The following is a 144,179-nucleotide window of genomic DNA, read 5'->3' as shown; positions in this document are numbered from 1 at the left end:
ACACTATGTAGTGTTGGACAAGCTACTTGGGATATATTTTGGGCGGAAGGGGGCCATTGTGGTTGATTGTGCGTGGGAAATGAAGGCACGTAGCACGAACGAACAATCAAGGCTTCACTGTATCTTAGCATAATTACATAATAAACATATAAACAAATGCACTGGTAAGCGTTCATACATATATACATACGTACTTACATGCGTACATACAAACTATGACTTGTGATTACGCATAACTAATTTCTTGAAACTCGTGAAACTCACCAACTCTTGTAGTTAACCCGCTTTAACGTGCTTTTCAGGTATACCAATTTTGGCATGAATTGATGATGTGCTACCTGTCTTGGAATATGATCAATGCTTTGTGAATAGATACAAGTATACTAGTAAGGAGGGGGACAAGTAATGTATGATTTTTTTGTATCACCTAGACTGTAAACGAAGATAGAAAGATGTAATATAATGTAAATTAGTTTGTAATGTTTCTTTATAAACAATGTGATTGATACCAGAGGTGTCTGTTACATTCTGTAACATTTCGGTTTTTCTGTATTCATATTCATATTTGTTTACCCGATTCGGGAATTTATTCGAATATTTCTTATCAATAAAACTATGCAATTATTAGTAAATTAAATGTGTTTGACTTAGTTTATAATTCCTTAACTTTTATTTGTGCCAAATAGCCCTTAGAAACTCTTAAAATCGGTTAAAATGGCTTAAAAATGCATTTTTGGAACTTCAGGGATCGAAACTGCCAAAAATCAAAATCTGGTAAGCACACCTTCTTCGCGCAGCGTGAAGGAGGTAGCGCTAGTCCTTTGCGCGATGCGAAGGAGGATCAGACTGGACAAGCTAATTTGGGTTCGATCTTCGTTTAATGATAAATCTCTCCCCAAACGACCCTAAATCATGAAAATTGAGCAACAAGTTATTTAATCTGCTAGGGAATAATGTCTAGGTTCATTCTCTGTATTTATATCGATATATCAAAGATTACAAGGCTTGATTTTGTCATTAATACGTTATTCGTTTGCCAAATCAAGTCAGTTTCTTGTTCTACAAGTGATATATTGATTATATAAACATATCATAACTCCAAACCCTAGAGGTTACTGAAACATTGCATTCCCAACAGTCACATCCCTTAACCCAATGATTTCTCTCTCGTTTTTGCTTATTTACTTAAAGACTTTAAGCTGCAGTTTGACTTTGAAGTTGTTCTGACCTTTGACTTCGATTACTTGTTAACTCAAGCATTATTCGGGTAAGTTGTTAACTGATGAATTGTTCACTAATACTCACTTGTCAATAACCCTCGATCAATTTCTAAGATTGAGGGGTATTGACGGGTCAATTTAACTCAAACCCGTTTTAGGGCCAATTAGTCAATAACTTTGACTAATCGATTTCTCATACTTCTTGTCGAAACCGACTTTTGGCCCATAAGACTTCTATTTTTGTTTTGATATTTTTAAGGCTCCTGACCAAAACCTGACTTCCGACTCGATGTTCGGATTCTGGTCAGTACCAGCTCGCTTAAACGTTAATTTCCTTATAACCGGAGTTCTAGATATTCGTTTGGAACGATTGCAGCGGCAATGTTCTTGGTTTTAACAGTAGTTATTTGTCTCAAAGTTTTAAGTTTATTTGATTTATCTCAAACAACGCGGTAGAAGACGATTCGTTTATTTTCTCATCGTTTATTCTTATTTTTGCTCACTCGCCTACGCTATAAGGTGAGATTTATCATTTCCCTCTATTTTACTAATTTTATCAAAGTTTTGGGGACGTATGTGTACTAATAGTTATTTTATATTACATATATACACAAATTAGTAAACGTATAATTGTGTGTATTCGATAAAATGCTATTTTTTACTTGCTTATATGTTTACTTTACCGCATTCGGATAGGTCCATCATATTCACATAATAGTACAATCATATGACTGTCACAGTAGCCAATGCCCGGTCGCATGGGAATGGTCAACCGACACCTTAATTGCTCATGGTTTGATTGTTTATTACCGCATTTATTTTGTTTTGCTTTTTTATTTATATATTATTGTATCTTGAAAACTAGTGATATTCTCACTCAACCTAGTGTTGACAAAATCTATTTTATTTTCTACGCATATGTAGGTTACCAGTTGACTTGAAGTTTAAGGTGAAGAATGCTTAGAAGGACCATAGAAAATTAAAACGAAGCCAATCTATATTTAATTTTTGTTTGGAATTATCTACTTGTTTTTGGATTGTTTGTTATGTTTGAATGGTTGTGCACTTTAATTTGAAATAAATAAATTTAATAGAGATTATCATATTCTAATTTTATGATAGTACCTTTTGAGCTGTGAACAATCAGTTGCGTCCCAACATTTCCGCCGTAGGTTGGGGTGTGGCAGATTGGTATAAGAGCCGAATGTTTTAAGATAGGTCGTTAGAAATTGTCCTAGAAATATGCTTAGGATCCTATACGTGCTTATCTGATTGCCTTATGTGCTTATAAATTGTTTACACTTATTTAAGTTAATTATTTTGTTATATTTTTACTTATTGCACACACACAAATTCCGAGGCTATGCCTCACCTTCAGAATATTTTAAAATTATTTTATTTTTAGTAGATTGCCTTTTATTTTTAGAAATTCTGTAAGAATTCCCATGTTTTGTTTTTACTCCCTCACTATAGGGCATGGGAGTATGACATGTTCCTGTAGTAACTGGAAGAGGGGGGGGGGGAGAACTGTGAGTCGGGCCTTGGCAAAACGGTTTCATGAACCAAAGGTAAGATGGTATTCCTTACCTGGAGGATACCCTAACCACAGTACTCGATCTTATAGGCCAAAGCGGAATAAAATGTCATACAAATGGAACCCTAAGTGGTAGAACGTGACCGGTTCAACGGTTACATTCCTTTTGAAAAACCGAATTCACCGTGATTCGTGGCTAAATTTGGAAAACTTCCAATATTTTATTTTATTTATTTCAAAATGCTTAGTTGGGTGAAAAATCCATAACAACCCATGTACACTCCAACTATCCATTTCTCAACCCGTTTGGATTTGATATTTGGTTGGAAGTATCACCCGTGGTGATTCACGAGATACTCCAACTACTCTTATATGGATTCGATAATTCGATATTTAGTTGGGTCGGTTAAAATGCAATGTAACGCTCATGGGCTAACCAACTTCATTGATTTGATAATTCGTTATTTAGGTGGGTCAGTGAAAAGGCCATGTAACGCTCATGGGCCAACCAACTCCATTGATTTGATAATTCGTTATTTAGTTGGCTTAGTTAAAATGCCATGTAACTCTCATGAGCCGACCACCTCAATTGCTTGTTATTTGTTATTTTAATTGGGACATTTAAACTGCCATGGAACTTTCATGGGAGGCCCAATTCACAAGATTTATATTGCGTTATTTAGTGGGCCCTTCAAATTGCCATGGAAAGCTCATGTGAGGCCAACTCATTGAATATGCATCGTTATTTAATTTGGGTTCTCAAGCTACCATGGAAAGCCCAACCCAATAACATTTATTTTAGAATTTTAATAAACATAGTTTATTTATTTAAATACCTAAAAATCATTCACATTATTTTAAATCGTGAGTCATCCTCAAGTCATGACGAATCACTAACACAATTTTACTACATTTCCTCATTATCTCACATTGACTCATTTACACAAGTTACCCACCATCTAATAAAATTTCACCTTTGATCCCCGCAGAATGTCTTCTCTAATTCATCTTCGTAATCAGTGTCATCCCTCTGCCTCTTATGATCGCCGGTTGGCTGCTAGAATCACTAAGGAGTTCGCTGCTGCTATGCCTGAGATTGTGACCCAGATCCAGAGCCTCAACTCAAACGGTTCTAGTACTTCAGCTGCCCCAGGAAACTTTCACTACAAAAACTTTACTAGTGCTAAACCACCCCCGTATCTTGGTGAGGAAAATGCCACTAAACTTCTCCAGTGGTTCGAGAGGATGGAGAAAATTTTTATCCACTGTGAATGTCCAGACGAAAAATGGACTAAGTTCGCTTCGAGCGTCTTCGAGGAGCGAGCTCTCACGTGGTGGAACATTTTCAAGGCTCTCCAAGGCATTGAGATTGCTATGAATATGCCTTGGAAGGAACTCAAGGAGGCTATGAAGAAGGATTTTTGTCCCAAACATGAACTTCAAAGGCTTGAGACGGAGTTTTGGGAACTCAAGCAGACTGGTGGGGATAACTCAACTTACTCGAATATTTTTAAGGAGCTTAGTCTGTTAGTACCTCATCTTGTGACCCAGATGTCTTGCGGTATCCATAAGTATATCCCGGGACTACCCATGATTTTTCGTGATGTTGTGGTCAGTCGAGATCCTCTTTCCATCGAAGAAGCTATAGCCTTTTCTGCTTCGTTGACCGATGACCATGTTAGAGATGGAACGTTGTCCCGAAAGGATTCCAAGCCTGATGTCGGCAATACCAAAACCGAATCCTCCACCGATGCCAAAGCTGAACCTAAACCCGCTCAAAACAACAACAATCACCGCTATCACAAGAACAAAAATAGCAACAAACGTAAGACGAATCATCAAACCTACGCTGTTAACCAAGCCAAACCTCAACCCTAAAACCAAAATGCCTAGAACAAAAGACCCTATACCAGACCTTACCCGTTATACTTCATATGTAACCACCATCATCTGACTCAATCCCCATGCCGCTTATGTACCAATTGCAATCGTTATGGTCACCTTGCTAAAACTTGCCGTGTACCACCTAGTGCACAAGCCGTCGTAGAACGGTCTGCTCAGCCTACTCTTAGAACTGAAACTACCCCTTATGCTCAACCCGGTGTTCCTACTACCCGTGCCTACTACAATTGTGGAGACCCTAGTCACCTCCGTAATATGTGTCCTAAACTTAACCGTAACCATCAAGCCCAAGTTATGTCTGCACCCTACTATGCCACCCATGCTAATCAAGCCCAAGTCATGCCTGCACCTTACTATAGTAGCAAATCTTACCAAGTTCAGGCCCACTAACCTCCGTTCCCATAAAGTTTTGCACCTCACCCCTATACTCCTCAAGTCCCTCAACTCATGGCACCTCCTATGCAACTGTTCAAGCTCCTGCTATCCAACCTCCTCCAAACAACCAAGCTGCTCAAACCCCTCATGGTTCTAATGGTCGAGCTTTTATGATGAATGTGAAGCAAGCTCAGAGTTCTAGCGATGTGGTGAATGGTACGCTCTCTATTAATGATCATTCTGCTTTAGTGTTGTTTGATACTGGTGCCGATAAGAGCTTTATTTCGTTGGATTTTGTGTATATAATTGATAAGCATCGGGATAGGTTATCTAATCCTTTTACCGTGAAGTAGCGAATGGGAGCTCTATTAGTATTGATTCGGTTATTCGGGATTGTGTTTTAACTCTTAATAAGGTCAAGTTCCGTATCGATCTTGTTCCTATGCAAATGGGTAGTTTTGATGTTATCGTTGGAATGGATTGGTTAACCCTAAATCATGTAGAGGTTGTATGTTTCGACAAATTCCTTCCTATAGCTCTCAAAGATGGTTGTATTCTTAAGGTTTTCGGTAGTGCGCCTACTTCTAAGCTTAATCTAATGTCGAGTTTTCAAGCTCAACGTTACTACGTAAGAAGTACGTTTCTTTCTTAGAGCTTGTGGTGGAAAAGGATAAGGATAACAAGAAGATTCAAGATATCCCGGTTGTGCGTGATTTTCCCAACGTCTTTCTTGATGACGTAGCTAGACTTCCGTTATTCTCAAGTCGAGTTTCATATTAACCTTGTACCTGGAGCAAATCCCGTTGCTAAAGCACCCTATTGTCTCGCACCGTCTGAAATGCAAGAACTTTCGAATCAATTGCAAGAACTCTCGGACATGGGTTCTATTCGCCCAAGTTTTTCTCCTTGGGGCACACCTGTTTTATTTGTGAAGAAGAACGATGGTTCGTTTCGCATATGTATTGATTATCGCGAACTCAACAAACTCACTGTCAAGAATCGTTACCCGCTCACTCGCATCGATGATCTTTTCGATCAACTTCAAGGAGCCGCATGCTTCTCAAAGATCGATCTCCGTTCGGGTTATCATCAACTTTGCGTTAACGAAGATGACATTCCCAAGACCGCATTCCGTACTCGACATGGGCATTACGAATTTCGTGTTATGCCTTTTGGGCTAACCAATACACCCGTGGTTTTCATGGATCTTAACCGTGTGTGTAAACCCTACCTGGACAATTCATAATTTTTTTCATCGATGATATCTTAATCTACTCCAAATCGGAAAACGATCACAAAGAGCATAGCATCTACATGTTATTCTTAACCTCATACAGAAGGAACAATTGTGTGCCAAGTTTTTGAAATGTGAGTTCTGGCTTAAAAAAGTTCAATTTTGGGCCATATTGTCAACGAAAAAGGTATCCATGTCGATCCCGCAAAGTTTGAAGTCGTCAAGAATTGGAAAACACCGACTTCTCCCACCGAAGTTCATTCTTTCTTGGTTTGGCGGGATATTACCGTCGTTTCATTCGGAATTTTTCGGGGATTGCGTTGCCCCTCACCGCTCTAACACACAAGGGTAAACCTTACGAGTGGGGGTCAATGCAGGAAGAAGCTTTTCAAACCCTTAAGGACATGCTTTGCAATGCTCCTATTCTTGCTCTTCCCGAAGGTAATGAAGATTTCATTGTTTTCTGTGATGCTTCTAACCAAGGTCTCGGTTGTGTTCTCATGCAACGAGGCAAGGTTATCGCATACGCTTCGAGATAACTCAAGGTACACAAAAAGAATTACACGACACATGATCTTGAGCTTGGTTCTGTTGTATTCACCTTGATAATTTGGAGGCACTATCACTAGTGTTTACCGACCATAAGAGTCTCCAACACATCTTTGATAACAAAGAACTCAATATGAGACAACTTCGTTGGGCCGAATTGCCTAGCGATTATGATTGCGAGATTCGTTACCATCCCAGTTAAGCGAATGTCGTGGCCGACGATCTCAGTCGTAAGAAGCAAGTCAAATCCGTTCTTCTTACTTGTGTTCTTATTCAAAGTGATGTTGAAGAGCGTATTCTTAATGCCCAACACGAATCCGTCACCGAAGGCAACATGTATGACGAGATGTCGTGTGGTGCAGAATCTCAACTGGAACCTAAGCCCTGATCGTGATAATCTTCGCACATTCATTATGGAAGAATCCTATAAGTCACATTATTCTATTCATCTCGGTGCGGATAAAATGTACGCTAATCTTTGTTCTATCTATTGGTGGCCCGGAATTAAGAAAGACATTTCTCTCTATGTTTCGAAATGTCTCACGTATTTTAAAGTAAAAGCCGAGCATTGTCGACCTTTTGGTTTACTCGAACAACCTCCCGTTCCCGTAGAGAAATGGGAAGATATTGCTAGGGACTTTATTACTAAGCTTCCAAGCAACATGATAATATTTGGGTAATCATTGATCGTTTGACAAAATCCACTCATTTCTTACCCATAAAGGAAATGTATTCCGTGGATCAATTGGTGCGAATTTATATGGAGAAGATAGTGCGTCATCATGGAACTCCTTTAACCATTATCTCCGATAGAGACGGTCATTTTACTTCTCGTTTTTGGAAGTCACTTCAGTCAGCCTTGGGAACTCGTTTGGATCTATTCATCCACAATTCGATGGTAAGTCTAAGCATACGATTCAAACTCTAGAAGATATGCTTCGCTCTTATGTCTTCGATTTTGGGGGCAATTGGGATATTCATTTACCGCTCATCGAATTCTTTTATAACAACAATTTTCACTCTAGCATTGGAATGACACCTTTCCAAGCCCTTTATGGTCGCAAGTCTCGTTCTTCGATTTTTTGGAACAAAGTCGGGGAGTCTCAAATTACTGGTCCCGAATTAGTTCAAGAAACGACTGAGAGTATTCCTCAAATTCGTCACCGCTCGTAGTCGTCAAAAGAGTTATGCAGATAAATGAAGGAAACCTCTAGAATTTAATCGCTATCGTGGTCTTCTGAAACTATCTCCGTGGAAAGGAGTTTCTAGATTTGGAAATAAAGGGAAGTTATCTCCTCGTTTTGTTGGTCCTTTTGAAATCCTCGATAGAATTGGTCCTGTTGCTTATAGGCTCACACTTCCTACTGAATTCTCAAACATCACCCGGTGTTTCACATATCGGATTTGCAGAAGTGTCTTGATGAGGGTAATTTTCAAATACCTCTTGACGAATTTTGTATTGATGTGAGCATGAATTTTGTAGAAAGACTGTTGAGATTATGGACCACAGGGATAAAGTCACTAAACGAAGCCGTATACCATTGGTTAAAGTTCGTTGGGAATCTAAGCAAGGCGTAGAGTTTACTTGGGAGCGTGAAGATCAAATGAAAGAGAAATATCCTCATTTGTTAGCTACAGTTAATTCTCTAATTTAGGGACGAAATTCCCAAAAGCAAGGGATACTATAGCATTTTAGTTTATCTGTATTCGTATTCGTATTTGTTTACCCGATTTGGGAATGTATTTGGATCTTTCTTATCAATACTATGCAATTATTAGTAAATTAATTGTGTTTGACTTAGTTTATAATTCCTTAACTTTCATTTGTGCCAAATAGCCCTTAGAAACTCTTAAAATCGCTTAAAATGGCTTAAAAATGCATTTTCGGAACTTCAGGGACCAAAACTTCCAAAAATAAAAATTTGGTAAACGCCCATCCTTCGCGCGGAAGAAGGAGGAAGGGCTAGACCTTCGTGCAACGTGAAGTAGACCAGACCAGCTAATTTGGGTTCGATATTCGTTTAATGCTAAATCTTTCCCTAAACGACCCTAAATCACAAAAATTGAGCAACAAGTTATTAATCTACTAGGGAATAATGTCTAGGTTCATTCTCTGTATTTATATCGATATATCGAAGATTACAAGGCTCGATTTTGTCATTAATACGTTATTCGTTTATCAAATCAAGTCGGTTTCTTGTTCTACAAGTGATATATTGATTACATAAACATATCATAACTCCAAACCCTAGAGGTTACTGAAACATTGCATTCCAAGCCGTCACATCCCTTAACCCGATGATTTCTCTCTCGTTTTTACTTATTTACATTGCGTTGAGTTGGATATTTACAAAGGAAGATTGGAATCTTCTCAACCTCCTCAAAGAAATGGCTAAGTATGGACTTCGAGCAAGCTTGGACTTTTGAGCATGATTTCACTACTTCGAGCATGATGTCTTATGGCTATAAGACTATATTCTGGAATTTCTTCTAAGTGTTGAAGGCTTCGAGCAAGCTACACTTCATCAAGAAAGGATGTTCTTCATCGAGTATGGATTGCCAATCGAGGAAACAACTTGATCTATCCAGCTTAAACCAAGTGTTCCGAGCACATTGGTGGGTCGAGCATGGATACAATAAAGAAAGATCTCAAATGTTCTAAGTATATACTTTAAGTAGTCCCAAGCAAGCTTCACACCCGAGTATGCTGAAGATTGTTCTCAATAAGTCACTAAGGCAGGATATAAGAGATCTAGAAGAACATGTTTGCTCGTAGGACTTATTCGAGCAAAGCAAGAGTATGTCATGAAGATTGAAGTCTGCTGGAGGAGAATATTTTCTATCTGAAAATATTCTAAGTAAAGTTTGCTCGAATACTTGTATCGAGCATGATGTGCATATCAAGTCTGCTCAACTAGGATATATCATACTCGAAGACTTGTTTACACTTGTGTTTATTTATGTCATTCATTATGCAATCATTAGGATTTCTAGAAGGAATGTCTGGGCCTATAAATAGTGTCATAGGTTTACAATGTAAGGACGGACATTTTGCTGAATACGAGGGCACTAGCTCCTGAGCGAATATTCTCTTTGTGTAACCTCATACAGCTGTCGTCATGAAACCCTAGACATTCCCTGCATTAAATCACTGTTCCATTAACGATTATTCAATAATAGTGAATCTTTGTCTACCATATTGATTACTAATTATTTATTGTTATTCAAACCTTCGTTCCCAACCCTTGAATATACGGATTCCGTTGGGATATTTAAGTGGCCTTGAGTTATTAGATCTGGGGTGCTCTTGTCAACCTATATAGGTTTACACTAGGTCCGGTTCTGACAAGTGGTATAAGAGCTTCATAAGCTCTCTGTAGGCCACAGGACTGAAGGTTTTGTGACAAAGGTTGAAGCTTGGAAGGGTTAACGTGTGATTGAGTCCCGATCTGAAGAGATGGATGATCAAGAGGTATCAACAAACAAAATACATTGAAAATTTCTGATTTCTGTATTGATTTCTAGTTTCTATTTTCAGTTGAAAATACATTGAAAATATTCTAAGTAAAGTCTGCTCGAATACTTGTATGAAGAGGTATCAACAAACAATACCAATGACTGACTTAACACTAGTCATAATAAACGCTGAAAATAAAACTATGATGGAAGGGCGTGAGTATAGCTTACTTGAAAAAGATTAGAAAGATTGCCGTGAGAAGATCATTTGGCGTACAGTATTTTGAAAGCCTATGTGAATTGAAATCTTTACCGTGGATGGACGTCATAGACATAGTTGAAAAGGAGTTACTTTATTGTCCTAAACATGGGCCGGTGAAGGAGTTTTGGGATTTTATTAAGCGTCAAGAAAAATGCAGATTCAGAAGCTAGACTCCTCAAACACCGTATCTTCATGTCTCATAAATAAAGAAAGATCATGATACAAATGATTTTGTGAAAACCTGGAGATATAAGCAACCTGAAACTCTTAAAGTGATTCATATGTACCCTATGGAGCAAGACTTCCATGTTTATTTTCGTTGGTGGTGTTATGATGAAAATAGGGGTGAGGCTCAGATTGTGTTGAAACGAGACGGAGTATGGGACGTGATAGATGTGATGGCTCCTATGTGGTTGGTGAACTGCTCGGAGAAGGACATATAGACGCTACATAAGTGCAAGATACAAGTTTCATGTGATAAATATCATGCGTCTTCTATGCAATATCAGAAAGTGATCAAGATTTGTTATAAGTATAAAATTCATTCTACTGAAGTATGGAAGAGTAAGTGGTTTGATATGGGTGAAGAGGAAGCTCAGAAGGAGAGGGAAAGAGAGGAGGAGATTAAAGAGAAGATAAGGATTGCGTATTTGAAGAAATTCCAATACAAGGGTGTTGGAGTATTTATTCCCACTAATCAGAAGCCCTCAAATAAACGTTCATGGGAGTATATGAGGAGGGAATATCGAGAAAGGGTTTTTGGGATGAAAGACTACAAACTGAAGATCGAAGACCTAGCAACATCCAAGGGGGAGTTTGTTAGAGCATAATGTCTATTGCTAGGGTCTTAGATGTATTAGATATGATTGTATAGGGCTAGAATTGTCAAATGTATGATTTGTATGTGAGTTTAACGCATAAGTCCCAAGTACCGCATAAGTTGCCGCATAACTTATGCGCAGTATATCTTATACAGACTTGGTGCTTTGTTAGTTGTTTCCTATAAATAGGGGACTTATGCATTATTAAAGTGACTTTTGGTGAATGTTAGAGTGAGAGAGTAGAGAAAAAAAGTTTCTATAGAGTCATATCTTGTAATCTTTGAAGTTAGCAATGAATATGATGCTTAATGTTTACTTGTTTTGTTCACTATCATTGGATTCTGCACATTGAGACACAAGCTGTAACATCTAGAGATCCTAATTGTTGTCTACATCAGCAAATCATCATCTTTCGCATCTTCCTCGGGTATGCATCGTCTAATCATCTGATCTGCCCCAATCTTGAACAAATTCGGGTCATCCCAAATATATTGTTTCGCCTGTGACATCAAGTGCTTCCTCCTTGGCCAATGCTCTGGTAAATCACCTGCAACTTTAAAATTAACAGTGTGAGCAAACCAAGGGTTTTGGGACATCGCCATGATTTGTACGTCTGGAAAGGACTCGTTAATGGGCATGTCCTTGTCTCCATCTTCCACCATGATTCGGGACAAGTGATCTGCAACAACATTTCACTACCTTTCTTGTCCCGAAACTCTAGATCAAACTCATGCAGAAGCAAAACCCATCTTATCAACCGCGGTTTCGCGTCCTTCTTATCCATGAGGTACCTGACAGCCAAATGGTCAGAATAAATAATGACTTTACTACCCCAAATATAAGACCGAAATTTATCTAGAGCATATACTACAGCAAGTAATTCCTTCTCAGTTGTGGTATAATTCAACCGAGCGCCCGAGAGGGTTTTACTCACATAGTATATGGCAATGGGCAAATTTGAAAGGCATAATCACTCGCATCACACATTATTTCGAAAGGCAAATTCCAATTGGGTGATTGCAAAATCGGGGCTTCCACTAATTTCTGTTTCAAAATGTCAAAGGCCTTAGCACATTCACATTAAAGTCAAGCGGGGCATCCTTTAATAATAGGTTACATAAGGGTTTGGTAATGTCACTAAAACCCTTAATAAACCTCCTATAAAACCTGGCATGCCCCAAAAATGATCTAATGCCCTTGACATTGGTGGGATGAGGTAGAGTGGAAATAACTTGAACCTTAGCTCGGTCCACCTCGATCCCACAACTCGACATAACATGGCCCAACACAATCCCCTATTGGACCATAAAATGGCTCTTCTCCCAACTAAGAACCAAGTTCGTTTCAACACATCTTTTCAAAACTCTTTCGAGCTGATTTAATATTCATAATAGGTATGCATAAGTACCTAGTTGGTATCATTCAGCAGACTTTAAGTTTGTTACAGTTTCAGCAGCTGATCAGCAGACTTGAAGTCTGATTCAGTTTCAGCAGACTCGAGGTCTGATCAGCAGACTTGAAGTCTGATTCAGTTTCAGCAGACTCGTAGGTCTGTCCTAACCTTAGTATCGTTATAGTCATTTTATGAAAATACTTTGAATTTACATATGACGTTTGGAATAGCACGCTTTGGCCTAATAAAGGATATCACGTTGGCAAACTTCTCCAGGTAAGCAAACGGGTCCCGCGGTTGATTAGGATTTGTACGAATTGCTTTCCTTAGGCAAGAAGAGTCTACTAATGATACCCCCCTTCCAGTTACTAAATGCCCATCAAAATAATAGTTTTGATAACATTACTTCACATGGAAGCAACGTCTTTGCTTTATAAAACATCACTTGTAAAATAATTACAGTTTAACGACTATACCCTTAACTAAGCTATATCTTATGTATTTAAAGTAACTAGTAAAGTAACTTAACCTTAATCCTACCTTAATCGGCTTGATGGAACTTAAGAGCTAAGAAATCAGCAGAAGTTCGGCATGTTCTTCGATTATATGATCAACAGCTCGTTAAACAACGTAACGACACCCCGGTTCTTCACGAAAACGGCTCTCAACACCCTAGAATGCTCTTGGCACGAGTACCTAGGTTAAGTGTGTGAAATGAAGGTGAAATGGGATGAAATGGCTTGAACCCGTAGCTGCCCTTTTATAGGTGAGTTTTGCAGACCATCGCGTAGCGTGATAGCCTTTTCCCCAAGGCCGTCGCGTAGCGTGACGCCGCAATTAATCAGAAGCTGCCACATGTTGACACGTGGTTGGCCACATGTCCTGGGTTACTTAACTTGGTCATCGCGTAGCGCGATGAACCAGTTGAGTTTGGCCGTCGCGTAGCTCGGCGCCCCTCCCTTTCTTGAATTGTGTGATTCTCTGTCGCGTAGCGCGACGAAGTTATTAAGGAGACCATCGCATAGCGCGATGGGTCTCAACACCCAAATTTTTCATTTTCAATCCTTTGACTTTCAAAATTGGCATTTTTAGCCCAAAACTAGATGGGGTATTTTCACGGTGTTACATCCTCCCCACCTTTAGAAACATCTAGTCCTCGAGATTTATGCAAAGAGATGTGGATAGTTTCGTTTCTTCTCACACTCAAGTTCCCAAGTGAATTCCGGACCACGTTGGGAATTCCATCTTACTTTGACCAATTTCAACCTTTTGCGCTTTAGAAACTTGATTTGACTATCTTCAATTTGTATCGGCTCCTCTACAAACTTGAGTTTCTCATTCACTTGTACGTCTTTTAGAGGCATAGCAAGTGTCTCATCAGCCAAACATTTCCGTAGATTCGATACGTGAAATACATCATGAATTCCTTGCATTTCTTCGGGTAACTCAAGTCAATAAGCTACAGGACCAATTCTTTCAACAATTTTAAATGGTCCAACAAAACGTGGACTTAACTTCCTTTTCTTTCCAAAACGAACCACACCTTTCCAAGGTGATACTTTGAGCAACACTTTGTCTCCTTCTTTGAATTCTAACGGTTTTCGTCTTACATCAGCAAAACTTTTCTGTCTGTCACGTGCTGCTTTCAATCTTTCTCGAATTTGTATTACTTGGTCAGTTGTTCTTTGAACAATCTCGGGACCTGATAACTGATTATCACCAATTTCAGACCAACATAGAGGTGTTCTACATTTTCGGCCGTATAGTGCTTCGTATGGAGCCATTTGTATACTTGTGTGATAGCTATTGTTATACGAAAATTCCATCAACGCTAGGTGAGTATCCCAGCTTCCACCTAGATCTATAACACAAGCGCGAAGCATATCTTCCAATGTTTGAATTGTTCTCTCACTTTGTCCATTGTCTATGGATGATAAGCAGTACTCAAATTTAACCGCGTACCCAATGCTTTTTGGAAACTTCTCTAGAAGTTAGAAGTGAAACGACTATCTCTATCGGATATGATTGACAACGTAACACCATGGCACGTCTTGTGACATCCGTGGCAAAACCGAGTACACCTTAGTACTTACAAACTCGAATAAGCGTTTAACCGCTTATTGCGTAACGAACAAACGAATAACCAAACGGGTCTGGTTATGGTCCGGATATCCCAGGGTGCCATCTATAAGTGATATATGATCTATGCAAGCTAAAATATTAGTAATATGGCCTTAGTTCGATAGCAAACAAGTTAAACAAAAAAATGCTCGTTTAACTACCCGCTATAGACTTAAACGCGAAAGATAGTTACAAACCAAGCATTGTATCATCCGTTAAGCCAAAAAAGACTTACCAAACACTTACTTGAAATTTTTTAAGCGATCCATGAAAATATTTTTGATTTTTACAAACATATAGTATGTTTTTATAATTTTACACAAAACTAGCCGAAAAACACTCATTTTCGCTCCGTTTGTCGCACCCGATATATTTTTGTCGCCAGAAACCGAACCCGAAATAAATTTGGACTCGGCATTTCACGTTTGGGCACGTAAATCGAGAAAAGTGGGCCAAATGGGCCCAAAAGGGGACCCAACGAGCCCAGCCCTCCAAAGAAGACTTTTCCCCCCTTAAACACTTTTCATATTTAAACAAGTCCAAGATAGTTTTGAAGCCATTTTCTTGTGCAGAAATCTGTAGAACAACCTGGTCCTCTCAAAACCCAGCAAGAACAAGGTAAAAAGCTTCATTTTTTGGCTAAGTTTAACCCGTTTAAACTCGATTAATACCATATAAACATAGCTTGATTGCCAAAAATCATTCCTAACCATGTAAAAACTCTAAAAATGGTCCATAAACATGTTTTGATCATACACATGGTGAGGAACCTGGTTTCATAGTTTTTTTGGCCATAAACACGGATTAAAGGGTTAAAACGACATTTTTACTGTTCAAAAGTTCGTTTTTGTGCACTAGCCGAAACCCTAAGTTAAAGGGCTGTTTTATTGATGAAACCTGCTTGGTTTGTGATATAGGACCTGTACCTAGCCTACATAGGAGAACAAGAGCTTGAAAAGTTGATTAGAAAGGCGGAAACGAACCAAAACCGCTAAGGTAATGCCGACACACTCGCTTACGGGCTGTTTAGGTTAAGGTTGTGATGTGCATATTATTAGGCCTTGAAATTTTTCAGGGACATCAGGGACCATTTCAATAAGTCCCTGTTTAAATTTGGTATTTTTTCGACTAGCAGAGAATATTTGGCGAATTTATTACCGAATTGGGACATTTATTTGGGAAAAATAGCTAAAATACTTCAAAAATTATGAAATTTTTCTGGGAACTCATATTTGATGTATTTTGATCACATATGAATTTTGGGAACATTTGGAGAAGTCCAAAGGTGTTTTGTGTATATGCGTTCATGTGATTTTTATAGCCGAATTTGGGTCGAAAAGAATATCGCACGAGCTTTTTACATTCTGGAATTGATAGAGGTTTATTTGGGACATGATTTAAGCATTCAGGAATTTTGTGGAATTTTTGGAAATTGTTTGGGGTAAACGGACGATTTTCAGGCGAAATATAGCTGACAAAATGAATTTTTATAAATTAATAAATCAGTAAATAATTCTAGAAATATTTTTATAAAAATATTTTTATAAATTTTTATAAAAATGTATTTTTATAAAATGTAGAAATATTTTATAAATATTTTTATAAAAATAATTCTAGAAATATTTTTATAATAAATCAGTAAATATATTTTAATTGATAAGTGGTTAAATTTTTATAATTTAATTATTAACACTTAATTAATTATGTTAATTTAAAGATTAAACAAATTCAGTTTTTATAAAAACCGGCAAGTTCGCGACTAGCGAACCTGCGGGAATATCAAAACACCAAGAGTGATCAAAAATCATATTTTCGTATTAATTAAGTAAAAACGAACTTTTCTATGAGAAACCTGGACAATCCGGGTGGATTGTGCGCGTTTCTTCTCAAATCAAACTGAATAAACGGAAACGGGCCTCGTGGCTAATCCGGGACCCCAGTATGTGATCCATCTTTATAACTTAATCATTTTATTAACCAATACATTTACCCAAGCTTATTTTCCCATAACTGTTTTCTGAACGCGTAAACGAACAACATGACCCAGCTGGGAAAACGGGAATCTGAGCCAAGTTCGGTTTTAAGTATTAGACATTGAACAACATCACAACCTAAGCCTATGGCCACTTTCTGGGCGTTACAGCTATACCCAGATTAGTTATACAGCCCAGTTTAGTACTGAGATTATAATAATATTAAAATATTAATATTATTATAATATGGACTATAGGGACTAAGTGATAGCAAGGGAAACGAACCCCGGGCTGACCTCGCACTGAGTGCCTACAAAACTGTGAGTTTCATGACCCCTCTTTTCAAACTGTTTACAAACTTTTGGGGTGAAAAGCATGTTCATATGCATTATCTATCTGAAAACGGTTCAGAAAGAAAAATACCTGAACCTTCATATATGAAAAATTCCTACAAACATAATGATTGATTACGTGCTGATGAAAGATGATTATTATCGTTGATTGATATATTGAGTTGAGATAATACGATTTGCAAAACATAATGAAATTACACGTGACAGCATGTTTATACAAACACGTTATGTAATGTTAAACATAACTAATTTGGGAGACAACGTGGTCTGTAATGGCCATGGAGATAACGTGGTCTGTGATGATTATGGGGCTATTGTGGGCGGAAGGGGGGCCCCAATAGTAATAAACTAAAGTTGAGTATGGCCTATGAGCCAAGTTCTGTTGCAACTTATAAACTGAAGTTGAGTATGGCCTATGAGCCAAGTTCTACTGCAACTTATAAACTAAAGTTGAGTACGGCCTATGAGCCAAGTTCTACTGCAACTTATAAACTAAAGTTGAGTACGGCCTATGAGCCAAGTTCTGCTGCAACTTACTAAACTAAAGTTGAGTATGGCCTATGAGCCAAGTTCTACTGCAACTTATAAACTAAAGTTGAGTATGGCCTTTGAGCCAAGTTCTGCTGCAACTTACTAAACTAAAGTTGAGTATGGCCTATGCGCCAAGTTCTGCTGCAACTTATTAAACGAACTAACTTGATTATGACATGAATGTTAAGAAAATAATGTGATTATACGTATTGTGGGCGGATGGGGAGCCACAGTATTTGGTGATACGTGATAAAGACTATATGTGTATATGTGTCTATATACATGCTATGTGATTAGCCGTAGGAAATACTATGTGTAGAATATACTAATTATTTGCGTGTACACTATATAATGTTTGAGTTTACGTGGAATCATTGTGGGTGGAGGGGGGACCACAGTGGTTGATGTTAACGCGGAACCGTTGTGGGCGGAAGGGGGGCCACAGTGGTTGAGTTTATGTGGAACCGTTCTGGGAGGAAGGGGGTCCACAGTGGTTGGTTAAACACGGAAATTGGAAACAGGTAGTACGAACAAACAATCACGATTTTACCGAAATTTCGAATTTATATTATAAACTTACATGTGTGCATATGCACACACAAGGATATGGCTGTACATATTTATACAAACGGAATACATATTTTTACATACGCGCGTACATACAAACTATGACTGTGTGGTACGCAGAACTGATTTCGTTAAACTTATGAAACTCACCAACTATTCGTAGTTGACCTGTTTTAACATGCTTTTCAGGTAATCAGATATGAGAAGTAATTTCCTGTGCGTTACGTGTCTGATTGGTGATTGATGTCATGGGCATTTGAGTTAGAAGTAAAGTAACTGAAGAACCGGTTTGATTGTATCACCTAGTTTGTAAAAGATGTTAGAACGATATAATATATTGTAAATTAGTTAGTAATGTTTCTTTATGAACAATGTATTTGATACCAGTTGTATCTGTTGCATTTCCGTTTTACGCTTCCGCAATTCGCTTAACGGGGTGTGACACGTCTTGGGTAACTTCATAATAAAATCCATGGTAATCATATCCCATTTCCAAATCGGAATCTCAGGTAGTGTTAACAAACCCAACGGCTTTTGATGCTCGGCTTTAACCTTCAAACATGTCAAACACTTAGCCACATACAAGGCAATCTCTTTCTTCATTCCGATCCACCAATACTCATCCTTAAGATTATGATACATCTTATCACTACCCGGATGCATCATATACTTGGATTTGTGAGCTTCTTCTAATATCTTCTCTCGCAAATTCCCAACCATTGGTACCCAGATTCTTTTCGCTAATCTAAGTATATCATCATCGCCCTTAACTAATTGATCTATTGTTCCATTTTCTTTTTCAGCCTTTATGTTATTTTCTTCTAGTGCCAACTTCTGAGCTTCCTTGATTTCAGTTAATAGATCAATTTTGAGTCTAACCTCAAAGCTCGTACTCTTTTTGGCTTTTCGTGCTCTTTTCTACATAAAGCATCAGCTACCACATTAGCTTTACCTTCATGGTAAACTATCTCACAATCATAATCGTTCAACGTTTCCATCCATCGCCTCTGTCTCATGTTTAATTCTTTCTGATAAAATATGTGCTTCAGACTTTTGTGATCAGTATAAACTGTAAACTTTACACCATATAAATAGTGTCGCCATAACTTTAATGCAAAAATTATAGCTCTCAACTCCAGATCATGGGTGGTGTAATTTTTCTCGTGAACCTTTAATTGTCATGAAGCATAAGCAATTACCTTCTTTTCTTGCATCAGAACACATCCTATTCCTGTATGTGAAGCATCACAATATACAATGAAATTATCTTGCCCCTCAGGTAAGGCTAAGATAGATGCGTTTGTCAATTTCTACTTAAGAGTTTCAAATGGCTCTTCTTGCTTCGGTCCCCATTCAAATTTAACAGATTTTCGGGTTAATGATGTCAATGGAACCGCTATTCGTGAGAAATTTTGTATAAACCTCCGATAGTAGCTAGCTAACCCCAGAAAACTTCTTATTTGAGTCGGAGTCTTGGGTTTTTCCCATTTAGTAATAGCTTCAATCTTTGCCGGATCTACTTGAATACCTTTCTCATTAACAATATGTCCAAGAAACTGTACTTCGGTTAACCAGAATTCACATTCTGAGAATTCGTCATAAAGCTTCTCTTTCCTTAATGTTTCGAGTATGGTTTTCAAATGAGTTTGGTGTTCTTCTTTCGTCTTGGAATAGATAAGAATGTCATCAATAAAGACAATAACAAACTTATCCAAATAAGGTTTGCAGATTTGATTCATCATATCCATAAAAGCTGTTGGAGCATTAGTGAGTCCAAAAGGCATAACAGTGAACTCATAATGTCCGTATCGGGTTCTGAATGCAGTCTTGGATATATCTTCTTCCTGAACCTTCAGTTGATGATACCCGGATCTAAGATCAATCTTGGAAAAACAACTTGCACCTTGTAAGTGATCGAAAAGATCATCGATCCTTGGCAACGGATATCGATTCTTGATCGTGACTTTATTCAATTCCCGATAGTCAATACACATCCTCATTGATCCGTCTTTCTTCTTAACAAATAATATTGGAGCTCCCCAGGGTGAAGAACTTGGTCGTATAAATCCTTTCTCCAACAATTCATCTAATTGCTTCTTCAACTCTTTCATTTCAGTTGGTGCTAATCGATAAGGTGATTTAGCAATCGAAGCTGTTCCAGGAACTAAGTCGATTCTAAACTCAACTTCTCGATCGGACAGAATTCCGGGCAAATCATCAGGAAATACATCTTTGAATTCAACAACAATTGGGACCTCTTCTAATTTCTTAAGCTCGGGTTCCTTGGTTACATAAGCCATGAATGCTAAGCAACCTTTTCCCAAACAATGACTAGCTATTATTTTTGAAATGATTCCTATTTTTACCAGATTCTTTATCACCAGCTATACGAATCATTTTATTGTTTGGAATTAGAATTCAATAGCCTTTTCATTACATAGTATTCGGGCTTGGTTGGCAGCTAACCAGACCATCCCTAAAATAACATCAAATTCAGCTAACTCCATTGGTAGAAGTTGTACTGGTAACTCATACCCAGCTAAGGAAATAAAACTACTTAATACTTCAGATATTTGGATTAAATTTCCATTAGCTGTTTCTACTTCATACTGATTATTCAGTTTAGCTAGAGTTTCATTTAACAGATTACAAAACTTATAATCTATAAAGCTTTGATTAGCTCCAGAATCAAACAATACTCTAGCATAAACGTTATTGATAGGAAACGTACCAGTAATCACATCTGGCAATTCTCCCGCCTTTTGAGTGTTAGGCATAAATGCACGGGCATTTCCCCTCTTGGCTTCATTCCTGGCACCACTACCACTGGCGCCTCCAACTGCCTGTTTCTTCTTAGTGCATTCCGCACTAAAGTGCCCTTTCTCACCACAATCAAAACAGATGATCGACTTTTTCCTACAATCCTCCTCCTTATGTCCTGGTCGTTCACAAAAATTGCAAGTTAAATACGGATCAAACTTGCGAGCATCAACTTTCAGTGTAGGCTTCAAACACCTCCCATCATGTCGCTTACCACAGTTTTTACACATCGTTCGGTTAAATGCGGCCGACCTCTCCATCCCTCTTTCAAACTTTCTTTTCTCATCAACTTCACGCTTCTTCTCAGTCATCATCTTCCTTTCCTCCTCTCGATTTCTAATCATACTATCCATCAAATATCCAGCTAGCTCAATAGCAGACTCGGTCATTGCAGGCATGTGTGATCTCACATGATCACGGATTTCTTTTGGAAAACCATAAATATATCGAGTCACCTTGTTATATTCGGGAGTAACAAGATGTGGAACAAGCCTGCAGTACTCAAGGAATTTAGTATTGTATTCCTTGATATTGGTGCCAATAACCTTGTGGTTCCAAAGCTTGGTTTGAATCTGATCAACCTCATGGATAGGACAAAATCTTTGTTTGATCAGTTCTTTAAAAATTTCCCATTCAAGATTATACAAATTACTTCTTCCTTTCACGTCTATCAACGTATTCCACCATTCCAACGCCTCTCCCTTAAACATCTGGGACGAGTACTGGATACTCTCCTCTTCGGTACACTTACTAATAATAATTATTGATTCCATTTCCTCGAGCCAACGAAGAGTAACAATTGCACCTTTATCACCATAAAATTCTTTTGGTTTGTATACTTGAAAGTCCTTAAACGTACATCCCGTATTAACTTTCCTTTTCTTTGTTTGTCTTGGCTCATAATCAGCAGTAGAACTCTCGTATCCTTTATCTTTCAGTTCCTTTGTTTTATCATCCTTCGTCCTTTTTGAATCTTTTGGTTTATAATGAACAGATATGCTATGACTTGGTTGTTTAATTGATCTTGATTTTGACCTAGCCACACTTTTTGAATTCGCGGTGTGGTCTTGAACAATTTTTATTAGAGGAGTCACAGCTTCTTTGATTAATGGAGAAACTGTTTCTTTTATCATATCACGAATTTCTCCAATGTATTCTTCAGGCAGTAAATTATTATTTTCAGGGGTCTTTGCTTTATCAGCTTGACTGCCTTGACTGACTCGGGTTTCTCGTTGTTCAGACATTCTGTAAATCATATAAATACATGAATTTAAAACTCAATACGCAAACTTTTATTCTTAGTATTACAAAAAGATAGAAATACAACATTAGTTATATAATTCTAATCTTTGGTCCATTTCTTAACCATCTTCTTCATTTTATCATATTTTTTTATGATCTTATCGCCCATCTTTTTCTTCTTGATCCTTTCCTTTCTTAATTCACCCATCACCGAGTTGGGTGGGTTGGGATACCCTACCAGTGCGGATGCCGAAGGAAAAAGATAAGCGTTTTCTCTCGGATACAAGTGAGGATTAGCTATATATGTCTGCATTTCCTCATCAGGAAGGTTGGTTGTATAAAATTCTTCAATCAATCGGGCTTCTTCCCGTATCTCGTTTGCTTGTTCAGCTATGGTTGGTACAGGTCCACGATACGGTGGAAAATTAAGATTATCAGAATAATAAACTGATCTTCGACTTGGTTCAGCTATGGTTTGAGCACCTGGTGGGGGTGATCCAAAATGCCATAAACTCTGGTTTGAATGACAATTCATCCAACTCGAGGATTCAGAACTAGTTTCTTGTTTGACTCTACTTTGAACTTCCAAATCATATGGATAATAGTTCGGGGTACCGATCATTGGACCACTTTCAGAAGTGTCACTGGATATTTCTATTGGCATTTCTGGACTTCCCGGAGCATAAATTGGTTGGCTTCCGTAAGCCAAGTAAGGATCGATTTGATCAACAGGGTTTAACTGGTTTAGATTCATCGGATTCAGATCAGCCGAGTTTACGTGCACCGGTTCAGTCGGATTTACCGAAACAGTAGGCCACTTAAGAACAAAATTTGTGCTAACTCGGTCAGACGGCTCAGCATTGGGGTCAGGATTAAATCGCCTTGCGACCCGACGTTTTTGTCCGTAGTAGTTATTGTAAGACGTCTGTATATATAATAACTTAGGGATAGGCAGACTACCAATCATAACTTATCCCTACTTATCAAATAAATGGTTAAAGCTTAGGTACTAATTTTAATACCTAATTCGCTGAAACCGATGGCTCTGATACCAACCTGTCACACCCCAATCCAGGGCCTAGGAATGTGACAAGCAGTTGGTACCTGTTTTGTAAATATATCAGAGTAGCGGGTTCATTTTAGCTGAAGTCTTTAAATATTAATTTACATTATCAAAATTACTTGGGAATTAAACACCGAGTTTCAAGTTTACAAAATCGTGATATTAATAATACAAGAATTTGAAATATTAAAAACGAACCATCTCGAGCGATCTTCTATGACTCCAATCCTTGTATATCATCTATTATCATCTAGTTACCTGCAAGGGTGGAAAAACACGTCAGCTATATGCTGGTGAAACGTTGACTCGATAAAACATTTATAACAGTCGTTAAATACAAACATAGTTTTCTGTTTCACAAACTCAGCAGGAATGCCTTTCCATTCCCGGGATTTATACCACTGCCCTACACACACAATTCAAAGGTTCCCCGAGTATATAGCCCCTGTTCGGAGACAACCTTCCCCTAGGCTATATAACCCTGTTGGAGAACCGGTTATGACTGACTTGGTTTTGTATGCCAATTATCAGTTATGTTTGGATCCAGACACATGTGTATTCGGTCTGAGTTGCTTTTTATTATCTATTTTGTATTATAACGATTTTAGACATTATATCTCATGCAAACATTTATCAGACTCTTTGTAATAAACAACCTATCTATTACAAGAGTAAAATCAGTTCAGACAGTAAAAGGTTAACGTGTTCACATTATGTTATCAGTAGGAAATATCAACCTCCTTGACTTCAATATGCTAGTAACCTATATTCATAATAGGTATGCATAAGTACCTAGTTGGTATCATTCAGCAGACTTTAAGTCTGTTACAGTTTCAGCAGACTCGAGGTCTGATCAGCAGACTTGAAGTCTGATTCAGTTTCAGCAGACTCGAGGTCTGATCAGCAGACTTGAAGTCTGATTCAGTTTCAGCAGACTCGTAGGTCTGTCCTAACCTTAGTATCGTTAAAGTCGTTTTATGAAAATACTTTGAATTTACATATGACGTTTGGAATAGCACGCTTTGGCCTAATAAAGGATATCACGTTGGCAAACTTCTCCAGGTAAGCAAACGGGTCCCGCGGTTGATTAAGATTTGTACGAATTGCTTTCCTTAGGCAAGAAGAGTCTACTAATGATACCCCCCTTCCAGTTACTACATGCCCATCAAAATAATAGTTTTGATAACATTACTTCACGTGGAAGCAACGTCTTTGCTTTATAAAACATCACTTGTAAAATAATTACAGTTTAACGACTATACCCTTAACCAAGCTATATCTTATGTATTTAAAGTAACTAGTAAAGTAACTTAACCTTAATCCTACCTTAATCGGCTTTATGGAACTTAAGAGCTAAGAAATCAGTAGAAGTTCGGCTTGTTCTTCGATTATATGATTAACAGCTCGTTAAACAGCGTAACAACACCCCGGTTCTTCACGAAAACGGCTCTCAACACCCTAGAATGCTCTTGGCATGAGTACCTAGGTTAAGTGTGTGAAATGAAGGTGAAATGGGATGAAATGGCTCGAACCCGTAGCTGCCTTTTTATAGGTGAGTTTTGCAGACCATCGCGTAGCGCGATGGCCTTTTCCCCAAGGTCGTCGCGTAGCGCGACGCCGCAATTAATCAGAAGCTGCCACGTGTTGACACGTGGTTGGCCACGTGTCCCGGGTTACTTAACCTGGTCATCGCGTAGCGCGATGAACCAGTTGAGTTTGCCCGTCGCGTAGCGCGGCGCCCCTCTTTTTCTTGAATTGTGTGATTCTCTGTCACATAGCGCGACGGAGTTATTCAGGAGACCATCGTGTAGGGCGATGGGTCTCAAAACCCAAATTTTTCATTTTCAGTCCTTTAACTTTCAGAATTTGCAGTTTTAGCCCAAAACTAGATGGGGTATTTTCACGGTGTTACATGGGGTATTGTTTGGAGCTGATGGCCCGGGTTTGTCAGGGTTTTGGTTTTGGTTTCTGGATTGTCGGGCTGAATTTTGTGGTTGTTGGTTTGTGTTGATAGGTGGTAACTGGTCATTGTTTGGTGGATTTTGGGTGTTAGGTGGGCTTTGTTCTGGTTGGAAAATATCAGGTGGTGGGTTTTGGTTCTGATTTTGATTCTGACCGTTCATGTCTGATTCTCTGTTTTGGGCTCGGTTCTGCCGAACTACACGTTCAATTTCTGGCTCGTAAATCAATGGGGAATTTCTTCCTAAATGGCGGTTGTGCATAAACCTGTTACCTGCACAAATAACACACCCCACGTAAAATGGGAAAATAAAATAACTAAGCTAAAAATAAAAATAACAACTAAATTAAACTAAATTAACTCAAGAAATCAATTAATCACAAAAACACTAAGCGCACTAACTCCCCGGCAACGGCGCCATTTTGATGCTAGACTGTTGGTATATAGTCAAAAACAATTAATTCAGTGTCCTAATCACCTTAAACTAGTCAGGGTAAGTAAGGTGTCGAACCATGAGGAGTATGTGGTCAGTGTAATGTGAAACTAATTCCTAACATTATGATGTAGCTATTAAAAGTGTTGATCACACTAGTAATGATTTAGTTTTAATGTCAAACAAACAATTATTTTAAAGTTCAAACAATTCACAAAAGCAAATCACACTCGGGGTTCAAACATGTAACAATCAGCAATCTCATGTCATTTAAAAGATTAAATATTAATAATTGAATCTGGTTAATCAACTAGTTAAACCTTAGGTATCAACAATCGCTAACACACGGCACTGGTTATCAAACGGTCCCTGCCAGCGTGACTCAACTAAGGTCAATTGTATGCTTTATCACATCCAAACTAATTAATATAACCCTATGAACACATATCACAGAAACTGGCAAACTAATCGTTCTGATCAAAATAAACCTAAACCGACTTAGTGCACAATAATATCAAACATCAATGTTCATAGATCGACAATTAATAATTACAAATATTTAGTTATTAAAACATGAGAAAAACTGAACAAGTACAATACTTTACATCCAGGGTATGAGTCGAGGAGACTAGCCGCTCATGGTGATAATTTGTGTCACACCCCGACTAGCACAATGCGGAAGCGTAAAACGGGAATGTAACAGACACCTCTGATATCAACACATTGTTTATAAAGAAACATTACAAACTAATTTACAATATATTACATTTCCTTGTTTTGTCATCGTTTTACAGTCTAGGTGATACAAACCAAACTAGTTCGTTAACCATACGATCTTACTACTATCTTCCTTGCTTCCATTCACATAGCATCAACCACACACCTTGGGCAAGTAACAAATCACCAAATCATTCTGATTTAGGTACTCCTGAAAAGCAATTTAAAACGGGTCAACTACTAGAGTTGGTGAGTTTCACGAGTTTCAAGAAAACAGTAATGAGTATTCACAAGTTAACACCTGTAATCATGAAATAAGTATGTATGTATGTAAATGATGTAATTATGCTAAGCTACAGTGAAGCCTTGACTGTATGTGCTGCGTGCATCCATTTCCCACGCTCAATCAACCATTGTGGCTCCCCTTCTGCCCACAACATGCCCCGGTAGCTATGTATAACACTACATAGCCTGTTTGTATAAATATGGTCATGTGCAAACGGCGCTATGTGACACGGCAACCAGGCCGATTCCGTTTGGGTTTGTCAAACCAATAGTACTATTCACAAGCCACCGGCTCGAAGTTAATCACTGTGATCGTGGGGACTTCCGTGTGTTAGCACTTAGATAATTCACATCATTACAAGTTTCAGATATGTATTCATAATCAAACATGTTTTTCACCCCAAAAGTTCGTAAAACTGTTTAAAGAGTGGGGTCATGAAACTCACTGTTTAGTAGATAATCAGTAGCACGTCGGTTTAAGGTTTGTATAACTTGCAATCTCAGTTTCCTATAATCAATATTATAATAATATTAATATTTTAATATTATTATAATCTCAATACTAGACTGGGCTGCATAACTAATCTGGGTATAGCTGGAACGCCCAGAAAGTGGCAATAGGCTTAGGTTGTGATGTTGTTCAATGTCTAATACTTAAAACCGAACTTGGCTTAGATTCTCGTTTTCCCAGCGGAGTCAAGTTGTTCGTTTACGCATTCAGAAAACAGTTATGGGGAAATAAGCTTGGGTAAATGTATTGGTTAATAAAATGATTAAGTTATAAGAAGGGTCACATACTAGGGTCCCGGATTAGCCTCGGGGCCCGTTTCCGTTTATTCAGTTTGATTTAAGAAGAATCGCGCACAATCCATCCGGATTGTCCAGGTTTCTCATAGAAAAGTTCGTTTTTAATTAATTAGTCCAAAAATATGATTTTTTTATCACTCTTGGTGTTTTGATATTCCCGCAGGTTCGTTAATCACGAACTTGCCGGTTTTTATGAAAACTAAATTTGTTTAATCTTCAAATTAGCATAATTAATTAACTGTTAATCATTAAATTGTGAAAATTTAGCCACTTATCAATTAAAATATGTAGATTTTTATAAAAATATTTATGGAATTATTTACTGATTTATTAATTTATAAAAAATTCATTTTATCAGCTATATTTCGCCTGAAAATCGTCCGTTTATCCCAAAAAATTTCCAAAAATTCCATAAAAATTCCTGAATACTCAAATCATGTCCCAAAATAACCTGTATCAATTCCAGAATGTAAAAAGCTCGTGCGATATTCTTTTCGGCCCAAATTCAGCTATAAAAATTCACACGAACGCATATTCACAAAACACCTTTAGACTTCTCCAAATGATCCCAAAATTCATATGTGATCAAAATACATCAAATATGAGTTCTCAGAAAAATTTCATAAGTTTTGAAGTATTTTAGCTATTTTTCCCAAATAAACATCCCAATTCGGTAATAAATTCGCTAAATATTCTCGGATGGTCGGAAAATTACCAAATTTGAACAGAGACTCATTGACATGGTCCCTGATGTTCTTGAAAAATTTCAAGGCCTAATAATATGCACATCACAACCTTAACCTAAACAGCCCGTAAGCGAGTGTTTCGGCATTACCTTAGCGGTTTTGGTTCGTTTCCGCCTTCCTAATCAACTTTTCAAGCTCTTGTGCTCCTATGTAGGCTAGATACAAGTCCTATATCACAAACCAAGAAAGTTTCATCAATAGAACAGCCCTTTAACTTAGGGTTTCGGCTAGTGCACAAAAACAAACTTTTAAACCGTAAAAATGTCGTTTCAACCCTTTAATCCGTGTTTATGGCCAAAAAAACTATCAAACCAGGTTCCTTACCATGTGTATGATAAAAACATGTTTATGGACCATTTTTAGGATTTTTACACGGTTAGGAATGATTTTTAGCAATTAAGACATGTTTTTATGGTATTAATCAAGGTTAAACAAGTGTAAAAGTAGCTTATTTAAGTTGTTACCTTAGGGTTTTGGAGAGTTTCTGGAAAAACTGACTTGCAGCTGCTCAGACTTTATCAAATGAAATGAATAAAAAAGCTTACATAACAAGTTTTATAAAAAAAATAGGGGGTGGGGTGGGCTGCTGCGATCGGAACTCCATATGGGCCCACTTTGGGCCCAATTTGGCCCAATTTTTCAAGCCCAAATACGAAAAGCCCCGGTCTAAATTTAGTTCGGGTTCGGTTTTTGGTGCGAAAAACTTATCGGGTGCGTTAAACAGTGCGAAAACGAGTGTTTTTCGGCTAGTTTTGAGTAAAATTATAAAAACATACTATATGTTTGTAAAAATCAAAAATATTTTCACGGATCGCTTAAAACTTTTCCAATAAGTGTTTGGTAAGTCTTTTTCGGCTTAACGGATGATACAATGTTTGGTTTGTAACTATCTTTCGCGTTTAAATCTATAGCGGGTAATTAAACGAGCATGTTTTCGTTTAACTTGTTTGCTATCGAACTAAGGCCATATTACTAATATTTTAGCTTGTATTAAACGTATATCACTTATAGATGGCCCCCCGGGATTTCTGGGTCATAACCCGACCCGTTCGGTTAACCGTTCGTTTGTTACACAATAAGCGTTTATTTGCTTAATCGATAAATACGTACTGAGGTGTATCTTGTTTTGGCTCAAATGTTACAATTTGGTCTTCACTTGATGTTTTGTAGGCCATGGATATGGATTGGAAGTCAAGTTGAATGAATATCAATATCTGCCTTTGAAAAACTCCTTCCCGTGACCTCGTCCTTCCGCCGTCAAAATAACAATCATCCAAAAATAATAACCTCCTACTTCCTTTTCTTTTGGCAGACTTCTTTTATATTTATTTAATTCACAGCCCAAGATCCACTTGCCTAATGGGCTGTTAAATGCTAAGCCCAAGTGCCCCACTTATCTGATATTTTTTTTTCTTTCTATTATTTTCTTGTTGCTCGAGCTACTTTCTGACACAAATTGTGAACCATCCATTTATCTTTGAAGCAACCTTTTTCTTGTTTCAATTATTGAACGTTGCAGATCACATGGATGTGAGAATTAATTCACATTATTTTCGTTCCACCATTATATTGTTGTAGTAAACAATTATAAAAATCTAGTTATTGTTTAACTCCGCGCCTATTAAATCCTAACCATTTAAAGCATGCTCATAATTGCCTCCAGTTAATATCTTTAGTACTCAATGACCTGAAACACAATAACACGTCTGAAGTATCAAAGTTCACACAATAAACTAAATAAAACTATACAATTAACATACTAATATATAAACATAATACCCGACCATCATCGTACTTTTAATGTTCTTTTAAAATAGAATTAATAATAAATTTTCATTTTGAACCTTGAGCTATGAAGGATATTGATATTTGAAATGAAAGTTATATATCTTGGATATTTGCATATTTTACCCGAATAGTCTATAAGTCGTTTAAAATCTCGAAAATTGCTATTTGAACAAAATGAATTGAAAACGAACAACCGATAGACGTGAATCATCGAGAATGTTATATAACTAATAAACGATAAACAATAATACATTGAAGTGATAAACCGGGCTGGTTTAACGAATGCAAATACGAATTCACATAATTAAAGATGACGAATGGCACATAACATACGTGCAACGAAAATTAATTAATAACATTATATATATATATATATAGGGAGAGGATCAAGAGACAACTCATCTTTAGAGAGAAAACTTAAAAACTCCTAAAGAATTATTTTTAATTAAAAATAAAAAAATATTTTCAAAATTCTATTTTAGCCATTATTCTTATATTTTCTTATATTTCACTCGAAAAATATAAAAAAAATTACAAAAAAAACCGTTGTAATGCACATACGTGTTACTGTGCGATACCATTGTATTACACATGTGTATTACTATGTATTTTTGAGTTTACTAGTGTTTTATTGCATATATTCAATATTTGTGTATTGTATATGTGTAGTAGTATTGTATTATATGAAAAAATAATAATAATAAAATAAAAGTCGATGTGGTGTACATGTGTGTTAATGTTGTATTACACATAGGTACTAATGTGTATTCGATGTGTGTATTAGTTTTATATTGCATATATACAATGGTGAGTATCAAATATGTATAATAGTGTTGTATTCTATGCAATACAAACACTTTTGCATATATGCAATGCACACACATGCGCACTATACCGACGAGGTTACCGACAAGTTTTTTTTTTTTTTTTGGAACCAATAACAACATATAAGAATAACGGAAAAAAAATAAACTTCAAAAAAAAAATTTAAAAGTTAAAAATAGTTTTTTATAAGTTTTTAGGAGTTTTTAAGTTTTCTCTTTAAGAGGTAGTTTTCATTAGAACTCACCCCTATATATATATTATATACTTATGAATAAAACCGAAAATTGGAAATGGGTCAGGTTTTCGGGTTTAAGAATTAACGAATGCTACAGTTTGCACCCTCCGATAGGACTGCTGATAGTGTTTAGCCACATAAGAATATTTCTATGGAAACTCTCTTCCTTATAAAGATTTTCCAATTTTTATAAATTTCCAATGTGGGAGGAAAGGTCTCTTTCCTATTTTATACCCATGTGGAATGCTTACACTTTCTTTCTTCTTTCCTTGTGGGATGGAGTTTTTTGTTTTCTTAACATAAGATGCCTTATTTTCTTATTTCATTTTTCCTATCATTTGTCTTGAAAATATTCTTGATCCCTCATCTTTCAAAATTGACGTCTTAGTCCAAAATAATTATGAGATTTTTCAGAATGTTACAAAAAGTAGGAAACACTTTTCATTGTTAAGAAAAAGGTGTGCGATGTATGAACTTTTGTGGAGCATAGGTGTGTATGACGAAAGGAAATATTGTGCAGCAAATGAATGTATGAAGTCATGAAATATTTTGCAATGTAGGTAAAATGTGTGAAGTCTAGGAATTTTCATATGGAGTCACTACTAGAAAAAAAGGTCTTCCTTGATATGCGCACAATGACACGCGTCGATTTATGACACGCAATTGTGCGAGTCATTAAAAAATTGTCATAATTTATGAAAAATAGAAGATTTATTACACTTAATTTTGTTTGTCAATAAACAAATGTCATAAATTGAAAAATAAGTTTGCGTGTCATATATGCGAGTCATCTTTCACTCAAAAATAAAAATGGAGCCCCTGCCATATATGCGTGTCAAATATCCAAAACCCATTTTAACCTAATAAATACCAAACATCACAGCCATTCTTTCTCTCTTCTCTCAAAACACCACCGTTGTTCTCGTCTCCAAGCATTCTTCTCTCAAAACATTACACCATGAACGCCATAACCACCATGACATTCTGCCACCACCACCAGTCACAAACTCCATCACCAGGTGAAATTGGCACAAACAAGGTATGAAACCGGACCGAACCGTAACATATGCATATTAATTACTTCCAGTTTCCATCATTCTGAGTTACTTAAATTTGCATATTACTTTTTATGTTTTTATATTCAAACTACATCAATAACATATGCAAACACATTTTGTTACTACCAAATTCAATTTATCACGTACTAACCTTTTCATTTTATATTTTTGCAATTTTTATTAAGGTTTAATAAGTTCAAATCGTGAAACCAAACCATTAGTAATGGTTCGGTTTAGTTTTCAACGGTTCGGTTTTCTTTTCCTTTCCATTTAACTAGGGAACACCAAATAATATCATTTCTTTTCCTTTCATTTTCCTTTCCTTTCCTTTCCATCTTTTAATGAAACTCGGAAACAGAGTGTAATTTATTCCCAAATTAAGGGTGCTGTTAAAAACTTGCTGTTTCTAAGTTAGGGTTTATGTTGATAACATAATAATAATAATATGATTTTTACTAATGTCAGGTTATTATCTATTCGCCTGCTCGAACAGCTTCACAGCAAGGTGCTGGAAAAGTTGGAAAATGGAAGATCAATTTTTTTTCCTTTTTTTAATCCAGTACACATTCAATTTTAGAAGTATATGTTTATGAATAAACTTTAACTACAGGCCTATGGCAAATTTTAATGAGATCATCATTGCATCTATACACCACCATCTGCCTGCATCCAAAGTTCAGGTACACACCATAAATTCACAAAGATAGTGTATGTGGTTTAATTTGGGTTTTATATTAACAAATCCAACTTTGTGACTTTGTAAAAGATATAGAATGCGGACAGTCAGAACTTAAAATCAGCTCCATATACACCCATTTAAAGTGGCACAAATGGTTTTACACTCTTAAGTCATGTATCATAACTTGAAATTCAAGTCTGTAATTTCATATTCACAATAATAATTATATTTTCATTTTCTTGATCAACAAGGTTGTTTATTTCATTCTCAGCAATCTGTACCTTCCAATGTTGATGGAGTTAAAGGTGTTGATCAAATGGTGCTCTTACTTATCTCCACCTCTCTACAAACTAGCCAGGTTAGGATTTTGGAAGCTTCATTACGAATATCACAGTAGGTGAAGATGGTACGTACTTCATATTTCAGGTTCAATTAGTTAGTTAGTTTGTTTGTTATCTTTTCATTTAATATTATATTTACCCATAAAAAAAACATGATATCAAATATAACCATTTTTATGCTTTTTGACATTTATACTCTTCTTTAAAACATGCATCAAGATATTCGCGTTTAAAGTGTAAGAAAAAAAGAGAAGGATATAAATTATTTGTAAATCTTATTACTCAAATGGGTAAATACAGATTCTAAAATTTCTGAAATGGGTATATGTGGTACTAATTATTTTTATTATGTAAAGATTTCAAGGGATTAGCCATTAGCTTTATATCATTTTCAATATGACAAGGCAAAACCATATGGTAATATTATATAACAAGTTATGAATCTATTTCAATATAAAAATATTGTTCATCAACTAAACTTTATATTATGAATCTATTTTTTTTAAATGATTTATTATTCCCATTTATTAACAAAAGATCTACAACAGAAACTTAATCCTGTTATTACCAGTTTGTATGTTCAGGTAAAGCTTCTCTGGTAAATTTTGTATGAGCTAGATGGGTTGACCTAAAACTTTTTTTGTCAATTTATTTGTTAATAAATAACTAAGGTGTTGTGTTTGATTACAAAAGTTATATTACTTCATAAATAATCTACTTTTTGAATAAAATTAAACATTACCCTTTAGGTAAGTTTTAGCCTGTTTTGTTTGAGTTTAACTGTTTTGACCTGTTGGATGCAATATCTAACTCATCTATTAGGTGAATATATTGACCCAACCTTATTTTACTTTTCATGTTTAAACATAGCATTATTAGCAACATTACTGGGAGTTAGATAAGTTTTTAATTTTGAGAAAAATAAATGATATAGAGTATGATTACTTACCTACTCATTAGTGCTCCATGTCTCTCATAACCAAAAAGGTTTTTTTTTTCGCTGATCTAATAAACGGCACAATAGTAATAGTAATATTATGAAGAGGCTACTGCTCAGGTTGGCACAGTGAATAGTCAAAAACTAATTATTTTGAAGTGAACATATCAAAAAACATTTTTCAATAAACGGGTCACAGTTGTAATTTTAATAAATGATTAAATGGGTAAAATTTTGAACATGAAATTTTACAATTTTTATTCTGGTGTATTATGAAGTTGATATAGTGATTAAGGATGATCATCTTCACACACATTATTTTTGGTGGGATGAAAATGGAAGAATTTTAATCACAGTGAAAGCAATATCTTTTCTTCTAGGCTAGGTTGATCTTTTGTTCTAGGCGGGATTTAAAGTAGAAATTTGTCCAATTTGACCAAAAGTAGTTAAAAGATACATCTATCGAGCTGAAAATTAACTTTTCCCTCTTTTCTTGATGACTCAGGTGGCATAAAGTAAGAAGGTTATTTTATTAACAATTAAATAATCTACTCAAAGATAGGAGGTGGCGGCATGGAGATTGAACTATGGTGGTGAAGAAATAAGGTAATTTGCGGGGAAAAAAAAAGAAGAGAACACCAAGCAATCATTAAGTGAAATCATTGGTGAATCTTTGAAGTGAATAAACAAATATTGTGTTTGTTAGAATGTGCAAAGAAAGATGGTTTATTTTCTGGTAGTGTGATATATGTGTATGCTTTTGAGTATCAATAAATACTTTTGTTAAATAACTTCGGAATATTTGTAATATTTTCACTTACGATGTCTAATGTATATAATTTTGATGCTATATTTGTGTAATTAGTGAAAAAATAGTAATTATGCAATATATATATATAATATTTTTTCTTAAAAAAGTATAAGATGACACGCATAAATGCTAGTCATAAATTGGTCTCATAAACGCGTGTCACAAATGAGTGTCATTAATGCATGTCATTTAATATGACACGCAAGTGTATGATATGTTTTGTTTATGATTGGGGCTTCAACGACGTGCATTTGCATGTCATCTGTACCCATTAATGACACGCAATGAGTGTCGTTGAAGGTTCTTTTCTGGTAGTAGAGAAAAAATAAATTGTGTAGGAAATACCACACTAACAAGCACTTCATGGTTTCAAACATCAAATAATTTGCTTTTATAAATGCTTGAGTGTAAAACTTTTCAATTGAATGCAAAACTACATTTGTAGTTTGAAGATATTAATAAAAGGCAAAAGGCAAATTTCGAAAGGATTTGCATCGGAGAGTAATATTAGGCAAAATGGGGTTAATATGCACACATAAATTACTAAATTACCCATTTTATATTAATAAGCTTCTAAATGATTTGCTATTTATTACAAAATTGCCATTATCAATATCTACCCATTTTATATATATAGAAAACGGTTCAAATAAAAATAAGGAGGTTCTTGAGAATGGTAAGAACCAATAGATTTTTGACATGTTGCATTACAACATAAGGTGAAAGAAGAATTCTAGGAAACTATGTCGGTTATAACGATGAAAAAGTATTTCTAGGAAACTATGTCGGTTTTTGGTAATTTTAAATCTCAACCATTGATTAACATGATCCAATAACTCTGATTTATTCCTAGTCTTTCTAGAAAACTACTTGTTTTTAGGATAACCCTCACACACACACACACACACACATATAGGGGTGAGATCCAGTGAAAACTCCTCTTAAAAAGAAAACTTAAAAACTCCTAAAAACTATTTTTATCTTTTTTTTTTTAAATTTTTTTTGAAGTTTCTTTTTTTTTCCATTATTCTTGTATGTTGTTATTGGTTCAAAAAAAACCCCCTTGTCGGTAACCTCGTCGGTGTAGTGCACATGTGTAATAGTGTGCATTGCATATATGCAAAAGTGTTTGTATTGCATAGAATACAACACTATTGCACATATTTGATACATACTATTGTATATATGCAATATAAGACTAATACGCACATCGAATACACATTAGTACGTCTGTGTAATACAACATTAAGGCACATATGCACTACATCGACTTTTATTTTATTATGTTTTTTCATATAATACAGCAATACTACACATATACAATACATAAATATTGAATATATGCAATTAAACACTATTAAACTTAAAAATACATAGTAATACACATGTGTAATACAAAGGTATCGCACAGTAATACGTATGTGCATTACAGCGGGGGGGTTTTTTTTCGAGCAAAGGGTAAGAAAATATAAGAATAATGGCAAAAACAGAAATTTGAAAATATTTTTTTATTTTTAATTAAAAACAATTCTTTAGGAGTTTTTAAGTTTTCTCTTTAAAGATGAGTTTTTTCTTGATCCTCTTTCTATATATATAATACAACAACATTGTTATATTAAATATATGTAATATAACACTAACAATCCTCAAGTATAGCAATATTATATGTATATGTAAAACAATAATTGTACATATGTAATATTATTGTATTGCATATATGTAATATTGTTATATTTGTAATATTATTAGTGCTACATTACATATATGTAATATTATTGTATTACATATGCGTAGTATTGTTATATTTGTAATATTGTTAGTGTTATACTACATATATCTAATATTGTTGTAATACATATATGTAATAGTATTATATTACATATATGTAATATTGTGACAGAATATCAAAACTAGTTATTTATGTTTGCACGCTCTTTCAATGGTTGTCTTTTAGGAAACTGGATAATAGAAACTATACTTATGTTTCAAATTCCTATCAAGTTATGTCCTTTGGCGCTAACCTCATTAATTTTTCTCATTAAATCTGGTCATGGGACATGAGGGTAGTTATGTAATTTTTCATATTAGTTAATAATTAAACTAAAATAAAAAATTAAAACACACACCCCCCCCCCCCCACTATACACCCCCTCCCCAATCTCTATCTCCACTCTCTTTGTCTACACTACCACCACCTTCACCACCTCGAAATTCCTTTCTTCTTATAGGTGTGAAGCCTCCTACAACCTTCACAATAACCTCCTAAAGCCCACCACCTAAACGACCCTCAACCACTGGACCACCTCATCGCATCGCCGTCACTTTCTAAATCATGGCTTTGGCAGTATAGACATCATCGTCGTTCCGATTCTAATTGTAGATTTTCTTGTTCCTCCCACATAATCATCATCATCGTCGTTTTTCAATTTGTCTCTTCATTGCTGAAGTTAGTCAGATACGGCGACGAAACCTTAGCAGCCCCCACCACGCATTCGTCTACCACCCCCTTTGCGAGAGTGAGAGAGAGGGGGGGGGGGGGGGGGGGGGAGGGGATCAATAACTACAAATACAATTTCATCTTATTGTTACGAGTTTAGTTTGATATTGCCTCAACTTGATGAAACTTTTGTGACATCCTCCTTTTGCGCTCTGATTCTTCTAGCTTTGCATGATCTCCTTAAAATCTGTTGATTAGATTGAAGGGGTATTTTTTTTTGGGGGGGAGGGGGGGATATGAATATGGTAAAATTGCAGAATGTTAAGGATCGTGAAGGCCAACAGGTAGGGTGTAGAAGGTTAAATGAAGGTGAACATGCTGTCATGAGTGTTTGGCCGACGTGGCTTAACACCGCCGCTAGCGAAGCCGTTAAAGAGTGGTGATGGTTTGGTGGTTTAGAGAAATAAAGGAAGAAGAGAAAGAAAGAGAGAGAATGCATATATATTTATTATATATTACAAATTTTTTTATTTATATTTATTTAATTTGTTGGTAAAGAGAGGAAGAGTTATATATATTATTATTCTTTTTAGTTTTTATTATTTAATAAAGTGTAAATAACAAAACTACCCTTATAGCCTTGCACATGACAAGATTTAACAATAAAAATTCACTGGGTTAGTGCCAAAAGATGTAGCATGATAGGGGAATTTCAAACATAAAGCATGTATTATGTCATTCAGTTTGCTAAAGGAAAACTACCAAAAAAACGTGCGAACATAAAGAACTAATTTTGCTATACTATCTAATATTGTTGAATTACATATACACATTATATCAAAAATCATGATTATTTTTTATTATTTTATTTTAATAAAATAATTTAAAAATAATAATATTTTGGTCGAGTTTTCATGAGTTCTTTATTATTTTTCTAGTTCTCTCTCTCTAAAAAGGAGTTCTCTCTTAAGCATTCCGGTATTTTATAACATGCTTAATAATTTTGTTCCACATGTTACTCTTTTAAGTATCAAGCATTATGATATATAGTGTCTTAGGAATACTTATCAAACAAATTAAACATTTGTAATCGGTGTTGTAGATGTTGTTCGTCAGGTGGTGGGGTATCTACTAGCAACCAGTGGGGATTAATCATATTTGAATTTTATATATTGTTTTAGTTTTCATGTACATACATTTTTATGTGTAATTTTTCATTATGCACATACATAGAAGCTTAAAGTTAACTTTAATATAAAAGAAAATAATAAGGATTGAAAATGTAACTTCTCAAAAGTAGGGTGAATCTATAAAACGCGGTAACCTAAAACTAATGTATCCATCATTTAGTTTAACATAAATCCCATTTAGTAGCAGCCGCCGTCATCAGCACTCATCTTCGTCTCCACCTCTAAGTTCATGTGAAACGCAGTTCTTATGTAAGTCCAATCTCCTCGTATTATTTAAAAACGTCCTCTTTCCACTTATAATCAAAGCATGTTCAAACGCACAGCCCGCCACAGATTATGGCCGCCGAACCATTAATCATCCGATCAAACAAAAACTCCAAAGTAAACCTCCAATCAATGATCAATCGTCGCCGATTAATAAAAACTAACCACAGTTTTTTAACCAGGAATGCAACTCAAAATAGTAATAATAATCAATCTAATATAACCTATCTATTTTCTACATTTATCGAACATATACGAATATCATCATCGTCGTCGTACTTATTAAATCCCACTAATAGCAAAGAGGAGGGTAAGATGTAGACAGCCTTACCTCTACCCAGGAGGAATAAACAGGCTGCTTCCGGTGAGACCCCCCTCTCGATAGTAGTTTTGCATCAAGCCTTGGACATAAGACACATAATACTCAACCACCGATACACCGACCGATTGGTGTGTTCCCTTGTCTTGAACATATACAAATATACTAACAACATTTCTTAAATAGAGAATTTGGGTTGAGGATCAAGACGCCATCGTTGACCTCAAGAACAGAAGAAACTCAAATGGCCACCTCCAGCATGGTAATTAATTCATCATTTCTTCTCATTATTTATTATTATTATTATTATTATTATTATTACTAATACTACTATTATTATTATCAAACGCTAATTTTCTTACTAATCCTAACCTACGAATTCTACATCTTTTCTTAATACGATTCACACATAGTTTGTTCATTAGGGTTTTTGTGCTAATTTCAACCTTTGAATGTGTATACTGTTGATCAGTTTCTATAATCGATGATATAATGGAAACAAGGAAATATGTAATACCTGATAATCCAGTGATGTTTGAGATTGACATCTTCTTAATCTGATCGAGTTCCCCTTTAGGGTGTATGGTTAGGATGGAGATTAGGTGTTCTTGATGAACACGATTTGAGAGAGAGAGGTAGGGGATGATTCTTATGGTGTTATTATTCATCATTAGTTATTAACCTCTCTAATAAGCTCTCTATATATACACCCAAGGGGAAACCCTATTAATGTTAGTAAGGGTAATTCCGTCCATCAAGGATTTACCAGTTATAAACATAAGGTTATTTAGGTCAATGATCAATAATAAGATAAATAATTATAAGGGCCATATATAAATATATATATAAAATATATTTATTCTAACATTCTCCCACTTGGCCTAGTAATTATTTATTATGAGCATTAGATTAGTCTGATCAGAGGTTAATACTCATTTTAGTTCTAAACCCAAATTGCAGCAGAGAAATACAGTCGTTGAATCAATATTCGACTCAGGACCCCCATTAATCATACTACAACTCAAATTTAAAACCTAACTTTAGGATCAAATTGACAAATAAGCCCTTACCGTTGATTTGTATAATTAGTGTCTATACGTCTTTAGGCATGCATGAACGTATTTAGAGACAAAACAAATTTTCAACGTATGAGGAAAAATTAATAATTAATCATTCATAGTACGATACGCAGTTGCGCTTAGTCATTGGTAAAACTCGTCTCTATTATTGGCCATTTAGGAGACTTATGGGTGACAGACCTTTAATTAGTGGATCCATAAGCATATCATGAATGCATTCGATACAAAAGTTTAGTTTCCTCTATTTGTTCTTAAGTCATAAGCGAACAATAATTTAGACTTGTATCGAATTCTAATGCAGCTCCGCTTGAACTGTTACTGTTCAAGAAATAAGGGTAGCTGACTTTATCACAATAAGTCTTCAATATTGGATTTATATGAAGTTAATAAATTATGAGTCAACTGATAAAGTTTTCCAACAACATTTAGTGACACGTTGCGTTATGATCAGCAACATATTATGTCATTATAACTTAGGTCGTTGTTATCAGTTAGTTAGGACTCCTTCATGAGATAGTAATGTCTGCTGACATAAGGATATACCCAGAAGTTGACAAAGTTAGAATATTAGTAGTCAACCGTTTTTTAGTTCTCACTTCTTCTTCTTTAAATTATTGTGTCTCGTTTCTTAGAGATATTGTGATATTTTATCAGATGCTTCACAATAGAAATAATTAGTCTAGTGTTTAGCAATGTGACCAATATCTAAACGAGTATAGATTTGAACCTTCTTAAGGCATCTAATTAATGATGCATAAGGAAATAATCTCATTTATCCTATTAGCCTCTAAAGGAGAGCAATATTGTATGTTACAAGTGTAAGAACCCGTTTCATGTAAAACATATAAAACTAATGAGTCTATCTCGGTGTATTTTGATAACTATTAAATAAGAGGTATCTCCGAGATTGATTAGGTCAAGATATGCGTTAACAATACTTTGACTCATGTAACATATACTTGTCAAAAGAATGTCATCTATCTAAGGACAAGTTTACATTAGTTGCTCCCACTCATCTTGAGGTAGGTAAATCAATCCACTTAGTTCTTGATGAAGAGAGTTGCATTATGATTTCATTATTGATTCTTGCATCAACCCATACATGGATTTTATTGACTTACAAACTAAGTGTTCTTAACCTTCAGTTTAGAACTTACAGGTTATTTTACGAACATGTAGGCCAGTGTTAGGGAAAGTTGTTTTAATGTTCATGTAATGTAGCTCTAAATTATTATAAGCTACTAGAACAGTGATGATCCTCAAAGTAACCTTTTGTAAGACAAGGAACTAGGTTCTTTGATAATTTATTCCCTCTTGAGTATACCTTTATCAATCAATCATACCTTTAGTGTATTAACGTTATTCATTCAGATTTAGTTTAGTAATGACTACCTTTTAGGTAATTCAACCAAATCCCAAACGTTATACTATTTTAGAAGATTGATTGATACTAATGGTTTAATTAGAAGAGGTAGGATCATTAAACCTTCCAAAATCCATTTAATCTTTAGTCAGGTAGGGTACATAATCATCAAAGTTAGTAGGCCTTTGAGACCTAGATGACCTCCTGAGTTGATTATTGGGTTTATAAGGAGTTTCATATTTTCAGGTATATTAGGAGCAATATTAGTTTCTAAGTATGTAAGAGTTGGTGCAGTATGGTGTACAAGAGGTGTAATCGGAGTTAAAGTAAGCGACAATCTCTCCCCCCGCGTCTTGTACTTAGCCAAGTTATGATAAGGACTTTTACTGCTCCTACTGACCTTAGAAATATGTAAGAATTCAGCATGCTTAGGGTCAACATCAGAAGACCAATAAATTCTAATTGAGGATTATATTAATTAGTCTTGGTAAGAAATCTAAGTTTTCCCATATTTAGGTATCCAACAAAATTTGTTAGGAGTAGCATTAAATGTTAAGGAGACAAGATATAATGGAGCAGTGTCTTATACAAGGGATGTTTTATGAGGTAGATTAAGTTGTTTCTCCCCCATCTCTTGCATATAAGGACACTCAGTGCTCCCACTGATCTTTTAGGCCTCTAAAACTCCATACAAGTTTTGGCGATTCATGTCATAGGAAACTTTCATACATTTTAGACTTGATTTCCTTATTGTCCATATTTCATAAGAAATTTTAAGGACATATTTAGAAGGAATACTGATAAGTATATATGAATTGATTTCTTTAAAGAACTTGTCCAGTAGGAAACAGATTAGATACAAGTTGATATTCTTCTAAGCTCCACTAATAGCAGTGAATTATAACTTATGGTGGACCTCACTTACTCCCTTTATCCAGTTTATATTTAGGGCATTTAACACATGCTTTCAAATCACTAAGAATGAGATTCAATGGCAATTCATCCTTTGTCAACCGAGTCATGATTTCTCATGAAAATTTTGGTCTTAATGGATGAAGTACGTAAGTCTCATTTATCTTTTGTTAAATTCTCATTTCTATGATAACAAAAGGTTGTGAAATTTGTAGCATCGCTTAGTTTTATCTTATAAGGTTTCTATTCAGATAATAACGACCGATAATATGATAGTTTTAGTTAGTAGTGACTTTGTTTTGGTCATTTAAAACCTTATAACTGTCAAAATGTAGCTTTAGTATTGATACTAAATTCTGAGTAAACTCTAGAATGTTTAAGGTATCATAAAGCTTAATACAAAACAGCTTTTATGGTTCTTACAACCTTAACACTAAATGAGTCACTGACTCTCATCTTAATTATTATCGATTTCTGATAAGGAAACGTATAAAACTAAACTCAACTAACATGTGTTAATAGGGATATTAATATTAGTGGAGTTAAATATCATTAATTGGTAACTACCTTTCTTAGCCAACTGTTCCCTTGAGGTATGGATAGTCTCTTTGCTCGTGCCTAGTCTAATGGCATGATTTTGCAGTGAGACTTTCCCTTTGAGAACTTAGAGCTGGAAGCAGTACTTGTATTTTGTTTCAAGACTTTAGAACTATCCTCTTTTAAGGTTTAGTGGTAGTAAGGTGAATAACATTTGATTTTCAATTTTAGGCATTCCTTTTCCTGTACATATATTGCTAGCAACACACTCAGTTTCCTTTAGTACTTCTGAGTGTTATAGTTGATTCTTAAGGCATCTAATTGTACTGGTGGAAAAGTAATACACTGAAAAGACTTCATTAAGTTCCATGTATAAGCTCTCAGTTTATGGGTCATGGAATTAAATATTAGGATGTATTCACAAATGCCAATTAACCTTTTTATTTAGAATTAGAGTGTTTTGCATGCATCTTAGGAATTGTTTTGATTCTATTATTTCCATAGAAAAAAAAAAAAAACGTTAGTCTTAGGAATTTTAGAATCCGTAATTGCTCACCTGATAGGAATCATGTAAGGAGTTCTTGATTATCATAAGAGACATATTTATTTATCCCACTGATTATGCTCAAGTGTTTTTCTGTAATACTTTTATCAGAATGAGCAGTAAGAATTTCAAGTCTTTAAGGATAATCAAGACTCAAAAGGGCAAATTTTATAAGACCCTTTTAGAAGCAAAACTCTTCTTAGGTTTTGTAATAAGAGTGGATGATTTAGGTTTGAGATTCAAACTTTATAGAAGAATTTTAGAGTGATTTATGTTATGGGTAATCTAATAAGGCAGACTGAAATTAGGATCATTAATGAAGGATCATTAATGTAAGGATCATTATGAAGATGTGATAATTTTAAGTATAACACCAAAATTAATTTTATTATACTTAAATAAAATAGATCACCGTTGGGCAGAAAATGTATTATTTAAGTATAAAATTCTTGTGCGAAAATAATTGTAACAAATCACCGTTGGGCAGAATTGGAATAATCAAGTTGTTATGCACAAGGTAAGTTTGCAATACATAAATGTAACAAATCACCGTTGGGCAGAATTGAGACATTTAAGGTATTTAAGGCAAAGTTAATGTCATTTGAGTATCTAGCAATTTTAGGATACTCATCTTTTAGATGACTATGCTTAGTTAGACTAAAACAACTTTGTTAAGCTACCACATCACCATTGGGCAGAAGTGAACTCATGAAGTGTTGTTTAAGTTAAGCAAAACTAAAGTCATGCGAATGTCTGATAATGTTAGGACATACACTTTTAAGTGACATACTTAATTAGACTTAAATAACAATATTAGGTTACAAATCACCGTTGGGCAGAAGTGAACTGTAAGTGTTATTTAAGTTAAGTAATTTAACGGAGCAGGGCCCCTTAATCAGTTAGGTTATATATAAGGGTTTCTGATCATTTCGCAACATGTAAGATATAAGTAAAGTTGCGATTTCTTCGAAGTGATGTTGCGAATTTGGTTAGGGGATTTTAGATGTTGCGAACAGTGCAGTCATAAGTAATGTTGCGATTGATGTTTTATAAGAGATGTTGCGAATGATGTTGTTATGAGAGATGTTGCGAATGGAGTTGTTGTGATGTAATCAGCATTGTTGCGATTTAAAGCACTCGCAACATAATTGTTGCGATTAAGAGTACTCGCAACATCCTGTGATTTTATGGGCTGATCGCAACATCAATAGGTAATACTCGCAACATCTTGCAAAATTAGCTCGTCGCAACATCTTAAGTAATACTCGCAACATCTTAAGGTTCGCAACATTAGTGACTTTTCGCAACATATGTCCCTTCGCAACATTCTGTGATGCTAGGTTCTGATCGCAACATAATTAGTAGACATTCGCAACATGTTACTCGCAAGATAATATGTAATTCTCGCAACATCATGCGATTTCGCAACATTTCATTTGTTGCGATTAGAGTCCAGTTGTTGCGAATAGATGCCTTGATTCGCAACATTAGCAGAATTCGAAAAGAATAATCAACCTGATAACCTTTTCCTAATTTTAAGGGATTTGGGAGATTCTGTTATAAAGTTTTAGATTATCTCAAAATTTAATAAGATTTCAAAATTATATCTTTTATCTTATTAATATTATCTCTAAGTTTAATTTCAAAATCTTTTAAATAAGATAAAAGATATAATTTTGAAATCTTATTAAATTTTGAGATAATCTAAAACTTTATAACAGAATCTCCCAAATCCCTTAAAATTAGGAAAAGAATAATCAACCTGATAACCTTTTCCTAATTTTAAGGGATTTGGGAGATTCTGTTATAAAGTTTTAGATTATCTCAAAATTTAATAAGATTTCAAAATTATATCTTTTATCTTATTTAAAAGATTTTGAAATTAAACTTAGAGATAATATTATCTCTTTAAAGTTTTAGATTATCTCTAATTTTAATAAGATTTCAAAATTATATCTTTTATTTTATATTAAAGATTTTGAAATTAAACTTAGAGATAATATTATTTCTTTAAAGTTTTAGATTATCTCTAATTTTAATAAGATTTCAAAATTATATCTTTTATTTTATATTAAAGATTTTGAAATTAAACTTAGAGATAATATTATTTCTTTAACAGATTTCATTTTCCCAAGTTAATCCTAATTAAGGTTAATTTTCGAAAATTATGATGTTCTTCAAGAACATCTTCGAAAAAAAAAACAAGAACAGTTTCAAGAATTTTACGAAACTGTTTTCGATTATATTATCAGATTTAATACTGGAATCGAAATCTGAAAGTTTTGTAAAACAGATTTCGAAAATAATCAGGTTTTTATAATGAACAGGTTTTAATCAGACCTAACAATTCGTTAGAAGTAATACGAACATCAGATCCAATCAGTTTTATGATGATGATCAAAACCGTAAACATAAGGGTTTTTATGGACATCGAAGAAACTGATTAATCAACATCATGCTCTGATACCACATGTTGATCAGTTTCTATAATCGATGATATAATGGAAACAAGGAAATATGTAATACCTGATAATCCAGTGATGTTTGAGATTGACATCTTCTTAATCTGATCGAGTTCCCCTTTAGGGTGTATGGTTAGGATGGAGATTAGGTGTTCTTGATGAACACGATTTGAGAGAGAGGGGTAGGGGATGATTCTTATGGTGTTATTATTCATCATTAGTTATTAACCTCTCTAATAAGCTCTCTATATATACACCCAAGGGGAAACCCTATTAATGTTAGTAAGGGTAATTCCGTCCATCAAGGATTTACCAGTTATAAACATAAGGTTATTTATGTCAATGATCAATAATAAGATAAATAATTATAAGGGCCATATATAAATATATATATATAAAATATATTTATTCTAACATATACTACAATAAAATTAGGGTTTGTTTATTACATGTATCTTTGCTTAACTGATTGTTGGATCCGATGAATAGGATATTTTTCCAAAAATAGGATGGATATATGTAAATTGTTGTATGTGTCTGTTTTTCATTATCTTAATTTTTATATACCTTTTTCATTTGATACTAGTTTCCTCGCGCCTAAAGCTATGAAGCAACTTAGCACAGTCCAACAGGTCATGCATAGTAATGTCATGATTCCAAAATCGATCAATGTAGTTTTTAAAAGATTAGATTTTTTAATTCAAAAAAGGGTAACGGCACAGCTTGTTACACGCTTGCTTTCTGTTTTGATGCAATAAGTACTTGCTTATGTTTTTTATATAAATAAATAGGGAATATATTAATTTTGATCAAATCTCGTCATACCCAACATAGGGGAAAAATGGTAATTTTCAATTTGAGTATTTTATTACTTTGTAGATCAAACCATGTGACACATGCAGTGGTATCGGTATCAGTGAAAATATAGTCGTTTGTTGTAAGTGTAAAGATGCATGTGAGCATTTGTAAGAACCGAACCTGTTCTCTATGCAAACGCAACACATTTGTAAAATTACCAAAACCCCCTTTACATGTCGCTTTTATTTTCTAAATGCCACTCTTGTTTCAGTTACTGCATGAGGGAACTTAAGGCGCAAAAGCCAAAATGGTGGTGTTGTGATGAGTATAAGCAAAGTAGGCTGCGTCGTCTCCGAAAAATCTCTTACAAATTCCCGGCCGAAGGCGAGTTTAATTCGGACCTTAAGTAGCTTATAGACTTTAAACGGGTCGGTTATGATTTGGGCTAGTGGCGAAACCAGAGTTTTGTGAACGTGGGTTGGGGGGGGGGGTCATAAAATAATTCTTGCATACAAAAGGGTATGTAAAATATATATCTTTTTCGGATTGATATGATAAAAAACAGTTGAACGATTTTGAGTTGCTAGTTATAGGCCAGACACTTTACTAATCGATCATAGAATTTGTTTTGAGATTCTTTTTTTTGGAATAAGTTACCAAAATACATCTATGTGAAAAAGGAAACAATGTAATAACAAGAAATGATAGTGAAGTAATTAAATAAAAACATAAACAATACGATAAAACGAAAGAACTCATATTTTTTAAAACTAATTCGGACAAAATAATAAATAGATGAATTATATTATTATAGTTAGTAATTTCTAAGTTTTTCTATTTATTTATATTTTCACATGATGATGGATTTAATGTCTCAAATGGACCATGAAATAACTTATAAAAACTTTTGTAATTAGTTTTTTCAAGTGAGCTAATAGATAACTTAAAAAAAATATAGAACTAAAAGAATACGTAGGGCACAATGGCACACAACACATCAAACATCACACAACACATCAAGCATTATCTTAGTCCAGCAAATAGTATATAGAAAAGACAGAATTATAAATTTTGTTCTTTAAACATATATAATTTATGGACTAGGTCCTGTAAAATGTTTGCTTTTAGTCGATGTCCTTTAAATAACAAATTGGTTTGTTTTTAGTCCTTTAACTTAACGTCCATCCAATTTGTCCGTTAAGTCCTGACATGTACCTAGCACATGAGGGTATAAAGGTAAATCTAACCTTTTATTATTAGCAAATAAAATTATATTAATATGCATTACAAAATCCAATACTAATAATAACTTAAAGAAAAATTTAACAAAAAACCTAAACTAAACATCAGATCTACTTTGCAAATCATACCCACTCCCATCATATCTCACTCCACCACCACTCCTGCAACCACCGTCGGAACTCACAGTAACCACCAGTAACCTCTTCCAATTGGAAAACAAATTAACCTATTCTCTCTCTCTCTCTCTCTCTTCTCGTGTGTCCTCTCTCTAGTGCTGGTAACCATCACATGTTCGCCGGACAAACCATATCCGGCATCGAACAGACACGGTAGTGGGTTTGAGCACCAACAATAGATCATTTGGAGATCCTAATGACCGATGAGCTCGAATTTGATCGAGTGAGATCGATCATTGCGGTATTGGCTTGTGGGATTTGAATGGGTGTTGTCCAGGGATGCAATCAAATTGACAGGGAGTACGAATGTGGGGAAGAAGAAATTTTATACGGCGAAAATATCAAAATGAACACCTGGAGTGGGGAAGAAGAAATTTTTGTGTCGGAGATAGTGGTGGTGGTGGGGCTAGGAAGAACAAATAACGGTGTCGATGGGTTGTTCTTGGAGCTACAGGTGAAAGAAAGAAATGAATTCTAATTTGGTCTTTGGGCGTGTCACATCCCAACCTAAGGCGGAAATGTCGGGGCGTGATCCGATTGCTCACTGCTCGAAGATACTATCATACGTAAAAGGTGACAATATCTATTTAATTATTTTATCAAAAATAAATACACACAGTCTCCAAATAGAACACACAATTTAAATACATGAATGTAAACTCAAATAATGGTTATTTCGTTTATATCCTAAGGCCTAGTCTAAGTGTCCAACTTTAATCTTCAAATACAAAACAACCTGCATTTGCATAGAAAATGGATTTGTCAACAACACATGTTGAGTGACATGATCACCAATTTTGACACAACAAATAGTTATATAATAAATAAATAATAAGTGTTAAAAGCGCAAACCAATCTATGTGGTAATAATCAATAAAACCTTAACAAACCATGTATTAACCAAATCGTGCTAGTGTGCTAATAAATCGTTGCCAAGCGAATCGGGCATTGATTACAATGACTAAAATTGTCGTTTTACCTTCGCCAAGCGAATCGGGCTCCGGTTACTAAGACGGTCGTATGATCATACTAATGAGAACCCTATACAAGGGGATATGTTGAACCTCTCCGAAAGTTGTCAAGTAAACAGTTAAACAAGTAGCAATTAGCAAATAACATTTAATTGATATACACACAACGATTATGTTTGCGAGTTTGTGTATATATATACGACAGAAAAATATAATAAGTACGCATATGTCCCCAAAACGTTTGAAAATAGTAGATAAAAAGGGGAATGATCAAACTCACCTTAGATTAATGACTAGTGATTAATAAATGCGATTAACGGGCTAACGAATAAGCGAGTCGTCCACTACACGTTAAATGTTATTAACAATTCAGAATCTGCGATTTTAGGATATGATAATATAAGTAAAAACGAACTTAATTCCACTGGAATCAATCCAAACGGACGTCTAGAACTCTAGTTATGTTATGTTTAAGATTTAAGCGAGCTGGAACTGACCAGAATCCGAACAAAGAGTTGGAAGTCGGGTTTTGGTCAGTAGCCTTAAAATTTCATTACGAGAATAAAAGTCTTCTGGACCGAATGTTAAATCCAACCAAAAAGTATGAGAAAACGTTAAGTCAAACTTGTTGACTATTATGCCCTTAAACGGGTTTGAGTCCAATTGACCACCGAGACTCCCTCAATTGATTGAGGGATTTTATTCTACAGATAAAATTATACAATATTGAAGAAGACAACTTACCCGAACGATGAATGGAACAAGAGATAATCGAGGTCAAAGGGTCTTAAAGCTTGAAAGTCAAACCGTAGATGAAAGAACTTGAACAAACTTTATGAAATTGATATAGGGAATAGGAATTTCGTGGGATATAGGGTTGATGGCTGGAAATCAGTAGTTATTAGGGTTTAGATATGTGTTTTGATTAAATATAATAGGTTATAGTTGTTTATGAAGTAATCCGCTCTATTAGGAAACAAAATAAGCTATTTAATGAGAAAAAATCTAGTACAATAACTAACAAAATTTGGCTTGGACACCAAGAAAACAAAATTGGACCAGCTATAACATTTCTTGGAGTTTAAGTTTCGTTAATGAAATCGAAAATAGGAAAGAATTGGCAAAATTAGTCCATTTAGTTCCCGAAAATGCGATTTTTAGTCATTTTAAGCGATTTTAAAGGTTTCTAAAGGCTATTTGGCATAATTGAAAATTATAAAATTATAAAATAAGTTAAACCAAGTTAAAAACCAATAAATACAAGTTTTAAATAGTTCAAAAATCCGAATTACATTTTCGAATTGGTTTAAACAAATACGAAAAATGCAAGATGTTACATTCTCCCCTACTTTTAGAGAATTTCATCCCGAAATTAAGAAAAACCAAAACATCATCGTTTTGAAAATAATTATGTTTTTAAGAATAATATCATAACATAGAACTTCTAACGACCAAAGCAGCGCTTCAAATGACAATCCGATAAGGGCACTTATATATAAGATGTATCAGCGGCGTATCCACCATGTCCTTATCATCTTATCATTTGTACCGTTACCCAAGCTACTTTAGGTTCTAACTCATGACACATAATTGTACGTATTATGATTTCCATGCGAGGACTTGAATAATTATGTTCCGGACCATAATTACTCTTATCGTCGGATAGTCCGCATAACTCGTTCCATCATGTGGGTTTACAAAACATTGTAAACAAAATTTTGAGAGAAAGCAAATGTTTTGGTAATTTTAAATATAATTTCAAGAATACTTATTAAATATTCGGATTTGATTAATAAAACCAGGAGATTTCTATTATATCTTTTGATTAGGAGAGTTATAAATTTTAGAGATTGAAATGGATTTCTTGAAGCAGACATTATGATGATCGAGAATAAGCTAAGAGTAGAATATGAAGTTAACCGTGATAGATAAAGGAAATTGATTCATGAGTCGATATGCGTAAAATTTTAATTCATAACAATTCTTAAGTTCGAGAGTATAAATTTAAATGAGGATTTTGGTGAGTCGAGTTTAGTTAGTTGAGAACTTATGAGATTTAAAAGAAGTTAATATAAAGTTTATATGTTTTCAAATTGTGAATCTGAGGTGAGATTAATTTGATTAAGATATTCTATAATATTATAAAAACTAGTAATAATAATTTAATTATTAATGAAAATGCGAAAATATACGAATTTGAATAAATCGTTAATAGATTAAATTGGGAATTCATAGTTTTTTTTTAAAAAAAAAATTGTTATAAATAGTGGGAAATTAGTAAATTGAGTTATTGATGATTTATAATGGAAATTCAAGTAAATAACAAATTTTAAATTAATCGTGATTCCAAAAATAAGATGTGAATTAACATAATAAAATAAGATAAACTCGAGGCTAGAAATGCATGAACCACCATGACTATTCTAACACTAAGAATTTATCATTAAAATGTTCAAAGGTGTATCAAAAATCAAAGTAGGGAGTTGAAATATTTACTATCCAATGTTTAATTTCAAATAACGAACTTAATCAATAAATAAAGTGAGTGATGGGTTTTAATGGAGATTAAACCAAAAAGTAAATTTTTTAATGGTAAAAGTTTAACTAATGGAAATTTTAATTTAATAATGAAAATTAAATTTTAATAATTAAAAATTTAGTTTTAATAATAATAAAAGTTACTACAATTAAATTAATAATGAAGACTTATAAAATGGGAAGTAAGTTGTGAAAACTAACATGAGGTTGAGGAAAAAAAACAAGTAGTAATAAAATATTTTGCAGTTACAATTGAGGGTACGGATTTAAGTGCACTTGGTAGTTTATAGTTTGAGGAAATAAATGAGAGTAGTTAATTTAATTAACATTATAATAGATATAAGTTATTATAAGATTTAACGTTTGGGGTATTTTAGCTTTGTCAAGGTTGGCGGTTGTTCGGTTAACGGCATACAGTGGCGAACTCCTTGGCGATTATGGTAGTCGAATGGCGATCGTGAGAGCAGATGAACGATGTTAATTACGATGATGAAATCTTAGGGAAACATTCTATGATGGCCAAAGATGAAACTTTACGAGTTGATGGGTAAGTTGTGTGAATAAGTTGATGTGAGATAATAGAGAAGTGTACCTAAATAAAATTGTGCAAGTGATGACTCAAGGACGAGTCAGGATTTAAAATAATGTGAGTAATTTTTGGAGATATTTAATTTAATATATAATGTTTATAAAAATTTCAATAGTAAAATGTTATTGGGTTGGGCTTTCCATGGGCTTCCCATGGTAGCTCAAGAACCAATTTAAATAACGAAACATGTTCAATAAGTTGGCCTCTCATGAGCTCTCCATGGCAATTTGAATAGCCCAACTAAATAAAGCAACATACAGTTTGTGAATTGGGCCTCCCATGAGCGTTCCATGGCAATTTATTGGCCCAATAAAAATAACGAGTACTAAGCAATTGAGTTGGTCAGCCCATGAGCGTGTACATGGCGTTTAACTGACCCAACTAATTAACAAATTATCAAATCAATGGAGCTGGTCAGACCATGAGCGTTACATGGCATTTAACCGACCCAACTAAATATCGAATCAACGAATCAAATATGAGCAGTTGGTGTATCTCGGGATCCACCCCGGACGATACGTTCCAACCAAAATCAAATTGAAAATGCATGGTTTTAATAAATGGATAGTTAGAGTGGCCATGGATTTCCATGGATTTTTCACCCAACTAAGCATTTAAAATAATTTAAAAATACAATTTGGAAGTATAACCGTTTAGCCGGTTATGTTTACCACGCAACCGTTTAGCCGGTTACGGGTACCACATAAAGTTACGGTCGTACGACATTTGTCATACCCACATGCTTCAAAGTGAAGGAGCAAAATAAAAGATTTGGAAAAACATTTTGAATGTGAGGCATAGCCTCGGAATTTGTGTGTGTGCAATAAATAAATAAAATTCAATACAATAAATTAATTAATCTAATTAAGCTGTAAACAATTAGATAGCACATAAGGCAGTTTAGATAAGCACGTATAGGGTTCCTAACATATGTCTAGGACCATTTCTAACGACCAATCTTATAACCTTCAGCTTTGATACCAATCTGTCACACCCAAACCAAAGGCGGAAATGTTGGGGCGTGATCCGATTGCTCACTGCTCGAAGATACTATCATACGTAAAAGGTGACAATATCTATTTAATTATTTTATCAAAAATAAATACACACAGTATCCAAATAGAACAACAATTTAAATACATGAATGTAAACTTAAATAATGGTTATTTCGTTTATATCCTAAGGCCTAGTCTAAGTGTTCAACTTCAATCTTCAAATACAAAGCAACCTGCATATGCATAGAAAATGGAGTTTGTCAACAACACATGTTGAGTGACATGATCACCAATTTTGACACAACAAATAGTTATATAATAAAAAACAATAAATAATAAGTGTTAAAAGCACAAACCAATCTATGTGGTAATAATCAATCAAACCTTAACAAACCATGTATATAACCAAATCGTGCTAGTGTGCCAATGAATCGTTGCCAAGCAAATCGGACATTGATTACAATGACTAAAATTGTCGTTTTACCTTCGCCAAGCGAATCGGGCTTCGGTTACTAAGACGGTCATATGATCATACTAATGAGAACCCTATACAAAGGGATATGTCGGACCTCTCCGAATGTTGTCAAGTAAACAATTAAACAAGTAGCAATTAGCAAATAACATTTAATTGATATACACACAACGATTATGTTTGCGAGTTTGTGTATATATATACGACAGAAAAATAAAATAAGTACGCATATGTCCCCAAAACGTTTGAAAATAGTAGATAAAAAGGGGAATGATCAAACTCACCTTAGATTAATGACGAGTGATTAATAAATGCGATTAACGGGCTAACGAATAAGCGAGTCGTCCACTACACGTTAAATGTTATTAACAATTCAGAATCTGCGATTTTAGGATATGATAATATAAGTAAAAACGAACTTAATTCCGCTGGAATCAATCCAAACGGACGTCTAGAACTCTAGTTATGTTATGTTTAAGATTTAAGCGAGCTGGAACTGACCAGAATCCGAACAAAGAGTTGGAAGTCGGGTTTTGGTCAGTAGCCTTAAAATTTCATTACGAGAATAAAAGTCTTCTGGACCGAATGTTAAATCCAACCAAAAAGTATGAGAAAACGTTAAGTCAAACTTGTTGACTATTATGCCCTTAAACGGGTTTGAGTCCAATTGACCACCGAGACTCCCTCAATCGATTGAGGGATTTTGTTCTACAGATAAAAATATACAATATTAAAGAAGACAACTTACCCGAACGATGAATGGAACAAGAGATAATCGAGGTCAAAAGGGTCTTGAAGCTTGAAAGTCAAACCGTAGATGAAAGAACTTGAACAAACTTTATGAAATTGATATAGGGAATAGGAATTTCGTGGGATATAGGGTTGATGGCTGGAAATCAGTAGTTATTAGGGTTTAGATATGTGTTTTGATTAAATTTAATAGGTTATAGTTTGTTTATGAAGTAATCCGCTCAATTAGGAAACAAAATAAGCTATTTAATGAGAAAAAATCTAGTACAATAACTAACAAAATTTGGTTTGGACACCAAGAAAACAAAATTGGACCAGCTATAACATTTCTTGGAGTTTAAGTTTTGTTAATTAAATCATAGGAAAGAATTGGCAAAATTAGTTCATGTAGTTCCCGAAAATGCGATTTTTAGCCGTTTTAACCGATTTTAAAGGTTGGTAAGGGATATTTGGCATAATTGAAAATTATAAAATTAAAAAATAAGTTAAACCAAGTTAAAAACCAATAAATACAAGTTTTAAATAGTTCAAAAGATCCGAATTACATTCTCGAATCGATTTAAAAAAATACGGAAAATCCGAGATGTTACAGGGTGCTTTAAAACCATTGTTTTTTTTAATAAGGGGTCTGAATTACTAAAATGCCCTCATGTGCTAGGCATATGCTATGACTTAACGGATAAATTGAATGGGCGTTAAGTTAAAGGACTAAAAGCAAGACAATTTGTCATTTAAAGGACAACGACTGAAGTAAACTTTTTAAAGGACCCAATTCATAAATTGTATATGTTTAAAGGACAAAATTTGTAATTCTGTCTATAGAAAATAAACCTACAACTAGAACGTACACCAGCGAAAAAAAAAAAATTTCTAGTCATTCTACCTTATTTCTTTTGTTTTTCTCTTAACTAGGGCTATAACTGATTACACACATGTGTGTGTGTGTGTATATATATATATGATTTCTTTTGAGAACCACTTTGAATTTTAAAAACTCGAAAAAATTTAACACAACAAATTTTGTTTTTTTAATTATTACTTTTTACATATATGTAGAAAAATTACAACATTTTTGAGAACCTTATTGAGTTTTAAGAGCTTTAAGAACCTCATTTTTAATCAAACATTTAATTACATAGGTTAGATTATATGGTTTAGATTAAATCTGATTAAAAAATTAAGTAGGAGAGAGAACAAAAACGTATAGTGATTACACTAATTTAAACGTCCGTTACACTTATTAAAAGTCGACTCAATGCGTAAGATTTATGTAATTTTTTTACGCACATGTAACCTACATATATTACATGTATGCACAAAAAAAAAATTGTTATGTTGAGTTCTTTCGAGCTTTTAAAACTCAAAGTGATTCTTAAAAGAAATATGTCCTATATGTGTGTACACACACACACAAATATATATATATATATATATATATATATATATATATATATATATATATATATATATATATATATATATATATATATATATATAGGGGTGAGATCCAGTGAAAACTCCTCTTAAAGAGAAAACTTAAAAACTCCTAAAAACCCCTAAAAACTATTTTTAACTTTTTTTTAAAATTTTTTTTGAAGTTTCTTTTTTTTCATTATTCTTACATGTTGTATTGCTTCAAAAATAAAAAAATCCCTTGTCGGTAACCTCGTCGGTGAGTGAACATGTGTAATAGTGTGCATTGCATATATGCAAAAGTGTTTGTATTGCATAGAATAAAACACTATTACACATATTTGATACACACTATTGTATATATATGCAATATAAGACTAATACGCACATCGAATACACATTAGTGCGTATGTGTAATACAACATTAAGGCACATGTGCACTACATCAACTTTTATTTTATTATTATTATTTTTTCATATAGTATAGCACTACTACACATATACAATACATAAATATTGAATATATGCAATTAAACACTATTAAACTTAAAAATACATAGTAATACACATGTGTAATACAACGGTATCGCACAGTAATACATATGTGCATTACAGCGGGTTTTTTTTATTTTTTTTGAGCAAATGGTAAGAAAATATAAGAATAATGGCAAAAACATAACTTTGAAAATATTTTTTTATTTTTAATTAAAAATAATTTTTAGGAGTTTTTAAGTTTTCTCTCTAAAGATGAGTCTTCTCTTGATCCTATATATATATAGACAAAATGGCAAAAGACGTCCTTTATGTTTGATCGTTTTTTCAGTACACGTCCTTTAATGAAAGAAATAGCAAAATGCATTACCCATGTTTCAAATTTGTTTCACGTTACGTCCTTTGTCACTAACCCAGTTAGTTTTTCTTGTTAAATCTGGTCATGTGCCTTGCACATGAGGGTATTTTTGTAATTTTATATAATTATTTAATAATTAATAATTAAAACTTAAAAAGATACTCTCTCTCTCTCTCTCTTCACCATCTTCTTTCTTCTCTCTATAACATCCACCACCACAATCAAAAACCAAACAACCATAACCATTTGCCGCCCACCACCACCAACCACCTGCCATCATTACCATCTACTTAACCGCTGTCACCACCTACTTCCGTCATGTCGGAGCTATCAACCCCCAATCTCCGGCTCTCTCCACCACCGTTAGCCTCCAAAACACCCCGTAGCCACCACCACTCGCCGCCAACACCTCCAAAACACCCTGTTGCCGAAGAATATGATGTCGAACCCCCAATTTCAGGTTCGATTTTGGATCTTTTATGCCTGGTTACAGGTGGTGGTGGCGAGTGACGGTGGTTGGGTCGGAAAGAAGCCTCTCCCGCGACTCGGTGGTATGTCCGATGCACTCTCCAATAAAATGATATAATAATTTTAAACACCCTAGTTACATTATTAAAATCAATTCCATTGGTAATATTATTCTTGAAGCAATCGATTGGAGTCTGACTTTTAATGGCAACAGAAGGCCATTATCCATAACCACTTTCTGACAACTGAAAATATTAATCTTGCAATCTCTAATCTTTACCCAGAAGATTATTATCATTAAGCGTAAATATAGCACCCACACCCACACCCAGAAGACGGTGGTTGGGTCGGAAAGAAGCCTCTCCGGCGACTAGGTGGTATGTCCGATGCACTCTCCATTGCCGCCGACCTAGGGTTTTCGGTTGCTCCTCCTCCTTCTCAGGTCAATCTTGATATTATCTGATCTAATTATTCTTATAATTACTGTCTGATGTAGTTTTATGTTAAGTTTTTGGATTCTATGGTTTAGATTTATTATTATTGTTTTGGAGGTGTTGATGGACGGCTGGAGGTTGTTCGATTGGTGAGGTGGTATGGCGGAGAGTTGATTTCGGCTACTTCGTTTTTCCGGTGAGGTGGTATGGCGGAAAATAGAGGACGATGGTAACTGGAAAATCGATCAACATGGCGGTCGAGAATTGATGGACGGCTGGAGGATGATGTGTGGCTTATAGGACCCCTCGCCGGAAAACCAGTTTTGGCGGTGATAGGTTGGATGGTGGTAACCGGTGATGACTCTGGGAAGGGGATGGTGATGATGAAGATAACCCACTTTATATATTTTTTATTTTATTGAAAAGTAAATGTATTTTTTCAAAAGGTAAAATGTTTAGTTTAATTACACAAACAGTCCTTAAAAGGGTAAAATGACCCCACTGCCCTCATGTGCAAGGCACATGACCAGATTTAACAAGAAAAGTTAACTGGGTTAGTGACAAAGGATGTAACGTGAAACAAATTTGAAATATGGGTTATGTCTTTTGCTATTTCTTTCATTAAAGGACGTCTACTAAAAAAACGATCAAACATAAAGGACGTCTTTTGCCATTTTGTCTATATATATATATATATATAATATTTAAAATTTTCAAGCCTATTGGGTAATCGGCTTTGTGGCCGTCGACCACTCTACACTGGCTCATAGTCGGACCTGAAAATATGATGAGTTCGACTTCACAAAAAACTGTACAAAGGAACCAAAAACTCCAAACGTGACAATTTTAATGCAGAAGACTACTTTAGTCAAACAAAGTGAGTATGGAAACGAGTTAAGCGAGTGAACCGGGTCTGTTCGGCCTGACGAGTGATCTTAGATAATTGAGTATACTAGAATCAGTGTGGAATCAAAGAATAAACAAGTATGAACTTTGAGGGTTGGGTTTTGGTGAAAATATATATACATTTCTCTACAATTAACTAGTTTTGATCGTTACAGTACTAAATCGTTATGTTTCGAATTTAAAATGAAGGATTTGATTATGATAGGTATTAGTCAAGTTAAATGTGTTCGGCTTGTTCTACGTAAACGAATAGAGTATTATAACGAAAAGAAAAGTAGTTAAGCGAGACGTTCGGTTTGGTCAGACACGAACTCGACATTTTATTGGATTCGGTTCCAACTTGATCATAATGTCCAACTAATATTACAAGTTCAACATGTTTGATATAAATATTTTTTATGAAGAAACCAAACTTCGGTCTTAAACAGTTTAATCGAACCAATGGTGAATTTGGCACACTACCACTCTTGTCAACTGAATTTGACAAAATGGGCCACGATAAAGTTATGATGATGTACAGAAAAACAATGATAATTTATCCGGAGGAGGTATTGAAAGATGAAAAGAAGAGTCAGGTTAGACTTTAAAAGTCAAAGTAGCTTAAAACATCAAATTGGAGGGCAAGGTTGCAATTGAGAATGAAATTGATTGTCGCAAAGGTGTAGCCCAATATAGAATTTTGTTAATAACAATGCTTGACAGGAGTTAATTGGCCAAGCTAGTCAAAAGACAAGTTTTTAACAAAATTGAATGCAATTAAGACTTGTTTGACCAATTTTAAGATTGAATAAGGTGTAAGGATGCTAGGAAGTGGTCTAGATGCATGAAGAGTTGTTCAAACGAGTCAAAATGCTGAAAATTTAGCGAGAGGAAGACTGGCCGGTTGATCGGCACAAAAATCTCGTATCTAGGCCTACGTCGCGTCTCACGAAAGGTTGTATCCATGAACTTCGCGACACGCGACTCAAGTGGATCATGCTGAGTTCTTGAATCCGTTGTGTGTTGCGATCCAAAAGAGAAAGGGTCAGATGTGACACTCTGTAAATTAATCTTCAGTACGATTACTAAACTTGTTTTTCGTTATGTTCATTTCCCCTCGATAAAACTTTGTTAAGCTCAATCACAACGAGTCTAGAATAAACCCACATATACACGACATATGCATCTAACTAATATTAGAAATTACTTGAACTTTCGGGTTTATCCGACGGATTCAAGCGTTGGTGATAACTTGTTTAAATAATTCAAACGTATTTGGAGAATCTATTTCGTAAAATATTACCGACACATAAGCATATGAGAGTTGATGATAAAAATAATAAATTACACGTAATAATAATGCATAAATTTTATTTATGTATTTTTTATGATATTTAAAATAATATGTATGTTTAATTATATGTATTTTTTTTAAGAATAATGTCTCGTAAAGTATATGAAAACATAGGGTTAGGTTTAAATTAGAAGTTTGATTTTCCTAAGAAGGCTAGGAAGGAGGGTATTTTTGTCTAACACTTTAAACTCAAAACCCACTTACTTTAAACTAAAAACCCACTTACATAAAACCCACTTACATTTTCACTCATCTCCTACAACCATCACCACTCCACCGCCCACCGTCACCCACAGCCACCACCTCGTCGGAAAAGTAAATGAAAATTTCACCAGAAATTTTCACCGTAAAAGTCATTGGAATGTCACTGGAAAACAATCCCTAAGAAATTTCGCGCGAAAAATCGCCGAAAAATTCACCAAAAAGTCGCCGAAAAAAGTCACCGGAAAACGGCCGCTGAAAAAAACACAATGGAAAACACTATGAAAAACACAATGTATAAAACACAATGGAAAAAAACTATGAAAAAAAAAACACAATGATAAAACATAATAAAAACACAATTGTATGACACAATGTAAAAAACACAATGGAAAAAACACTATAAAAAAAAACACAATGAAAAATACTATTGTATAACACAATTTTGGTAAAACACAATTTGTAAAAAACTCACTAATTTTTTTTTTAATTTTTTAAAACAATATGGTACTCATATAAAAGATAAACAGACACTCGTTATTATGGTGAATTTGTTTTTCAATAAAAACGTCGTAAAAAAAGTTATGGACGTTTTAAAATGATGGGGGAATTTGGCATGTACCTTGCATGTGGAGAGAGAAAGTCAATAAATGTGTTATTCTTTTTATGCCCTTTCCCTTATGTTCACACTCGATTTCTCCCTGAACTAATCTCAACCCTCCATGTTCAAAATCAATGGACAAGATTACTTCTTATCCTCCCTACAAAAACTATACTTCCTATTATAACCTAACTCTCAAAACATATATTTAGATATGAGTGATAAACGTGTACAAGTGATTATCTTGTACATTAACCAATGACTGTTTGTTTTATTCAATAATATATATATATATATATATATATATATATATATATATATATATATATATGGTCTGCTTGGTATGGGGTAATGTCCCTGAAACATTTAAAACAGTAAATAAAAAGAGGAATGATATCTCATCTTATTGCTTAACGGAGTGTGCGAGAAATTAGAATAAAACATGATTAAACAAACAAACCGTCCTTTAATGTGCTTTCTAAGATAAACCAAATAGACCTGAAACTTAGATATAATAAACTATGATTAAAACCAAGAACATAGCCACTTCAATCAATCCAAACGGATGTATAGAACTCCAGTTATGAGATAATTAACGTTTAAGTGAGCCGGTATCAACCAGAATCCGAACAGCGAGTCGGAAGTTGGGTTTTTTTCAGTAGCCTTAAAATCTCAAGATAAAAATAAAAGTCTTTTGGACCGAAAGTCGATTCCGATTAGAAGTGATAAAAATCGATTGGTCAAGTTGTTGATCAATATGCCCCTAAACGGGCCGGAAAGCAATTGACCACCGAAACTCCCTCAATCACTAAAATTGATTGAGGGATTTTGTTAAGTTGATGAAAATATATAAAAAAAATATAAGAAAACTTACCAGAACGATGAATGGAACAAGGGATAATCGAGTTCAAAGGGTCTTGAAGCTTGAAAGTCAATGAAGGCTTGAAGAACTTGAAGAAATTAAAGAAACTGGCAATGGTGAAATGGAATTTCTTTGATTACAGAGATGGTGGCTGGTATTGAAGTAATAATTTAGGGTTTTATGATATGCCTTGTTTAAATATTAAGTGTTAAGGCTTATTTATCAGGAAATAGCTCGTTTAGTAAACCGAATAATCAATTAATGACAAAATCGGGTATAATAACATAAGGATTTCGGTTTGGACAACAAGAAAACAACTTGGGATCTGCAATAACATTTCTTGGAGTTTAAGTTTCGTTAATTTTGATCGAAAATAGGAAAGAATTGGCAAAATTAGTCTCCGCATTTCCCTAAAATGCGATTTTTAGCCGTCTTAAGTTATTTTAAAGGTTGTTAAGGACTATTTGGCATAATTGAAAGTTATAGAATTATAAAATAAGTTAAACCAAGTTAAATACAAGTTTTAAATAATTTGAAAGATCCGAATTACATTCTCGAATTGGTTTAAACATAAACGAATACAAATGCTAAAAATCCGAGATGTTACAGTCTCCCATACTTTAGTGAATTTCGTCCCTAAATTAAGGAAAACTAAACATAGTCGTGTTATAAATAATTATGCTTTAAGGAAAATATTTTTAAATAAAATTTTAAAATTTATCATAACATCGAACTTTTAATAGCAGAAGCAACGTTCCAAATAAAAATCCGATAAGGGCACTTATATATAGGATGTACCAGCGGCGTATCCACCATGTCCTTATAAACTTTACATTTGTACTTTTCCCCAAACTACTTTCGGTTTTAGATTATGGCACACACAACTGTACGTGTTATGATTTCCATACGAGGACTTGGTTAATTATGTATGCATCCATAATTACTCTTATCGTCGGATGGTCCGCATAATCCGTCCCATCATGTGGGGTATAAAACATTTAAAGACATAATTTTGAGGGAAAGTAAAAGTTTTTAGTTTTAAAGGAAAAATAAGAAGATCATAAATGTATAAAATCTTTAAAATTGAAGGAAAATGAAATCCTAGACATTGAGAGAGTGATGAACGAGGATAGGAATATAATATAATCAAAGAACTTTTGTGAACTTTATAAATAACAGAAGAGTGCAAACTAGATTTTTTTTATAAATGTACGAAAAATATCACAACAAAAATTAAGTGAGGATTAAATAAATAGTTCTATTAACAGCAAAATTTAAAATTATTAATGGCATGTGAAACCTTTAAATATAGTAACATTAGGCATGAAATTCTTAAGACCGAGAGTATAAATTTGAACAAATTTAACGAAGATTTTGATGAATCGAGTTTGATTAGATGAGAAATTTATAAGATTTAAAGAGAAATTGATATAATATTATAGTATTATAAGTTGTGACTTTGAGATGAGATAAATTCAAATTACGAAATTAAAATATTCAAATAAATGGTAAATAGTAATTGAAATATTAATGAAAATGCGAAAATGTACGTCTTCAAACAAATCATAAATAGATTAAATTGGGAAGCGAATATTCCCGAATCACCGAGATAGTCTTAATCCAAATAAATCTTCAAAATTAGATATAATATAAGGTGAGTCGTTGGAGTATCCGCGAATTACGAGGAATCTTCCTATTTTCACAAATCGTTATAAATAATATAAAATAAGTAAATTGAGTTATCGATGATTTATCATGGAAATTCAAGTAAATAACAAATATTAAATTAATTGTGATACCGAAAATGAGATGTGAAATAATATAAAAAAAAAATAAGATAAGCGCAGGGCTAGAAATGCATGAATCACCATGACTATTCTAACAACTAACGAAGTAATCATCGAAACATTCAAAATTCTCAAGATGCATAAAAAATTCAAAGTAGGGAGTTGAAATATTTATGAACCACCGTGTAATTTCAACTAAATAACTAAACTTAATAAAAATGAAAATAGATCATTGAGATACCCACGAACCACCGCAGGTTTTCAACAATAATCGTGAAAATATCAATAAATGAAATGGGTGATTGAGTTATATATGGATTTCCATGAAAATTCAATCATGAAGAAAAAAGTCAATTTAATAACTAAAATTAAATAAATTATGGAAGATTTAGTTTAATAGTGGAAATTAAATTTAAATGATGAAAAACTCAATTTAATAATAAAATTACAATAATTTAATTTTAATAATAAAGACTTATAAGATGGAATGTAAGTTGTAAAAAAAAAAATAAATAAATAAGAAGTAACATGAAATTAATGAAAACAAGAAGTACTAAAATATTAATAGTTAAAGTAGAGGGTAAAGATCGAAACGTGTTTGATAGCTTGAGAATATGATAAAATGAAATAATTGAGAGAAGATAATTTAGATAACATAACAAAATGATATTTACACTAGCAAACTGTGATATGTTGTCTTGAGGATTGTGTCGAATCATAGAAATTAAAATACTTTGTTTACTTGGAGTAAAGTGAATAACTTACATCATGAAATTTTGATTAAGAAAAATCAATTCAATAAATGAATAAACGAATATCCTTTGTTGGGTTAGCCTTTCCATTGACTTTCCATGGTAGCTTGAGAACCCAAATTAAATAACGAAGCATAACCAATGAGCTGGCATCCCATGAGCGTTCCATGGAATTTAAATAGCCCAATTAAATAATGATTTTTAAAGCAATTGAGTTGGTCGGCCCATGAGCATTATATGACATTTTAACTGACCTAACTAAATAACGAATTATCAAATCATTGGAGTTGGTTGGCCCATGAGCGTTACATGATATTTTAACTGACCCAACTAAATATCGAATTAATGGATTTAAATATGAGCGGTTGGAGTATCTCGTGAACCACCACGGACGATACGTTTCAACCAAATATGAAATCGGAAATGGGTTGAAAAATACATAGTTGGAGTGCACATGGATTTACATGGATTTTTCACCCAACTAAATGTTTAAAAAAATAATAATAAAATATAACATTGGGAATTTTTCCGAATTTAGCCACGAAATCACCGTGAATTCGGTTTTTATAAAAAGGATTGTAATCGTCACATTGGTTACGTTGACCACTTAAAGTTCCGGTTGTATGACATTTGTTCCACTTTGGCCTATAGGATTGATGTGTGTCTAATAACCCTATAATAATGACCCTCACAACTAAGCTTTAATATTAAAACGAAAATCCTAAAACCACACACAACCGGCAAGTGTACCGATTGCAAGCAGTATAGACCTAGGAAGTCCGCGTATCGAACACGTGGACACGTAAGACACTAACGATTACTAACCCTAGACAAGACCTACCTTAGAATAATATTTAATTAATTTTTGAATTCTTTTAACTTAACTGAACTAACTAGACTGACTAACAAAACTTACCAAAAATAGAAAACTTAACGACAAACTACTGTGTTAACTTAGGATGGAGGAAAATGTCTACCTAGGTCTGAATCAAATTGTAGGCCTAACAAGCTAATGGATTGGATGACTTCAAGACACCGGTTCCTAAAGATGACACGACTAAGGATCGCTCGGGCTCACTGGATTACCTCTCGGTCTCACACAACAAGCCTAAACTACTCAAAATCGGCTAAAACGGCCAAACCGGGAAACAATTGCTAACGTGTTCTAATGAAGGATCACCTCTCAATCTCACCAACACTCGACCCTAATGGCAATGAATACTTACACAACCAAGGATAGAGGAACAATTCAACTTAAACCAAAATAGATTAACTAGTCGCTCAAACACCTAAACCTGACAAGAAACGAACTCGCTCTCGCGCAATCCTTATTCTAGCATGCAAAGGCAATGAGACAACCCTAACTTCTTATCACCTCTCGGTCTCAAAGAAGGTGTCTAACCGCTGTACTTAATCCAATAAATCATGCAACAAAACCCTACGGTGGTACCTACCGCAAACAAACCCTAAACACAAAATCTAGAATCAAACAATGCACCGATCAATCAATACAAAACTAATCAATCAACACATGGGTTTATGCAATGAATCACTAAAATTTCCTGCCACTAAACACAACCTATTTCATGTCTAAATCAAATTTTACAATAACAATTAAGGTCTATTAATCAAACAATCCATAAAACCTATCAAACACTAACAATAATCATCATCCCTAGGTAGAACTAACAAGATTAGCCGATCATATTATTTGGACAGTAGCATATACTCAATAAAAACTCCATAAAACTCATACCAATCATCTTAACAATCGTCCAACAATCAATTCTAATCATAAACAATTCAATCTCTCAAGTAATTGCAAAACAATTCAACAATTAAGCAAGAAACTAAAAGTGTATGAACAATAGAAAAGATGTAAGGATATGAGATGTTCCGGGGCTGCTCTCGGCTGTAAAAAACAATGGTGAATGATCCCGAGGCTTGGTTCTTGTGTCTTCTTCCTTCCCTAGCCGCCACAAGATCAAACCCTAAGCCGAAAAAAGTTTTTTCTTTTCTTCCTTTCCTCCTCCTGCTGCGATCGCAGCTTCTGCCCAAGTTAGGGTTTTTAGTTTTTTCTTTTTATGTTATAATATTGTAAGTAATGGGCCTCCATGATGCATATGGGTCGGGCTTTGAGCTTTGTCTTGAACTTGTATGCGTAAAAGGCTCGTAAGCTCCTCGAAAAGTCCCGATTTCTCGTGTAACCCAAAACCTACATGATTATTAAATATATGTAAAACCTACATAAATTAAGTAAAAGCACATAAAATATAATACAAAACATAGATAAAACATGCGAAAAATAAGTGTGTTTTACAACACATCAAGGATCGAGTACTGTGATAAGGTTATCCTTCAGGTAAGGAATAGCGTCTTACCTTGGATTCTCGGAACCATTTTGCCAAGGCCTGACTCACAGTTCTCTCCCCCTTAGAGTTACTACAAGAACATGTCATACTCCCATGCCTTAAGGTGCGGTAGTAAAAACAAAACTAGGGAATACTTAAGGAATTTCCCAAAATAAATTCAATCTACTAAATTTATTAAATAAAGGAATTTAAAAATATTTTGAGAGTGAGACATAGTCTCGGAATTTGTGTGTGCACAACATTAAAATAATAAAACAAATAAATAATTTAAGTAAACTGTAAACACAAAATAATAAGCACATATGGCAATCAAGTAAGCACATATAGGGATCTAAGCATGTTACTAGGACTTTTCTAACCACCTATCTTATAACCTTCGGCTCTGATACCAATCTGTCACACCCCAACCTAAGGCGGAAATGTCAGGGTACGAACTGATGGTTCACAGCTCACAAGGTACTATCATACATTATAAAATATGACAATATCTATTTAATTTATTTATTACAAATTTCAAATAAAGTGCACAGGTTTCAAATATAGCAATAGCAATTCGAAACAAATAAATAATCCCAAACTAAATAATAGAGAAATAAATCTTTATTTTTATTTCCTAAGGTCTTTCTATGTGTTCTTCACCTTAGCTTCAAATCAACTGGTAACCTGCATATGCGTAGAAAATAAACAGAGATTTGTCAACAACACATGTTGAGTGAGATGATCACCAGTTTTGAAACTAATAATAATATGTAATAAATTATAAGTAATAACTGCGCAAACAAAATAATGTGAGTAATAATCAATTAAACCGTGAGAAAATAATGTGTCAGTTGACCATGCCTCACGAACACGGGCTATGGCTACGATGACTAGCATACAAATGTGATTGCCGGTTGACCATGCCTCACAAAAAGGGATATGGCTACTAGGACGGCGTATGATCATACTATAATGTGATTATGATGGACCTCTCTGAATATGATAGAATGTAAGCACATAAGCAAGTAACAAATAACATTTGATTGAATACACACGATCATTCGTTTTCTAGTTTTGTGTATATATGTAATATAAAAGGAAATATTAGTACGCATATGTCCCCAAAACCTTTAAAACAGTAAAATAAAACATGGAATGAACCACCTTATTGCTTAAGCGAGTGTGTGAGAAATTAGAATAAAACACGATTAAACGAATAAACCCTCCTTTAACGTGCTGACTGAGATAAACCGAACAGACCTGAAACTTAGAGATAATAAACTATGATTAAAACTAAGAACATTTCCGTTGGAATTGATCCGAACGGATGTTTAGAAATCCGGTTATGAGATAATTAACGTTTTAGCGAGCTGGTATGACAAGAATCCAAACAGCGAGTCGGAAGTTGGGTTTTGGTCAGTAGTCTTAAAATCTTGAGATAAAAATAAAAGTCTTTTGGACTGAAAGTAGATTACGATCAGAATCAATAGAAATCGATTGGTCAAAGTTGTTAACCAATATGCCCTAAACGGGCCAGAAAGCAATTGACCACCGAAACTCCCTCAATCACTGAAATTGATTGAGGGCTTTTGTTAAGTTGATGAAAATACACAAAAACACAGAAGACAACATATTTGAATGATGAATGGAACAAGAGATAATCGAGGTAAAAGGGTCTTGAAGCTTGAAAGTCAACGAAGGCTTGAAGAACTTGAAGAAATTGAAGAAATCGGCAATAGAGAAAGGAAATTTCATGGATTACAGAGATGGTGGCTAGTATTGAAGTAATAATTTATGGTTTTATGGTATGCATTGCTTAAATATTAAGGGTTAAGTCTTGTTTATTAGGAAATAGCTCGTTTAGGAAACCGAATAATCAATTAATGACAAAATCGGGTATAATAGCATAAGGATTTTGGTTTGGACAACAAGAAAAGAACTTGGGATCTGAAATAACTTTTTTGGAGTTTAAGTTTCGTTAATTTAATGGAAAATAGGAAATAATTGACAAAATTAGTCCCTGTAGTTCCCGAAAATGCGATTTTTAGCCGTTTTAAGCAATTTTAAAGGTTGTTAAGGACCATTTGGCATAATTGAAAGTTATGGAATTCTAAAATAAGTTAAACCAAGTTAAATACAGGTTTTAAATAGTTTGAAAGATCCGAATTACATTCTCGAATCGGTTTGAACGTGAACGAATACAAATGCGAAAAATCCGAGATGTTACAAACTATTGGTCAAATGGCTAGGCCCCTGAGTCCTGGTGTGACAGGTTAGCATCAGAGCCATTGATTTTAGCGAATTAAGTATTTGATAAAAATACTTAGGCTTTACCTAGTTTAAGTTTATGAAAGTAGGGATAAGATGGGTATGTATCTAGTCAATTACTGGACACTTTAACTAATACCTACCTCATATTTCTCATCTATAGTATGTTGATGAGAGGAAATTCAAATGTTGATGTCAATAGCGGACCCTCAAAGAATACGAGGGGAAGATTAAAGAGAAAAGCTGAAAATTAATAAACAAATGTTACCCCTCCTGCTAGTGATCAATTCATGCCAAAGGAGGATATGCAGCATCTTATTGCAAAAGGAATTGCCGAAGTTTTCCCAGCAATGCTCGAGGCTATGAAAAAGTTAGAAACATCGAGCAACGTGAAATCTAACAAGTACAAAAGAGATGAAGATGAACATGCTAGCTCTAATGCTGATAGTGATTATGAAAAAAAGAGGCCTAAGAAAAGAAAGAAGGAGAAAGGCTGTAGTTATAAGACATATCAAATGTTTAAGCCTAGAGACTTTAGTGGAAGCAATGGTGCTATTGCTGCACTAGGATCGCTTGAGGAAATAGAAGCTATTAATGTTATCAGTAAGGGTACTGAAGAAGAAGCTATTCAGTATTCGTCCCAATCGTTAAAGTTGAAGCTCTACAATGGTGGAACACCCTTATACAGGTCAAGGGCAGATTAAACATGCACAACCTAAGTTAAAGATCTCTTGATCAAGAAGTTTTGCCCAATGAGTGAGAAGTGTGACATGCAAACCAAGTTTTTGAACCACAAGGTGGTTGGTATGAATCTAAAGGATTACAATACAAAATTTCTAAAGTATTGTAGGTTAGTACCGCACTTTGTAACACCAGAAAGTAACAAGGTCACTCGTTATATCTGGGGTTTGCCAAGGGAGATTAGAGATATGGTTAGATCATCTCTACCTCAAACCACCGATTCGGCCATGGAATTGGCTAGTTAAATGATGAATGGTTTGATCAGAACTCGTGAAGAAGAAAAGAAAGACGGCATCTTTAAGAAAGAAGTTATCTTCAAGAAGAATGATGAGGGAAATAAGATATGGTGGGGAGAAGAAGGAGCCCCAGTCATCAGTTTCAGTGTGTAAGACTTGCTACCAAAGACATTTGGGAAATGCAATTTTGATAAATTAATCACTTGCACTAATTGTAAGCAAGAAGGTCATCCAACATCAGGATGTTGGAAGAATAAGATAACTTGCTATGGTTATGGTGAGTTGGGACATTTTTAGTCTGAATGCCTTAAGAAAAAGAAGACTGGAGGAGATGGTATAAGCGGTAGTTGCACCAAAAACGAGGCCAAGAAGGGAAACACACGGGTCTTTTTGCTTAACACTCAAAAGGTAGTAGAAGTTCCGGATATCATAGCGGGTACGTTTCTTATTAATAACGTTTATGCTAGGGTTTTATTTGACTCTAGTGCAAATTAAAGTTTTATAGATAAAAGATTTTGTAATCTATTAAATGAAACCTTATATAAGCTAGACAAATCCCTCATAGTCGAAACGGCCAACGGTGATTTAGTTAAAATATCCGAAGTCTTGAAGAATGGTGAAATTTTGTTAGCAGAATATGCCATACATGTTCAGTTGTTGCCCATGACACTGACTGATTTTGATATCGTCCTACATATGGATTGGTTATCCGATAACCATGCCTATATCGCATGCGATAAGAAAGCTATTGAAATTCATACAGCAAATGGAAAGACCATCCAAATTGCGGGAGACGAGGATTCTGGTTACGTTAGCTTAATCTCAATGATTAAAGCTAATAAATGTTTGCATAAAGGATGCTTAGCATTTATGGAATATGTGACGAAAGAACCCAAGGAGAAGAAACTAGAGGACGTACCAATTGTCTTAGAATTTCCTGATATTTCCTAGAAGAAATACTAGGAATACCACCAGAGCGTGAATTTGAATCCAGAATAGATCTAGAATCGGGTACAATACCAATTGTTCGATCCCCGTATAGACTAGCTCTAACGAAGATGAAAGAATTGAAGAAACAGTTAGATGAATTGTAGAAAAAGGATTCATAAGACCGAGCTCTTCACCGTGGTGAGCTCTAGTCCTATTCATTAAAAAGAAAGACGGTTCAATAAGAATGTGCATTGACTACCGAGAGCTGAACAAAGTAACAATCAAGAATAGATGCCTACTTCCAAAGATTGATGCTCTGTTTGATCAACTATAAAAGAGCAAGTTACATCTCTAAGATCAATTTGCATTTAGGCAATCATCAGTTAAAAGTCCAAGAGGAAGACATTCTGAAGACCACATTAAGAACGAGATACAGACATTATGAGTTCACGGTCATGCCATATGGACTTACTAATGCTCCGCCAACATTCATGAATATTATGAATCGTATCTGCAAACCATATTTGGATAAGCTTGTTATCGTATTCATCGACTATATACTTATTTATTCTAAATCAGAAAACGATCATCAAAATCATCTCAGGATACTATAGCCATTAGGGAACGATAGATTGTATGCTAAATTCTTAAAGTATGAGCTTTGGCTTCAAGAAGTACAATTCCTTAGGCACGTTGTAAACGCAAGTGGTATTCAGGTAGATCCTGCCAAGATTGAGGCTATATGCAAATGGGAAATTCCCAAGTCGCCGACCAAAGTTAGAAGTTTCTTATGTCTGGCTTGGTACTACATAAGATTTATCAAGGATTTCTCCTGTATCGCAGTACCTTTGACTTCGCCAACTCGTAATTCAGTAAATACGAGTGGGGACCAAAGCAGGACGCATTCGAGACCTTGAAGCAGAAATTAAAACAAGCACCTATTTTGGCTTTGCCAGAAGGCACAGATGATTTTTTAGTCTATTGTGATGCTTCACATACTAGAATGGGATGTGTACTGATGCAAGGTACTAAGGTTTAGCGTATAACTCTCGATAGTTAAAACTCATGAAAAGAACTATACAACTTATGATTTGGCGTTAGGTGCCATAATTTTTTCTTTAAAGTTATGGAGGCACTACCTTTATAGAGTCAAGTTCATAGTTTATACTGACCACACGAGCTTAAAGTATATCTTTAGTTAGAAATAATTAAACATGAGATAAAGACATCAGATGGAAGTCTTAAGTGATTATGATTGTGAGATCACTTATCAAGAAGGTAAGGCCAACGTTGTAGCTGATGCATTATGCCGAAAGGAGTATGAGAAACCTAAAAGAGTGCGTGCTCTAAGGTTAGAACTTCATATTGATTTGATAGACCAATTGAAAAATGCTCAGAAACAATCGCTTGAATAAAGTAAAGTTGCTGATGAGAAACGAAATGGTACCATTGACCAACTGGTCAAAGGTAACGATGGAATTTTCTGAATGGGGAGGAGAATTGGGTACCGATTGTTGGAAACTTACGAGGAAGTATACTCGAGGAAGCTCATAAATCTAAGTACATGATGCATCTAGGAAGCGACAAGATGTACCAGAATCTAAGGAGTGATTATTGGTGGATTGGCATGAAGAAAGATATTGCCACCTACATTGCTAAATGTTTGACTTGTTCAAAAGTTAAGGCAGAACATCAAAAACCAGTAGGTTTGCTGCATCAACCTGAAATACCAGTATGGAAATAGGATATGATTACCATGAATTTCATTATGAAGTTACCTAAAACTTATCGACAAAATGATGCAATCTGGGTTATTATAGACAGACTTACTAAGTCTACACATTTCATTCCGATGCAAGACCATCCATGCACGGTGTGCTGTTATCCATCATTTCTGACAGAGATAGTTGTTTTACATCTCAGTTTTGGAAAAGTTTTCAAAAAGCTATGGGTACGCGCTTATATTTAAGTACAGCCTATCTTCCCCAAACTGATGGACAGAGTGAAAGAGCTTTTCAAACCTTGGAAGACATGCTTCGTGCCTATGTAATAGACCTAGGAGGAAGTTGGGATACTCATTTATCCCTAATGGAATTCTCGTACAATAATAGTTATCATACGAGTATTCAAATGGCAGCATTTGAAGCACTACACGGACAGAAGTGTAGAACGCCCGTATGTTGGTCTGAAATAGAAGATAATCAGTTATCAAGACCTGAAATTGTTTAGAAAACAACTGACGAAGTGACACAGATTAGATAACGGTTAAAACAGCTCAAGATAAGCAAAAAGGGTTACCAGATATACGCCGTAAACCGTTAGAATTTCTAGAAGGAGATAAGGTATTACTAAATGTGTCACCTTGGAAAGGTGTAGTTCGGTTTGGTAAGAAAGGAAAATTAAGTCCACGTTTTGTTGGACCTTTCAAGATTCTCGAAAGAATTGGACCAGTAGCATACCAGTTAGAACTACCAGAAGAGAGGAAAGGCAGTCATAATGTATTTCATGTGTCAAACCTACTAAAGTGTTTGGCGGATGAATATTTTACGATGCCTTTAAAAGATGTTGAGTTCAATAGTAATATCAATGTAGAACAACTTATTCAAATCGAAGATAGTATGACCAAATTTCTCAAGCGAAAATGACTCAAGTTAGTCATGGTTTGATGGAACTCTAGACGTGTTCCACAGTTTACATGGGAACTTAAGTCAGAAATGAAGAAGAAATACCCGTGTTTATTGAATCAATCTCGAGGACGAGATTAATTCAAAGGTGGGTAGAATGTAACATCCCTAAAATTTCCATACCAATTTTATCAATTTAGGAAGTTGAGGGACAAGTTAGTCATTTAGCTAAAATAAAAATATAAAACTCTCATTAAGCGGCACATGTCTAATGAATAATTGGGTGAAATCGGCATGTGTCCGATAACTAATCGGATGAAATCGACACGTGTCTGATGACTAGTCAAATGGATTGACATGTGTCACCACATGTCAACATGAAACGACATGTTTCATCACAAGAATGAATGGGGGCAAGAGACGGTCCGACCGAGGCTGTGAGTGAATGACTATTAATAGCGACATGGGTTCCTCATTTGTGGCATCCTGAACACCTAACCACTTTCACTTTATCGAAGTTTGTGCCACCAAGTTGGAGTCACTACGCCACTCCAGAGTTTTGACGTTTCATACCACGACACCCTACGTATAATCAAAGTACTCCTCATTCGTCCTTAAGCGTTATACCCATTTTAAGGTAAGAGTTGGGTTTAAGATATTTCAATTCATAGCTTATATCCTAGTTGAGGGTATAGCCTAAACCATGAAAAGTTTATAGATATATTAAGCATTATATATATATATATACGTATGTATATATATATGTGTATATATATATAAAGATTTAAATAAATAAATGTTTCTTTATTACTAAGAAACATAAAGTTTTACATGTAACGGTTATTGTTAATTGACTTTCTTCTAAACGAAGAAACATTAATTTTCATATAAAAGATATTTATAAATAATTAAAAAGAAAACTGTTACGGGCTTGTAGTAACTGAAAGGGTGAGAATACCGGTTGTCGAGTCTCTTGTCTAATGAAAATAATTTGTATAAATCTCAATCAACCGAGGGACCCATTTACTTTCCTGAATAGCTTGATGAGAGTGTTGGAACCTATTAGCCCAAGCATACCACACCACACGTCATACGAACTAAAGTAATTATTTTGAATAAGAATGACGTTTATATCAAAAGAAATGTTTTATCAAGGTTTAAAGCTATAAATTGGACTAAAGGTCTTAAGCTAGATCATTCGATCTATATAAATTATTAAAAAATTGTTCTCAAACTATAGGTATGAGGTAATCGTTCATCAAACACAGAGAAATTGTTAGTTGAACAATTGATCAAAAGGTGAATAGGCTCAACCTTTTTATAGCATGAATACGTACAACTTTTTACTTACGTGAATACGCTCAGCCTTTTTCTATCATGAATACATACAACTTTTTATTTACGTGAATATGCTCAACCCTTTTTGTGTAAATACTCATACTTTTTACAAAGTATATAATCTTATGGATATTTATCTATATTTAAAGAGTTAGAAAAGTATTGATATGTTAGGTTCAAATCCTCTAAAACATATTAAGGTAGTGTTAGACAATCAGACTAAAATACCCATGTGTCTAGATCCTTACATATATGATTTGTAGTGGGCACACTATAGACATACCGACCATGAGGCAAGTAACTGTCTCTAGGGCGCGTAAATGTCCACTAAGTGGTTTGTTTGTATATTTAGTTCCGATGAGGTGGGATTGAGACCCACTGAGTCCTTGAACATTATTAGTAATTGTGTCATAACGAATTATGAAAATTTTTTATCGAGTCAGCGTTATTCACTAGCATATAGCTGACATATTTTTAAAAGTGTTTTCAGCTAACCAAGAGAAAGGTATTGAAGTTGATATACCAATGGAGATTGAAGATTACTAGGCATAGAATACAGCTGATGGCTCAGTTACTTTTGTAAACGAAGTATATGTAAACTTGTTTTTTAAAGCAAGTAATTTTGTAAAACAAAAAAGGGTATTTAAATCTCAATGTTATGAAAGTAAGTATTTTATTAAACATTTTCCACTCCGTAATCAAAATATGATAAATTAACAGAACCGTTACCAACTATTGGTCACACGGCTAGGCCCTTGAGGTCTTGTGTGATAATCTACTAGTAGGAAGAAGCATATGGCTAAACATAAAAGATCTCTTGTGTTGAAATTAGTTGATGAAGCTGAACCTGTACAAGTTGAGGGGGGAGACTGAAGTTGTGGATTCTCCGTTTGTGCAAGAATTTAATGTAGATCAAGAGCCAGTGGTTGATTTAATCAAAGATGACAATATCTTGAAACTCCTACTGTTCAAGATACACCACAGCCACAACCTCAACAAGAAATTCCACAAAAGTAGCCATTATTTGGAAACTTACCTGATATTCATTTCAATTTATTTGAAGATGTGCCGACAAAAAAAGACTTTGATGATTTGAAGAAAAAGGTGAATAATTAGAATATAATCATTGAAAGTATTACTTTGGAGAATGAGCGATTGAGGATGGAGAATACTGAAAAACATAAGTTTGAGGAAAATGAGGCGAGAAGGAAGATTCAAGCTGACTTGATAAATCTTTATATGAAGTACTTATTGGTTATTGAAGATAAGTTGGGGATTGATTTGGTGAAAGAGTTGGAGGATATTGAAGAAAAACTTATCAGAAGTTTAATCAAAGAGGCTTATCTCAAGAAGGGTTTGCTTTTTTAAAACAACATTTGAACAAGAGAAAGCTGAGGCTAAAGGCAAGAGTAAGGTTGTTGAAGATATTGTGGATGTTGTTATGCCTGATGTTATCGTGCCTGAGATTATTGGTACTCTTACTTCTAAAACAGTCGAGGAACTTAGTTCTGAAAAGTAGTTGAAGAAAAAAGTGGCTAAGGAGGAAGAAGAAGATGGCGAGGAGAAGGTTGGCTATGAAAAATCACCTAAGCATGATGATGATGATGATGGTGGTGGTGGTGGTGGTGGTGATGATATGATGATGATGATAATCAGGATGATGATCCTAATGCTAGTGTAGGTACAGGTATGGATGTTAGTTCTGGTGCAACACATAATGTCTTAGAAACTCAACCAGAGTCACATGCTGAAGCTGAACAACAACAACAACAACAACAACAAGATGGAGGTTCTGGCATTGATAATGTTGATGAACTAGAGATTTTGTTTGTGGATCCTATATCAAGTCGTCCCTGATTGTATCACAAGTCAAAGATTCGAGTTATGATCTTGAAGAGGGGGAGATTATTATAGATAGAGCTGAATTGGCTAGGATGCTGAATGATACTAAAAAAGAATTCAGTTTTGATTTTGAAAAGGGGATTGTTGATTTGGCATGCGATGACAAATAAGAATTCATTCTTACTGATGACATTGTAGTAGAGAAAGTGATTAAAAAGGAGCCGATTCGTTATGTTAACCAGGATAATCCAGAATTTCCTGAATTTGATGAATATTTTGATGAGGAGATCGAGATGCTGAGTTAGGAGTTTGATGAGCATGGTACTCTTGTGGTGAATGAGGAAGAAGTTAACAATGAGAAGACAGATTGGTTTAATAGTTTCAAGACTGAATCGGAGAAACAATTTTGAAAAGCCATTAAAGTTTTACAAGAAAGAAAAAGAGTTGGCATTGGAAGAATGTCTGAGTATTGTCTATTTGAAAAGGATACGAAAGTGTCACACCCCGACTCAGGGCCTGTGTGCGACGTCCTGGGTTGGTATCCAGTTTTGAAAATATATCAGAGTTGCGGGTTATTAGCGGAAGTCTTTTAAAATAAAATATTATTATATTAAAAACTCAGGAGTTGAATACCCGTTTTGATTTTTCAAATACTTGTTATTTCAAAATATAATTCTTTATAATATTTTGAATAAAATATCTAAGCCATCAGATCACCTCTAATGACTATGTCTCCAATCTTCTATCAATCTTGCCTGTCAGTTCTATTATTTACAGTTTCCCTGAAATGTGGGGAAAAATACGTCAGCACACAGTCGATGAATGACGCTGACTCAATAATACTAGTGTGTAAACAATAATAATACCTTTGTGACAATACTCATTAGGCACCCAACTCAATTGGGTTAAGATTACCCTAAGTACATGTACAACTAATCATATACACAATATCATTTCTCTGAACAGTCCTGTAGACTTCCAGAGGCATGTTTGATGATATGCATGGCCTTGGGGAACCCCGAGTCACCATGTATGTATGGATCCAGACACATGTATACTTTTAATTTGAGTATTCCTATTTCTCATTATTGTAACACAAAGTTTTAAGGATTCGTAAATCCCATGCAAACAGTTCAGACTCTAAAAGAGTTGTAAAAGTTTAGGGCGTATTCACCTTTTATGATTGTAATAAGTTTTTGACACTCATCCTGTATATTGATCAATTTCTGCTACTGACCCCTGTCTGTAAATCAATTTCTGTTACTGATTCCTGTTTCTGTTTTCAGCTTTTAGATTGATTGATTGATTGTTATTTCGGACCTATAGTACGAGAATAGCATTTGTATAAATCTAGATCTACGATCTAGCTTCAGACCTCGTAGTCTGTTTTGTATAGCTGTAACCTTGATAATTTATTTGTTTGTACAAAACATGTGGACATTTAGTCCCTTTGTTTATTTATTAATTATATATCAGGTTTCTTCTTCAGGAAGAAACATTTATACCAGGTTTCTTCTTTAGGAAGAAACATTACTTTAACTATAACTTGTGTGAATGAACAGTATGTTTCTTAATCATTAAGAAATACTATTTTTAACTATACCCTTTGCCTGTAAATGATTTGTTTCTTAATTATGAAGAAACTATAATTAACTATAACCTTTGCTTATGAAAAGGTATATTATACTTAACAGTGATTAAGGTTTGGGCTATACCCCCGACTATGGTCTAAGCTATTATAATAATAATAAAATAATAACTTAATCAGAACCCCTACCTCGTATGGGGTACTTGAAGTTAAATGCCTATGATTGATCGAGCGGTACAGCTACTCTATATCGCGTATTACTGCTTAAACCGTCAGAGGTTCGGAGCTTGTCACGCTTCACGAGGTTGGCACACTTTTCAAGGTCGACACATAAAACGATGAAAAACGTGTGAGAAGTGTAGTGGTTTGGTGTGAGTTGTGATGTGTCGTACAGTCCTCTATTTATAGCCGAAATTCTGTAACTTCGCGTATCGCGAATCTGCTTCGCGTATCGCGGAGATGCACTAGCTATGCTGAGTCACCGCGTAGGCTTGCCATGTGTCACTACAGCCTGCCACGTGTCTCCACGTGTCACACATGCAGACATGCAACTTCGTGTATCGCGAAGATGCCTGATCTGCAATTTCGCATATCGCGAAGATGCTCCAAAGTCGGTTCAAGTCTTTTGTCTTTCGCGTAGCACGAAGATGTTGATGTCTAATCCTTCGCGATGCGCGAAGATGAAAGTTCATATTTTTCATTTTTAGTCCTTGTACTATCCAAAAATACTAAAGCGGCGCGTACGAAGTGCGCCATCAAACGCCACATTACGCCCATCGCCCGAGTCCGAGTCCGTGTCCATGTCCGTGTCCGTGTCCGTGTCCGTGTCCGTGCGCGTGTGCGTCGGGTGCTTCGTACCCTCCGCTAGGACTATGGAGAGTGGTTAGTCACATTAAAACATTTTTATGGAAACTTGCTTCCTTATAAAGAGCTTCCATCTCTCTGTTTATTTCCATGTGGAATGGAATTTTCTTATTTCCTTAAGATAAGATGCCTTTAATTTTCTCATCTCATTTTTCCCATGACTTATCTAGACATTTTTTTAATCCTTCAACTTTCAAAGTTGAAAACTTTAGTAAAAAATAAATGTGGGGTTTTCCTAGATGTTACAGAAAGATTGCTGTGAGAAAGGCAAATGGTGTATAGTATTTCAAAAGCTTGATGGAGTTGAAATCTTTACCATGGATCAATGTGATGATATTATGTTTGATGGAATTGTTATATGCACCAAAGATGGGCTGAATTCTAGAGTTATGGGATTTTATTGTCAGACACTCCAAGATTGGTTTTAAAAAGCGAACTCCACAAAAGCCTACACTACATGTTTCAAGGGTGAAAATAGATCCTAAAACAACTGATTTTGCTGAAACTTGGAGGTAACATAGGCCTGAGACAATGAAGATCATTCCAGTTTATCCTATGGAAGAGGACTTTCATGTTAATTTCAGATGGTGGCATTTTGATACGAAAACTGGAGAAGCGGTGGTAGTATTGAAGAGGGATGAGAAGACATGGGATTGTGTTAATGTTTTATTCTTATGTACCTGATGAATTGCTTGGAGAATAACGGTGAAGAGTTACACTGCAACAAAATTCAAATTCATAATGATAGAGATATGGGTCAAGCATAGCAATACCAACGTGTGATCAACGTGTGCTTTTTGTATAAGATCCATTCTGGAAGAGTTTCGGAGAGCAAATGGAGAAAGCTTGGAGAAGAACAAAAGAAGGAGGAAGTGGAGCTTGAAGCTTAATGTGAAAAGAGGGTGAAATGAGCTTCGTGGTCCAAATTTCAGTGCAAGCCTAGTGTCAGACCTGTGAAGACATCTCAAGAAAAGTCAAAGGCCGGATCATTTGAAGATATTCGAAAGGAGTATCGTAAGGGTCTTTGGACTTGATGAATGAAGATCGAAGATCAAGACTAAGCAACATCCAAGGGGAAGTTTGTTAGTGCTTAAATGTCTATTGCTTAGGTCTTGTATGTTTTAGATAACATTTGAATTGATTTTGTAATGTAAGGGGCGTATAAGTCATATCCGGCATATAAGTCTTATACGGCGCATAAGTTATGCGCCATACAACAAACTTATCCAGCGTATATGTGGGTAAGTGATGTCTATAAATAGTTGTAATCACTTATACGCTCTAACTTTTGTTGGTTAGTAATCCAGAAGTACTGTGATATTGTCAGATATTTGTTGTACTTTGACTGCTATCATTAATATAAGAAGAGTTAGGCAACGTAGACCTAAGTGAAGTGGTCATATTGGATCCTTGGGAACCATCACAAGTACGGCCGAGATCTATTTATTTAAACGAGAATTCCTTGTCGTCCAGCGGAGCCAAGAAGAAGATGACTCGCGCAGACAGCTAACTCCTTTTCAATAGAAAAGAATAGCCAAACCAACCCAGCTGGCTGGTCAATCTCAGAAAGAAGATAGGCCAGCAAACCGGAGACGTACGACCACGGTCCGACCTTACCAGCACCGGGGGTGTACTAATCAATGAACCCCCGAAACCTACTTTCTTTTCTTACAAAATCAACCAAGCCTAACTGGCCACGACATGTTGTTGATATTGATTGAGTTGGAGGGACTTTCGATTACTGATCCATCCATAAACCTAGCTGATAACCTTCGTAACCAAAGTGTCACGACAACATCCAAAGGTTACCCTTGGATTCTTAGGGGGCAAGGAAGAGGCCGTTATGTTAGTTGTAGCGCGCCTTCCCTCTTTATAACACTTCGGAAAGATTTTGCATTGCATTTCTTATGATGACCTGGTCGAGAGAGTAAGATACATCGGTGTAAAATATTGATCCCTTTGGATCTTTGTCCATGATGGCCTTTTTATTAATAGAATTGGAAGAGGAGGAAAAGAAATAGCTTATGGTGACCATCTATTTGAGTCGAGTCGATCATTTCGTAGATCTAATTAATTTTTTTTATGTAGTGGAAAGGCCTTCAAATCTGAAGTTTTACGCTTAAAGGAAGAAATGTTCTTGGTGGATGCAGGACTTGGGACCGCCAGAATGATTATGCAGGATGAGCCTAAAGGAGTTCCAATCAACCGAGCCACCAGGTTTGAGAATAAGGAGAGAATCTATAGCCTATGCGCCTGCATCTAATAAGATAGAAGTAGGCTCCCAGTGTGTCTTCCTTCGGTCGGCTTGTCATTGAAGGATGTTAGCCAACTTAGAAGAGCTATAGGCTTGGGTAGGTCAAGCGAACTGATTCATTTCATTCTTTGCCTAGTCTTAGCACCCGCACAATAGAGGGGAATAAGCATTCCCTTTCCGACAAAACTAAGCGCCTTGCCGCTGGGTAAAGGCAAATAGGAGGAACCCCAAAACAAGTCTAGGCTTAAGAACGGTGATGCTAGTTCAGTTGTTGAAGAAAATGTCCTGTTGGGGGAAGATCTCTGGCTTGAGCTGCGGCTATTCTATCTATTCTATAGAAGTGAATATGAGAAAAAAGCTCTTCTTTCACATAGTGGGAGGCTGACCTTCTCTCTTCCCAATTATCCCAATGAGACCTCACTTAGTGGACGGCCCAGAGGACTTGAATCAATCCCTTTTAGCCTCACGAGACTTTTTGGATGTGTTCGGTTAGCATTTCCACTTATCACCTTGAGTGAAGCCTTTCTCCATTGGCAAAAAGCAAAAGTTTCTTAACAGTCAGGAGTCCAGTATAGATGTAGTTAGAGGGCCATCTTCGTTCCCTGAATCCGCTAGTCAGTCGTCATTCAGTGAAGAGTCCTAAAGCATACTAGCGGTGAAGTGAACCTCTTAGTTAAAGTGCAAGAGGGCTTCTACCTATGCTTGGTTGAAAAGGGTGAATGGTCCTAAAAGGGATGGGAAAAAGCCACTAGAAAGGTCATCCATCAAGTATCAAAGGCGCTGCGTAGTCCACTTTATCCGTGACTCTGAGTACAAGATTTCCGAGATCAAGAAACTAGCAAACAAATATGCTCGGCTGGATTCTTTTCTCGTATGCCCGAAAATCCATTTTGGTACAACACCGCTTGCTGAAGAGTTTCTTGTGTATTTTCACATTGTTATGGATTCTGCACGTAAAATTGAAGAGTAGATATCACCGTGCAAGCCATTACACATCTATTACATGATCCTACACAACCTATAACAAGTGGTATAGGAGCTTTGGCCTTGGTATCTATTTGGAAAGGCACAATTTCATCTCTTTTATACCTATTTTTAGTCATTCCAGAAGATTTATTCGTTCAAACCCTACCAAACATTCACAAATTGTCATATCTTAGTTTAGATCAGTTTCCCAAAGTATTAGAACTTTACACCTTCATTGTCACATTCAAAAATTGAAAAACTGTCATTGTCAACATATATGACGTATATCTTTGGAATGTATAACCATAAATGCAATATAACATTCACTGTATAACCTTCTAGAACGTTTAAACATACACGCTGTTTTTCTCTCCGTATAGCCATCTGTATAAGCTTATGAGCTGCATAGCTTGTTGAACGTATAACATTCACGGCCAATAAGTTCCTTTAACGTCCCTCAAGATAAGTGTTATACGCTGCATAAGTCTCTTATACACTGTGTATACTATACATTCTTATACGCTGGTTAACTATTTTTATCAAATTTTGATAATATGTGGGAGAGCTGTTGCGGGGAGCTGGGAGTTGAATAAGAATGAGAAAGTTAAGCTTAGGGCATAACGTAAAGATACATTTACGAGCTTTGTTGTTTAAAGTATCAATTCATGAAAAGTGTTAGACCTGTTTTAAAGCCGAAAGGAAAGGCTAAAATGTCAAATCATTAGAAGAAGTTCGGAAGGCATAATGTGTAAAGGTCTTTGACCTTGATGATTGATTGATATTTTGATGTAAATATTAATATTTAATTCAATTGAAACCCTAACTTAGGATTTAATTGATTATTTAATTCCTTGGAATGAGTTTTGACTCATTCGTTAACGGATCAAGTTATTCGTTACAATGGTATTAACGAATGACAGGTCATTTGCCATTATCCATAACGTATGGGACTCATTCGTTATGGATGCACGTTCGCTTCCACTGATATAACGAATGGGAGGTCATTCGTGTACTGTTGTAACGAATGGAAGGTGACAATTTCATGTGAGTTTCAACGAATAGCATATTTAAGTTAACATATGGGGTCATTCGTAAATTCAAAATTAATGAATCTCCTCGATTCGCGTAAAATTATTGAAGGGGTTTATAATCCCTAGGTGACGATTCGTCTGATTCACTATTTCATCGAAATACAAGTGTAACTCTTGAAAATTTTTCCTAGAATCCTGATACTCATTATTACTCAAATTAACTGATCTAGTGATAATCTACATGTAAATGCGATTCTGAAGATACAAGATTTGTAGGATTTCGACGGTTTTAGGGTTTAATTGACATTTAAACAAACTAAAGATCTGAGTCTAAAATGGATCAAATACTTATGATTCTTGATAAACGGATATTTGTTCATTTGTTAATGTATTCGAATCATTTACGACCTAATCGATTAGGGTTAATTGAAGAATGAACTTGTAATTGTTTACGTATTAGATGATATTCATCTTCTTTGACTTTTGAGTTTCTAGTTAATTTTGACCTTCACTCTTGATGGTCAATTAACTTATTAAAGACATATTCATTATTACATAACGAATAACTAAGTCATTCCCTAGTTCAACGAATGTGGTTATTCGTTTGGGCAATGAACATAACGAATAGGTAAGTGCTTCGTTATAATAACAAATAAATTAATAATATAACGGATAGGCTTATTCGTTAGGATAACGAATAGCTTATTATTCATTAAAGTATTACCGTATGAATGAGGTCATTCGTGTAGTTTAATCTAAAGAATGGGTGGTCATTCGTTAATCAGAAAACATTATTTTTGATTATTTTAATACTAATGTTTTCGTTTTTAACAGTATGGCTGACGAAAACGTGCCTAATCCCATGCCTGAGCAACAACCCAAAGCTGAGGTTCAAGCTCAAGTCCAAGAGGCTGAACCTAAAGAAGCACCAGTGTTATTATCATGGGATAAGAAGCACAACATATGTGCATTCTTACAGGATGATTTCTTTGGGAAAGATATGTTTGGAGACATTATTAACTTTCTGCTGAGGTCAAGGATTTGCAAGGCGAGATCCACAGACACATTGATTTACCAAAGTATTATCTGGGCGTTCTAGAACACCGCTCGTTATGTTGAGGGGGAGAACCAGATCGAGGCTATTATTCAGGACAAGCGTGTTGTAGTGAATGTTAGGGTCATTCGAGATGTTTTAGGGTTTCGAGACACGATTGATGACAGATGTGAATTTGATTGTGGGTTGATTCGTGGTTTATTTAAATGGATCAGGTATAAGGGGAGTTTAGAACGTTTTATGTATAACAAGGCAAACTTGTGTGAGTGACGGGTGGATCATGGAACCACCCTTAAATGTAGTAATTTTAGTTAAATCATGTGCGTTTATGTTTAATTTTAAGGACTTGGATTACTACACTATATCATGTGGTTGTAGGTTTAAAGAGGAAAAGGATGAAATAACAAGATCATAGGCGAAGACGATGAAGTAAACGGAGCTAGAACGAGGAAATTATGAAGAAAACAAAATTTAAACCAGCTCCACCGTGGCCCACAGTTCACTTGAAGAAAATCTGGCAGATTGTACCGTACCGTGGAAGAAGTTCCTGATCGTGGCCTGGACCGTGGCCCACGGTTGGGACCGTGGCTCGTAACAGCTGAGTGAATTTTCTTTAATTGGCCGTTTTGGCTTACCTTTTCCACTACCTTTTGATCAAGAAACTTGAGGGGACGATTTCTGAAGGCTAAGACATTGTTTTTGGTGATTACAATCATTAGTTTGTGTGTTTGATTCCTATGAACTAGACAATTGAAGCAATGATGATTAACCAAACCATGTGTGGCTAATTCCCTTGGTGATCATCTTGGATGTAAGGTTTAATTGATACACTTGATATGCTTTGATTTCTAGAATAATAATTATGCAATGGTTGTCTAGTTATTATGATGTTTGATTAATTGATTGTAACTTGTTGCTTGTATTTGATCATAACCTAAACCATATGTTCTTGGTGCCAATGGCAATCGGGATTTCATGGGAGGAATTAGGATTGCATATTAGTTAATTGATTATAGGTAACAACCTTGCATTTTATTAATCCAAGTACTTAGTTCCCTTTTATCACAAACAAGTAATCAAACATGAACTATGTCTATGTGGTTCTTTCTAGTAAGCATAAACATTAGTGTTGATTTAAACCTGAAATCTAAGATGATCGCTTTCGTTTAATCAGTTCACAATTCTCAATAGTTGTTTTGCAATTGTCCTATTTTATTTAATCTAAAAACCAAACAATCAAATCTGAATTTATTTTTTTTTATATAATTTTAGTTTAATTTTGTTTCTCTTATAGCTACTGGTAAACACACATTCCACAAACTCCTCATGTTCGATACCCATTTACCGCTATCTATTTAGTCGTATTTGATTTATTTTTGAGTGAGTCTTCGACTTCACGTCAGCGAGCAGTACAAATACTTGTTACACGTGTTGATACATTGTCTGGGAGGACGTAAAGGAGGATACGACGAATGCAGGGTGATGTTGCAATCTGCTTTCGTTGCTTTGGTGCTGAATAAACCATTCAATTTCTCTGAATTGGTTTCTATCATTTGAAGGAATACTGTACTAGCCAACACAAGTTCTTGATGTATATGAGGTTTCTCCAGTTGATTATCAATGATTTGCAGCCTAACTTATTCAAGGATCCAACAAATCTCGCCGATTTGATGAAGTTGGAACACATGAACCTGGAGACTATGAGGCGGTTACGTACGTACAGGAACCAGAGTTTACAAGATCGACCGAGGTACAAGAGATTGATTGGCCATCTTGCCAATATCGATTACGAGGCCCCACCTAATGATCGTTGGGCTCACGATAATTCCGATTCGGAGCATGAAGGTGGTGATGGTGGTACAGGTGGTGGTGATGATGGTGGTAATGATGGTGGTTAGGGTCCTAGTGTTGATTTAACTTATGCTAAGAAACATAAGAGAAAGGGAAAAGAGCCTATGGTTGAGAAGGCTGATAAACCCAAGAGTAGTGGGTTAAACGGGCTCGGGTATTGAGATTCCAAGCTAACCAGTTATGCCTACGGTGAGACCGTCTAGACCTATCTCTGTTCCTGCTTCTATTGCTCCTATGATTCCTCATTCTCCTACACCGGTTCCGATACCTACATCTCCGGTGCCTCCTACTATGACATTGATGACGACTGCAATGTCTGATCCTCACTTTGGAGATATTCTACAGATTGTACTTGCACAGATGCCAAGTCCGCAGCCACAAGCTGCTACTCCTACAAGTCATACTATGTTTCCGAGACCTGAGCACTCATTCATGTTATTTAATCGTCCTCAGGGTCCGATGCAACCTGTTCAACCGAACTTCTACCACATGTCTCCCAAGGAACAGTTGTTTAATCTACTGAACTTGATACATCTGCAACAAACACAGATGCAAGCAGATCGTTTATTTCAAGAGCAGATGTGAGCTGAGCAGCTGACAATGTTTTTGACATCTTCAGTTTATTGAGAGGGAAAACCGGGAGTTGAAAGTCCTGGTTGCTGCTCAGGGGGAGAGATTAGACAAGCAGGATGAGATCATTCTTAGTTAACGTGTTAAGATGACGAACTGAAGAAGTTGAAAAATGATGATCAGGATCCTGAAGATAGTGGAGTTGGTGAACAGCAACCGAGCGTTGGTAATACATCATCGGTAGGTAATACAGCCGGGACGAGTGGTGGTGGTAGTGGTGAAGGGAATAATATGCAGATTATTCAATACAGAGATTATACGAGAGCAAAGCCGATCGAAACGATTGTGGCTAATATGATTTTATTTGAGGGCATGGATGGTGTGGTATATAGTATGATGAACGCCAATGAGATCGAAGAGGGTGAATTTGTTGACCATTCGTTGACAAAAGAACAAATAGCTCTACTTCTGGATTTGAATGAAGATGAGGTTGACGAATTAGGGAAATCGGTGGATGTGGATATTGAGTTTGAGGAAAGTGAGAATCCTGGCATTCCACGTGGGAATGTGTCCGTGTGCTCCTTTTCATTTAAACGTATATTTGTTATTGGGTAACATCAAAACACAAAAAGAAAAAAATTTGATGCTAATATAAATGAGTGATTTTAATTATGATTCATGAAAGAGTTCACAAGAAAAGAAATATTCGAACTTGAAACAATTAATTGAGTTATAGAGCAACTAATATAATAATGAGATAATTAGTCTGATCGATGGTCTAATGTGTTTATATGGAACTTTATGTTTAGGAGGAGTCATGTGGGCCATCAAGTAAATCACGTGAGTTTTATTAAGTCAATAATATGATGAGAAATTGGGCCAGAAGACAAGGGATTCCTTGTGGAGAACCCTACGCACATATTGGAATATTTAACAGGGGGTTCAGCTATTGGAGCAGGAAATATCAGCCGTAAAAAGAGAAGAGAACCTTCTGTCACAAGACAGAAGGTGTAGACGCCAATAAAAGGGGAGCCACCCCTTCTGTGGTGGAACCGATCGGAAAAACAAAATACAAAGAAAACCAAGAAAGCATCTTGGCAGGTAGCTCCATAAAAGTTCACACCAAGAACAATTATTCAAGCATCCTAGCACCTCAAGCAAGAAGGCACACACGTGCTCAAAAGTCATCGGCAAAAAAAAAATAAATTCAAGAAAGGAAAAAAAAATAATTAATAAGCAGGCAGCCAGACAACTCAATTAATTTAAGCTCACATGCAGGTAGCTCAACTATATTTATTTATAATACGATGAAACGTGACTTATGTTTTATCTTTGTTTCATCAAGTATTATGAGCGGCTAGACTGTGAAACTGCCTGGGTTTGGATGAATACTTTTTTAGACTCGTTTTATTTTTAGTTTTGGATTATTTATTGATTGGTTTTTCTTTGATAAAAGTTTTTATTATCATTGGTTATGATGCGTATGCGTATTTGGTATTAATTTATGATTAATTTATTGTTCCATGTGCGTATTTGTGAACGACTTTCATGTATGGATGCGTATTAGGTTGTTTACTGTGTGTTTACAACTAGTTTATGGTTTATTGCAAACATATTCCACAGGAACGGTAATTGAGAGTTTAGAGATACCTTATATTCTGCAACTAGAGAGACCGGGAGGTAATTGAGTGTCGTCTGTTTTGGTCTTTTGAGGGTTTGGGTAGTGATTGCACAAGAGTGAGTTACCCTAGATTTCTTTAGATTCTTACAGATTTGAATTATAGCTGAATTCAATAAGAATACCCTTACGCCATAGGGTATATTGTGATTAGAGAGACCGGGAGGTGATTTAATCTTTGGGCACCTTAGCTAGTTAGGTAAGGTGAGACCGGGAGATGATCCGAACCATTAAACCGTTGAGCTTTACACGACATTAGAGTTTTTTTAAGGTATTGTTGGTGAGACCGGGAGGTGATCTAGCATGCCTTAGTTATTCTTTAGTGTCATATTTTTAGATACCGGTTACCAGTCAAATGTCCAATTCCGAGAGTTTACGAGTTGACTAGTAGGATTCTTTACCTAGGTAGTTGTTTCCCTTATATAAGTTTCAACCCCGATTTGTTCTGTGTTAGTTTTAGTTTAAATATTTTTTAGTTTATAGTTAATATTAAAGAAAACACAAAAATCAATTAAATCTATTTATTTAAGTTATTAGTCAGAGTCTAGTTTAGGTGTCGCTAGTATCCTGTGGGTTCGATATCCGAACTTCATTAGACTTTACTACAATTGATAGGTATACTTGCCTGTCTAGTAGTCTAGCATTAGGAGAGTCTAGGTTTATAAATTTAAAACTAGAGTGTCTAAGTTAGGTTAATATTTAATTGACCGCTTTCAGCACATCAACTTTTTGGCGCCGTTGCCGGGGATACTTAGGCGATAGCGTAACTAGCTTTGATTGAACTTAATTGGTTAATTGGTCTTTTTGTGTGTTGAGTTTTGGTGTGTCTTGTGAGTCCGTGTCATAGATTTAGCGTGTCTAGTTGTCTTTAGGATAATTTATTTTCTGTTTTGTTTTATCGAGTCTAGTTAATATGTTTAATAGATTGAGTCAGTTTAGGAGTATTTTATATAGAAGATGTTGTAAAGAGATGATGTTGGAAAGAGCTGAAGAAGAGGAGCGTGAAAGAGCCTGAAAATTAGAGGAAATAGAAGCTAGGCTTGATAAGTTGATAGATATAAACAGACTCCAAAAATTAGAAGAAATAGAAGCTAGGCTTGATAAGTTGACAGAATGTCACACCCCGCTCAGGGCCTGGGCGTGACAACCCAATGTTGGTACCTGTTTTGTAAATACATCAGAGTTCAAGGTTGTAAAGCGGAAGGTTTTTAATAAAATATTATTATATTCAAATCACGGGGTTTGAAACACCCGTTAAGTTATACAAAAGTGTTTGGATATTAAAACCATGATTTAAATTATTTTAATATTAAAACATCCTTTGAGCCATCAGATCGTCTAACGGCTATCCTCTGTCTCCAAACACCTATCCTTCATTACCTGTAAAATAGTTATAAAAAAAATACGTCAGCAACACATGCTGGTGAACACGCTGACTCAAAATATTTTAAATTACTTAATTATCCCCTCGGGTATCTTGTGACCCGGCCCATCGTGGCTTAGGAAACAACCAAGTTAAATATACTATTATAAACCTCTAGTTATACTTGAAACCTCTCAGCGATACCGCAACATCGAGGTCTTGGCAAGTATTCAATATACACGAGATAATCCCCTCTCGGACATTACTTGGGTCCGGCCCAACGTGGCGGAGGCATTAGCAAGTGTGGTGCGGTGTGCCAACCGTCTGCCCACATATGTAAGGATCCAGACAAACGTATACAATAGCCTGAGGGCCAGTATTACTTTTGTTTATAAAGTTTTAGGGATAAAATCCCATACAAACATTCAAGACTTTGTATTATAACAAGTTGGACGTATTCACCTTTCTTCTTGGTTGGTGTTTCTCACCAATTTGTCTCGTTACATCGGACCTATAGTACGAGAATAACATTTTATAAGCACTAGATCAATGATCTAGCTTCAGACCTTTAGTCCGATTGCATAATCTTTACCTTGACATTTTATCTCTTTATAAATATAAGGACCTCTAGTCCTTTCTTTTTAATCATTTATAAACCTTTGTTTCTTCTTCGTGAAGAAAACATATATTTCAATTGTTATTATAAGAAATATAAAATCTTTATATAAAATAAAGAAGTATTATTTTATCTATAATCTCGACTTTATAAAATCTTATTTCCACTTTATAAAATCAAGGTACGGGCTATATCCCTGACTTGGGTCTAAGCCATTTATATTATAATAATCGGGCAGAACCCCTAACTTGAATGGCTTATTTATAGAAATGCTTGTGCTTTACTTGAACAGCACTTCTACTTGAAGGTAAGTCGAGAGGGTATTTAAGTAGCGTTATGGCACGCATCTCGAGGTAAGGCTTGTCGGGATATCGCCATCTCGGGTCGTGGCACGTAAATCGAGACAATGTGTAATTGGAAGTGTGCGTTGGATGGTGAGGACCACCCCCCATGGCCGGCCTATTTATAGAAATTTTTGTGCAACTTCGCGTATCACGAAGCAGCTTCGCGTATCGCGAAGCTGCACTAGCTTCGCTGAGTCGCCGCGTAGGCTTGCCACGTGTCGTTCCCGTCTCTCCACGTGTACTGGATCTTCGCGTATCGTGAAGATGCACAACTTGGATTCTTCGCGTATCGCGAAGATGCAAACCTTCGCGTGCGCGTCGGGTGCTTCGCACCCTCCACTAGGATAGGGAGAGTGGTTGGTCATTTAAGAACATTTCCATGGAATGTTCTCTCCTTATAAAGTGCTTTATTTTTCTTTCTTTTTCCAATGTGGGATGGAGTCTCCTTACTCCATTCCTTAACATAAGCTACTTCCATTCTTTGTCTTATTTTTCTCTTTACATTTGCCATGAATATTTTTAATCCTTAAGTTTTATTAATTTGTCAAATTTGGACCAAAATTTTTGTGATGTTACATCCTCCCCACTTTAGAATGAATCTCATCCTCGAGATTCGCTTAGAACAGATGTGGGTATTTCTTCCTCATCTCTGATTCTAACTCCCAAGTAAATTCAGGTCCTCTTCGGGAGTTCCATCGTATCTTGAATAACTTTAGCCTTCGACGTTTAAGTTGCTTAACTTGGACATCTTCCACTTGTAGAGGTTGTTCTACAAATTTTAGATTTTCATTGATTTCGACAACTTTCAAAGGCATGGTTAGAGTTTCGTCAGCCAGACACTTACGTAAGTTAGAGACATGAAATACATCATGTATTCCTTTCATCTCTTCTGGCAATCGTAAGCGATAAGCAACAGTACCGATTCTTTCTAATACCTCAAATGGTCCCACAAAACGTGGACTTAACCTTCCTTTCTTGCCGAATCGTACAACTCCTTTCCATGGTGACACTTTTAGTAAAACCTTATCGCCTACTTGAAATTCCAACGATTTACGGCGAACGTCTGCATAGCTCCTTTGTCGATCTCTTGCCGTCTTAAGTCATTCACGGATTTGCAACACTTTATTCGTTGTTTTGTGGACTATTTCGGGTCCAGATATTTGATTATCTCCTGTTTCGGACCAACATACAGGCGTTCTACATATTCGCCCATACAAAACTTCAAATGTTGCGGCTTGAATACTTGTGTGATAACTGTTGTTATACGATAATTCCATCAGAGGTAGATGATCATCCCAACATCCGCCTAAATAGATCACACAAGCTCGAAGCATGTCCTCAAGCATTTGAATTGTTCTTTCGCTCTGCCCATCAGTTTGAGGGTGATAAGCAGTGCTAAGATTTAACCGAGTTCCTAACGCTTGTTGGAAACTATTCCAGAAATGAGACGTAAATCTACTGTCACGATCAGATATGATAGATAATGGCACACCATGTAATGCTATGATGTTGCTTACGTAAATCCGTGCCAATCTATCCATGGAATAAGATTCATTGATAGGTAAGAAATGAGCGGATTTAGTTAACCTATCAACGATTACCCAAATAGCATTATGTTGTCGGGTAGTCTTAGGGAGTTTCGTAATGAAATCCATTGTTATCATCTCCCATTTCCATATAGGAAGTTCAGGTTGTTGAAGCAAACTTGAAGGCTTTTGATGTTCTGCCTTGACTTGTAAATATGTTAAGCATTTAGCAACGTACAAAGCAATATATCTCTTCATCCCATTCCACCAGTAGTTTGGTTTAAGATTTTGATACATTTTATCACTACCGGGATGCATCATGTACTTTGATTTATGAGCTTCACTCATGATCCTTTCGCGCAAATTACCAACAATTGGTACCCAGATTCGGTTCCCAAGTCTGAGTATGTTATGGTCTCCTTTTATTAAAGAATCAATGGTGCCGTTACGTTTTTCTTCGGAAATATGGTTTTCTTCAATTGCTTGTTTCTGAGCTTTCTTGATTTGCTCGATTAGATCTATTTGTAGTTCTAATCTCAAAGCTCGAACCCTTTTGGGTTTCTCATATTCCTTTCGGCTCAATGCGTCAGCTACAACATTTGTTTTTCCTTCGTGATAGATGATTTCACAATCGTAATCGTTTAAGGTTTCCATCCATCTTCTTTGACGCATGTTAAGTTCCTTCTGAACAAATATATGCTTTAATCTCTTATGATCAATGTACATGATAAACTTGACTCCATAGAGATAGTGTCTCCATAACTTTAAAGCAAAAATTATGGCACCCAACTCTAGATCGTGATTCGTATAATTCTTTTCGTGTACTTTCAATTGATGAGAAGCATAAGCTATTACTTTCTTTCTTTGCATTAGTACGCAACCTAAACCTGAATGAGATGCGTCACTAAATATGATGAAATCTTCCGTACTCTTTGGCAAGGCCAGTATAGGTGCATTTGTAAGCTTTTGTTTAAGTAAATCAAACGCTTCTTGCTGCTTGGTTCCCCACTCATACTTAACGTTCTTTTGGGTTAGTGAAGTTAAGGGAACTGCTATACGGGAGAAGTTTTCAATGAATCTACTATAATATCTTGCCAAACCTAGGAAACTTCGGACCTCGGTTGGCGACCTAGGAATCTCCCATTTAGCTATTGTTTCAATCTTTGCGGGGTCCACTTGAATTCCATTGGCGTTAACAATGTGACCAAGAAATTGCACTTCATGTAGCCAAAACTCGCACTTGGAAAATTTTGCATACAATTTCTCGTTTCGAAGTAATTCCAATAAAATCCGAAGATGAACTTTGTGTTCTTCTTCTGATTTAGAATAAATAAGTATATTGTTGATGAATACGATTACAAATTTATCTAAATATGGCTTACAAACTCTGTTCATCATGTCCATGAAAGCGGCTGGGGCATTAGTAAGTCCAAATGGCATTACGGTGAACTCATAATGTCCATACCTTGTTCGGAAAGCTGTTTTTGGGATATCTTCTTCTTGAACTTTCAACTGATGGTATCCAGAACGTAAGTCTATTTTCGAAAAGAAACTCGCTCCTTGCAATTGATCAAATAGGTCGTCAATTCTAGGTAGCGGATATCGATTCTTAATAGTTACTTTGTTCAATGCCCTGTAGTCGATGCACATCCTCATGGAACCATCTTTCTTCTTGAAGAATAATATCGGCGCTCCCCAAGGTGATGAACTTGGACGAATAAACCCTTTCTCTAACAACTCATCTAGTTGTTTCTTTAATTCCTTCATTTCCGTCGGAGCCAAACGATAGGGAGATTTGGCTATCGGAGTTGTTCCAGGCATTAAGTCTATTCTGAATTCGACTTCTCGATTGGGCGGAATTCCTGGAAGTTCATCTGGAAAGACGTCGGGAAATTCGGATACTATAGGTGCATCTTTGATTTCTGTCGGTTTTGATTCTTCCATTACATAAGCCATGAATGCTAAGCATCCTTGGTTTAAACATCTGTTAGCTTTTATCATGGAAATTATACTAACATGACAAGCATCTTTGTCGCCCGCGATTTGAATTGTTTGCTTGTCAGGGGCTTGAAGTTCTATGGTTTTCTAATTGCAAATGATACGGGCATGGTTGTCGGATAACTAGTCCATACCTAGAACTATATCAAAGCCTGCTAGCGTCATAGGTAGTATTGCACAGGAATGACGTAGCCTGCCAACAAGATCTTTCCATTTTCTAAGGTCTCGGAAATTTTAATTACCATTGGCCGTCTCGACGTTTATGGTTTTATTAAATTTCTTTAAAGGTTCGTTTAATATACTACAAAACTTATAATCTATAAAACATTGATTTGCACTAGAATCAAATAAAACTCTTGCGTAAACGTTATTGACTAAGAACGTACCGATGATGGCTTCCGGCATGTCTGCGGCCTTCTTGGTGTCGAGTACAAAGACTCGAGCATTCCCCTTCCTTCCTTCATTCTTGGTGCCACTTCCCCCAGCACCTCCAACACTTCCATTTCCAGCAACATTCTTCTTGGGACATTCAAAGCTAAGATGCCCCATTTCCTTGCAGTTGAAGCAAGTCATCTTGTTTTTCCAGCAATCAGTAGTGGCATGCCCTGGTTTCTTACATGTATCACATACAATAGATGTAGATACTGCAAACCGGCATCGACCCGCATGATGCCTCTTACAAATCTTACACAACGGGTGGTTGAAGTTGAAACCACTCCTTCTTCTATCCACATCTTTTCCCTTGAAACGGTTATTCCCTTTTCCTTTTATGTCAATGGTTGAATATTCTTTCTTGTCTTCTTCTTTGTTACAGATCAAACCGTTTATCAAATAACCAGCCAGCTCCATGGCTGATTCTGCTGTCTGTGGTAAATGAGACCTCACCATGTCTCTTATCTCTCCCTGTAAACCCCATATGTAGCGGGTTACCTTACTTGATTCTGGTGTTACCAATGGTGGCACAAGCCTACAATACTCTTGGAATTTGGTATGTATTCTCTCAGATTGGTTCCAACTACCTTGTGATTCAAAAACTTGGTACACGATTCTTCTTCCTCTTGCCATCAATAGAGTGTTCCACCACTCTAGAGCTTCCCCCTTATACATCAGTGCCATGTACTGAATCTTTCCCTCCTCTGTACACTTGCTTATTATCACAATTGATTCAATTTCTTCAAGCCATCTTATGGCGGCGATGGCACCCTTGTCGCCATAAAACTCTTTCGGCCCATAATTCTTAAAATCCTTAAACAAACAACCTTCAATTCGTAACTTTTTCTTAAACGTTTGGTGGATCTTTTCACCGTTGGTCGATCCTTGGTCACTTTCTTCATTTTGATGGGTAGGGTTAGGACGAGATTTGGATTTGACAGATTTACTAGGTTGCCGAGCCTCATGTGACATTTGAGCCAAAACAAGGTACACCTCAGTACGTATTTACCGATTAAGCAAATAACGCTTTTTGCATAACAAACGAACGATTAACCGAACGGGTCGGGTTATGACCCAGATATCTCGGGGGGGCCATCTATAAGTGACATACGTTTAATACAAGCTAAAACATTAGAAATATGGCCTTAGTTTGATAGCAAAAAGTTAAACGAAAATATGCTCGTTTAACTACCCGCTATAGATTTAAACGCGAAAGATAGTTACAAACCAAGCATTTTATCATCCGTTAAGCCGAAAAAGACTTACCAAACACTTATTTAAAATGTTTTAAGCGATCTGTGAAAATATTTTTGATTTTTACAAACATATAGTATGTTTTTTATAATTTTACACAAAACTAGCCGAAAAACACTCGTTTTCGCGCTGTTTAACGCACCCGATAAGTTTTTCGCGCCAAAAACCAGACCCGAACTAAATTTGGACCGAGATTTTCGTATTTGGGCTTGAGAAACCAGATTAATGGGCCAAAACAGCCCATCATAGGCCCAAAAGGAGTTCCGATCGGCAGCCCACCCCACCCCCCAATTTTTTTATATAACTTGTTTAGGAAGCTTGTTTATCCAATTTGGTTTATAAAATCTGAGGTCCAAGCAGCTGCATCCTAAAATTCCATAAAACCTCCAAACCCTAAGGTAAAGGGCTTAAATAAGTAGCTTTTGAACTTGTTTAAACTTGTTTAATACCATAAAAACATGTCTTGGTTACTAAAAATCATTCCTAACCGTGTAAAAATCCTAAAAATGGTCCATAAACATGTTTTGATCATACACATGGTAAGGAACCTGTTTTGATAGGTTTTTTTGGCCAAAAACACGGATTAAAGGGTTGAAACGACGTTTTTACGGTTCAAAAGTTTGTTTTTGTGCACTAGCCGAAACCCTAACTTAAGGGCTGTTATGTTGATGAAATATTGATTGGTTTGTGATATAGTACTTGTACCTAGCTTTCTTAGAAGCACAAGAACCTGAAAACTTGATTAAAAGGTCGGAAACGAGCCAAACCCGCTAAGGTAATGCCAAAACACTCGCTTACGGGCTATTTACTTTAAGGTTGTGATGTGCATATTTTTATAACTTGAAATTTTTTAGGGACATCAAGGACCATGTCAATAAGTCCCTGTTCAAATTTGGTAATTTTTTCGACCATCCGAGAATATTTGGCGAATTTATTACCGAATTGGGACGTTTATATGGGAAAAATAGCTAAAATACTTCAAAAATTATGAAATTTTTCTGGGAAATCAGATTTGATATATTTTGATCACATATGAATTTTGGGATCATTTGGAGAAGTTTAAAGGTGTTTTGTTTATTTGCGTTCGTGTGAATTTTTATAGCCGAATTTGGGCCGAAAAGAATATCGCACGAGCTTTTTACATTCTAGAATTGATACAAGTTGATTTGGGACATGAATTGAGAATTCAGGAATTTTTTTAGAATTTTCGGAAATTGTTTGGGGTAAACGGATGATTTTCATGCGAAATATAGCTGATAAAATGAATTTTTATAAATTAATAAATCAGTAAATAAATTCCAGAAATATCTTTATAAAAATCTACATATTTTAATTGATAAGTGGTTAAATTTTCATAATTTAATGATTAACGGTTAATTAATTATGCTAATCTGAATATTAAACAAATTCAGTTTTTATAAAAATCGGCAAGTTCGCGACTAGTGAATCTGCGGGAATATCAAAACACCAAGAGTAATCAAAAATCATATTTTTGGACTAATTAAGTAAAAATGAACTTTTCTATGAGAAACCTGGACAATCCGGGTGGATTGTGCGCGTTTCTTGTTAAAACAAACTGAATAAACGGAAACGGGCCCCGTGGCTAATCCGGGACCCCAGTATGTGATCTTTCTTTAAAACTTAATCATTTTAGTAACCCATACATTTACCCAAGCTTATTTTCTCATAACTGTTTTCTGAACGCGTAAACGAACAACTTGGCCCAGCTGGGAAAACGGGAACCTGAGCCAAGTTCAGTTTTAAGTATTAGACATTGAACAACATCACAACCTAAGCCTATTGCCACTTTCTGGGCATTCCAACTATACCCAGATTAGTTATACAGCCTAGTTTGGTATTGAGATTATAATAATATTAAAGTATTAATATTATTATAATATTGATTATATGAACTACTGATGGTGGACCGAACAAACCACAAGCCGATACAGTTCTGAATATCTACTAAACCGTGAGTTTCATGACCCCACTTTTAAACTGTTTTACGAACTTTTGGGGTGAAAAGCATGTTTGATTACATATACATACCTGAAACATGTACTGATGTGAATTATCTAAGTGCTAACACACGAAAGTCACCACGATCACAATGATTAACTTCGAGCCGGTGGCTTGTGAATAGTACTATTGGTTTGACAAACCCAAATGGAATCGGCCTGGTTGCCGTGTCACATAGCGCCGTTTGCACATGACCATATTTATACAAACAGGCTATGTAGTGTTAGACATAGCTACCGGGGCATGTTGTGGGCGGATAGGGGCCACAGTGGTTGATTGAGCGTGGGAAATGGAGGCACGCAGCACAAACAGTCCAGGCTTTACTGTAGCTTAGCATAATTACATCACATACATTATTTACATACATACTTATTTCATGATTACAAGTGTTAACTTGTGAATACTCATTACTGTTTTCTTGAAACTCGTGAAACTCACCAACTCTAGTTGTTGACCCGTTTTAAACTGCTTTTCAGGTGTACCTAAATCGGAGTAATTTGGTGATCTGTTACTTGCCTGAAGTGTGTGGTCGATGCTATGTGAATAGAAGCAAGGGTGTTAGTAGTAAGAACGTTTAGTTAACGAATTAGTTTTGTTTGTACCACCTAGACTGTAAAACAATGATAGAACAAAGAAATGTAATATATTGTAAATTAGTTTGTAATGTTTCTTTATAAACAATGTGTTGATACCAGAGGTGCCTGTTACATTCCCGTTTTACACTTCCGCATTGTGCTAGTCGGGTGTGACAGAAGTTGGTATCAGAGCCATTGGTTATAAAGGATTAGGTTATCCCTTAGGATACCTAAAATATAACCGTAGGCTCGATTAACTCTGCGAAATTAATTAAATAATAAATTAATATTATATAATGATGGATGCCGGGATGAACTTGTAGGGCAAGTGAGTTATTGTGGTCCGGAACATAATAACAGACTTGCTTGTACGAGGGAATTCGGAGAGAAATCGCGGAACGTGTGGTTAGGTAAAAGTGGCAACGTATGTGTATAAAAGGTAATGGGAAAGTATATATATATGTAACACTCATATGTGTTTATGTGGAACAAGGTGTACGAATTCGTGTACGTACGATACTGTTGATGACGGTACATTTTACTATGAATATTATATTCATTTATATTCCGTATTGATTTAAATAATAATAATTAAAATTTTAATAAAACTAATATTATATTCTAATATAATTAATATTAAATTTGGCTTAACTAATTAATCCTTTCGACAATAGTTAGTGCTAGCAATAGATATTATTCTTATAACTAACCTTTGTGCAGAGTCATGTCAAGGAATAACGACTACGTACCGGAAGAAGAACCGGTGATATCTGTAGAGGAGGATCCAGAAGATGAAGACCCAGAAGAGGAGCCGGATGAGGAAGAGGAAGAGGTGGAAGAAGAAGTTATTTGTAGAGAGCTACCCAGGAATGTGCCTGATCTATCTGGCTACAGATGCGATAGTTATCCACCCAGGTCACCACGTAGGGATCAAGAAGAAGTTAACAGTCAGTATCGTTCACCTGCTAGCGTAGCCAGATTACCCACTCCACCCATTCACCTGTCGCTGACTACTTCAGCTACTGCGCGAGTCCGGCAGACTGCTCGTATTAGGGTAACCCCGATTGACCCTACCTCGATTCCATTCAGATCTACCCATGACCGGGGAGGACCTTCACGCCCTAGGGTAGATACTTCATCTTCTCGTTCATTGAGTATACCTACCCCTCGCCCTGACCTCCCAAACACAGGAAACAACTCTTGGATGGCTGTCCTGACTGACCGTGTGATAGACCACTCGATAGCCATAGCTAACATTAACCAGGAGAGGAGGGATGTGACCCAGTACTTATCGACGTTATATCAGATAGTACTGAACTTGCAGCAGTCAGATGACTACCACCACTGTTGTTTGGATAGGGTGACAGTTTGGCTGTGGAACTGTTACTGAGTGATTACGGTGCTGTTATTTTTATGTTTGTGGTTAGCCTATCGTCTGTATGGATAGATGCGGAATATTACAATTATGTGTACATGATCTTTTGATACCCCATGTATGTATATGGTAGTATGTTATGTAATATGGGGCACAACTTTGTACATTATTACAAGCACTGACCCTTATAGGGTTAAGTCTAACAGTCACTTAGTGACAGATTTTGATATATACATGCAAGCACTGGCCTTTATCAGGCTAAGTCTATGTACCTCTTATTATCAATGTACAGAACAATTTGTGAAATGTCAGTATGTTATTTGGTTTACCTGTACAACATTTATTGTGATTATTATTACACAGTGCCGTAGACTGGAATTAGTACTAATTGACTTATATTTGTTTATCATTATAGAATGGCCCCAAAGAAAGCAAATCCTATGACTGAGGCAGAAATAGCCGAGATGATTGCTCGGCAAATGCAGGCAGTAATTCCGCTTATTGTAACACAAGTAACTGCCGGCGTAAACGCAAATATGCAAACAAACCAACAACAAAACAATAATGCTCCCCCAACCAACAATGAAATAGTTACAAATAACAATCCCCCACCTAATACAAATACCCCTACCAATGCAAATAATCCCCCGCCGAACCCAAACAATAACAATAACCACCCTAATCCCCCTCGAAGGGAATGTTCGATCAAAAACTTTATGGCCTGTAAACCGTTTGATTTCAAGGGCACCGAAGGGCCAAACGGGCTGATTAAATGGATCGAAAAGACTGAATCTGTCCTCAATATCAGCAATTGTCCACAGGAAAACATAGTCAAGTATGTTGCTTCTACTTTTACTGATCACGCATTAATGTGGTGGAACACTACGGTACAGATAAAAGGTCAAGATACGGTGAATCGCATGACATGGGCTGAACTCAAAACGCTGATGCTGGAACATTTCTGCCCAAGGAACGAAATTCAAAGATTAGAACACGAACTCTGGAGTTTGGAGATGAAAGGAGCGGATCATTTGGGATACACGAACCGCTTCAATGAATTGGTCCGCTTAGTACCATGGTTAGTAACTCCTGAAAATAAACGAGTTGAACGTTATATTTGGGGTTTAGCCCCGGAAGTGAGGAGTTTGGTGAACTCTGTGGGTCACACTTCGTTCGAGAATGCCGTGACTCAGGCCGGCATCGTAACTTTCGACTTGGTAAGAAGCGGAGTGTTGAGAATGGCCGGGGAATCATCAGGTATGAAACGAACTGACTATGGGGCGGGAGCACAAAGAGGACAATCAAGCAAACGTGCACGTCCGACAATCAGAAATTATGCTATAACTGGTTCCGATACGAAGCCAGACAGGTACAAGGGACCCTTGCCAAAGTGTGACAGATGTAATTACCATCATGTGGGAGAGTGCAGATTGCCGGTATGCCAGAATTGTGGTCGAACTGGGCATTATGCCCCTAATTGCAGAGAAGGTGCAGAAATTGTGAGCCGACCAACTCAAACAACTCAACCTCGTCGTCCACCGCCACCGAGACCTCAGCCAATCCGCCAACAACCTATCCAACAAACTTCAACAGCAGCAACCTACCGTGCCTGTTATGAATGTGGCAGTACAGATCATATTAGAAGAAACTGCCCCAAGTTGAATCCAAGAGCAGTTACTAGACCAAACCAAGCATCGACTTCAAGTGCTTCTCGGGGACGCGCGTTTGTTATTGGGTCTGGAGAAGCACGACAAGACCCGAACGAAGTAACAGGTACATTTACTGTTTCTGATCAATATGCTTCTGTGTTATTTGATACTGGTACCGATAGAAGCTTTGTTTCCACTAGTTTGGTATCCTTGGGTAATATGCCAGTTAGTGAACTAAAAAATCCCTATACTATAGAACTCACTAACAGTAACTCTATAACTGTCAGCCAAATAGTCCAAAACTGTTCCATCATTCTTAATGAACACCCATTCTTTATTGACCTACTCCCGGTAGAGTTAGGAAGTTTTGATGTTATTGTCGGCATGGACTGGTTAACCAAGAATAAGGCAGAGATTGTGTGTAACGACAAGACAGTTAAAATTCCCTTTTCGAATGGTGAGGTGATTGTAGTACAAGGAGAGAAGTCTGGTTCGATATTACCTCTCGTGTCTCATCTCAAAGTGTTGAAATGTTTACGCCAAGGTTGTATGGCATTTTTGGCAAACATGACTATAAAGAACCCTGATGAGAAATGCATAGAAGAGATTCCCGTTATACGTGATTACCCCGATGTCTTTCCTGACGATTTACCCGGATTACCACCGAACCGACAGGTTGAATTACGCATAGACTTAATTCCAGGATCAACCCCTATTGCTAAGGCACCTTATCGATTGACACCCTCTGAAATGCAAGAACTATCCAACCAGTTACAGGAATTGTTAGATAAGGGTTTCATTCGTCCTAGTTATTCTCCTTGGGGAGCACCGGTATTGTTCGTAAAGAAAGATGGAAGTTTTAGAATGTGCATCGATTACCGGGAATTAAACAAAGTTACCATCAAGAACCGATACCCTCTTCCACGAATAGATGACTTGTTTGACCAACTCCAAGGGGCAAACTATTTCTCGAAAATTGACCTTCGATCCGGTTACCATCAAGTTAAAATCCAAGAGGAAGATGTGTCTAAAACGGCATTCCGAACTCGTTATGGCCACTACGATTTCTTAGTTATGCCGTTCGGACTGACTAATGCTCCCGCAGTTTTCATGGACCTTATGAATCGAGTTTGTAAACCGTACCTCGACAAATTCGTTATCGTGTTTATAGATGACATTTTGATATATTCGAAAACCAAGGAGGAACATGAGCAGCATTTACGAACTATCTTGGAGCTGTTGAAGCAGGAAAGGTTGTATGCCAAGCTGTCAAAATGTGAATTTTGGCTACAAGAAGTACAATTTCTAGGGCACGTTGTTAACCGACACGGTATCCATGTAGACCCGAGCAAAATTGAAGCCATTAAAAATTGGCAGGCCCCAAAGTCACCGAAAGAAATCCGCCAATTTTTGGGTTTAGCTGGGTATTATCGGCGTTTTATTGCTAATTTTTCCAGCATAGCCCAACCTTTAACTCTTTTGACTCAAAAAGATCGTGCTTACGTTTGGGGAGAAGAACAAGAAGCGGCTTTTCAATTGTTGAAACATAAACTATGCCAAGCCCCGATACTAAGTCTTCCAGAGGGAACTGATGATCTGGTAGTTTATTGTGATGCGTCCCGAAAAGGTTTAGGGTGCGTACTTATGCAAAGAAACAAAGTCATAGCATACGTTTCTCGACAATTAAAGGTGCACGAGAAGAATTATACCACCCATGATTTGGAACTAGGCGCGGTTATTTTCACACTCAAGATCTAGAGGCACTATTTGTATGGCACAAAGTGTATAGTATACACCGACCACAAAAGCCTACAGCATATTTTCGATCAGAAAGAACTAAACATGAGACAAAGAAGATGGGTAGAACTGTTGAACGATTATGACTGTGAGATTCTATACCACCCGGGCGAGGCTAATATAGTGGCAGATGCTTTGAGTAGAAAAGACAGGATCAAACCACTACGGGTCCGAGCACTTGGAATGATCGTCCAAACCAGTCTCACCGAGCAAATTCGTATTGCTCAAAACGAAGCTCTGAAAGGAGATCACTTGGAAGATGAAAACTTGCATGGGACCGAACAACATTTTGAAGAAAGAACTGATGAAATTCTATACTACAAAAACCGAGTTTGGATTCCCACTTTCAGTAATCTGCGTGACTTGATCATGGACGAAGCCCATAAGTCCAAATACTCCATTCACCCTGGAACAGATAAGATGTACAAGGACTTGAAGGAGTATTATTGGTGGCCTAGTATGAAGAAGGATATAGCCACGTATGTCAGTAAATGTTTAACCTGTGCGAGGGTTAAGGCTGAATATCAAAAACCTTCGGGAATGTTGCACCAACCGGAAATACCACAATGGAAATGGGAACAGATTACCATGGATTTTGTAACACATCTCCCAAAAACCTCCAGAGGAAACGATGCAATATGGGTGATAGTTGACCGATTAACCAAGTCTGCACACTTCCTTCCAATCTGAACCACGTTTACAACCGAAAAACCTGCTCACATCTACATCAATGAAATCGTATCCCGACACGGCATGCCCGTTTCAATTATTTCTGATCGCGATAGCCATTTCACCTCTCGTTTGTGGCAAGCCGTACAAGAAGCTTTGGGAACCCGAATTGACCTAAGTACCGCCTACCATCCCCAAACCGACGGTCAATCTGAACGAACCATTCAAACCTTAGAAGATTTGCTTCGCGCTTTTGTACTAGACTTCGGTGGAAACTGGGATCAACATATTCTATTGGTCGAATTTTCGTACAACAATAGCTATCACAGTAGCATTCAAGCGGCACCGTATGAAACGCTGTACGGACGGAAATGTAGATCACCCTTGTGTTGGACTGAGGTTGGAGATACGCAAATTACACGATCTGACTTGATTCAAGAAACCACCGACAAAATCCGTAAAATCACAAACAAATTGAAAATTGCCCGAGATCGACAGAAAAGCTATGCTGATGTTCGTAGAAAGCCGTAATCCTTTGAAATAGGCGACAGAGTTTTTCTAAAAGTATCCCCGTGGAAAGGCGTCATTCGATTCGGAAAAACTGGTAAACTAACCCCGCGATACATTGGGCCATCTGAAGTCATTTCTAAGATAGGTCCAGTAGCTTACCGACTGAAACTTCCTGTGGAGTTGAGTTCTATTCACGATGTCTTTCATGTTTCGAACCTGAAAAAGTGTCTTACTGACGAAACCGAAATTGTGCCATTAAAAGACTTAAACATAAACGAAAAACTGAATTTCGTTGAAGAGCCGGTGGAAATATTAGAGGGAAAAATAAAACAACTAAGACACAACAAAATCTCTCTAGTAAAAGTTCGGTGGAATTCACAAAGGGGACCCGAATTCACGTGAGAGCGGAAATCCGAATTCAAAAAGAAATACCCGCACCTGTTTCCAAACAAAGACAAAGTTGAATAACCGAATTTTGGGGACGAAATTTTCTAACGGGGGGGAGAATGTGACATTTGAGCCAAAACAAGGTACACCTCAGTACGTATTTACCGATTAAGCAAATAAACGCCTTTTGCCTAACAAACGAACGATTAACCGAACGGGTCGGGTTATGACCCAGATATCTCAGGGGGGCATCTATAAGTGATATACGTTTAATACAAGCTAAAACATTAGAAATATGGCCTTAGTTTGATAGCAAACAAGTTAAACGAAAATATGCTCGTTTAACTACCCGCTATAGATTTAAACTCGAAAGATAGTTACAAACCAAGCATTGTATCATCCGTTAAGCCGAAAAAGACTTACCAAACACTTATTTGAAATGTTTTAAGCGATCCGTGAAAATATTTTTGATTTTACAAACATATAGTATGTTTTTATAATTTTACACAAAACTAGCCGAAAAACACTCGTTTTCGCGCTGTTTAACGGACCCGATAAGTTTTTCGCGCCAAAAACCGAACCCGAACTAAATTTGGACCGGGATTTTCGTATTTGGGCTTGAGAAACCAGATTAATGGGCCAAAACAGCCCATCATGGGCCCAAAAGGAGTTCCGATCGGCAGCCCACCCCTCCCCCTAATTTTTTTATATAACTTGTTTGGAAGCTTGTTTATCCAATTTGGTTTATAAAATCTGATGTCCAAGCAGCTGCATCCTAAAATTCCAGAAAACCTCCAAACCCTAAGGTAAAGGGCTTAAATAAGTAGCTTTTGAACTTGTTTAAACTTGTTTAATACCATAAAAACATGTCTTGGTTACTAAAAATCATTCCTAACCGTGTAAAAATCCTAAAAATGGTCCATAAACATGTTTTGATCATACACATGGTAAGGAACCTGTTTTGATAGTTTTTTTGGCCATAAACACGGATTAAAGGGTTGAAACGACGTTTTTACGGTTCAAAAGTTTGTTTTTGTGCACTAGCCGAAACCTTGTTATGTTGATGAAATATTGCTTGGTTTGTGATATAGGACTTGTACCTAGATTTCTTAGAAGCACAAGAACCTGAAAACTTGATTAAAAGGTCGGAAACGAGCCAAACCCGCTAAGGTAATGCCGAAACACTCGCTTCCGGGCTATTTATGTTAAGGTTGTGATGTGCATATTTTTAGGACTTGAAATTTTTCAGGGACATCAAGGACCATGTCAATAAGTCCCTGTTCAAATTTGGTAATTTTTCGACCATCCGAGAATATTTGGCGAATTTATTACCGAATTGGGACGTTTATTTGGGAAAAATAGCTAAAATACTTCAAAAATTATGAAATTTTTCTGGGAACTCATATTTGATGTATTTTGATCACATATGAATTTTGGGATCATTTGGAGAAGTTTAAAGGTGTTTTGTTTATTTGCGTTCGTGTAAATTTTTACAGCCGAATTTGGGCCGAAAAGAATACTGCACGAGCTTTTTACATTCTGGAATTGATACAGTTTGTTTTGGGACATGATTTGAGTATTCAGGAAATTTTGTGGAATTTTTGGAAATTGTTTGGGGTAAACGGACGATTTTCAGGCGAAATATAGCTGATAAAATGAATTTTTATAAATTAAGAAATCAGTAAATAAATTCCAGAAATATTTTTATAAAACTCTACATATTTTAATTAATAAGTGGTTAAATTTTCATAATTTAATGATTAACGGTTAATTAATTATGCTAATCTAAATATTAAACAAATTCAGTTTTTATAAAAACCGGCAAGTTCGCGACTAGTGAATCTGCGGGAATATCAAAACACCAAGAGTAATCAAAAATCATATTTTTGGACTAATTAAGTAAAAATGAACTTTTCTATGAGAAACCTGGACAATCCGGGTGGATTGTGCGCGTTTCTTGTTAAAACAAACTGAATAAACGGAAACGAGCCCCGTGGCTAATCCGGGACCTCAGTATGTGATCTTTCTTTATAACTTAATCATTTTAGTAACCCATACATTTACCCAAGCTTATTTTCCCATAACTGTTTTCTGAACGCGTAAACGAACAACTTGGCCCAGCTGGGAAAACGGGAACCTGAGCCAAGTTCAGTTTTAAGTATTAGACATTGAACAACAACACAACCTAAGCCTATTGCCACTTTCTGGGCATTCCAACTATACCCAGATTAGTTATACAGCCCAGTTTAGTATTGAGATTATAATAGTATTAAAGTATTAATATTATTATAATATTGATTATAGGAACTACTGATAGCGGACCGAACAAACCACGAGCCGATACAGTTCTGAATATCTACTAAACCGTGAGTTTCATGACCCCACTTTTAAACTGTTTTACGAACTTTTGGGGTGAAAAGCATGTTTAATTACATATACATACCTGAAACATGTACTGGTGTGAATTATCTAAGTGCTAACACACGAAAGTCATCACGATCACAGTGATTAACTTCGAGCCGGTGGCTTGTGAATAGTACTATTGGTTTGACAAACCCAAATGGAATCGGCCTGGTTGCCGTGTCACATAGCGCCGTTTGCACATGACCATATTTATACAAATAGGCTACGTAGTGTTAGACATAGCTACCGGGGCATGTTGTGGGCGGAAAGGGGCCACAGTGGTTGATTGAGCGTGGGAAATGGAGGCACGCAGCACAAACAGTCCAGGCTTCACTGTAGCTTAGCATAATTACATCACATACATCATTTACATACATACATACTTATTTCATGATTACAAGTGTTAACTTGTGAATACTCGTTACTGTTTTCTTGAAACTCGTGAAACTCACCAACTCTAGTAGTTGACCCGTTTTAAACTGCTTTTCAGGTGTACCTAAATCGGAGTAATTTGGTGATCTGTTAATTGCCTGAAGTGTGTGGTCGATGCTATGTGAATAGAACAAGGGTGTTAGTAGTAAGAACGTTTAGTTAACGAATTAGTTTTGTTTGTATCACCTAGACTGTACAACAATGATAGAACAAAGAAATGTAATATATTGTAAATTAGTTTGTAATGTTTCTTTATAAACAATGTGTTGATACCAGAGGTGTCTATTACATTCCCGTTTTACGCTTCCGCATTGTGCTAGTCGGGGTGTGACACCTCACTTTGATGGACGGATTTTTCTTTCATGGTGGGTAATAATGTATTCATGGCATTGATCATTTCTTGCATTTTGTTTATCAACTGCTCATTGTTTCCTAGAGCAGGCTCAGTTTTCGATTGGTTGTTTTTAGCATTCGAAGCTTCCTTATTTTGGGAAGGATTACTTTGGTTCGACATTCTGAAAATATAAGGAAATTGACTCATTATTTAAAAAGTTTTTATTTATTTTACAAACAGGAGTACATTATGACTACTCCTATTACCACAAGCGATACCATTAGAAACACTATGGACTTATTCTAGAAACCATTAATACTACAACAACGGAACAAGAAACAAACGATAGAACCACAACAGAACAAGAAACAAACGGTACAGTCACAATAGAACGAGATCTTTAATCCTTCATGTACTTCTTGATTAACTTCTTCAGCTTACTACACTTGTGTAGTAATTTCTTCTCCACTTTCTTTTTCCTTCTAGTTTCAGTAGCCAACTTTTTCCGCAACTCATCCGTCTCATGCAGGGCTCTATCCAAATGCTCTTCCTGGGATTGAGGAATAAGACTTGGATATCCATACCGGGGCGGTGGATCACGGTACCCCATCATGACGATGTCATAATGGTTTCTTGGATACTGCGGCGGTGGATTGGATTCAATTGGCATGTTGTGAAAGACTTTTGCAGCCTCTTCTTGCTGCCTAATCTCGCTTGCTTGTTCTGAGACGGTTGGAACAACACCAGTAAAAGGTGGAAAGCTACCAGTGAGTGCTTGAACATACAGATCTTGAGGATCATAATGGGGGGACAGATGAAACAAGGGTTGCTGGCAGCCCATACTCGGCGGATAATCACATCCTGAATGGTTTTGCACCTCAGGGTTCCTCTCATCAAGGCTTATCTCCTTTGAAACTTCTTCTTCCGGTTCTTCTTCCGGATCTTCTTCCAATTCTTCTTCCGGTTCTTCTTCCGACTCCTCTTCAACTTCCTCTTCGGGGTCTTCTTCTTTTTCAACTTCCACATTACTTGTATTTACCTCAATCCGAATGGTCTCCGGTTGCATTACTCTCATCTTGGGTCTCCTCGATGGACCTGAAATAGAAGCATACGGAGAATCTGTAGGGTTATGAACTGGGGTCCTTGGATCAGAGTAGATTTGCATCCAGCTTGGGGTAGCCTGTTTAGGATCAGACTTAGTTGGCACATCAATCTGCACTTTATCTGAAGGATGATCCGTTGGGGTTGGCGGATTGTTTGGAATGTTGATTGGCATCTGCTCCGTGCCCGGAAAGTAAATGGGTTGATTCCCATACGGAACCACTGGTGTGAGGGGTCTGTCCTGGTCGAAGAAGTTAGCATAGTATTCATCACTTTGACCATCAAGAGGAATAATGGGTTCCGGATGTCCTGTTCGTCTCATCTCTTCATAAAAGGATTCTATTATCTTCTTGAATACCGACATTTATGAATATTAGAATGAGAAGGGATAGAAAAGATTAGAATGATAAGGGATAGGAAAGAATATCAACCTATCTTATCCTTATATAATAATATTGAAACTTATCTCTGATCAAAGCTTAGGTATACTTATATATCTAATTCACTAAGATCGATGGCTCTGATACCAACACCTGTCACACCCCGCTCAAGGCCTGGGTGTGACAACCCAACGTTGGTACCTGTTTTGTAAATACATCAGAGTTAAAGGTTGTAAAGCGGAAGGCTTTTAATAAAATATTATTATATTCAAATCACGGGGTTTGAAACACCCGTTAAGTTATACAAAAGTGTTTGGATATTAAAACCATGATTTAAATTATTTTAATATTAAAACATCCTTTGAGCCATCAGATCGTCTAACGGCTATCCTCTGTCTCCAAACACCTATCCTTCATTACCTGTAAAATAGTTATAAAAAAAATACGTCAGCAACACATGCTGGTGAACACGCTGACTCAAAATATTTTAAATTACTTAATTATCCCCTCGGGTATCTTGTGACCCGGCCCATCGTGGCTTAGGAAACAACCAAGTTAAATATACTATTATAAATCTCTAGTTATACTTGAAACCTCTCAGCGATACCGCAACATCGAGGTCTTGGCAACTATTCAATATACAAGAGATAATCCCCTCTCGGACATTACTTGGGTCCGGCCCAACGTGGCGGAGGCATTAGCAAGTGTGGTGCGGTGTGCCCACCGTCTTCCCACATATGTAAGGATCCAGACAAACGTATACAATAGCCTGAGGGCCAGTATTACTTTTGTTTATAAAGTTTTAGGGATATAATCCCATGCAAACATTCAAGACTTTGTTTTATAAAAAGTTGGACGTATTCACCTTTCTTCTTGGTTGGTGTTTCTCACCAATTTGTCTTGTTACCTCGGACCTATAGTACGAGAATAACATTTTATAAGTACTAGATCAACGATCTAGCTTCAGACCTTTAGTCTGATTGCATAACCTTTACCTTGACATTTTATCTCTTGATAAATATAAGGACCTCTAGTCCTTTCTTTTTAATCATTTATAAACCTTTGTTTCTTCTTCGTGAAGAAAACAAATATTTCAAATTGTTATTATAAGAAATATAAAATCTTTATATAAAATAAAGAAGTATTATTTTATCTATAATCTCGACTTTATAAAATCTTATTTCCACTTTATAAAATCAAGGTACGGGCTATATCCCTGACTAGGGTCTAAGCCATTTATATTATAATAATCGGACAGAACCCCTACCTTGAATGGCTTATTTATAGAAATGCTTGTGCTTTACTTGAACAGCACTTCTACTTGAAGGTAAGTCGAGAGGGTATTTAAGTAGGGTTATGGCACGCATCTTGAGGTAAGGCTTGTCGAGATATCACCATCTTGGTTCGTGGCACGTAAATCGAGACAATGTGTAATTGGAAGTGTGAGTTGGATGGTGAGGACCACCCCCATGGCCGGCCTATTTATAGAAATTTTTGTGCAACTTCGCGTATCGCGAAGCAGCTTCACGTATCGCGAAGCTGCACTAGCTTCGCTGAGTCGCCGCGTAGGCTTGCCACATGTCGTTCCTGTCTCTCCACGTGTACTGCATATTCGCGTATTGCGAAGATGCACAACTTGGATTCTTCGCGTATCGCGAAGATGCAAAACTTTGAATTTGTTCATTTTTAGTCCCTGGTCTTTTGGTAACTTGCCATATCTTGATCTTATCATCATCCAAAAATACAAAGGCGGCTCTTAAGCGGCTCGCGGCGATGCGAAGTGCGCCATCATAGCGCCACATTGCGCCTATCGCCCTTCACCCGTGCCTGTGCGTGTCGGGTGCTTCACACCCTCCTCTAGGACTAGGGAAAGTGGTTGGTCATTTAAGAACATTTCCATGGAATGTTCTCTCCTTATAAAGTGCTTTATTTTTCTTTCTTTTTCCGATGTGGGATGGAGTCTCCTTACTCCATTCCTTAACATAAGCTACTTCCATTCTTTGTCTTATTTTTCTCTTTACATTTGCCATGAATATTTTTAATCCTTATGTTTTATTAATTTGTCAAATTTGGACAAAAATTTTTGTGATGTTACATAGAAATAAACAGACTCCAAAAATTAGAGGCAATCGAAGCTAGGCTAGATATCATATTGAGATTTTTTCTTACAAGGAGCAGCAAGCCGTGTATGAAGAGGATGATGAGGTTGTGGATGAGGTTGTCACTTTGGAACCAGAGACGATAATGGATGAGTCAGTCCCACCTCCGGTTCAGGAAGAAGTTAAATCTACCGATCAGTATCCCATTGATGACTTCTGGAGTGATGATGATGTGGGCGTGACAGAGGAGATGGAATTGAAGCCGGTGGATTGCACGGATATGAGTGAAGATGTTGTTCAGGAGCCGCTTGACAAGATGGAAGATGAAGAAGAGGAGCATGCACCATCTTAGGAGGATGAGTTTAGTGATGAGTTGGTAGGTTTACCAATTTATGAAAAAGACGGAGAATTTGACCCTGTTGGCGATCTTATATACTTAGAAACATTAATCATGGGGAAGCCAGCAATGGAGATCAAGCGTGCACCAAACGAAAAAGAAGAGGAAGTGGCAACAGAGGAGGATCAGAATATGGAGGTAGTTGAGTCGCCACTGGATATGAAGGTTAGCAGGTCTATTGAGGAACTAGATAGTGGATCACCACCGAAATCGACAAAGCGAAAGAAGAGGGCGCGAAAATGCTTGGATCAACATGTATTAAGGGTTCAAAAATGGTACATTAAAAATTATAGGACAACACTAAAATGCAAGAATAACCATTTTCCTCATTATATGCCACGTATTAGGTTTGGTCAAAGTAAGTTTAAGTATTGGTGGTCCGACCTGTTTGATTGTTTAAAGTGCATTTTAGTTTCATAAACTTTTATTTGTTTAAAAATGTTGGACGGGTGAAACAAAACTGGTTAGATCGGGGTTGGATAAAGGAAAAGCCTCCTGATTGAGATTTCGGGAGGGAGTCCGGTTGAAGAGTCTTCTGTAAACTTAGCGCTTCCCGGGAGGCAACCCGGTAGTATGTTTTGTTTTTAATTTTATTTTTGGGGTTCCTTGCTTTCTTGTGCTGCTGGTTTCTTGGTTTGCTTTCAGGTTGCTACTCTAGGGATGTTATTGGCTGATTGAGATACATGGTTTGATTCAAGTGTGGGGATGCTGTTGCCGCTCGCTTATGGATTGTTGTTTTCGTTCGTGAGAGATGAATTTATTGAGCTATGCTTTTGTTCGCGTTCGAAATTGAGGTGGTGAGAATTACATGCACTTAAATTAGCACACCACTCTGTTTTATGAAAGTAAATAATGAGTGGTGGCGCCCCGCCATGTCCATCATTTATACGAGCATTAGAAAATAGTTATATATTTAGGTAAAAGATGCCTAAGAGCACAAAGTTTTCTTACACGAATGTCAAATATGTGCAAATATTTTGAAAGTAAAGTGAATGAGAAAGTTATGCAAATGCCAAAGAAGCATTCACAAAAAAAAGGAAAAAAGAAAAAAAAATAGAAAAAGAGGCCAAAGTGCACATACTAGACGGGGCCGAAGAGTTTACGTGTTACCAAGGGGATGGTGACTCTAAGGATATACTATTGGGGTTCAAGGTTCTTAGTCAATAAATATTTTTTAGGAGATACAAATGGTGGAGGCCTAGGACCGTCATATACTGGGTTGCAGCTCGGGTGAAACAATGTTGGGCCGAAATCCGATAATATAGTTTTAGGATTAGGAATTGCTCGTACGACCTCACTTGACCTTTCATCCATATAAATTCCACCCAAGTGGATTTTCTTCTTACCATTAAAGGGTTTTTAGCTTACGGTGATAGGTTGAACCAGTCTGTTTCAACCCGGTTTATATTGTCTTGATTATGCTTGAGATGAGGGTAAGCAGATCTGTAACTCTTTAGGTATGAGACCCATAGGTTTATTGATATCACTTGAACTTAACCACTGAATATGATGGGGGGCTTGAGAGGCTGGTGGCTGGGTTTAAGTAGACAACAATATCGGCAATCGCGGTTTTTGCGTTTATCTATACTTAAAAGATAACCTATATGTTTTAAAGATCAGATTCGAATTATGATTCCATTGCAAAATACTTTTTCAGGGATGAAAAATGTTTAAGTGTGAGGATATTTGATAGGGGCTAAATTATATATAAATATAATAACTATTTTCTACACTTTTGAGTAGCTTGGGGTTGTTTTTATTAAATAATTTGTCTAGTTGGTTCATATTTAGGTTCTAATGACTTCAAGAGATAAACAACTAATATGAAGTATTTTTATTATACTTGACACCAACGAATATGTACTCAAATAGATTTTATACATAACTATTGTTGTTGTCCGTGTGCTCCTTTTCATTTTAAACGTATATTTGTTATCGAGTAACATCAAAACACGAAAAGAAAAAAATTTGATGCTAATATAAATGAGTGATTTTAAGTATGATTCACGAAAGAGTTCACAAGAAAAGAAATATTCGAACTTGAAACAATTAATTACGATAACCTATATGTTTTAAAGATCATATTCGACTTATGATTCCATTGCAAAATACTTTTTCAGGGATGAAAAAGGTTTAAGTGTGAGGATATTTGATAGGGGCTAAATTATATATAAATATAATAACTATTTTCTACACTTTTGAGTAGCTTGGGGTTGTTTTTATTAAATAATTTGTCTAGTTAGTTCATATTTAGGTTCTTATGACTTCAAGAGATAAACAACTAATATGAAGTATTTTTATTATACTTGACAAGAAAAGAGTTCACAAGAAAAGAAATATTCGAACTTGAAACAATTAATTGAGTTATAGAGCAACTAATATAATAATGAGATAATTAGTCTGATCGATGGTCTAATGTGTTTATATGGAACTTTATGTTTAGGAGGAGTCATGTGGGCCTTCAAGTAAATCACGTTAGTTTTATTAAGTCAATAATATGATGAGGAATTGGGCCAGAAGAAAAGGGATTCCTTGTGGAGAACCCTACGCACATATTGGAATATTTAACAGGGGGTTCAGCTATTTGAGCAGGAAATAACAGCCGTAAAAAGAGAAGAGAACCTTCTGTTGCAAGACAGAAGGTGTAGACACCAATAAAAGGGGCGCCACCCCTTCTGTGGTGGAACCAATCGGAAAAACAAAATACAAAGAAAACCAAGAAAGCATCTAGGCAGGTAGCTCCATAAAAGTTCACAGCAAGAAGAATTATTAAGCATCCTAGCACCTCAAGCAAGAAGGCACACAAGTGCTCAAAAGTCATCGGCAAAAAAAAAAATAAATTCAAGAAAGGAAAAAAAGTAATTAATAAGCAGGCAGCCAGACAACTCAATTAATTTAAGCTCACAGGCAGGTAGCTCAACTATATTTATTTGTCATACGATGAACCGTGACTTATATTTTATCTTTGTTTCATCAAGTATTATGAGCGGCTAGATTGTGAAACTGCCTGGGTTTGGATGAATACTTTTTCAGACTCGTTTTATTTTTAGTTTTGGATTATTTATTGATTGGTTTTGCTTTGGTAAAAGTTTTTATTATCTTTGGTTATGATGCGTATACGTATTTGGTATTAATTTATGATTAATTTATTGTTCCATATGCGTCTTTGTGAACGTCTTTCATGTATGGATGCGTATTAGGTTGTTTACTGTGTGTTTACAACTAGTTTATTGTTAACATATTCCATAGGAACAGTAATTGAGAGTTTAGAGATACCTTATATTCTGCCACTTGAGAGACCGGGAGGTAATTGAGTGTCGTCTGTTTTGGTCTTTTGCGGGTTTGGGTAGTGATTGCACGGGAGTGAGTTACCCTAGATTTCTTTAGATTTTTACAGATCCGAATTATAACCGAATTCAAAAAGAATACCCTTTACGCCTTAGGGTATATTGAGATTAGAGAGACCGGGAGATGATTTAATCTTTGGGTACCTTAGCATAGTTAGGTAAGGTGAGACGGGGGAGGTGATCCGAACCATTAAACCGTTGAGCTTTACACAACATTAGAGTTTTTTTAGGTATTGTTGGTGAGACCGGGAGGTGATCTAGCATGCCTTAGTTATTCTTTAGTGTCATATTTTTAGATACCGGTTACCATTCATAAGTCCAATTCCAAGAGTTTACGAGTTGACTAGTAGGATTCTTTACCTAGGTAGTTGTTTCCCTTATATAAGTTTCAACCCCGATTTGTTCCGTGTCAGTTTTAGTTTAAGTATTTTTAGTTTATAGTTAATATTAAAGAAAACACAAAAATCAATTAAACTATTTATTTAAGTTATTAGTCAGAGTTTAGTTTATGTGTCGCTAGTGTCCTGTGGGTTCGATATCCGGACTTCATTGGGCTTTACTACAGTTGATAAGTACACTTGCCTGTCTAGTGGTCTAGCATTAGGAGAGTCTAGGTTTATAAATTTTAAGCTAGAGTGTCTAAGTTAGGTTAATATTTAATAGACCGCTTTTAGCTTATCACGTATACATGACGTGTTGACAATACCACGATGGGATGTGAGAACCTTGGCCAACCGACCATTCGTGAATCAGGGTAAAGACTAGTAGGCTTTGTAGTTCTATTATCATCTTCTACATGAACCTGTTATGGTTTCAAATTCTTCAAGCCACAGGTGCCAACTCACAAGTACATTGATGAGATAGATCCTCGCACCGACTGGAGAAAATAATATTGCAGGTAAAGACGCCAAAGACTATGAAGAGGTCACCGATGAAGACCTTCCCTTAGGGTCTATTCACGTCGTTCAACATATGGTATTACAACAACAGAACGGGTGAAGCGGTGATCGTGTTGGGATCTAGATTGAACACATAGTTCATAGTTGTTATTGATTTCATGTGGCTCGTTAACTTATCGGAGTCTGATAACGATGCGTTATTTCACAATCAGATCTGTTTTGCTAACGTAAGCAACTATGATCTTGAGATGCAATTTCAACGAGTAGTTCGTGTTTGCTACGCGTTCAAGATCCATAGCTGCAATGATTGGACAACGAAGATGTTCAAGAAGTAATGTATAACGAGCTCAACACGAGGGGGAGTTTGTTGATACATCATTCGAGCATCTCGGTCTTTATATTATTATTATATAGATTATTAAGGTAAGGGCATTTTGGTAATTAAGCCCATTCGCCTTAATTGTAAGGCACATTCGTTACTTAGTAACAAATGAGTCGCATTCGTCTAATGTAAGCTCCATTTGTTAACCAAGTCTTAACGAATGGGACAAACGAATGTGGGGCTATTCGTTTATGTAATGTATAACAAATGAGAAGTCTCATTCGTAGTCTTTAATGTAACGAATGACGCATTCGTAAACATTAACTTAACGAATGTAGTCATCTCTATATATAGTTGTAAATTATCATAATGTAATAACAGTTCCATTAACAATATTCTATCTCGTTACTCTGCCCAATTTCCTCCAAAACACACACACTTCACACACACTAAAGCAATCGATCATTCTAACCATATAATCATGAATCCGAACATCACGATGTCATCCATGATCTAGATCTGGCTCGTTAAACGTTTTCACAATCATTGCACATGGAGGCGACAGGGAAGCGATGCTAGTTGTGCTTAATTGGAGGAATTTTACAAATATAACCCTAGAGTTAGGAGTTCCTTAGTTCTCTCCCTAAATATGAGTTCTCTCTTGATCCTTCCCATATGATCAAGAGAGAGCTAAAAAAACTAATAAAAAAATCACGAAAACTTAACTTAAAAACATTTTTAATTTTTTTTTCTTTCAGTCTTCTATATGTTGTTAGTTTGTTTTACCAAAATTTAGAAAAAAAGTAAAAAAAAAAAAAATGTCGATCACGATATTACATATATGTAATATTATTGTATCACGTATATGTCATATTGTTATATTTGTAATATCGTTAGTATTATATTACGTATATGTAATATAACAATATTTTTTTTGGTGTATTACATATATGTAATAAAACAATATTGTTCTATACATATATCTAGTGTTATATTATATATATATGTATATGTATTTGCGTTATATTAGATATATTTAATGTGTCAAAGATCACGATCATTTTCTATAATATTTAGAAAGGTAATCTTATAATAAGACAAATGAGATTTAAGACAAAAATCATGTTTGGGTTGGGTTTTCGTTAGTTCTTTGTTATTTTTCTTTTTAAGTAGGAGTTCTCTCTTGATATTTCTTGTATTTTACCACATACTTAATAACTGTTCTCAACATGCGATTCTTTAGAATTGTATATCAATAATAGCATTGTCATATACATTGCCTTAGAATATTATCAAACAACTTAAACATTTGTAATCGGTGCTGTAGAAGTTACTAAATGTAGTCAGGCAGTGGGGCATCGACTAGCAAGTAATAGAGGATTAATCGGATTAGAATTTTATGTACAATTTTAGCTTATATATATAAACATTTTTATGTGTAATTTTTTTTGTTATACACACGCACATAGAAGCATAAATCCCATTTAGCAGCAGCCGCCGTCATTAGCAATCATCTTCGTCTCCACCTCTAAGTTCACAGTTCTTATGTAAGTCTAATCTCTCTCCATCTTATCTCGCAAACCCGTCCTCTTTCCACGTACAATCAAAACGTGTCAAAGCGCGCAATCTGTCACCACCAATCAAGACAATCTAACCATAAACCATCCGATCAAACAATAATTTTAAAGTAAACCTCTTATCAACGAATCGCCAAATAATGAATAACCATTCACAATTTTTATAACCATGAATGCTTTTATGTGTTGTTGGATAAATATATAACTTTAATTAATCTTCCTTTAAAAATAGAAATAATTAATCAATCTCTATTTTATATATCTATTAAACAGAACATATACAAATAATAGAGAATTTGGGTTGACGATCAAGACTCCATTGTTGACCTCCAGAAGACACTCACATGGCCACCTCCAGCATGGTAATTAACTTGACTCATCATTATTTTATATGATTATTATTATTGTTAAACCCTAACCCACAAATTCTATATGATCATTTTGTTACGATTCAAACCCAGTTCGTTGTTTAGGGTTTTTGTGCTTATTTCAACCTTTGATTGTGTTTAATGTACAGCAACAGCAATAGCTCATAGTTGCGTAAATTAGGGTTCTTTACTTTACATGTATCTTTGCTTAATTAATTGTTGGATCTGATGAACTCAAACCATAAGTTTTTCTGTTTGTTTAGATCTTTGTCATGATTTTCGTCTTTAATTTCTTTTAAATTTCATAAATTTTGGTTCTACATATGTTTGTTGTTCTTGGAAAGTTTTCATTTTTTAAAAACTTATATTATATATATATGGTGTGGGACCCAAGAAATCTGATGGTCCATTTGTTATTGTAATTGCATCAGTTGGAATTGTTGGGGACAACTTTGTATTAATTTATTTTATTTTATTTTATTTTATATTGTATTATATTATATTTATCCTTAGTTTTTAGTGGTTGATGTTTTCCCACCAAAATAGAATAGATATGTGCAAATTGTTGTATATGAATTCTTTCACTATCTTCATTTTGATATACCTTTTGCATTGGTTTCCTCACGTTTGTAGTTGAGGAGCTACTTAGCTGAGTCTGACAGGTCATGCATAGTAATGTTACGGCTCCAAGATCTGCCAATATAGTTTTTAAAATATTAGGTTTTGCAATTCAAAAAAGGGTAGCAACGCAACTTGTTGCCCGTTTGCCTTTTGTTTCTACGTAAACAGTACTTGCTTATGTTTGTTCATTATTGAATAAATATGAAATATATTAATTTTGATCAAATGTCATCATATTCAACTTAGGGGCAAAATGGTAATTTTCAATTACATTCCGAGTATTTTACTACTGTGCAGATCAAACCATGTAACACATGCGGTGATATCGGTGTCGTTGAAGCAATAGTCGTTTGTTGCGAGTGTAACGTTGTACGTGAGCATCTGTAAGAACCGAACCCTGTCATCTATGCATATGCAACACATTTGTAAGATTACCAAAACCCCCTTTACATTTTGCTAATATGTTCTAAATGTCACTCTTGTTTCAGTTACTGCATGAGGGAAGTTACGATGGAAATGCCAGAATGGTGGTGTTGTGATGAATGTGAGCAAAATAAGCTGAGTTCACCTTCACCAAAAACTATTGAAAATGAACCGAAAACACAGAAACTGTCAATTATATTGCAACAGATCGCCTCTGTCAAAGAAAGTGAACCTAAAATCCTTAGTCCTAGCCAGCTAGGAATCAAGGAGAAAAGGGTCACCAAAGGGAAAACACAATACATTACCTACGATGAAGCAGTGAAGCTGTCATCGGGTGGTTCTGTGAAGCCAAATATAAGAAAAGAATTTGGCTCTCAGAGCAGAAAGTCAAATTCTTTGACTCCAGCTCATGTTTTGCAGAGGTCAACTGGTTTGAAAGGTGATTTATTTTTGAAATTTATGTCTTTTAGTTTGTGAATAGGCTTGTAAACGAGTTTGAACATGAAGCGAGCATGTTCATGTTCGTTTGTTTAATTTTTACCAAACATACAATCAAACACGAACAATCGAACGAATGGGGTTTTCTTGTTTGTGTTTGTTTGTTAAGAAAATGAGCATCTTCGTGTTCATTTGTGTTTGTTCGTTAACGGTATAAACGAATGGTTCACTAACGTAAATGAACAAACATAACTTTACATAGATGAACGAACAAACTGAGTTAAAACCAGTTAAAAGCAATGTGAAGAATAATGTGTTGGGCCTAAAAAGCTATTAAAACTGGACTAAATTGTAATTGGCGAAAAGATTTTTAAATGAATGTATTAAGAAACGTAAATGAACGAACTTAAACTAACATAAACTAACTAAGACAAGAAAGTCAGCAAACATAAACAAATTTATGATACTTATATAATTATTATTATTTTATATATCAAACTATGATAAACATGACTAAATACTAAACAACATATATTGTGTTATTTATAAAAAAAAATTAAATAATAAATATAGGAAAAAAGAATTAAAACGTATATAAATTAAAGACAGAATTACAAATTTTGTCCTTTAAAATAAGACGAATTACGGTTCGTGTCCTTTTCTAAGTTTCCTTGCAGGCGGTGTACTTTAAACTTTTTTTTCCTACAAGTTTTGTCCTTTACGCTAACTGGGTTAGAAAAAGTCAGTTAAATGCCCTCACGTGAGACGCATGTGAAGGCATTTTTGTCTTTTTACCCATTAAGGACTATTTGTGTAATAAACTAAATTTGTAATTTTGATATTTGGCCATTGTGTAAATCCTACCCCTTAATTTCTTAAAACACCAAGAAACCTCATTATTTTGACTTTGGCTGTGATTTTGAAATTGGCTGCTACTGCAAGTAGGATTATATTGCTCATATTGTTCATAATCATCTGATTTATGAAACTCAATTCCGTCTACGATGCACCGTATGACGTTCAGGTTCTCATTCACTCCACAAATAAATCTCTTTCTTTAGATCCATTCATTCATTTCTTTCCTCATTAACCATCCAATTCAATCCACTCATTATTATAATAATAATTACACGGGTTTTATTGAAATCCAACTGGATTATTAGATGATTACTTATTGTTCTTTCCTTTCTGGGTTTTGCCCTAAATTTGATGCTGCTGCTGCTTAGGGTTTTTAGGGTTCATGATCTCCAAAATTGAGAATTTAGGGTTTTGAATTTGCACTCTGTATTTGTTGCTTGCTTAAAATTGGGGAAATCGGAGATGATGGTTCAGGTGACCATCAGGTGGTGGCGGTGGTGATGGTCGGAGCTGGAGCGGTGGTGGCGGAGCTGTGGTGGTGGCGAATAAGCAGTGACGGAGATGGAGCGGTGGTGGCGGAGCTGTGGTGGTGGCCGGAGTGGTTGGTGGCGGCGGTGAAGATGGATCTGGAAGATGGATCTGGGTTTGTGTCTTCTCCGGCGAGTTTGACCGGAATCTGGGTTTATGGTTGCAGGTTGGCCGGGATAAACGGTGGTCGGATCTAATGGTGGTCACAGAGATGGTGACACTTGTTGGTGGGGATAAGCGGTGGTGATGTTGGGTGTTGCAGCCTTGCAGGTGGTGGCGGTGGTGATGGTGGCCGGGAGAGTGGTGGAAGAATGAAAGAGTTTGGAGGTGGAATGAAGATGAAGATGGAGATGGGTTGGAGAGAGAGAGAGAGAGAGTTTATTTTAAAATATGAAGAAAAGAGGAAGAAGTTGCAGGGTAGACGAAAAGACAAAAATGCCCTCACATGCGTCTCACGTGAGGGCATTTAACTGACTTTTTCTAACCCAGTTAGCGTAAAGGACAAAACTTGTAGGAAAAAAAAGTTTAAAGTACACCGCCTGCAAGGAAACTTAGAAAAGGACACGAACCGTAATTCGTCTTATTTTAAAGGACAAAATTTGTAATTCTGTCTAAATTAAATGTAAAATAATAAATAATAAATAATAAACTAGTTTAGCCCTTAAATAGTGGGAGTTTTAGTTTTTACTTGAGAATAAGAAGAGGTGGGTTAAATGCCATTTAACAAATAATATGCATGCCATTTGAGAACAGGAACAGGTGGGCGTTTTTAACATCTATGCATTGAAATCACTTTTAATGCGCTTTGCCAAATAAATGTGCTTAAGTGACTTAAGCGGTCGATTTTGATAACTATGGTTTGGGTGACTGGCCAAAACGGGTTTGGGTGACGGGTCCAAACGGATTTAGGTGACGGCTCAAAATGGGGTTGGGCCAATATGGGTTCTGAGCAAAGTGATTTTTGTTCAAAACAGTTCATTAAATGTGCTTAAGTGACTTAAGATAGGTTTTGTCCGAAAGTTAGTCGGGTTGCAATGAAACGTTATAGAAAATAGTAAGCCTGGCAATCTTGACACATCATCACGTAATTGTGTTGTTATAGGGCATTTTTTGAAACGTACAGGCGTAACGCAACATCAGACATGTGCATAGCCTGACTCATTGTCGGTACGCGCGAAACATGATGTTAGACGCGTAACCCATGTTGGTACGCGGGTAGCGCGTCATCGGACGTTTAATCCTGTGTCGTTAAGCGCGTTATTCAATCCGGTGTCAATATGCGTGTAACGCCACATCGGACGTGTAAACCATTTTGGTACGCGCAAACATTACATTAGACGTGTAACCCTATTGGTACACGTGTAATGTGTGATCGGACGTGTAACCCTTGACGGTACGCGTGTAAGTCAAATTTGCAGCAACCTGTTGTTCAACAGTCATTTAGTGCAAAAGATGAATACTATATGAAAATATAATTAGTTTTCAAATAGAATATTATGTTAAAATTCATGTAATTTATTTCTTAGGATCAATATTACAGAGAAAGTTGTTAAGCCATTTATGCATTCTAGAAGAGTTGAAGGACCAAATCCAGAAAGAGTGATGAACACATGCATGAATCTTGAATCTTATTATTATTATTAAAAAAATATATTTTTCTTGATAGGTTCCCAGACTAAAGCTGATGTGGAGGCTGCTGGAAAACCAAATCTAACCATGTTAGCTATGGCAGAACAGGAAACTATTCATGATTTGCCTGTTTCTGAGATGCATGATCCATATATTCCTTCTTTTAATTCTTACTGGAAGTAAGCAATCCATTCTTGCATCAATTTTAGCATTTCTTACTATTCAGAAGTGGAGTCCATAGTTGACCTCTTGAGTGTTTTTTTAAAATTTTTTTTTATCTTATCTTACATCCAAGATTTTAAAATTTAGCATCATTTATAGGCTTGTAACAAACCGAGCGAACACGAACGGGCATCCTTGTGTGTTCGTTTAATTTTAACTGACAAATGATTGAACACAAACAATTAAATGAACGGAGTTTTCTTGTTTGTGCTTGTTTATATTCGTTCGCTAACAATATAAACAGACGAGTCATTAACATTCACGAACATAATTGAACTTAGATACGAACACCAACTAAAAGTAAACGTGAACATCAATCTCTTGAGCCTAAAAAAATAATAAAACTAGACAAATTGCGATGAATGATTTTTTATTTTCATAAAACTAGACTAAATGGTATTGGACCTAAAATGTTTAAATGAATATATACACAAACGAATGAACTCAAACCAACATAAACTAACCGAGCATTCACGAACATAAATGAGCACACGAGACATCTTCACATGTTTGTTCAACTAAATGAACAAAAAATGTTCTTGTTCGTTCTTAATAAATAAACGAACTTCCCAACGAACGATTCACCGCCAAACACTATCATTCTGAGTAAATTAGCAATTGCAACTATATTAATTTATCCATTACCACCTTGTAACACCATAAGCCAAGTTGAATGTTTTCAGGTCAGAAAATAGACTGTTTTTTACTCTCACAAGTCAAACTTGGACTTTTTGTTTAAAACAGAAAAGATTATTCCGTTTTATATTTTACAGAAATAATAACACACCTTTACATTGACTATGTTTATTTACAGGGGATGCTTTAATCTACCCGATGGGTCTCAAGAGTTCAACGAGACATTCAGGGGTCATTTGCCATCGAAAACACATTACAAAGTGTATGAGGCAACAAAAAAATTACCTGAAAATATTTCCTTTGAGCTTGTTTCAAATTGTGAAATACGAACCGAAATATTCCCAGCTGACACAGATGATATCGGGTTGTACTTTTTTCCGATGTCCACAACCAGGTTTGCATCTAAACCATGAATCTATAAATGTCCTGGTAAACAGGTCGATTTGGGTAATTGGGTTACGCGCTATCTTTAACTTAATGGGTTCTGTCTGTTAAGCTAAAAGATTTAACTAAAAAGAGAACGGGTTAAATGGGTCAAACAAGCTGTTTGAATGCATAAAATGTTTTTAAACTCGGAACTAAAAGGGTTAAAGCGTTTTTGTAATCATATTTGGAAGATTATTTTTTTTATAAAATTATAAAAATGAATAAAATATGTTTCAGGCTGGCCATACCCAATGCGGTTCGACTCACTTAATAGTTACTTGTTTTGACCTGGACCTATTTTCACTTCTGATTTAAGGATTTAGGTTATGCTTTATGTCTACGTGGACAGAGTGGGTTAAACTAAAAGATTTCGACTAATAAGAAAATGGGTTAAAAGTACAAACAAACATTTTAATAATAAAACAGCTTAGATTATTTTCTTAATAATATAACTTTATTTATTTTTATTTAGCACATAAAAACGTGTGCGGGTTAGCCCAACTTGACCCTAGGTTTGACACGCACTTAATAAACGTGTTATAAGCGGGAACCCACACTTATGTTTTTATTCAAGTTTCTTTCTTACATGATAAACTTTGATTCTAGAACTAATATTTTGTTTGCTTGAAGATCCGAGCGTGGAATCCCTATCATTGACTTCATTTGGAGAAATGATCTGGCTTTGAAAAGTAATGTGGAAAACCTGGAGTTATTTGTGCTTTCATCTCGTGTCCTACCAGCACATGCTCAAGGTAATTTCATTAAACCGTAAGATTAGATCTGAAGCAAGGGCATTTTAGTCATTTCACATGCACTTAACTGAAACAACTAACGCCCATCTATTTCAAGGACCATCCGAGTAATTAACTCTTAAAACAAATAAAAAAAGGGTTTCTAAATATACGTGACTAAATATTTTTGTGTTTTCAGAATTTCAAGGAAATTACTTTCTATGGGGAGTTTTTCGCAGACGAAAAATCGCTAAGAAGGTGGCTGATACAAGCCTGTTAACCGTGACAAACTGTGCACTTTGCACTGATGCTCCTCCCGGTTTTGAGAGGATGTGCAGGCATACAACAAAGCGTAAACCTTGTGCTGATGTTCCTCCAGGTTTTAAGCGGATTTGTAGGTGATGATATTTTACTGACAATTGAATGTTTATGAAGTTGATTGGTCATGTCTGTAGTCTAGCATTGGAGAACATGATAGTTTAGGAAGTAGTTTACATGGTATTATGCAGTACCAGAATTGAAAGAATTTGTCTGGCTATCTGAAATCAACAATAAAAATAGTTGTAATGTTCAATTGTAGTGTTTAGGGGTGTAAAGAGCCGAGCATAACCTCGACTATGCTCGAGTTCAGCTTGTTTTGGCTTATGAGGGCTTGCGCTCGGGTTCAGCTCGTTTCGAGCACTTTTTCTAAAGCTTGGGCTTGGCTCGTCAGTTGTTTTTCAAGCTCGGCCTAGGCTTGTGTATTATTTAATAATTAATTTATTTTAGTTTTTATTTTTATATAATTTTTGAGAAACTTTAAACGAGGATAAGCTCGGCTTGAGCTTGTGTAGTACCTTAAACGAGTGAAAGCTTGGCCTGAGCTTTATAAATAGAGGTCTAAAGTAGGTAAAACATAAAAAAAAAGAGGCTCGAGACTAAACGAGCTTTATTTAAGGCTAGGTTTGTTTCGAGTTTTTATCGATTCGAGCCCAAGTTGCTCGCAAGTAGCTTGGCTCGTTTGCGCACCAAGTTGTGTTTCCCAAGGATCAAACAATAATTTTGAGTTCTGATTATAATTTTTGAGCTGAAAATAAATTAATTAGGTTGATCCAATAACATATCTGATACCAATTTCACGACTTTATTCAAATAGCTCAAGAACAACCGATCATAATCAAATAACCTGAACTGAAAGCTTCGGTCGGTAAGCATCATTCTTACAATATCTTTTATTAAACATAAACAACTTATCTTAAACTAAGCGACTCTGGCAACCTTATTTATACTTAAAAACAAGAAAAAAAAAAGTAAACTTAAAATTTGAACTAATAATAAAGGATAACCAAATATGAATTTAAATTAAGATGCTCCCGCATCATACTCCCTTCTTGAAAAAAACCCGTCCTCAAGTTTTGCCTCCGGACCAAAGCCATCCAGATCAAATGGAACATCAACCCGCTCCTTATTATTTGCCATCACAATTACGCCTAAACATGTCAATTTCTCGGGATGTATCGCTTGGCTCTAGACTTGTACCACCTGGGTCGAAGGGGCATTTGCCGTTACTTTTGAACACCCTTGGAGAGTCAATAACAAGGTTCGGAAAAACGTCAAACTGGCAAGCCATTTGGTTCTTTAGACATAAACGACGGCTCAACAAAGGACACCTCCATTATTGTAGAACCTCCATTAATTTTGTTGTCAGGTTTCATGGATTCCCAACAATCTTTATGGTCATCAATATCAACAGTGCAAGTATTGGAAATCAAATCATCTTCACTTTAAACTTGCTCGTTAATAATGGCTCTCATCGAAATGTTGTGTTTTTGCTGCATTTAAAACAACTTTCCAAGGCTGTGAAAATATGCCATAAAGCTTTTACATGCACATCTATATGAAAGAGCATTCCCCAACAACTCCTCTAAATTCTTAGGACGCGTTCGTTTCACATAATGAAATAAAATTGGAATTGGAATTTGCATAGGATTTGGAATTTGAAGGAATTGGATTTTGAATCTGAACATTCCTATAGGAATTGGAATTTGAAGGAATTGAAATCCAATTCCATTCGTGATGTGTTCGTTTAACAAATAAATTGTAATCGTTTTTTGTTTCGTTTTTTTTAATGAGGATAACGGCGGTAACATTTTAGGTTTTTTTTTTTAAATTTTTTGTTTTTTATTTATATTTTGCGTTATGATTTTTTAATTATTTTTTAGGGGTTTTCTATTAAAATCAAAACCCCTAAAAAAATTCAAAAATAATAATAAAAAATTCATAACTCAAAATATAAATCGAAAACAAAAAAAACTAAAATGTTTTATTCGTTGTTCTCGTTAAAAAAAAATAGAGAGAAAAGATTCCAACGAATTCACTTGAAATCCTCCACATTTTGGAAGGATTTAGAATCGCTTTATTTAAAGGAATTTGAAGGAATTGAATTCCAATTCCTTGACAACCGAACACACCAAAATAGAATTAAGATTCCAATTCCAACGAAACGAACGCGCTATGTTATGGGATTTTAATTCTGATTCTTTGAATTCCCACGAATTCTGTGAAACGAACGCGCCCTAGTGTAAACTCTATTTTTTAAAATGTGATTGCAAATGGTTGTGAGTGGAGGAAAATAGAGAAAATGTTAATGCTCATGATTAAATTTGGAGAAACATTATTCATAATCTATGACTTTTTAATATTTCTTGAAAGTCGTTGTAAGTGTAGGAGAGAGAAAAGTTAATGATAAAGGTATAAACAAATATTATATAATTGAAAGGAGAGAAAATATAGTGATTTTTAGTTTAATTATAGAGATAAAATAGATGATCTATTGGGAATGCTTTAAGGCCCTAATATTATACTACATCCACGTGCACCCAATGATTGTGATGTTTGAGATAAAATCAGGTACACCTTAGTATTTATGTTTCGAATAAACGATTAATAATTTATTGTGTATCGAACAAACGAATAACCAAACGAGTCTGGTTATGACCCGGATATCCCTGGGGGGGGCATCTATAAGTGATATACGTATATTAGAAGCTAACATATTAATATTATGGCCTTAGTACAATATCAAACCAGTTAAACAAAAATATACTTGTTTAACTATCCGCTATTACTTTAAACGCGAAAGATAGTTCCAAAACAAGCATTGTATCATCCGTTAAGCCGAAAAAGACTTATAAAACATTTATTTGAGATGTTTTAAGCAATTCGTAAAAATATTTTGGATTTTTACGAACAAATGGTATGCTTTTCTAAATTTACAAAAATGTGACCAAAAACACTCGTTTGTGCGCTAATTTTCGTACCCGTTATATTTTTCTCGCCAAAAACAAAACCCGAAATAAATTAGGACTCGGGATTTAACATTCAGGCATGCAAAACGAGACAAATGGGCCAAAGGGGGCCCCAAGCCCTTACAGCCGCCACTATTGAATACCCCCCCCCCCCTTTATATAAATAATAATCCTAGCTTCATTACTAAGTAATTTCACAAAATATCAAAACATTGCAGCTGCTTAAGCTATGCTCTTGAGATTTCCAGCAAAACCCTAAGGTAAACTCATCATTTTTTTATCATTTGAACTTGTTTTGAACATGGTTTTCATATAAACATTGAACTAGGATTATCAAAACCCATCATAACCATACAAAAACCCTAAAAATTATCCAAAAATATGTTTTGATCTTACACATGGTTAGGAATCTGAATTGATAAGTTTTTTTTTTTTTTACCATAAACACGGTTTAGGGGGTTTAAATCGCGTTTTTACGATTTAAAAGTTCGGTTTGAAACCCTAACCGAAACCCTATGTTTCAAGGCTGGATTATTGATGATACATGCTTGGTTTTATGATATAGGACCTGTAGTTACATAAACTAGAAAACCAAGAACCTGGACAAGTGAGAAAAAGGGTTGAAACGATCGAAAACTGAAAAGGTATTGCCGAAACACTCCTTCAGGGGCTGTTTAGGATTAGATTGTGAAGTGCTTCTTGTTAGCATGTGAAAACTTTTCAGGGCACAGGGACCATATGAATGAGTCTCTTTACAAATTTGGTAATTTTTCGACAATTCAAGAATATTTGGCGAATTTATTACCGTTCGGGAACGTTTATTTTGGAAAAATACTTAAACTGCTTGAAAAATTATTAAATTCAGGCATGGCTTAATATGATCACATATAAAATTTGGGGTCAATTGGAGAAACCTAGTTATGGTTTCTGGATTCGTGTTTATTCGAGTTTTTATGGTCGTTTTTTACTCAAAAAGGAAACAATTTATGGGTTGAAAATAAGGTATAAAATGAATTTTTATAAATTAATAAATCAGTAAATAATTCCAAAAATATTTTTACAATAATTTACATATTTTAATTAGTAATTGTATAAATTTTCATAATTAAACGATAAAGGGATAATTAGTTATCCTAATTTAAAAGTTAAACAAACCTAGTTCTGATAAAAACCGACAAGTTTGTGATTAACGAACCTGTTGGAATATCAGAACATCAAGAGTGGTCAAAAATCATATTTTTGGGTTAATTGAGTAAAACCGAACTTTTTATGAGAAATTCGGACAATTCGGATGAATTGTGCGTGTTTTTCTCCAAACCAGACTGAATAAACGGAAATAAACCCTGTAGCGAATCCAGACATCTATATTGTGAATTTTCTTTATAAATTTAATCATTATATCAACCAACACGTTTACCCAAGTTTATGTGGTCATACCTATTTTCTAAACGCGTAAACGATCAACTTGGCCCAGCAGATGAAACGGTGAAACTGAGCCAAGTTCGGTTTTAAATATTGGACATTAAACAACGTCACAATCTAAGAATATTGACATGTTCTGGGCATGACAGCTATACCCAGACTAGATATACAACCCAGTTTAGTATAGAGACCATAATAATAATAAAATATTAATATTATATAATATTGATTATAAGATCTGAGTGATAACAAGCAAAACGAACCACGAGCTGACACCGTACTGAATACATACTAAATAGTGAGTTTCATGACCCCTTTTTCTAAACTGTTTTACGAACTTTTGGGGTGAAAACCATGTCGTTTATACTTGTATATCTGATACCATGTGATGATGTGAATTATCTAAGTACTAACACACAAAAGTCCGCACTAGCATAGTGATTAACTTCGAGCTGGTGGATTGTGAATAGTATTATTTGTTTGACAAACCCAAACGGAATTGGCATGGATGACGTGACAAACTTTACACCGTTTGCACATGTCCATAATCATACAAACATGCTATGTAGTGTTATACATGGCAAGTTGGGGCATGTTGTGGGTGGAAGGGGGACACATTGATTGATTGTGCGTGGGAAATGGAGGTACGCAGCACAAACGAATAGTCTAGGCTTCACTGTAGTTTAGCATAATTACATCACATGCATACATACATGAATACATAAACGTTCTTACATACATACATGCGTATATACAATCTATGATTGTTGTACCCAAACTGATTTGTTGAAACTCGTGAAACTCACCAACTGTTTGTATTTGACCTATTTTAACATGCTTTTCAGGTGTATCAAATTTGGAATTTGAATGATGGTGTGCTACCTGTTCTGGAAAGTGATCGATGCTATGTAAATAGATACAAGTATTCTAGTAAGGAGTGGGACAGTTAATGAACTGATTTTGTTCTGTATCACCTAGATTGTAAATGAAGATAGAACAATTTAATATAATGTAAATTAGTTTGTAATGTTTCTTTATAAACAATGTGGTTGATATCAAAGATGTGTTACATTCCCGTTTTACGCTTCCGCATTTGCCACCCGGGGTGTGACAGAAGTTGGTATCAGAGCCATTGGTTATAAAGGATTATGTTATCCCTTAGGATACCTAAAATATAACCGTAGGCTCGATTATCTATGGGAAAATAAATAATAATTTAATATTATATACTGATGGATACCGGGATGAACTCAATGGACAAGTGAGTTATTATGGTCTGGAACATAATAACAGACTTGCTTGTACGAGGGAATTCGGGGAGAAGTTGCGGGACATACCTATAGGTAAAAATGGAAACATATGTGTATCAAAAGTAATGTTAAGTGTGTGTGTATATATATATATATATATATATATATATATATATATATAGGGATGGGTTTTAGTGAAAACTCCTTTTAGAGAGAAAACTTAGAAACTCTTAAAAACTTCTAAAAAACTATTTTTAACTTTTTTTTACATTTTTTTTGAAGTTTCTTTTTTTCCATTATTCATATATGTTGTTATTGATTCCAAAAAAAAAAAAAATAAATAAAAAAACAAAATAAAAACTTGTCGGTAACCTCGTCGGTATAATGCGTATGTGTAATAGTGTGCATTGCATATATGCAAAAGTGTTTGTATTGCATAGAATACAACACTATTGCACATATTTGATACACACCATTGTATATATGCAATATAAGACTAATACACACATCAAATACATATTAGTACGTATGTGTAATACAAAATTAATGCACATGTGCACCACATCGACTTTTATTTTATTATTATTGTTTTCCCATATAATACAACACTACTAAACATATACAATACATAAATATTGAATATATGCAATAAAACACTATTAAACTCAAAAATACATAGTAATACAACGGTATCGCACAACAATACGTATGTGCATTACAGCGGTTTTTTTTTATTTTTTTTATTTTTTTATATTTTTTGAGTGAAATATAAGAAAATATAAGAATAATGGCTAAAACAGAATTTTGAAAATATTTTTTTATTTTTAATTAAAAATAATTCTTTTTGAGTTTTTAGGAGTTTTTAAGTTTTCTCTCTAAAGGTGAGTTTTCTCTTGATCCTCTCCTTATATATATATATACATATATATATATATACATATATATAATGAAGTTCCTCAAGGCTCAACTAGAAGACCTTGAAAGACAACACAAACAGCAAAAGATCTCAACAATGGTTGATGATCCATGGCCGTAGGGTAGAGCCATACCTTATTTTGAGTATCCAGTCATGCCTCCTACCTCTCTGATATCTGATACCAAGATATCAGAGAGGCAGGGGTGAGATACCAAGAACTTAAGAAAGAACTTAAGAACTCAAGTGTGAGAACTCAAGAACACTCAAGAACTCAAGAGAGAACTAGAGAGAAGATATAAGAAAGATGTTTTTATTTCTTTCAAGGGATGCCTTACAAATGAGGGGAAGCCTTCCTTTTATAGGCAAGGAAATGCTACCTATCCTCATAAAAAGACACAAGGCCCATACCTATTGATTAAGGGCCATACTTTATGACATAAGCCATGACATCACATGGATTAATCCTAACTAACCACTTTAAGAGTGATTAGGTTCAAACAACACACTTAATACATAATTAAAAAAATATTATACAAGACACTACATTTTTATTTTCAAAAGACTACTTCCATCTTGAGTTTGGATGAGATGGATCATCTTCATATGGGTCATGGTAGTCTTCTCTGGGATTATATTCTTCCGTTGGGTCTAGGTTTGATGTTGGGGAATGGACTCTGTTGCTTGTTTTTTGATAAAACTTTTCATCTTCTAGCTCTTCGTATTCTTCCTCACTGAGGGCAACAATGTGGGTGTGGATATATTCAAAATGTGTTCTTTTCCACAACTTTATGTAAGGATGATCAATACCCCAGATTTTTATATTTTCTCTGATATTAGGGCTTAGTTTCCTTACATCAACTCAATTCGCATGTCCTAGACATTCTCTTAGTTTCATCCACTCGTTTGGGAAGTTCCTTCTGAACCCTATGGATGCTGGATTTATGTTATAAGAACTGTGAAGGAAGGTACAAGGTGAATGGTAGATGGCTGCTTGATCCTTGTTGATTGTTGATGCTGTTATGAAATTTCCCGGCTTCCTGAAATACCATACACTGTATTTGAGGCGTGAGTTGGTTACGTAACCAATCCATTGGTGGATTGGTAAGAACCATTGGAGGAGGGTAAGGGTATGTTTCTTTTCTGCTGGTACATCTCCAAATTGACAATTTAGCAAGTACAAGTGTAAATCTTCATTGTCAAAAGAAATGGCGATGTAGAATGATTCAAACAAGTACCCGAAGAAACATAGGGCTTCCTTGGGGAGGTTAAGCAAGTTCTCAAAGCAAAAGACGTTTAGGAAAGGATAATCTGGGTGGAACTTTATCCCTTTTAAAGCTGTTGCATGATTTTTCAGTAGGATTGTAGTGAACGTCTTGTAATTTAGCTTAGATCTTTCTTTGAACGTTAGATCTGCAATTACTTCAACGATTTCTTCCGGTACGTCTCTCTGCCTGAACTCTTCTTGGATTTCTTTCTTGTCTGTGGTGGTGGAGGAGCTGGCTTCGGCCATCATGTGGATGGTGGGTAAGAATTGGTTGTGCTGATCCTTCTCGGGTCTTTTGTATTTATAGACTCGTGGCCATAGTTGCATATCTTTCTTGAAAAAATTTTCTTTGCTGATGTGGACAACTGTAAAGGAATATTGAGAGAACCAGCTAGCCCATTGTAGCAACTGTTCATTTGGAAGAGTTTCTTTCTTGGATTGTAACAACTGTTCTTCTGAAAAAGATGACATATCTAATTCTATCAAAAAGCTGTGACCATTGAGGTGAATATGGAACTCTTCTAATCCTTTTTTGACCGTCAAAATATTCTTTATCGTGGAGTGATAACTTTTTTCTGACATTTCAAACGTGCCAGTCTTGTATCCATATCTTTTCCTGACACCTTTGTCGTCTTCTACAAGTAAAGTTACTGCCCAATACTCATTACTAGCTTCAGACTGAAGTATTCTTTTGTTAGTTTGCTTTGGCATCTTATCAACTAACTCTTGTTTCTCTTTTCCTTTTTCAGCCTGTGCTTGCTTTTCAGGCCACTTGGTTGGATTCTCCTTTGCTATGGGGGACCAGGATACTGTTTGTTTTGATAATGCTGACAGGGAAATAGGGACATGGTGTTCTTCTTTGTTGTGGTGGGGAGAGTATGGGTTTTCATGGAGATTAGAGGTTGTGGCGTATGAATTAATATGGTTTTTCCACTTAATACCGCTGTAACCAAAAAAGCTCGTTTCTGGTAGCTGGAAAATAATATCCCATCCAAATAGAAGGTCTCTACCATGGAGGCTAGATCCCAGAAACTGATGTCTGATAACGCATTTGGGAAATAGTCTAATGTATATTGGCTTGCTGATTTTGTCAATGGAGAATAATTGGCCATTGGCAGTTATAAAAAATTGTTTGTGGGGGCGCCAATAACTGGGGGGTAGAATACTTGGATTTAGGACTGATCTGTGTGAACCAGAATCTAATAATGCAATTATTGGTTTAGGATTTGTGTACTGGTTGAGCAATAGATCAAACTTAACTAGAGGTTCTGGAATCATAGGACTTGTATGCAACCCTCTAGCTTTTGCCATAAACATTGGGCGAACGTCACTACATTGGCTGTCTGTATCTGAATCGTCCGCTTCTGTTCCATCATCCGAATAGCATATCTAACACATTGCTTTCTCTCCTGGTTCATCATCAAGTGAGTACAGTGACTCTAAATCTGAGATATCAACTCTTTCAATCTGGTTTATTGTCTGGAGTAAGGCCTGAGTTTTCTTCCCATTTTTGCAATCCCGTGCAAAATGGCCTTTCTGGTTGCAAATGTAGCACCAGTCTGTTCTTTTTCCTCTAAAGGATTTCTTCCTTAGAAACTTCCATTTTTTTATTCGAGAATCTTCTTCTCGATGAATAATGCTTGTTGTGTTTCTTGGGGAAGTGGGATTTTTTCGTACAGCTGCAGGACGACTCATCTTTGCACTTGATCTTTAGATGACTATCGTTGCATGCTGAGCCAAGACGACTGCTCGTCTTTTCATAATCACTTAGGAATCTTTTTTGATTGCAAAGCCACAAGGGTGAGTTGTGGAATTGGGGGTAGAATGCAATCGCCGAGATAGGTTTTGAATAATGATCTAGTAGCAAATTGAATTTTACTAGAGGATCTGGAATTGGAGGGTGTGGGGACGAATCTCTGGTTCTTGCCATAAACATCGGACGAACGTCACTGCATTGGCTGTCTGTGTCCGAATAATCTGATTATGTTTCTCCATCTGAATCAGAATAATATATCGAACATATCGCTTTGTCTCCTGGTTCATCATCAAGTGAGTACAGTGACTCTAAATCGGAGATATCGACTCTTTCAGGTTTACTGTCTGGAGTAAGGCCTGAGTTTTCTTCTCATTTTTGCAATCCCGTGCAAAATGGCCTTTCTGGTTGCAAATGTAGCACCTGTCTGTGCTTTTTCCTCTAAAGGATTTCTTCCTTAGAAACTTCCATTTTTTATTCGAGAATCTTTTTCTCGATGAATAATGCTTGTTGTGTTTCTTGGGGAAGTGGGATTTTTCCGTACAGCTGCAAGACGACTCCTTTTTGCACTTGATCTTTAGATGACTATCGTTGCATGCTGAGCCAAGACGACTGCTCGGCTTTTCATAATCACTCAGGAATCTTTTCTGATTACAAAGCTTGGCTAGAGCATTTGTAATGAGCTGATATAGCTCTCCTAGTGATGCTTGTGCGCATGTCACGTTCCTGCTTTCCAGAGTTCTGAATGCTTCGTTACAAAGGGATTCTGGAAAAGACTGTAGGAAGATCTGCTTGAGATTCGCGTCGTCTACGCCATTAAGACAGTAAAACCGTTCTGACATACGGTTGTAATATGTCTCGAGATCTTTTGGATGGAACGAACAGCACTTCATTTTTAAGAATTCATCACGTGCATGAACCTTATGATCAAGGGGATTCCCAATGAATTCGTTGTGTATCACGTGGATGAGTTCTTTTGGTGACCGGAGTTGTTGAAGCTGTATCTGTCTGTATTCACCAAGACTTAGGTACCAGTCTCTAAGTCTTCCTTGGCACCTGGCAAAGAATCTTTTAATGACGACATCAATTTCGTAGTATTGTAGTTCGGCTGCACACCACGTATGCATCTCTACAATTCTTTCACGCCACTGTGACGGAGGAATGTCATCAAAGGTGAACTATATGTTGGAGTCCGATCTTGGGATGTTTGGTTTGTTCAGGGTTTCTGTCTTTGAGGCTGCATCTTCGATATCTGAATCGATATCATTTCTGACTGTGGTTTCTTGTTCATTCATGAACAAGTTCTCGAACGCTTCACTTGGGTTGGATATTTCCTCATCCTCTGACTTGTTAGATTCATCATCTGAGTTGACAGTCATGTTAGAGGCAATACATGGCAGGACCTTTGGGGAGTCTTTTGTAGCTAGCTTGTGTAGCAGGGTGGTGATGGAGTCTTCTTTCGGGATCGGAAGATCCAATAGAGCAACTGATGAGGCCATCATCATGTTGTCATCATGGGTGTGCTTTCTAAATGTTTCTTTGGCTTTTTATGATGAAGGGTTGCTGGAAGAGGTACCCATGGTTCTGGGTGGGGATTTTCTTTGTGGCCTGCTTCTTTGGTTAGACCATATGCTTAGTGATGGTGAGGATTGTGAGAATGGAGCCTTGGCTAAAGGTTGTGGGTCAAAGCTAGGTCTTTCAAACGGGGAGGTTGGTAATCTCCATGGATCATCAACCATTGTTGAGACCTTTTGCTGTTTGTGTTATCTTTCAAGGTCTGCTAGTTGGGCCTTGAGAAACTTCATCTCTGACTCCTATTGGGAGAGAGTCATTGATGTCTGTATCGCAGGAGTGTTTTTAACTATTTCCAACAGCTCTTGGTGGAGGTTTAGAATCTTTGTTTTAACTTCATAGATAATGTTTTCTATACCTTGAAGTTTGTTGACCAGGACTTCTTGGGTTCTGCTGAAGTTGTCCTGTTGAGCTAGGATGGTTGTGAGAACTTTATTCTGGGCAATAGCATTTTCACTTTGCCAGTTTAAAGTTGCTTCTGCTGCAGTGGTGGGGTTTGAGGGACCACTTGGTGTCATGATGGAAGAGTTTTGTTTCTTCCACGAGTGTTTGGCTTTCTGGTCAGGTTTCTCAAACGGGGTTAATGGTGGGAATTCTTCTTGGTAATCTGATGGTAGGGAAATGGTTACAAGGTGTTCGGAGGTGGTGGCTGGGAGTTGATGTGAATCAAACTTGGAGGTTTGGACTAATTCTTTCACATGGGGATTGGAGGTAGAACCAATTAATTTTTTGACCTTTTTGGATAATGAATTTGAAGGTTTAGAAAAGACATTATAAGGATTTACTAAAGGCATACTAGTAATAGGTATTTTAGAATCATCAGAAATATATGATATTTCATATAGTTGATCTATTCTGGATGCTGACAACTGACGTAGGGTAGAACTGGAACGGGATAGTGTTTGGCCGGACATGACTGGATATCGGACTGTCTTCAATACCGTTTGGTCTTCACACCGCAAAACGAGACTTCACTGCGACCTCTTGTCATCTTACCACTCTACTGCTGGTTCTTTTAGACTTCTAACAGGGATCTTGGACGGAACAGTACCAGTCGTTCTTTTAGACCTTAACTATCGGTTGGTTTTCTGATGTGAGAGATCCATTCAAAGACGGCAGACACAGAGCATACTAATCCGAACCTTTAGTAAAGGAGAACAGGAGCCGAAGGTATGGCTCTGATACCAAGATATCAGAGAGGCAGGGGTGAGATACCAAGAACTTAAGAAAGAACTTAAGAACTCAAGTGTGAGAACTCAAGAACACTCAAGAACTCAAGAGAGAACTAGAGAGAAGATATAAGAAAGATGTTTTTATTTCTTTCAAAGGATGCCTTACAAGTGAGGGGAAGCCTTCCTTTTATAGGCAAGGAAATGATATATATATATATGTAACATGCATATGTGCTTATCTGGAATTAGGTGTACGAATACGTGTACGTAATGTACTGCTAATAATATTAAATTCTGTTGTAAAAATATTATATTCGAGTATAATAATATAAATCTTATTATAATTAATATTAAGTTTCATTAAAATTAATATAATATCTGACCATAATTAATATTAAATTTTGCCGAATTAATGTTATCCTTACGACTAACCATTGTGCAGATAGATGACAAGAATTAGCGAGAACGTTCCGGAGGAGGAACCGATGATATTAGTTGAGGAAAAGGATCCGGAGACCAAGGAAGAAGATCCGGAAGAAGAAGAGGAGGAGATTGAGGAAAGCTCAGAGGAAGTGATAGTTCCTCAGGAGAAACCCAGCGATGAGCCTGACCTATCCGGATATATATGTGACATTTACCAGCCCAGGTCACCACATAGAGTCAGGACAAGGCCACTAGCTAGTACCGTTCACCTACTAGAGTAGATAGATCACCCAATCCACCTATCCACCCGTCCCCGATGACTTCAGTCACCCGATGAGTCCGTCAGGCCGCTCGTATTAGAATATCCCCGATCGACCCTACTTTGTCCCCACCTAGGTCGACCTATCATCGGGGAGAGCCTTCACACCTTATGATAGGTGATACAGCTCCCCATTTATTGAGTACACCTACCTCTGACCCTCGAGCTCCCAGATATAGAGAACAACTCTTGGATGGCCGTCCTGGCCGACCGTGTGATCGAGCATTCTATTGCCATAGCTAATATTAATCAGGGGAGCATGGAGGTGACCCAGTGAATACTGACGCTACAACAGATGGTACTGAACCTACATCAGTCAAACGCCTACCACTGCTGGTGTTTGGATAGGGTGACAGCCCAACTCCAGAGTTGTTCTTGATGATCACAATATTGTTCTTTTTTGTGTTTTTGGTTAGTGCATCATCTGTATAGATAAATGCAGTATGTTATGTTGACATGGGGTATGATTTTGATATATTATTACAAGCACTAGCCCTTTTAGGGTTAAGTCTCCTCGTCACGTAGTGACAGATTTTGATCTGCACATGCAAGCACTGGCCTTTATCAGGCTAAGTCTATGTGCCATTTTTGTTAGTGATGTACAATACACTATGTGGAATAAAAATATGTTGTTCGGTTTACTTGTACAATCATTACTATGATTACCGTTACAATGTGTTATGTGATGAAGTTAGTATTAATTAGCTTGTATTTGATTTCCATTATAGAATGGACCCAAAGAAAGCAAACCCAATGATCGAGGCAGAGGTACCGAGATGATTGCTCGGCAAATGCAGACAGTAATTCCAACTATTGTAGCACAAGTAATCACCGGTGCAAGCGCAAACATAAACACAAATCATCCGTCAAACATTAATACTACTCCAACAAATACTAATACTGTCACAAATAATACTCCCCCACTTAACACAAATACTGCTGCCAATACAAATAAACCCCCACTGAGTACAAACACTATTGGCAATAATAATCCCCCACCAAATACGAATACCATGGGTAACAATAATCCTCCACCAAACCCGAACAATGACCATAACAACCCTGAACTCCCGCGACGGGAATGCTCGTTTAAACACTTCATGTCCTGTAAACCGATAGATTTCAAAGGCACTGAAGGGCCGAATGGGTTGACAAAATGGATTGAGAAGACCGAATTCGTTGTTAATATCAGTAAATGTCCACTGGATTGTGTTGTAAAGTATGTTACCTGCACGGTTGTTGACCACGCCTTGATGTGGTGGAACACTATGGTACAGATCCGAGAACAGGATGTGGTCAACCGCATGACTTGGGTAGAACTCAAAACACTGATGCTGGATTATTTTTGCCCAAAGAATGAAATTCGAAAGCTAGAAAACGAACTCTGGAGCCTAGAAATGAAAGGAGTGGACCACTTGAAATATACATACCGCTTTAATGAACTGGCTCGTCTAGTGCCGTGGTTGGTAACTCTAGAAGCTAAGGGTATTGAATGTTATATTTGGGGTTTAGCCCTAGTAGTAAGGAGTTTGGTAAATTCAGTTGGTCACGTCTCTTTTCAGAATGCTGTGTCTCAAGCTGGAATTGTAACGTTTGATTTAGTAAGAAGTGGTGTGTTAAGGATGCCCGGAGAATCATCTGGGGCGAAATGAACCAATTATGGGATGAGACCGCAAGAAAGACAATCAAGTAAACGCGCACGCCCGAAAACATAAAATTACGCCATGATCAGTTCCGATGTAAAACAAGACAGGCGTGACTGTAGGTTCCCGGACGGATCTTACACGGGATATCGCTATCTACGCAGGTGCGGAATCCCTGCGTGGGTAGATACGAGCGTAGAATACGAATAACAAACACACGCGATACAAACGAACACGTTATGTATTATAACCTGAAACACGTCTATTACAGACTCTCGACACGTTCACTGAACTACTGGATTACACGTGAATAACCAAAACGCTAACTGACCAACTTATTTCTCGTAAACCCGTAGGTTTCTTAAATACACGACAACTTCGCCTCAGGCGAAGTTGTCAGTAACTTCGCTCGTTGAACAAGTTCGCCTAGGCGAACTTGTCAACAACTTCGCTTGTTCAACAAGTTCGCCTAAGCGAACTTGTTGATAACATCGCTTACATACATAAACATAAACTTAAACATAAAAACATTACAGACTCGATTACAAACGCTAGACTATGAACTACTGACATTTATGTACCAACAGACTCCCCCTTGGCAGTAGCTTCATGTCTTGATCTTCAAAGCTTGAGTCTTGTAATCTTTCGTCTTCTCTCTTCATCTCTTCAAGCATGCACTCCCTGTCTAACACATACAGAAACCAACTTCTGGTACTTCTTAGCTTCCTCTTTCCAAGCAGGAATGTAGAAAATCTTCTTAGCATGTAGTACCTGCAAGTCAGCTTGAGACAGATTGACTAAGTGCATAGGATCATACACTCTCATGATCTCTTGCTCATCTTCATCCTCCATGACCGCTTCGGCAGTTTCACAATCCACGTACCACCACTTCAAGTCTTTCAAGACGTTCTTGGGCATCACCTTCATCGGCACTTCTTTTAAATGACGGACTGGTTTATACTTCATAACCATCCATGGTTTGCCGTCAGCCCGCATTCCTCTATCTTTGTCTTCTACTAACTTCCCTTTCTGAGGCTTCAGAAGTTCAAACTTTTTATTTTTAATGGCCTCCTTCCAAACAATTTTCCCAATTACTCTCGCTATGTTATCATCACTTCTGTTTATCAGCCCCAGTCTCGCTAAGTCTTTCACCTCACACTCCGGTAAGGTATTCAGGGATCTCAACATCTTCTTGAAGTACTGAATGCCGTCGTAACGTTTGATCACAAATAGTTTCAACTCTTCATCGTACAACCAGCATATGATTCCCTTCTTTGATTCTGCATATCCCTTTATATTATACGACTTTTTGAACATCGTCGGTACTGCTGGCTTCTTCGTCTTTACAAACCACTGAGCGCAGCCTTCCTTCCAATTTGGCTGTTCTTCCCACTCAGTGTTGTCAACTGCAGCATCTTCACATATAGTCGACTGTTCAACCACAGGGATCTCATGCTCTACATTTTCTTCAACAATTTCTCCTTCTTCTACCACATTCTCAACAACAATTTCTGCACCAATCTTTTCAATCTCATCGATTGGCAGAACATCATCTTCATTCATCAACTCATCATCCTCTAACATATCGTCTATCTCTTTTAGTGCATCAATCATATCATCAACATCTTCAACATCATCACCAACCGCAACCACATCATCACCAGCTGTAGACTCCCCCTCAGCTGTGGAAGCCCCAAGAGCTATAGAAGTTCTTGGCAACTCACCACCTGCACCTTCCGGTGCATTGGGATCATCGTCTTGATCGTTTCGGCGCTTGGTCCTCAACTCATCTCCTCTACAGCTCATCTCCCCCTGAGATGCCAAGAACACCTTCAAGGCATCTATTATTTTCCCGTGCTCAGCCAGGAGGGATGCCTGCAGTTGATTTGCTTCCACTAGGCTTTGTATAGTATTGGACTGCTCAGCTACAATCCGCTCTAGTGAAGCTAAACGTTCCGAGTCAGAACTGGGCGTGTCCGCAGGTGGTACCGTACCCGATAACCCTGCAGAAGTGGTGACCGTAGACTCGACAAATTGTGCTACTACCACCGATGGAGTACGCGTTTGAGGTGGTAGAGACACAATTGCTGGAGTCGACGTCTGGACGGCTGTGATCGGTGGAATGTCAGCCGATGATGTAGCCACTACGGGAACAACCGTAGCGCTTGTACTCGATACCTGCACAGAGGTAGGAACAAAGGACATACCAGACAACGCAGGTGGAGCAAAACGTACCAACCGTGAAGTCTCTCCAGCTCCTACACCCATACCTGTCGTTTCCCTACGTGAACGCTTTCTCACCAACTGCACAGCTTCTTCTTCATCATCTTCCTCGTCGTCGTCATCAACAATTCGCTTTTGTTTACCAACCGTTCTCTCACGCGTTACCATCATCCGTCTAGCCTCTTCCATCACATCATCAAAATCAGCCTGTGGACCCGAGACTTGAATATTCTCTTGAGGATCAACTCGGTCCATATCAAACATTCCGTGGCCTCCCAACATAGCATCAAGATCAATCTTAGCAGCTGACACAGCAGCAGATACAGTAGCAGATACAGCAGGCGCAGCTGATACAGCCTGGGGTGCTGCCGCCTGTTGTGGTCTTGGGTCTCTGAACTCGTCCCCTGCCGCAGGCACATACTCCGGGTTTATAAGATACCCAAAGAGCGGAGTATGCCTGGGACGCAGCTCAGGCTTGCTTCGTGCACTGGAAGTGCGACACTGTGCAAAGATACGTTTTGTCACACTTTCCACGTATCGAATAGGGCGTCGTTGAGGCAGCGTCGGAGCCACATGATTGAAAATCATCTGTAGGAATCGAGGATACATTGTAAACCGCTCACGCGCCACAGCCCTTCGTTGCCTGTCGATCTCGTAAAAGATCATCTGGCTGAACGAATACCTTTTATTGTAAGTCAATGCAGTCATAGCAGACTGCATTGTCGCACCCATTCCATCAGTGCCTGCCTTCCGTCCTGACATACATACGATCATGACGTGCATAAGGAAGCGCCACTGATCTAAAAGGAATCCCTTCCTTCGTTGTGTGTCCCCTAAGAGACCCGAATACCCCATCCTGAGGAACGCTCCATCACGGAATGGTGCAACAAACTCCGTTGGGTCATCCCTCGTCTCTTCACCAAACTGCAACGCCACCCGTATATGTTCAGAAGAAAACTGAACAACTTGACCATTTACGGTGGCTCGCATAACCGGGGGTTCAACCCGGCAATCGTACTCTACCGTCTGCCAAAAGTCTTCAATATTCGGTAGCGAAATAGGCAGGGTAGTTGTTATTGCATGATAAATCCTTGAGCGCAGGAGAAAAGTAATTATCTCCCTATAGTCCTCCACGCCCTTTGCATCTGGGTCAAGTGTTATGAACTGGTTATGGGCTGGAAAGAATTGTCTCTGATCATCACCGTCATCACCTGCACCTCCTGCACCTCCAATAGCAGCCATATCTGCAATAAACGAACCAAGTTAGATAAACGTTAAAGTTATAAACAAGTTCGCTTGATTACCAGAAGCGAAGTTGTGATCAAACCTGTATAGGCGAAGTTAAAGGTTAGGCGAAGTTGGGAACAACTTCGCTTCATCTTTAAGTTCGTCTAATTAATTTTAAGTAAAAAGGTCTGGGCGAAGTTAGTGATAACTTAGCCTCATCACAACATCGCCTTAGGCGAAGATAAGGGTTAGGCGAACTTAAGCCTTAGGCGAAGTTGCGGATAACTTCGCCTCAGGCGAAATTAATCGTCAGGCGAAGTTGAGGATAACTTCGCCGAAACCCTAACTTCGCCTGAACTGAATCGGCGACTGTTAACATTCTAACAGTCGGAATCCGATGTTTCGGCAAAGGTTTTGACGATGAAGAACTCAAAAACACTTGGTATTAAGGTTATGTGGACGAACAGTTTGTCCATGAACACGTAATACAAGCTTGTAAATCTCGGTTTTGAAAGGTCACCGGACCGAGGTCACGAAACCGTTCAAAACGACCT

General features: G+C 36.2%; 1 long non-coding RNA gene across 1 annotated transcript; it reads left to right on the top strand.

The window, feature by feature from the left end:
- The first annotated feature begins 38,850 nt into the window (after positions 1 to 38,850).
- Positions 38,851 to 119,976, top strand: LOC143535517 (uncharacterized). The gene is made up of 4 exons (XR_013135726.1): positions 38,851 to 38,914; positions 118,566 to 118,636; positions 119,561 to 119,646; positions 119,752 to 119,976. It is a non-coding gene; the product is annotated as an uncharacterized LOC143535517 (long non-coding RNA).
- The last annotated feature ends 24,203 nt before the right edge of the window (positions 119,977 to 144,179 follow it).

The sequence above is a fragment of the Bidens hawaiensis genome, unplaced genomic scaffold (genome assembly GCF_021521415.1).
Source record: "Bidens hawaiensis isolate Kalapana, Puna unplaced genomic scaffold, B.hawaiensis_p1.1 tig00010563_1, whole genome shotgun sequence".
Taxonomy (NCBI): domain Eukaryota; kingdom Viridiplantae; phylum Streptophyta; class Magnoliopsida; order Asterales; family Asteraceae; genus Bidens; species Bidens hawaiensis.
Note: the sequence above shows the minus strand (reverse complement) of the source record. Positions and strands in the feature narration are given on the sequence as shown.